The sequence below is a fragment of the Mauremys reevesii genome, linkage group 2 (assembly GCF_016161935.1).
Source record: "Mauremys reevesii isolate NIE-2019 linkage group 2, ASM1616193v1, whole genome shotgun sequence".
Taxonomy (NCBI): domain Eukaryota; kingdom Metazoa; phylum Chordata; order Testudines; family Geoemydidae; genus Mauremys; species Mauremys reevesii.
In genome coordinates this window covers 219092108-219236286 of record NC_052624.1, presented here as the reverse complement: position 1 = coordinate 219236286, position 144179 = coordinate 219092108, and the positions used below count along the sequence as shown (strand labels likewise).

Genomic DNA, 144179 nt, shown 5'->3' with positions numbered 1-144179 from the left:
GAGCCCTAACATCTACACAGCAATTTGACAGTACTGCAGCCTGAGCCCTGACAGCCTGAGTCATTGTGACACAGGCCAGCCACAGGTGTTCAATTGCAGTGTAGACATATCCTTTTTGTCTACCTTCATTCCTTTCCTGAGACTCAGAAACAATAGCAATAGGAATCAGTTGATTTGTCACTCAAGATCACTCTTTATCCAAACCTGTCCTTGGCAGCGTCTTTGTTTTTCATACAGTGATTATAAAAGCATGAGAAGCTGAAAGTTGGTATATTTTCCATTCATTAACTGGGAGAAATTGCTCTGCATGGACATCGATTACCTGTGATAGACTATGGGCTGAATTTTGCTCATTGAAATCAGTGGTAAAATTCCCACTGATTTCAATATTAGCATGACCTGGTTCAATGTAATTTAGATAACTATATGTCTTTCTGACTTTTGCATTCAATAGGAGAAATTATCAAATCACATAAAAGAAGCATCCCAAACAAACACAACCCTGCAAATGCAAGGATAAGGTAGACAAAACTACCTCCCCAACAGCCAGACATTTTAAAGTTGTGACGCACACTATATTGTCAGTAACCTATGATTAGAGCTGTTCAAAACTCATTTCATTTCAGGGGGAAAACTGACATTTTGAAATTCATTTGGAACAAAACCAAATATTTTCAATGTTTTCCACAAAATGAAAAACCTGAAAAAAAATCCATTTTGGAAATTTTTTTATTTTCAAAATAATTTTTTCTATTTTTATTACATTATTTCATGATATGTCAGTAGTAGTAGTACATAGACATACCTTCACATGTCAGTGACATTATTTAGTCAAAATATTCTATTAACTTATTTTTTAAATCATTCCAGGCAGCTGTTACTTAGCACTGAGTGAAACATCTTATTTTCTCGATCAGTGTCTCCTGTTCCATTACAACACAAACAGAAGACACTTTGATCTAGAGAATAAGATGGTCTCAATCAGTACTAAGTAGCAGTGCCCTTAATGATTTCAAAAATTAATCAATAAGAATATTTTTACTATTATATTATGACATATGAAGTCATGTCATATTATGCACTACTATTGGGGTCATGTAATAATTTAAAATAATAAAAATGCAGAAGAATTTTTTTTTAAATAGTTTTATAATGAAAAAATGTCTTTAAAATGTTTTTCACAGGAAATTGTCAAAGTACACAATTCCACACAAAATATAAAAACACTATTTTCGCACCAAAAACTGTTTTTGACAAAAACCTTTCAATCAGCTCTACCAATGATATGTGGAAATGGACACATTTTATAATTAGTGGAAGGCAACAAAAGCGATTTCATAAAAGAGGAAGAAGGTGGTGGTTGTTCTTTTCCCTTTTCACTTGACCACAATATTATTTTTTAGGAAAAGAATGATATTGAAATTCAGCATGAACTATGGGCTTAATTTTACTCCTACTGAATTCAGTGGGGGCAAAGTTAATACTACATTATGACATGAGAAACACTATATTCTACTTAGAGTTATAGGAACACCTGAGAGAAGAATCTGACCTTCCTTTTTACTGGGCATTACGTCTTTATATTATATATATATATATATAGGAGATCTCTCTTCTCTTGTAGTACTAGTTAAGTGGTGTGGGCAAAGAAAAGGGCTTGGGGGTAAAATCCTGGCTCTACTGAAGTCAATGGGACTCAGGCTTTTCTGAAAATGTAACCACTAGTGTCAGCATTAAGTATTCATATTTGAGAGAACAAAAATTTAAACTATTTCCAGGTGTCTTATGCAGATTTTCTATTTTCATACGAATTTTTCAAAGGCAAAAGATGCTGTATGCAATTAAACTGTGGTTCTGGTGTTAAGATTATATCTAGACCCTTGCAGGAGCCAGTATAGAATGGGGATGGTGGTGGTAAGGGATGTGATCTGGCAGGTAGAAGAAATGGGGACAGTTGGGAACTGAATGACGGATGGAAGAGGGAAGCAGCAAAGGGTCAGAGATGGTCAGAGTCAGAGATTGACAGAGTCTGTGTATGACAGCAGAAAACAACATGAAATAAAAGCATTATTAAAAGATCAAATGCTGTGTGAAGCTCCACCTGAAGCAAGTTCTGGAGGGTGTGTGTGTGTGTGTGTGTGCGTGCGCATATATATCTATGTATAGCCTGATCCTGAAGTACTTAGACAAAACTCCTGCAGAAGTAAATGTGAGTGTAGCCTAAGTAAGGATTGTGGAACTGGACCTATTCTGCAGTTTTTTTGTTTTTTGTTTTTTAGACTTGACATGCCATTCTGCACATACTTAATTACACATTTAAACTACCTCATTCAATTCAATGGGATGGTGCTTGAGCACTCAATAGCACTGAAGTCAGTGGAACTATGGGACCACACAGAGATAAAGTTAAGTATATGCATATAGGTTTTCAAGCTCTAGGCCTTAGCTGCTATTAAAAAAAAAAAAAAGCACTGCTATTGACACTGACCAAGCACTTTTCCTGTCCCCACAGATGAGAGAATATTTCTTGCTTCCCAACCACTATGCTTTGTGAAACGATGACTCCTTGCTACTGTTCTATTTTAATGTTAGGCTTCCTTGCCTTAAAGCACACTATAATAAGAAATGGAAAGCCAGGTAATACAGATTGCCATGATACCTCATGGTATACCATTCTGACAATCTTTGAAAAATAGATTCCTAGCCCCCATCCCACATTGGGGTTTTGGAATATCAGATAACATAAATACTGAAGCATTTAAGCACAGTAAGGTGACAATGAAAGACCTTTGCACCATAATTGTAGCTAAACAATTGAATTGTCAGAATCTAGGCTGGATACTGGTGTTCTCACTCAGGCAGAATTCCCCCCTTAAGTTCATTTGAGTAAAGATAGCAGTTTCAAGCCAAAGCATTGGCTAGAATTCAACCAAAATAATTTGCAGATGCTCATTGGTTCATTCACTCCAGTGTCATTAACCCAGAGCAATAGTTCAACTTTGAGATGCCCTGGAACATGAATATAATTTTAGAAAATACACTACATTAGAATTTCAGACATGCATAACTCATTTCTCACCTCATGAATTTTTTACTAGGAGCATTTCTGAAACCTGGAGCAGTATAAATGAGTGAAAATGACCTATTCGATTGCATTCTGAGAAAATTTTTTTTAATCATGTTAGCCGTCTGTAAAAAAAAATAGCATAAATTGAAAGTACCTAGTCTGTATAAGAGGGGGGAAAATCAGTACATGGTTTGCCTTGGCTCCCACAAGGAAAAGAAAGATATGCATGGGATTGACTCACAAATAAAATTCTTTCCACTTCCGAGGTTTTAGCTGCTTCTAGCAGTAAAGGGGTTAATGAAGTGTATAGGAATAGTTTGTGAGCCCCCCTCGTGGCACTCACTATGTTTCAGAAGCCAACAGAAAGCAGGCAAAGAAGTAGCAGAATGTAGTCCTGATATGATTTCTTATGTAACCCACTGGTTACACTGATCCCCCTCTCCATTCCAGTCTACAGAGGAATGAGTCTACTACATGTATATTTAGTAAGCAGGGTTATTTGGGACTCAATTGTGTTCATGTGGGTCTTTATATGTTCTTTCTGTTGTATAAAAAACAAAAGATACAAGAGTCTTGTGTGACAAGATTATGTAAAGGAGATGCAAAGGATTATCAAATTTGCACATGATGCCAGACCTACCTTGATTAGCTGTAATGCTAGACAGAATTTTCTATGACCACTCATTTCCCAAATGCTAGATGGTAAATTATTACATCTCTCTTTGCTGAAAAGCTTCAACTTCCTCACCACATTCATTAGACCCCTGTTATGTCTATTGTTTGTTTGTTAGTTACATTAGGCAATCTTCAGTGTTTTCAATCAGCCATCATTATTCTCCCAGGATAAAGTTCACCTCTTGCGTATAGAGCCCTCAAAAGACCTATCCACACAGCACTTAATTCCCACTTAAACCTCATTGCACAAGCTCACTGTGTGGGATACGTTTCTCCAACTGAAAATGTGTTGGTATTTCATTAATCCCCAGCAGCTGTATCTGAGGAATTACACCTGTGCCAATTGCATGAAATTAGTTCCCCCTTCAGAGAGCCAGTGCAGGCTTCTGCACCACATAAATTTCAATAGCATTCCCCTTAAATGGTGCTGTCATGGTTACAGGACAAACTGCAAGATCTGACCCTTTTAGTCCCTCTCAAATATTCCCCTTAAGTGACAGGCCTGGCTTCCTGCACCTGACTCTGGGTGGAGTCACACAGTCCAACCACTTTTAGACTGAATCTCGGAATGACAGCCCCTCAGTTTCCCAACTGTGTTTAATGTGATGGGCCTCGCTGTGTTGGGCACCTTTACACTCTGGGCACCTGGGAACAGAGAGGTGACTAAAGTCAAAACCATCTTCCTAATATATATAATTTCACCCAAAGGTACAAAGCCCACAGAAAGAAGGGTAAAAACAATACATACGTTTCCCTTTACATAATCCTTAATTTTCCCTTGCAAGTGTTCCTGCATTTCAGCTAGCCCAGATACTGCCGTCTCCAGGTTGTGAGAAGCAGATGGCCCCTGCTACTGTTCCTGCCTCTTTCTTTTTGGGTACATCTGCATTTGAGCTGGGAGGTGTGATTGAGCTGGGAGGAGAGATGCTTACTAGCTGTACTCGAGCTAGTGTGCTCAAAAGAGCAGTACAACTGGGGTAGCATAGGTGGCAGGTTGGACTAGCTGCTTGAGTACATACCCAGCTGGGTTCCCATGGACTTACTCAGCTTGGCAAGCCCAAGCGCCCGCCTGTACTAGCCCAGCTATGCTGCTATTTTTAGTGTGCTGGCTCAAGCAGAGATAACCTGGGTGCACCTAGCCTGAAATCACACCTCCCAGCTCAAAATGTAGACATACTCTTTATCTCCTTTTCAGCCTGCCAGCTCCTGCTGACACTCCCTAGGCAATCCTCTGGACATTCAGGACATAGCTACAATACAATTAAACACCTTTGGCTGGCCCATGTCAGTTGGTGTAGATGTTGTTTGTTCTTCGAGTTTGAAGATGACCATGACATCACTGGTTGGTTAGGTTTCTGTGAACACGTAAGTGGCTGATCAGGCCAATTTGAGCTTTGAACTGTCAGTGGCACACTGAACAAGAGATGCCACTAGGGATTACTTGATTAACAGCAGACCTGCTTCTGTTGTGAGATTTACGCTGCTGGCACTTCTGCTCTGCCTCAATAGTTTTTCCTCTGCTCATAGACTGTAACTCCAGTATGGACGAGACTTCACCAGGTACAATAATCATGAGCGAGATCTTCCCAAAACTCTGGGTCAATGTTGAAATGCTCAAGGATAACTTGAGGGAGTCTTTGAAATGTTTGTCTGGTCTCCCTGAAAGTGCTTTCCGTCCCTTAGCTCACCATAAAAGATCTTCTTTGGCAGTCAGTTGTCAACAGAGTATGAATGCTTGGAATGCCTGCCTGTATGAGAATCCCAATATCTGGAACCTTGTCTTGCCATCTTATCCTCATCAGTTTCCTCAGACAGACCATGTGAAAGTGATGCAGCTTCATAACATGACATCTGTACACCGTCAGAATTGGCAACATGATGTTTTTGTAGACCTTCAGTTTTGTTTGCTGACAAATGGCTCTATGCTCCCACACATTTACACCTATTCTGCTGAAGGCCACACTTGCTTTAGCAAATCTGGTGTTGGTTTCATCATCAATGTGAACATCATCACTGTGAACCTTTTAAAAATAGATTCCCAGCCCCCATTTGGTGAGATAAGTGAACTTGTCCACTGCCTGGAGGGTTTGGCCAGTCACTGTGATAGTAGGCTCTACGTAAGGCTTTCCTGGTGTAGGCTGGTACATCACTTCTCTCTTATTGGTGTTGATTGTGAGACCAAAATTGTCACAAGCCGAAGAGAAATAATCCATACTTTCCTGCCTGTTAGACTCAGATTTGGCATTCAGGAAACAGCCATCAGCAAACAGAAGATCACAAACAGTAATTTCCTGTACCTTTGTGTTTGCCTGCAGTCTCCTCAGATTGAAAAGCTTGCCATTAGTCCAGTATCTGATGCCAATCCTGGTATCACAGTCATGAAAGGCATTAGTAAACATGGCAGAAAACATCATATTGAAGAGGGTTGGGGCCAACACACAACCCTACTTGACTCTATTGGTGACTGGGAATGGTTCAGATGACTCACCGTCATGCATAACCCAAGCGAGCATGCAATCTTGGAACTACTGAACCATTGCGATGAATTTCTCCGGGGAGATGAATCCTCCAGGGAGATGGGATGAATTCCCCTCACTCGAACTCCACCCTCTTCTATTCCTGGGGTCCTCTACTTGTTTGGTATTTTCCTTTTGATCCTAGGCTTAGCTTTTGGAAGTGAACCCTTAGCCTGGCTGGAGCCAGGTAGCGGGTATTTTCCCAATTAACAGCTTCCCCATTGTTTCCTTTTTCCTGCTTGAGTCTTTTAACAACCCCTTTTGCACTAACTCCACAGCAAGTAACCCATCATAAAAAAATGTGCATACACACATACACACGATATTTCCCAATATGTCACAAGTACCTTGACCTTTTGCTGACCCTCTGCACTGGGGAATATATCCTCCACTCAGAATTTTCTGTTTAAAGATTTCTAGTGTTGTTATTGACATTTCTAGTCTGCTTTGTAAAGAGAGCTATGTCTAAGCCACAAGCTCAGCTCATGCAACTTGTTTGGAGATGTTTGTAGTTGTGTTTCTGTTCTGACCCATCTTTAATTTTAATGTATATCAAGGATGGAAAATGCTGTGCTTAAGAGTCCATGGGCCTTCTGCTAGGAAGTCTTTAAACTCCATATTTCTGAAAAAATAATGTTTTGCTATTTAATAATAGGAAACTATTTTTTTATATAGCTTGACATTTCCCTTCAGAAGACATAAGGCATGTAACTTCTCACCATTCTCTGTCCTTTGCCTAAGATTCCCTGCAAGCAGCTTTTATGAGTTTGCCACATCTTCATTGCTGGCCCCAGTCTGTGCTGGATTTTGGAATATAATTCTTTTTTTCATTACTGCACATACTTATTGCTAAAAAAAAAAAAGATGCCTCTAAACTGATCTCAGGAAATGCATACCCCACCAGAACAAACATTGATGCTCAAGCTCTAGGCAAATCTCCAGTTGGAAAATGTGCTGCTAACATATTGAACAGAGAGAGAAAACTGGCTCAGACTAAGCAATACTTAAAAGACGTGGAAATAAAAGTATTTCACATTATAAAACAGACTATAATTGCACTTTAGTTATACTGCAATTACAGTTTTTGTGTGCTAATAATTACTACTGCATTTATATATCCAGAAGGTTAACTATATACATGAATCATTCTTACTCTGTAGTTTCTTAGTTAATATGTTATACTGTAGTTTCCCACTTATTGTTATGCTTTAATTACTCTTTTTATACAGGTAATACAAACACCTGCAACTGGAAATTACGAGTTGCCATTTTAAAATTATACTGTGATTATAGTGTAATTTGTAATAGAACTACAGATTACTCCTCTGGTTACATTTTATAACATGCAGTGAGCAGTTATGGAGCCCAATCCTGGAATCCTGCACAGGCACAACTTTTATTAACTTTAAGTTGAGCAGTATTGGACTCACAATGGACCCAATTATTTCAGTTGGGAAAACTGGTGGAACACATTTGGAAAGACCATTTCCTATCAGGGTAATTTTGTGATTTATCCATCTTGACTGTTTGGGAAAACATCAGGATTGGTTAAGTCTTCCAACATTCTATTCCTTAGTGCTGTTCTGGTTCTGCAATTTTATATATCAATGTTTTCACCATCAAATTGCTGTGGTTTAACCTCATACTCAGAATAATTATCCTGAGTTCCAAATTGCACAAAGGAACTATAAAACGCATTCAAGATGTCCAGTACTTACAGTATTTTGCTGCCATTGTTTGGTGAGGAATTGTACGCCACATTAGTCATCACTGCAGTTCCAAGTTTCCTAAGCCATGAATGAAGACACCTAACTTCTGTTCAGTGCTTTTTCTGAGTAGGCTTTTTCATCTTCTTCTGTGGCATTAACTTCAGTTGACATTGTGTCCTCCCCACTCTTTTCAAATTACATTTTTTGTTTCCCTTTTAGAGGGAGTTTTCATTGTTGTGTGTACCAGGAACAAAATTATTATGGACTCGAAGGCTATTGAAAATGAAAATGCATTCATATGGAGTTCATCAACATGAGACTCAACTAAGTTGAGAGAATGGAGTCACTGCAGAAAACATCTAGCCAATAGTTTTATCACTTTATTCTTTGCCTGCAAACCAGTAACTTTTCTGCCATGCTGTAAGCATTGTCAAAGCTCTTGTTCCTACAATCAGTAGCCTCAGTGAAAAACTCCTTACGATGGGGAAAAAGTGACCATTTCAGCTAAACCATATGCATCATGTTCATATGTAGAGGAAAACTTCAACAAATGCTGGAGAGGTAACTGTTTTACCTATCTGGTGATGATATCTGAGAGCTGCTTTACTTTGGTGATGTCAGGCATTGAATCAACTATTAGGATAAAATTCACCCCATGCAGAAATACTGTACAAGGCCTATGCATCACATAAGTAAAACAAGTCCTGTTTGAGACTTAAGTTGTTACTCCTGGGGGAATTCTCTGCGAAAAATTAGAAATTCTACGCATGATATTTTAAAATTTTGCATATTTATTTTGTCAAAATAACACAATATAATCACACCCGTTTCAATTATTTTTGGACATTTATTTCAAAATACCTGTCAGCAAGTATGTCTGTAACAATATAGACAACAAAAAAAGATTCAGGATATGTTTTTTGACAAATAAATTCCTTACTAGGCATATTAATATAGAACTCTGAATAATAATTCATTTGAACTACAATACAGAACCATATTTCCCATACCCCTCAGAAGCAGTGCAAAGGCTTAGGGGAGTCAGGGGTAATGGAGGAGCTGAGGGAGAAGGAAGTAAATTGTTGGGAAGGAGCCTGGGTGTGAACTTGGAGGGTTGTTGGGTATGAGTGGAAAAAGTATGGATCAAGTTATTTTGGGGTGTATGGAGGGATTGTTAGGGAGCTTCCCCCATGCAGACTCTGGCTTACCCCTAGCCTCTCCCATTCAGTCAGGCACATCTGCCCCTGTCCCCATGTGTTCCTGCACCCCCATGTGTCCTTGCACCCCCTGTCCACATGTATCCCTCCACCCCCACTCAGATACCCACTCTTCCCATCCCCATGTGTCTCTGTGCCCACACCCATCATTCTCCTGTCCTATGTGTCTCTGCACCCTTTCCCCATATGTCTCTGTGCCCTCACCCAGCCACTCCCCTGTCCCCATCACCATATGGCCTTGCAGCTCCCTCTCCCACATGGCCCTGTGCCTCCACTACCATTCAGCCCCTGCCCTAGTCTGACCTCCCCCACTAGCCTTTATGAGCCCCTGTCTGTCCCCCCATAGCCCCTGACCTGGTCTGACAGATGCTGTGAAGAAGGCAGGCTCTTTCTCTTCCCTCGCTGGCTGGGAGTTGCTGCTGTGTTCGGTTGCCACAGTGCCCTCTGGTGGGAAAATGGTGGAACTGCAGCAGCATTTTGGCAGAAGCTTTTTTCTGCACACACAAAAAAATACAAATATGTGTGGCTCATTAATTATGCCCACATGCAGTAGAGCAGAATTCCCCCAGGAGTAAACAGGTGTGCATAAGTCTTGTGCTAGCTCTTCAGGCAAGAGCAAATTGCCCCTTAGTGCACATCATTTAGCATACTTTATTTTTATAGTCATTTATCTTCATTTAAGAATTTTCTTAGACATAAGTCAGATGAATTCATCAAAGGTGGCACATGACCAGTAACCTGTATTTTCATTGCTAGGATTTCCATACTTGTACAGAAGTTTAGCAAAGAGTAGATCAAAGTGGGCTGTTAAGAAGCAACAAATGAACAGTTTAAAATGAACAAAAATAAGTATTTCTTCACACAATGCACAGTCAACCTGTGGTACTCTTTGTCAGAGGATGTTGTGAAGGCCAAGACTATAATAGGGTTCAAAAAAAGAACTAAATAAGTTCATGAAGGATAGGTCCATCAATGGCTATTAGCCAGGATGGGCAGGGATGGTGTCCCTAGCCTTTGTTTGCCAGAAGCTGGCGACAGGGGATGGATCGCTTGATGATTACTGGTTCTGTTCATTCTCCCTGAAGCACCTGGCATTGGCCACTGTTGGAAGACAGGATGCTGGGTTAGATGCATCTTTAGTCTGACCCAGTATCACTGTTCTTATGGTCTTAACAGAGCATATTCTTCTTGGATAGTTATAATTTTAAAAAAGTGTTTATTCTGCACTTATGATTTTTTATAAGAAAAGCTTACCCTAGTATTTCATGACTGGTAGGTTGGTTTGAAGTATTAGATATTTGCCTTGCTCATGCTAACTTCTTAAAAATGAATTGTGTGTGTGTGTATAGTTCTATGACTAAAGAGAACTATGTAGCACTTTAAAAATGTGGGTGAGAAAAATCCTATTCAGATGGGGAAACTGAAGCAGAAAGCTGAATTTATTTGCTCGAGATCATTCAATAAATCAGTGGCAGAACTGGGGGTACATCACAAGCCTCTTGACTCATAGTCCCTTGTCCTATGCACTGGAACATGCTGCCCCTCTTCTTAAAACCAGGTTACCTGTAAACAGCCGTCTACTAGGCAGAATGGTATAGTGGAAACAGCATGGGACTATGATGTAGGATACTCGGGCTCTATTCCTGGCTCTGCTAGTGGCCTGCTGGGTGACCATGGCCTAGGTGTCAAAACATTGGACTGTGTTGTGGCTGAAGCAGTCAAGCAGGAAGGAGATAATTACTAAAGGATAAAGCTTTTTACGTACAGATGTCATGGCAATCGTCAAAACTCGGGAAAAAAATCTATAAATACTGGCATTTTGATATTTTAATCAAATTCTATATTTCTTTGGTAGTTCTTTAAGGACAAGGAGAGCTTGAGACAGGTAAAAGAAACTGGTGCAAGCAGTAAATTAAACTGAAACACTTAAATACACATTTTTCACCTTGCATAAAATAGTAATATCCTTTTACTTGTAGAAGAGGATGACTTGTAGAACCTGTCTGCTTCATCTCTGGTATCTCAGATTTCAGTCATCCTAAATTCAACTGCCAAGCAGAAAGTTTTCTGTATGGTACAGTAAAATCCTGCAAGCTGATATCATAGGCTTTACTTGCTCTGAGTTATGGATAACGGCATCATGAACTCTAATCTCTGAAGAGCCCAGTTTCTAACATAACAGCATTACTAATCCCCCACCTGCTTGGTGACTGCCTTTTTGAACCTAAGTTTAAAACCACTATTTACTTTAGATTTAGAGAGTGACATTAAAAGATGAGATCTATGGAGAGCATCATGTTTGCATTTGCAGGCAGTGATAGGTCTGTCGAGCTGTTCCCCAATGTAACCCAGGAGCCTACAGCGTACGTTCAGTAAAGAGAGACAAGTCCGAGTCCTTTAGTACACAAAGGGCTTGAATTTAACAATGGGAGCCGCTCCTTTCTTATTTTTTTTAAGGCTAGGAATAAATCTTGAACACAGTGGGAGTAGCAGCTGCTCAGTAAGTTTCACCCTACTGTTTTATTCTGGGTAAATTCTCCAGCTCCCCTTTCCCCTCCACAGAAGTCCTGCAGAGTGGTGACTTGCCTTCTGATGGGCAGAGCTGAATATAGAACCCTATGGAGCCAGTCAGTGCCATTCCTACAGTACACTTGAATAATATGTGTTACTAGGGGCCTGCTGCTCCTTCATCTATTGAAGTTGAGAAAAGTTTTGGCATTGATTGCAGTGGGAGCAGGACTGACCTATTCAGAGTATGGTGTAGTGTTCTGTAACACCATGGCTTCAGCTTGGTGCTTCCACAGAGCTCTGCTTTAAGCTTGGAGCCTGAATTGTGTGAGGTAATTTAAGAGTTAAGTAATATTATTCCAGGCACTAAGGAACAGTTTTACATTCACATATCTGTCACATGTTCTAATTACTGAAGCACTTCAGTTATTTTGGAATGTTTGACTAATTAAGAATTATATGGAAAGAAACTTTCTTTAATAGCTGAGAAAAATAAGAGGAGGCAACAACATGTATCCAGTGAGGCTTTACACAAATCCCAGCAGACAAATACAGATTTCATTTTGAAATGGTTTTTCACTGGTTTGATTTAGTACCTTTGTCAAGTGGTTGATAGTGTCTTCTCTCCACCTTATAAATTGTTTATGAATTGTTCAGCATGCTTTTGCTGCCATGTGATTCAGCTACTGACCAGAGATATCATAATTTAACTCTACTGCTGCTTGACCGAGACACTATTTCCAGAATCAGTGAGTCAATGTTGCATTGGTTTACAATTTGGAAGCTTATCTTTACAACCAGAAAGACTAGACCATTAATTATTTCTATATGAAAGTTTAAATTCTGTAGAAAATGATGGTTTATGACCCCCATTCACCAGAGAAAGCTCCCTACTCACCTGTGGGTCTCCAGTTTGAATCTAATGGATCTTGGGTGGTCCCTATTCAAGATCAGGTTGGTGGGCCTCAGTTTCAGTTCCCGTGTCCTTATGTTCTTATGTGTCACAAACTTGTGACTGTGCTTTGCACTAACTGGCAGACTTGGCAAAAAGGCCAGAAACTGCATTGGCCATAGAGACTGAACTACTCCAATTATGTCCAGAAGTCTCCCTGTCCCAAACCAATGTTGAGGCATTCTGTCATGGCACAGTGAGTGTGTTTGAAAGATTGCCCTGATGATAAACAGATTCCTTCATTCACCAGGTCTATCAAGAAAATTCCTTTCACCAACACTAAATCCAGGCAGATTGTAAGGATGAAGTTTATGGTTGTATGCAAAGTATTTTCAAATATGTAACTGAGCTCATTAAATAATGCGCATTAAACGGCACACGTGCAATTGCCCAGAATGTGGCAGCTCTCAAAATAGTGTAGTTCTGTTGTGCAAGGGAGGCCATAGGCTTATGGAGGTATGCAAGGTGTGAGCAGTGCAGACCCCTTTCTGAGGGGCTGAGAGTAGTACTTTTCTCTGTCCCATTGGAATTGCTGTGCTTTGGATCAGACCATATTAAAAAATCTAGCTATGACTTTAAAAGCCTCTCATTTCCCACTGTCAGAGCATCCACTATACTGTAACTCATATCAGGCCTGGCCCACTCACTGCCCCCAAAGGTGTCTTATGAGGTATCACATGTAAACTGGTGACACACTGATTAGGAATATCATTGTGTGATGTAAGTACAGGTTGAGTATAAAGAGTTATGTATGTGTGCTGGAAACATATTGTTAAAATATGTTTTGGAGGCAGTGCATAAATCATGCTTGCCCTACACAAAGGGATGTGGGTTTATCTGTCTGACTGCATTGATTACAGGCAGAGGACAATGGAATTGCATTTACATATAAGGTAAACAAGGCAATTAAGCTAACTAGCAACAGAGGAAGCAGCTTAGTGATCATATCGGGGGGACAGAATCTGTACTCCAGGAAATATTTCTAACTCTGAGTCAAAGACAATGGACTTTGGGAAATATAAGGGGGCAAAAAGACATCCTAATTATCCATCGCTTAAGGGACAGTACCTTCTGATACTGTGAACATTGAATCCTCTGGCCTGGACGACTGGAGATGCTGGTAACTTGATCTGAGAGAGAAAACTGCTAGGCAAAGATTCTAAATTGCTAAAATTAAGTTTTAGTCACTAGAAAGCGTGGTTTGGTTTGGTTTGGTTTGGCTTGGCTTTGTGTACAACCATACCTGTCTCTCTATCTCTTGCTTGATATCACTTAAATCTCTGTTCTTTGTTAATAAACTTATTTTTTGTGTTACTATAGACAGGCTCAGTGGTGTCCTGTAGTAAAGATTAGTCCTCGGCTAACCTAACAGACTGGAGCGTGCACTCCCTCTTTGGAGGCAGCAAATTTATTTTTTGTGAGGGGCCAATGAGAGGGACTGGATAATGCAGAGAGACATCCCTGGGGAACTAGTCAAGTGGGGTTCACTGATGGTTACTAGGAAGGCAAGGCTAAAACTGGCAGAGTCTTGAGGAGTTTGCTGGTGACATGGACAGACAGGTGTGGCAGGGAACTAACACACAGTTTAAACTCTCCTTTGCTGAGGCAGAGGGGTAACACGGTGGCTTATGGTTCAGGGTGTCCCGAGGAAAGCTTGGCACCAGTACAGAAGTTATTACAGCATGAATAATTTTAATAAGAAAGGATCTGACATCTTGTTCAGCTCCTAACATTTCCTTTTCTGGTCCTTGAAAAACTGGTGTTCATTTCTTTGCTTCGCTTTGTTTCTTTCTTTGGCTTCACTGCATAGGTTTCTTGGGCAGGCTACCTGACTTGACTGAGAACCTTTTCTACTTCTACTATAATTCCTCTCCCAAATAACTTTAGAAAAACAAGTTGGAATCATTTATAACTGATTAAGAAAATGATCAAAACATTATAGTACTTTTCACTATTTTTCTTTGTCTACTCCTGTTCCTTCCAATTATTTGCTACATCCACTTGTTGCATTTTGTCTTAATTAGACTCTTAATATCTTTGGGCAGCAGACCCTCTTTTGCACAGTACCTAGCACAATAAATGATCTGGAGAAAGGGGTAAACAGTGAGGTGGGCAAAAAGTTTGATGATACTAACTACTACTCAGATTAAGACCAGCAGAAAGCAGACTGTGAAGAACAAAAAAAAAACACAAAAACTAAGATTGGGCAACAAATGGCAAATGAAATAATTTAATGATAAATGTAAAATAATGCACATTAAAACATGATGGGGGTTAATTTAGCTACAAACGAGTCAGAAAAAGATCTTGGAGTTATCGTGATAGTCTCTCTGAAGATGTCACGCAGTGTGCAGAAAAAAAAAAAAAAAGCAGATGGGATGATCATTAAAAAAAAGGGGAGAGAGAGAAAGACTGAGAATATATTATTGCCCTTATAATCCAATGTACGCCACACTCGAATAATGTGTAGTGTAGTGATCTCACTCACAAAAAAAAAAAAAAGATACTAGAAAAGAAAAAAAAGCAAAAAAAAAAAAAGGGGTTTAGAGGAGAGGGGGGAGAGAGAGGAAAGATTAAAGAGGCTAGAGGCTAGGAGGACTTTGAAAGAGGAAGAGAAGAGAGGGGGGGGGGATATATATATATATAAAATCATGAGAGAGAGAAAGTGGAAAAGTTAGATAAATTATTTACTAATAATACAACTAGAAAAAAATGAAAAAAATAATTAATAATAGGCAGGCAAAAAAAAAAAAGAAGGAAGTTCTTCTTCTTCTTCATGCAGCTCAACTTGTGGAACTCTTACCTGAGGAGGAGGTGGGGGAAGGGACTATAATGTTTAAAAGGGACTGATAAAATGATATGGTGCAGGATGGGTAAGAATGGTGTCCTAGCCTCTGTCTTGTGAGGATGGAGATGATGGCAGGAGAGAGAGATCTTGATGATCATTGCCTGTTAGATTCACTCCTTCAGGGGCACCTGGCATTGGCCACTGTCGGTAGACAGATACTGGGCTAGATGGACCTTTGGTCTGACCTGGTACGGCCTTTCTTATGTTCTTATGTTCTAATAGATCCACCATTCTGATTGGGGCCTTTGCATGCAATCTTAATACAGATAAGAGAAACCATTTATAATTTTTTATTTCTGCTGTATGGCTATTTAGTTCTGACAGGTAGAGATATATGCTGCCTACACATACACAGTATAATAATGTCCCTAGAAACAGTTATTGGATACAGTATCAAGCAATATCATTTAAGACAGTGCATCATGCTTCAGGCCATAAGCCAATCTCTATCTAATTGGAGTTAAGAAGAAACATTCCTTGTGGGAAAATTATTCTACAACCAGGGGCAGCTCTAGCAATTGCGCCACCCCAAGCAGGGCGGCACGCTGCGGGGGGCGCTCTGCCGGTCGCTGGTCCCGCGGCTCCGGTGGACCTCCTGCAGACATGCCTGTGGAGGGTCCGCTGGTCCCGCGGCTCCGGTGGAGCATCCGCAGGCATGCCTGAGGCAGGTCCACCGGAGCCGCCGGACAACTGGACCCTCCGCAGGCACGCCTGCGGGAGGTCCACCAGAGCCGCCTGCCACCCTCCCGGCGGCAGGCCGCCCCAAGCGCGTGCTTGGCGCGCTGGGGTCTAGAGCTGGCCCTGTCTACAACTGTCTTCTGCAGGCTTTCTTGCACTTTCCTCTGAGGCAGCTGGTACTGGCCTCTTTTAGAGACAGGATACTGGACTAAATGGACCTCTAGTTTGATCCAGCATGGCAATCTCTGTGTTCCTATGTTTACTTTAAGGGATTCATTCCTTAAAAAAAACCAACCAACCAAACAAAAAAAACCCTGTCCTGCAAAATTTTTTACAGTTTTAACTTTTCATCTTGGTCCAGGATGAATTTTTTTCAGCAACTTGAGATTTTATTTTCTGACCAGCTCTAATAGAAATGCTAAATAAATGGACTTACCGTTGGTGTAAAACTGCAATTAAATGAGAATCAAGTCCAGCATACTTGCATATTGGAACCTCTGCCATGTTAGAACCTATCAGAGACTAGCTTGACTGCATTAATTGAGTAATTGATTTGCTCTCGAAAAAATCATTGATCAACATTTCTTCCATTTTTAGTTGAGGATGAAACTGATAAGCAATCACGCAGTACCTCATAGTTTGCTGTGTTGCTTATTACATCACCTCCAAAATAGTGTGACCATAAAATATCAGAAATATACCTTCAGGTTTATCGTAGATCTCCCAATCATCTTTCTCCAGGAAACTATCTCTATCCAGGCAGAAAGAGGCCTAATATGTGCTATGCCAATCTGAATGGTTTTAAGCTTGACTTGTTTTAAGGTGTTTTGAAAAAAAATTGGAAAAATGCAAATGAGATTATGATTTTGACATTCATATAATGTGAATGAAAGGTAGAAGCATGTTTGTTTTTATTTCCCTTGCTCCCTCTCGCTCTCTCTGCACTATGAAGAGTGGGACCAATCCTACAATAAAATGACAGGAAAACATCTGGAAGGGAAAAGTCAATCATACAAGACATCCTCCCAAGGACACCTGTCTTCATACCCTTAACTAAATATACAGGTTATTTGTTTAAGGGGGACCGGATGCTGGGGATCTGCTTCTCTAAATTGTGTGTTTCCCATTGATCTCCTTGCAAGAGAACACGATCTAATGACAATCAGTACAGGAAGAAAACTAAATCTGAATGCCCCATAACTCCCCATGGGAGACTGAGAGGGAGCTGCACTGAGTGAGAGCCAATAGTAGTACATAAACTGATTGTAGGACAATATTCCTGCCTTTTAGAGAACAAAACTAACCTGTTGGAATTATCTTTGCTCAGCTCTTTGTTCCATGCTCAAGGTCTGGAATCTAGTTTAGTATTAAACCACATCTTACAGGAGAAGATGACCTCACCCAGAATCCAACCCATTAGCTAACATGTGCCAGGTCTTTTCTAAAGACATTTTCATGGAACTTTAAATGAATTCTCCAAGAATTATTTGGGATCCCTCATCCTGCCAAAATTAACTTGGTTCAAGTTTATTCTGAGTGCTTTGAGAGTTGATTCTTCTGAGCAAATATTGGCTTCCTTGATTTTTCTTTATGAAAGGAAAATAGATTACTTTCAACTGGCTTTTCAGGAGCATATGAATGTACAAAGTATATTGCCACACATATCCAAGGCTTTAAAGATGAAAGAGTTATTGTTTTTCCCTTGAGGTTTGTCACTGTGACCCTACAATAAAAATTAAAGGATAGATTTATCATTTTGAAAAAAGCTATCTCAGCCTTATGACAATAGCTGTGAACTGACTTATTTCCTTTCTTTTTTTCAAAATTACAGAGCATTAACAAAGTATGGCAATAATCTGTTTCTTGAAGCAAAATTTTTCCAGTTTTTCTGCGTGTTCTTTACTATATTTCTCTTATCCCAGTCACATTTAACTCAGCATATGGGGAAATATCTCTCACCCCCAGGAATCAGTGGTGATCACCCATTGGGTTAGATCTCACTGATAATTGGGTAGATTTAACTCATCATAAAGAACACTAACATAATAGCCTCTATAGAAACTTAATAAAATGCTCACCAAATCTTTATATAGTATCTTGCTGCTGAATCACTATGCCAACCAGAAATTACCTTTGTTAAATATGCAAGCAAGTTTCCATAAGCAAGGACCCAACTTTAACATTTTCACGATAATCAAGGAGTGAAAGCAAATTAATGTAACAATGAAAAGTGATCTTGGTTAAATTTGTTCCCCTCTGTTCTAGTACACATCAGCGGAGACTGCTATAACATGAAATATATGGCAAATGCAGGTAAAACACAGAGCAACAAACATACAATTCTCCCTCAAGGAGTTCAGTCACAAATTTAATTAACACATTAGTTTTTTTAACGAGCATCATCAGCATGGAAGCATGTCCTCTGGAATGGTGGCTGAACATGAAAGGGCATACAAATGTTTAGCACATCTGGCACGTACATGCCTTCCAGGTGACATTGTAAATAAGAAGCCAGCAGCATTATCTCCCATAAATGTAAACAAATGTGTTTGTCTTAGCAATTGGCTGAACAAGAAGTAGGACTGAGTGGACCTGTAGGCTCTAAAGTTTCACATTGTTTTGTTTTTGACTGCAGTTATGTAACAAAAACAATCTACATTTGTAAATTGCACTTTCATGATAAAAAGATCTCACTATAGTACTTGTATGAGGTGAATTGAAAAACACTATTTATTTTGTTTATCATTTTCACAGTGCAAATATTTGTAGTAAAAATAATAATATAAAGTAAGTCTGGTACACTTTGTATTCTGTGTTGTAATAGAAATCAATATATTTGAAAATGTAGAAAAACATCCAAAAATATGTAATGAATTTCAATTGGTATTGGTATTCTATTATTGTTTAACAGTGTGATTAAAACTCTGATTAATCATGATTATTATTTTAATTGTGATTGTTTTTTTGAGTTAATTGTGAGTTAACTGCAATTAATTGACAGCCCTAATCTTAACCTTTGAAAACAGCCCAAATTAACCAGGTTATTCACCCAAACTATTAACATTAGCAATTTTATACAGATTCCATTTTTAATATTAGGTCACCCACAAACCCTGTTATATTTATTAATTGTTACCCTTTCCTGAAGGAAAAACTTAGATTCTCCTGAGTCCTTGTGTAGCCCACGCACCTCCTGGTGTGGTGCTCTGTCCCCGCTAGTGGCACTGAGACCACTTAGTGATTAATGAGCCTGCTACAGCATTAGCTAATAGCCATGTGACTCATGCACTAAGGCCTGGTCTACACTAGGACTTTAATTCAAATTTAGCAGCGTTAATTCGAACTAACCGCTCAACCGTCCACACCAGGAAGCCATTTAATTCGAACTAGAGGGCTCTTTAGTTCGAATTTGGTACTCCACCCCGGCAGGTGGAGTAACGCTAAATTCGACATGGCTAGCTCGAATTAGGCTAGGTGTGGATGCAAATCGAACTTAGTAGCTCCAGGACCTATCCCACAGTGCACCACTCTGTTGACGCTCTGGACAGCAGTCCGAGCTTGGATTCTCTGACCAGCCACACAGGAAATGACCCGGGAAAATTTGAATTCATTTTCCTGTCTGGGCACTTTGAATCTGACGTCCTGGCTGGACATCGGGGCGAGCTCCGCAGCACCTGCAACGATGCAGAGCTCTCCAGCAGAGGAGTTCATGTTATCTGTGAATAGAAAGAGGGACCCAGCATAGACTGACTGGGAACTCTTCGATCTGATCGGTGTGTGGGGCGAGGAGTCTGTGCTTTCGGAGCTGCGCTCCAAAACAGGGAATGCGAAGACCTACGAGAAGGTCTCCAAAGCCATGAGATACAGAGGATACAGGCGGGATGCAACGCAGCGCCGCGTGAAAATCAAGGACCCCAGACAAGGCTACCAAAAAATCAAAGCGGCAAACGGACGCTACGGAGCCTGCCACCACTGCCCCACCAGTGACCATGGACTCTGACAATTGGACAGTGTCGACGGCCAGTTCCTCGGTGATGTTCGCGGACGGGGAAGATGAGGAAGGGTTTGTGGAGGACGAGGCAGGCGAGAGCGCTTACAACGCTGGTTTCCCCGACAGCCAGGATCTATTCATCACCGTCACGAAGATCCCCCAACAACCCTCCCCGGCCATTAACCCGGACCCTGAATCAGGGGAAGGAGCAGTTGGTAAGTGCTTTAACCATGTTAACTTTTATTCTTAATATAACAGGAATCTTAACTGTGTGAAAAGGAGGTCTCTCTAGATATGGGGATAGAACAGAAATCATCCTTGGACATCTCCACGAAGCTCTCCTTGCGTTAATCAAAAAGCATCAGCAGGAGGTTCCTGGGGAGAGCTGCCTTATTGGGTGCTCCGTGGTAGCACAGTTTTCCGCGCAAGGCTTTCATGAGGTACTCAGGGAGCACTGCCTCCCCGAGCACGGCTGCATCGGGCCCTAGCTTTCACGCAGCATGCGCTCTCTATCTCCTTCAGTGACCCTCCTCAGGGTGATCTCGCTCGGAGACTCCTGCATCTAATTAGGGTAATTACTGTAATTTTACGCCTGGTCCAAAGTATTTTTAAAAAATCTACGGACAGACAGCAATTCTGGGAAAACGGGCTTGAAATGATTGTCTGCCGTTGCTTTCCCGGAGGAAGGAATGACTGGCGACATTTACCCAGAATCCACCGCGAAAATGATTTGTGCCCCAGCAGGCACAGGGGTCTCAATCCAGAATTCACAGAGACAGCCTAGACTCAGTTAATTGTTCGCCAAAATGTATCTTTGCAAGGAATTCACTCCCTGTTTCCCATCTCACAGCTTCCACTGTCTCCAGACCTGCCACAGCATCCCCCTCGCAGAGGCTGGCAAAGATTAGGCGGCAAAAGAAAAAGACAAGGGACAAGATGTTCGAGGAACGTATGGGCTGCTACCTAGCAGAGGTGGACCAGCAGAGCCAGTGGAGGGAGACCGTCTCTCTGTGCCAGCGCTCACACAGCGAACGGGAGGAGAGGTGGCGTGAGGAAGACAAGCAGGCGACTGAAACGCTGCTTGGACTAGTGAGGGAGCAAACGGACACGCTCAGGCGCCTTGTGGATGTTCTGCAGGACCGCAGGAGGACAGAGACACCCTGCAGTGTATCTGCAACCGCACTCCCCTGCCACAAAGTCCCATACCCCCCTCACCGAAAATAATCAGGAGGAGGGGTGGCCGGGGACGTGAATACTGTCACTGCACCACAGCACAGTGCTCAAGTACCCAAAAGCTCTCATACCCTACATTTGCCGAAGTCCTTCACTTCCAGACTCACAGTAGTCCCAATCCCAGTCCCATCCCCTACATGTCTACTTAATTAATAAAAATGCTTTGCTGTTAATTACTGTTTCCATTATGTTTTTTCAAAGAAGACTGTGTTTGAATGGGGGGCGTGGGGAAGGGGGTGGTTAATTGCATAGGACAGTCACCTTTCCCAGGGTACAGACACGGGGGCAGGATCAGCAGCGGGTCACACACACGGTGCAGTCAGTAGGCACCCTGGTCGGTTTTTGGAGGTGGTTTCCAGGATCTGTGTGGGCGGGGGAGATGTGACTTTGCAGCGGGTTACAGATCTTATACAGCGGTCCTTGTCCTGGACCGCTGAGTCACGCAGCTGAGGAATCTGTATCCGTCCTCCTCCACCACAAGGTCACATATCCGCCTGCACACAGAATTCCATAAAGAGGGATGGCAGGCTCCATTGAAAGAAGCATTCCGGCACTGCGGACCGCTCTAGGAGCAGGAGCCTGTCATTCCTCGAGTTTAGAGGCGGTCTTTACATCACCGCACACCCTACCCAGCACAGCCTGCGTCCCAGTTTCAACCCTTTCACGAAAAGTCATGAATAAAGAAACCTTTGTTAAGTAATAATGGGACATGTATTTTATTTTTACACGTGTGCTGGAAGTGGGGGTAACGGGGTGAACGGGGTATGTAACCGAAGAGGAGAGTCAACAGTAACTGGGTAAAGAAACAGGGGCAGGTTCAGCTTCTCTGTAAAGAAACTGAACAGTCACAGGTCACGCTGCTCGCTGCTCGCTGGTATTTGAAGAGTTCCTTGTCGCTGTCCCAGGCGCCTGTATAGGGCTTCATGAGCAAGTGCATTAGTGGGCAGGCTGGGTCCCCGAGGATGATTATAGGCATCTGCACATCCACAACAGTTATTTCATGGTCCGGGAAGAAACTACCTTCCTGCAGGCGTCTGAGCAGCCCACAGTTCCTGAAAACACATGCATCATGAACCTTGCCCGGCCACCCAACGTTGATGTTTGTAAAACGTCCCCTATGGTCCCCCAGTGCTTGCAGCACCATTGAAAAGTAGCCCAATTTCTCAGCAGCTGACTGTGGAAGAGGTGGACGATAAAGTGCGAGGAGGAGAAAACGGCGATGATCGCAGCGGGCTCCATGCTTGCAGTGCTGTGGCGTCCGCGCTGTCACTGACCAGAAAAGTGCACGAACAGATTGCCCGCAGGCGCTTTCAAGGAGGGAGGGAGGTTGTGATTGACGGTTCAATGACGACACTTACCCAAAACCACCCTCGACACATTTCTCCCCCCAGCAGGCATTGGGGGCTCTACCCAGCATTCCAATGGGCAGCGGGGACTGCGGGAACTGTGGGATAGCTTCCCACAGTGCACCGCTTCCAAAGTCGACGCTGGCCCCGTGAATGTGGACTCAGAAATTCGAATTAGTGTATTTAGTATGGACACACAAATTCGACTTCATAAGGTCGAATCCACAAATTTGAACTAAGTTGATTCGAAATAGTCTTGTAGTGTAGACAAGGCCTAAGCTTCAAAGGTCCCAGGTTCAATTCTGCCTGCTGATGATGGGATCTATTGGTGTTATACTGGCCGGGCTATTTTAACTCTTCTTTTCTGTTAAGATAACAGTTAAGACTTCTGATGTACTTTCCTTAGAGACAGAATATATTTTGTCTTCTTGTATCTGAAATTGACTTGACCAAGTATCTTTCATTTTCCCTAATGCTCTGCCTGGTGTCCTAAATGACTGAAAATTGGCAGGAGAAAAGGGTAGCTGCCTTCAGAATGACATCATAATTGTGTCACCAGAGGAAAGAGAGCTTTAAAAGCAATTCTCTTCTAGTTTTATAATGAAGATGCTCTGAGACGTTTTAGCAAACTTTACTCCCTCCCTCCAAAAATGCCTGCTAAAAATTAATGATCTCAAAGTTTTTACAAGTTTATACTGGTCATGAGCTGCCCAGCCGAAGTATTACTTATGGAATTATGCTTAGTTGGGTCAGGTACTAGGTTTGGCATAGGAAAGAAAACTTCTCCTGATTATTCCTTTGGTGGAGCTGGTACAGTTCCTATTAACATTATTGGGAGTTGCACATGCAACTGACAGAATAACCAGGTTCTTGAGTGGTAGCAAATCCTCCAGTCCTTTCTGTTTACTCAGACAAAAATCCCATTGCATTTGCTCAGGATTAAACAAAGACTGTGAATGGCTAGCCAACTACAAAAGCAGTTTCTCCTCCCTTGGTGTTCACACCTCAACTGCTAGAAGAGGTCCTCATCCTCCCTGATTGAACTAACCTCATTATCTCTAGCCTGATTCTTGATTGCATACTTATACCTGCCTCTGGAAATTTCCACTACATGCATCCGACGAAGTGGGTATTCACCCACGAAAGCTCATGCTCCAATACGTCTGTTAGTCTATAAGGTGCCACAGGACTTCTTGCTGCTTTTACAGATCCAGACTAACACCGCTACACCTCTGATAATTGAATTTGTTATTTTTATTGTTATTTATTACAGTAGCACCCAGAGGCCCTAACTGAGAGTGGGATTCCAGTATGCTTAACACTATGCAAACATAGTGAGAGACGTCCCTGTCACCAAGAGTGAACAGTAAATAGACAGGTGACAACACTTGCCCAAGGTCATGTAGCTCATCAATGGCACAACCAGAAAGAGAGGCCAGGTCTCCTAACTACTGACTAGCAAGGTTAGTGACTAGAGTTACTAACAACACCAATTATTTTTCATGGGAAATAATTTTAGTTTTTGTTGACATTTCCCATCATTTTAAAATGTTCCCCCCCTCACTGAAATACTCAAACAAACAAAAATAGGGGGTGCTAAAAAATTGGTTTCCAATTTAAAACATTGGGGGTTTCAAAATCCATTTTTGGTTTTAAAATCATTTTCAGTTAAAAAATTAACAAAAATATAATGGGGATGAGTTTCTGGTTTATCTTTGGAAAACAACATTTTTTGTGTCAATTTTTGTTTTTACCAAAACCCCATCTCTTTCTGAAATCTTGACCAGTTCTCTTGTGACCCATGTACTAAATCCCCCTGACTTCAATGGGAATTTTGCCTTAGTAAGAAATGAATAAGGACACTGCAGTATTGAAAGGGAGAGACCAATAGAAAGAGCCAGAGGGAATATGACGGAGAGACAAACTATTAAATATTTGCCTTTTTTTAAATTGGAGGGATAGATTCATTCTTTGATCCTAAAAATGATATAGAAAAAGCAGTCAAATTAATATTTATGTCCTGTTGTGATTACTGGACCTAAAAATTTACCCCACCTGTAAGCTGAAATATAAAAAGTATGTGCAAGTTCATAAAATGTCACAATAACCTGCAATTTTTGCCTGCTTGGAAATTAACCACGGAAAATAGGTCAAGTTGTTTTCAATAAATGAATGTTATGAGCAAGTGCTAGAAAACCAGACAGAGAGACTGAATCAGTCTGAACAAAAATACCACATTAATCTAATTCAAGGTCTTCAGTAAAATCATGCTTGCTAAAAACAGAAGATGTGGAACCACATGTTAATGAACCAAAATATGTATGTCAAATATTAGGCCTAATTAGTGGAAAAAATAACGAGGGGTTGGACTCTTGTATCCATCACTCCCTTTTGGGGTCCTGAAAGAAGGAGATCTTGGAGGGGAAATACAAAAATAACAGATGGAGGCTACTGGAGTGAGCTGCAGCTTCATGGCTGCCACCTTCACCATTTCCTGGGACCCCAGACCTTCATCATCCTGATCTTGAGAGATGTCCTGACCAGACCAGATCAGAGAGAGAGAGAGAGACCCTGCTGACACTGCCAGCCCTACCAGCTCCAGCTGAAACCCAAACACCACTTGGGATGAACCGGGATTGAATGTTAAGAACAGCTGCAACAACAACAGCTCCAACCCATCCTAACTTCTTCTCTTTTACTCAAAAAGTTATTGCCACCTTTGAGACCATCTAAGACACTGTCAAACAAGGACATGGACCACACACAGATGACAACATTTGTACAGAGGAAATGACTATGTTCATTTTCACAATGTTCTGCTTATACGGAGTAGGTAGTTGATATACGCTCATTCATCAAAGCACTTGCACAGCTTTAGTTTCATAAAGGTCCGTCTGTTTTATGTATTCTGTGCTTGTGCAGCATCCAAAACAATGAGGTCCTGCTCCATGACTAGGGCTCCTAAGCACTACAGTCATACAAATAATTTCAGTGGCTTCCTGGGGACGTAAGCATGTGTTCAAAGCTATGTGCTTACATGCTGAGTCAGGGACTTCATCACTAACTTTGTGCTCAGCCTTCCGTGAGCTATGGACCTGCCCACACATTCACACATCCCTGTTTATAGGAATCTCCAAATCGTTCTGCTGAGCACTTAGAACTTAGTTCTGCCCCCATGTCTGGATTCATACTGAGAAAATAAATGCCATTTATACCTTCTTTGTATGTTTATATAATTTAAAGTTATTGAGATATGATGATTATATATGTTGTTGTTTCCAAAAGGGAGGATAAAGGCAAAATCATATTAATTTCAGTGTATCCTTCGAAGATGTGTGGAACTCTGTTGTTCTCAAGTTTTTTTCAAAGCAGCTGTTATGCGAAAATTGTAATTTTTCCTAAGGAAAAAATGTGACATTAGGCAATCAGTGCCATCTGGTGGACATATTTAGCAAACTGAAAAAAAGATTATTATATTTGTATAGTGAACTGTAATGTTGAAAAATTACCATTCAGATCCTGGAATGTAAAAAATTGAATTTTTTTTCAAATCTTAGCTGAAAATAAATTCTTTTTCTGAGGGGCTAGTTAACAACTACAGCTGTTGCACCATTCAAAATTATACCAAATGACATTATTTTCATGTGTAGCAATTTTATTTAAGATATGAATTAGGGCTGTCAAATGATTAAAAATATTACTTGCACTGTTAATAATAGAATACCATTTAAATATTTTGGATGTTTTTCTACATTTGCAAATATATTGATTTCAATTACAAAACAGAATACGAAGAGCTCACGTTTTATTTAGTCTTTATTACAAATATTTGCACTGTAAAAAAGAAAAGAAATAGTATTTTTCAATTAACTTAATACAAGTACTGTAGTGCAATCTCTTTATTGTGAAAGTTGAACTTACCAATGTAAAATTATGTACTAAAAATAACTGCATTCAAAAATAAAACCATATAAAACTATAGAGCCTACATGTTCCTATTTCTTTTTCAGCCAGTCACTCAAACAAATTTGTTTACATTTGCAGGAGCTAATGTTGCCCGCTTCTTGTTTACAATGTCACCTGAAAGTGAGAATAGGCGTTCGAATGGCACTGGGGTAGCTGGTATCACAAGATATTTACGTGCCAGATGCACTAAAAATTCATATGTCACTTCATGCTTCAACCACCATTCCAGGGGACATGCGTCCATGCTGATGATGGGTTCCACTCCATAATGATCCAAAGCAACGTGGACCAATGCATGTTTGTTTTCATCATTTGAGTCAGATGCCACCAGCAGAAGGTTGATTTTCTTTTTTGGTGGTTCAGGTTCTGTAGTTTCGGCATCAGAGTGTTGCTCTTTTAAGACTTCTGAAAGCAAGCTCCACCACTCTCTCCTCTCCAGATTTGGAAGACACTTCATTCTCTTAAACCTTGGGTAGAGTGTACTTTTTTTTTTTTTTTTAATCACATTTCTACCTTCTTTTTTTTTTTTTTGCAGTGAAAGTGTTTCTTAAAATAAAATATGGTATATATGGTCTGACATCATCATACACTGCAGTCACTCAAAACACATTATTTATTTATTTATTTCAACGCATAGAATCATGTCATAGAATGTCTTCTGGAATGGAAAGGTGGCAGCAGGAAAATATATATGAATTTAGCATATCTGGCACATAAATATACCTTTGCAATGCCACAAAAAAAAATGCAAATGCAATGCCCCACTTTCAGGTGACGTAAATAAGAAACTAAGGCTCTAAAATTTTTACATTGTTTTGTTTTTTAGTGAAGTTATGTAACAAAAACACATTTGTAAGTTTCTCTTTCATGATAAAGAAATTGCAGGACAGTACTTTTATGAGGTAAATTGAAAAATACTATTTTGTTTATCATTTTTACAGTGCAAAAATTTGTAATACAAATAACATAAAGTGAGCACTGTACACTCTGCATTCGGTGTTGTAACTGAAATCAATTTATTTGAAAATGCAGAAAAACATCCAAAATATTTTATACATTTCAATTGCCATTCTATTATTATTTAACAGTGTGATTAAAACTGCAATTAATCACAATTAATTTTTTTAATTGCTATTAATTTTTTTGAGTTAATCGCATGAGTTAACTGCAATTAATTGACAGCCCTAATTTGGATATTAAATTGAAGTAAATGTAAGATGTATCAATGTTCAAGACAAACATTAGAAGATTTCTTACTTTAATACTATAACATCAGCCCACTCTGTTCCCACAGAAAGGAGAGAGGTAGCTACATATGTTTAAGCTAGTCACTTTAACTTTTCTGACTGTCTGGTCTGCCTCTGCAGCAGCCATTAAGGCTCAGGACGAGTCCAGTTGGTTGTGTGCGAGCCTCGTGAGTTTCAGCTCATGAGAACTTTACAAAATGAACTATGTAGGTTTGATTCACAAGGAATGGAAACTGTCCAGCCCTGTACATTCACTTAGAGTGAGAATGCAATTAATTTGAACGTGCAAGGGGGAAATGTTAACTTCATATTCAGTCCCTCCTATCTTCCACAGACCCCAGTAGCCCTCCAGTTTAACAAAGATGTCTTCAAGGTCGCACTCAGCAGCCTATCCACTCTTCATCCTGGGACCAGATGAGCCATTCTCCTGTCTTTGGGGGCACAAGGTGACTTCTCCAAATGTTCTAATGCAGGATCTTCAGGGAGTCACTGCCCCTAATTTGTAAAGTGTGCTGCTGTGGGAAAAGATCCTCAAACACTCTGGGATTTCAGTGGGAGCTGCTGAGTACTGTGTACATCTGAAAATCATGCCACACACTTAAGTGTGGATGTAGGAACCTAACATTAGTCTCCCCAGTTTGTTTTAAAAATAGCCTTTGATCCTACTTTCATAGAAGAGTTAAGGGTTTTTTAAGATCACCCCATCCTCTGAAACACCTTAGAAGAAAAGTATTCTGTCCTAAACTCTGAATATCCTTGTTCTGAGAGGTTTATATCAGACTCCCAATGTTACTGTGATATACTTTACACTGTTAACAGAATTTTTGTTAATTAAGCTGATTAATAAATTCTGAAAAAATAAGATTTTTTTGTGGAAAAGAAAACTTGCAGTGGCATGACCGATAGTATTAACAAAAGTTTTGTATCCAGTATTTTCTCTGAAAAAGTTGTCTCCTAACTCCCTCTGGTGGTATACATTTTTCAGAACTAGAATGGACATTTGTGGATTGTTAAAATTGGCCTTATTGTATAAATGTTTGTTTGAGTTAAGACCTTTTTCATTTTTCTTCAGTCTTTCTTAAAATTGATATACAAGAGGAAATAATCAAAAAGGAACATGTACAACTTGGGCAAAAGTTTAATTTTTTCCATATTAGAAAGAATGAAATTTTGGTTTCATTCATTTGAATGACACTTGTCTAATTCGGTATTATCTTCCATTGTGATCATGTCTTTGTGACACTGACAGACTAGCTCAGGCCAGAGCCATAGGTCCAATTCACTTATGTGTGAATATCAAAAGAGTTAAATGTAGGAGTATATATATTCAGGCCAATTCACTTGTGTGTTAATAGAGATCAAAGGAGATATTAATTGTATTGTTTTTGCCTATCTCTATCCTGTTGTTTACTATTACATTACATTTACATTATGCGTGCCTGGTAATTAAATAACCCCACCTCAAAGTGTGTGTTAATGTAAATGTGGACTCAGGTGTTAGAACTTCATGAAAACTAATGGAAAGTTACATGTATTATTTTCACTTATTTATTCCTATTATAATGTAATGGCAGACATTTATACTATGTATATCCCTGTGACTAAATACTCAAATGAAGAAGTGTGCTTAATTCAAAGCAATTGGCCATTGTGTGAGTAAAAACACTTATCAGACTGTTATCTGAAGAAGAAGCTATAAATGCTGATTCAAAGGAAGATCCTTTATCTCTGAACAGTCTTGGACTCTTACAGAGAAGTGTACCAGATACAAAGCACAGAGTTACTGTGGGTGGCCCTGAGAAGACTTTTGGGAAACTGGAAGATTACTACATCTCTGTTATCATTTTGGACTTACAAACTTTGACTCAGATGTTGTTATATTTTATCTACTTTAACCTCTCAATAATTCTCATTCTCTTCTCTTAGCTAATTAACCTGTAGTTAGTTTACTATAGAATTGACTGCCAGCATCGTAAGATCTGGAGTATCAATTTATCTGAGGTAAGTGACTGGTCTCTTAGGACTGGAAGAAACTTGATGTGGTGTGATTTTTTGGGGGGTGGGGAGGGGAGGTGTTAATAACCTTTTATCACAAAGTTCAGTTTCTCTGGGTGCCAAGAAGAGGCTAATGAGACGGTCTGTGACTCCATGGTAAGACTGGTATAGTGATCCAAAAGTTCACATTTTGTTAAAGGCTTGATGAAATCTAATTATGGAATATATCACCAGTTTGGGATGTCTGCCCTTTTCTGACAGTCTGCTCTAAAATTGGCACTTGCAAATGTGAGCCACTCCAGACAGCTTGATAGCCGGGGCGGCTCCAGGCCCCAGCACGCCAAGCGCGTGCTTGGGGCGGCAAGCCGTGGGGGGCGCTCTGCCGGCGCCACGAGGGCAGCAGACAGGCTGCCTTCGGCGGCTTGCCTGCGGAGGGTCCGCTGATCCTGCGGCTTCGGAGGACCTCTGGCAGGCACGCCTGAGGGAGGTCCGTCGAAGCCACGGGACCAGTGGACCCTCCGCAGGCAAGCCGCCGAAGGCAGCCTGCCTGCCATGCTTGGGGTGGCAAAATGCCTAGAGCCACCCCTGCTTGACAGCCTTGTTTCGGGGAAATAATAGAGTAATAGAAGTTTTTCACAAGACACAACTGGATTATGATAATCTAGTAAAATAGAGAGAAACTAGATGACCGAAGGAGTCAGGATATTACTGTCTCAAACTTCTGTGGGCCAGTTTTGTGAGATCTTTCCTCACATTGGTGAACAACTAAACAATGGGTGGTTGAATTTATGTCAGTGAGTGTTTACCAAGGTGAGTAATTATTACTTCAATGAAAATTTCCTTATGCTGCACATGAAATTGAATGAACAGAGAGTTTGCCAGCTGGATGTACAATGAATATGTATGTTCTAAATCTACAACATTACAATTAAATAATTTGACATTCAGATTTCAGTTTCATCTACAAACTTAAACTGTTGAAATGTATGTTCTGCTTTGTGTTTTTTGTGTTCTTTGCTGAGTTAAAATCAGGTCCTGAATCTTCTTTCTTCTTCAGGGAAACTAATCTAAACAGACTTGTCGCTTCTAATATAGGGGATATTTTTCTGCTGAATTATTTATGTAATAAGACAGTTTATGTCTCATAACATTGCTCACTGTGGAACTGGCATCCTTCTGTTTATATTGTGCAACCAGGCTTTGAGAAATCCATAACCCCCTGATGACAGAAACTCCATCTGGTTAGGAGTTTGAATTAAATTCCATATGCAAACTTCAGTTACAAAAATAATGTGAGGTCTATTTGATGAAAGATAAATTGGACAAAAATATGTGCCATCCTTCTTGTTTGGAAATGTATCTAGAACGATCAAATGTTTTCAGGAAGATTTAAGATAAACTATTAATCTCTCCTAACAAGGAGAATGACCCAGTAAAATTAAGCACCAGCAGGGTATGGATAACATTTGCTCTCAAAAAGATTGATCTGCAAAAATTTGTGAGTTCACTCATTAAAAGGAGTAGCAATAAAAATGCTCTATCCAGGAAAGGAAGTAGATTTGGTTGTGAGAACTTTCAGATGATCAAGATGTTGGAGAATAAATTGGAAGCCTGCAGAGTAGATCTGGACAAAATATTGCTCATGAAATTAAAAAGATATCAAATTTGCCCAAATGATCCTGGCAACAGGCACCTATCAAGGAGTCATCTGGATACACCATGGGGATTAGAAGCTTGTCTGCTGCCACCACATGCACAAAATAGTTTCTGAGGCCACTGTCAAGACCATTCATCATTATAATTTCATCAGTCATTCCACCTCCCATCACGGGCAGCACCAATTGCAAGTCACGAGAGAGTTTCATGACATTACACAGATCTTATATGACCCAGATGGTAATGATGTCACTCATGTCAACAAGGTAACCCTCTTAGACAGGAACACTTCCTGTTTTCATTTCAAAATGTAGGGCATCTGACATGCCAAATGCCTAATCACAGGCACAGAGGCTCATTAACAGGAGAATGTCACAAGTAATTCATTCTCAGCAGATCTGGCCAGGCAGGGGAGTTGGAATGCTGCCTGGTGACTAATGAGTAGCTGTTGACTGGCACTCTACTGTGGACAGAATTGCATTCTATATGTTGCAGGTGACTGGTCTTATATACCTGATTCATGACTTGTGTTGCAAATACTCCATCAGAAGGAACTCCTAATGCTGCACACCAGGCCACCATGCTGTATTTCTCCTCTGCAGGGGAAGTAGCCCTGTTTTTCATTTGACAGGCTCTAATCCATCTTGATCAAATAGCTGGAAGTACAGGTGCAATTAAAATGCTATTTCAGGACCAAATGTGATTGGTTAAATTTGCTAATTAAAAATTTGCATGTGCCCATATAAATAATCAGTGAACATGATAGTAACGGTTGTTCAGAAGTTTGCATGGTTCACATTGCATCCAATGCAAAAGACTGCACCCATGTTTTTGTGTTCACTTTATTGGATTGTCTATAAATTTTAAATCTTTATCTTTTCTTATGAAAAAGTATGCTTGACCCCTGCAATGTTGCGATGGTGCTGCAGAAAAAAAAGTTGGCTTTATTGATATATATATATATATATATATATATATATATATATATATAACTGAAGTTTATATATATATATATAAACACTGAAGTAATTAACTTACAACAGCCATAATGGCTCAGGCTGTGATCTTGTCAGATCTCACACAAGCTATCCAAGGTTGGGTCCCCTTAGTTCTGTACTGAGTTAAGTAAAAGAACTAGATCACCCCTTCTTATGGAAAAAAACCCACAGGAAAGGGGCTCAGGAGAGAATATCTACATGGAATTCCTCCCTTGTTGCTCCATTGGGAGGTCAGGGTTTGCTCTTTGTGAAATAGACCACCAAGTCCACCTCTAGTGATCCACATGCATTGCACAATAACCAGTGCTGAAACTCTCTTTAGATACTCTTTAGGAGTGTTGCTCCATTTGGCCCTCTCTTGGAATGTAGCTGTCCCTGAGAAAACAAAAGGGCTCTGTAGAAAAGAGACTACATCATATTTTCTGCTTAAGCTTCATGAGACTATCATGAGGACACTGTTTTGTATCTCTGGCCTTCTCCCAGTCCACCTTTTCCTTCTCTTTGACTGCCCAGCCTCTGCCCACTCTCCCATCTGGTTCCCAGACCCATGGAGCACCCACTGTGGGGTCTGGAGGTGAGTGGAGGACAATGCTCAGACCTGCCTCCAAAACACTCCTTCCACATTGAAGAGATAAGAGCCAGGTATAAGTGGTCCTCCCTCTGCATATGAGTTTAGGCCTGACTCGAGGCTTCAGGATTTTGCTCTAAATTCACGTTTTGGTATATAGCCTGTGAGTAGTTGCCATGATGGGTTTGAAACAAAGATTCTGGTGCATTGGGGAAAATCTGTTTCATTCCAAGGCATGCAAGAGAGGTTGCACGATACGTGTACAAGAGACCTCCCTGTTGTGGTGAGATTTATTCTAGTGGTCAATGTTTAGTGTCCACAGTATCAGAATGAGAGAAATCTGCCACATATATATCTGCCATATAGTAGCAAAAATGTATTAAATTTATCACACAACATAATCAAATGGAATTTCCCCTCCAGTATTATATGTTTGAAAAATGCTGCTTGGAGGAGGTCAAACAAGAATCCATTATTTGAATACTAAAACCCAGTACCTACTAATCTTTTTATTCCTTTCTTCCAAGTCATACTTCTGAACTACTTAGTGAAGAGCAAATAAGAAAGATGGAGAAAAAACTTTTTATTCCTAATGTTTTGGATACATCATGTAGAACTAGGCAGCTCACGTTTCCTCCTAAATGCAGCCAGAAGGTGAATTGGGATGGGGTTGAGGCACACTATTGTGACACTGTGACACTGCCTGGCAAGCTCAACAGACCAGTGCCACATACTTCTGTTGTGAGAAACCTTGGTGGGTTTTGATCCCCAGTAGCTAATATAATAACCGAAAGCAACTGGGGCGAGGACCTGCAAGGTTAACCTTTGGCCATTGTTTTGTGCTAAGGAGAATTTTAATGCCACCATTGATCATTGTTTTCGTTTCATGTTAAATACTCTGTTTCAGGTTAGTTTATGGGAGCTCTTAAGCATTGTTATGATAATTCAGAAACAGTTCTGTAAGGCTTTGGGAGGACTTAATACAATCCTTACAATTCTGCCTGACACAGCATCTCAGAGCTCTTATTAGCTGCTATGCATGATTGCGCTCCTGGCATGATTACGCCTGTGGTTGCCAGTGTAACTTTTGGTGGAGTGGGAGAGTCAGTAAAGCTCTCGGTGCCAGGTATGTTCACTGATACTTTTTGAATCCTTTGTCTATATTCTCACTTAATTATAAACAAAGCCATAATGATGTTTCGGTTAGCTTGTCTCTGGTTTTCATGGGAATGCTTTGGCCAGCAACAGTTATTTCACAACATACATCATCGCCATGATCATTTTAAAAAATATTACCAAAATCATGGCTGAAGCATTGGGGGAGAAGCAGTTGTGGGAGGGATGGTATTGTTAGCATTTCCACGGCACCAGACTTTCACAGAAATCACACTGTCATGTGGTGTGTGAATCCTGCTACGTCATCCCAAGCCTCTGGGAAGTATTATGTTGATCATACTCAGAAAAGAAGGTGCACACCCAAGTGAAGTGAACAGTAAGTTTTGTTTACAAACATATGGGAAACATAGAGCTAGAACAGTTTGCAACAAGAACAAATGAATAAAAAAAAGAAGGCGGCCAAATTCCCTCAGAAGCGGGCGAACATTACTTTCTGTGGATACAACTCCTTGCTCTTCCCCTCCCCCTCAACCTGATAAGGAGGAAACTCCCACAGAATATTTTGTGGGGCAACAAACAAGGACATCTGCTATGTGGGGCTTGGGGACTTAGCACAGTAGAGTATTTTGTGGCAGTAGTCCAGCATGCTCCTCCCTGCTGGGACTAGGGGGATTCACTGCTTCAACAGCATGCCACTGTAGGTGTGTGTGTGGGGGAACTGCCTGTTCCAAGAATGGAGCAGCAGCAATGGTGATGGTCAGGCCTCAAAAGCATTCTGCCGTCCGTTGGACTAGGGACTTTCCCTTTCCCTATATGCAGGCTCCCATTGTCTGTGCTGTCTCCATTTGCAGGAATGCCTCATCCTGCCTCAGAGCCTGATCCCCCTTGCCTTAAGAAAGTCCAACTGCTCCTGACTCCTGTCTATGGCAACAAGCAGGTCTTCCAGAGTCCTTCGGTATCTTCCTCTGCTATCTCTGCAGTGCCTCTCCTGGTGGAATGGCGTCCTCCCTCAGCATCAGAGTGTCCTGCCAAGTCAAACACAAAAGTAACGTATTTCATTTTTATTTGGAAGGTACCTAAATCCCCCTACATATACTGATACTTTTTTAAATCCAAGGAATACAGCTGTTACAGCCTCCTTCCTTCAGACTACTTTTGAAGCCCACGAGGAAGGAGCTGAGGTGAAAAAGGGTAAGATCCCTGCATAAAATGTTGTAATGTTAACAGTACACAGATGAACTGCTTGGGGTGGAGTTGGGTTCCTTCAGGGGTAGGGCCAAGTCACCTTTCTGTTCTTTAAAGGCTGTTCATCACATGGAGAACATAGCAGTTGTGAAGGTACAGGGATGGAAAAGAGAAGTGGCTTTCCAGTACCACAGAGGATATCTGGCCACCTGGGGCAGAGACAGAGCATGTAGTTGAATGGAGGGGTTTGGTAAGCTGTGAAGGTTGATCAAGCACATTTGCCCCGCTGTTAAACTTGAAGATCAAGCTTGAATTTCTGCTACACCAAAAATTTGATGACTTTTGCTTACAGGACTGGGTGACAATTCAAGAGGAAGTTGACTGTATTCTATGTTAACAGATGGAAGAGGAACAGAGAACTGTAGACAAAATCTATCCACCTGCTAGCCCTCAGTGCATTGCCAGAAAGTCTGGCTGCATGTCCAGAAAACAGTATTGAAAGGCACAGAGAAACAAAGTCAGTATGGAAGCATAGTTTCTTTACTGAACTTTTAACACCACAACTTCTCCATTGCTGAGGGACATGGCATTGTGTTTGTGCATCGGCTGGGGTGGATCCTTCGCCCATCCCCACTTCTCATGGCTTCTGCAGAGTGGCTTGGCACAGGGAGAGTCCACACACCAGGGACTGGGAATGGTAATAAGTATTTCCAGTGGTCACAGGGAGAATAGGCTGCTCTGACTTTCCTTGAAAAAACAGTTGATTTTCCTTCACTTCCCAGACATGCACCCAAGCCACCAACCCCTCTCCCTTTCCCCCCATCCCCATGACTCTTGTGTGCAAGGGGAGGAAGGTTTGGGATCTTTGAGTAAGTGTATGTGTGTGTATATGTATAAAAAGAACTGTTCTTTCCCCATCTGGGCCCTTTCAGAACCTGACCCTCCCTCTATTCATTTTCTCTGATTGGCTTGGCCCAAGGACTATCACTATTTGGAGTGCTGGCTGGCAAACATGCCAACACACAGGGGCACAGAGACTGCTTGTTAATACTGTTATAACTTCTGCTAATACTTTGCAGTGGATCATGAAATTTCAATAAAATCTGATTTACAGCCCTGGCCTGCTCATGGACCAGGATGAAGGGTCAGGATGAAGCAGGGATTGGGATTGGGGTGTCAGCATGTATTTGGAACAAGAGGGGATATTTTGTGGTGTGTGGGGATGTAAGGTAACTTACCAACCTCGGATTCTGGTTCCTGCCACAGCTAGGGGTCCTCCTCAGAGGGGGCTTCCTCAAGGGGGTCTTCTGGGTAGAGGTGAAGAATCACATGCTCATTTTTCTCTCGGTCTCCTGGGGATTCCTCCTCACCCTGCCCCTCATCATATGATGAGGCCAGAAGGGTTGAGGACTAGGTCATGAGTGACTGTGGGCTCTGTACTCGCAGTGCTGGAGAATACCTGGTACAGTTCATTTTAGATGGAGCATGTGCTATGTCCCCTCGCAGAGTAACTCTTTGAGTCCTTCACCCTCCAGTACAGGAGCTTGAAGCACTTCATGCACTCCCAGTAGTGGGATTGAGTCTGGTGAACACCTGCATCCTTCAGCTTCTGGGAAATCTCCTGGTTCAGTGAATGCTCTGGCTAACTCAGGTGAAGTCATGAAGAATGGTTTGAGCATTGGCCTGCTAAACCCAGGGTTGTGAGTTCAGCCCCTGAAGGGGCCATTTAGGGATCTGGGGCAAAAAAAATTAGTCAGGGATTGGTCCTGCTTTGAGCAGGGGGTTGACCTCCTAAGGTCCCTTCCAACCCTGATATTCTATGACACTGAGGCACTCTGACTAAATATTGATCTGCACCTGAGTGTGCTCTAGAGATCAAGTGGCTCCTCTTGGGTCACTTATGACCTTTTCTTAGCTCACCACACCATGATCTCCTGTACTAATCAAGAGATTTTAGCAGAGAACTATTCTGAAGTGCACAGTGCAGGTTGCTACTACCCCTGGCAAGGTGGGGTCAGGGACCTTTATATGTTTAGATAAGGGTCAGGCGGCAAAGGGTTGAATGCATTGGAGGAATGGCCCTGTGGGACTATTGACAACAGTGACCCACTACACGCCCCTTGCTCCCATCCGCTCTGCATTTTAAAACAGGTATGGGGCCATGCCACAGCAGAGGCGTGTACATACTAAGCACCCTCAGGTATGCTAGCTTTCTTGCACTAGACGGTCCTTCAGGAATGGTCTTCATGGCTTCATCTGTAGACAGGACAGGGGTTATGGCACAAGAACATGCATGTAACCTTGTGCACTCACAAATGTAGGCATAGCCATAGGGCAAAAGTTTTAAAAATGTGTAAGTGACTTATGGGCCTAAGTCCCATTTTAATAGTGATTTAGGCACTTAGGTGCCTAAGTCTCATTGAAAGTCAACAAGACTTAGGCTCCTTAGAGCCTAAGCCACTTTTGAAAATGGGCTTTAAGCTTCTCAGCTACTTAGGTGCTTCTGAAAAGTTTAAGTGTTGGACCTGATTTTCATTAACGATGAATACTCACAGCTTGAGTTCAATGGGAGCTGCAAGTGGTCACTGAAACTCAGGCCCATAATCTCTCAGATTCTGAGAATTAGGGAAAATAATGCTTCTCTGCCACACGGGGTTGATGTGAGGAAAATACTTTATAAATGTATCTGAGGCATTAATGGTTTGGAGGGGGGCATTCATGTACCCCCAGAAACAGATAGATATGTTATTCCTGGTAACCTGAACATTTCATCTTGAATATCAATTCTATATGTTGTGTACTTTTGTGCCAGTGTTCAGAACATGACAAGGGGGTTGCTACTGCACATAAAGGTAGCTAAGAAGGTATTAATGGATTGTATTTGCCACAAGTAATAGTGTTTTTTTCTGAATTTATGTTTACATGCCAGCACAATGACAGATGAGCCAAATGATATTTCTGCAACTGCTGAACATGAACAAGAGGCAATGTGAAATAATGTTTATCAGGTGACAGATGCCAGGGTGTATCCCATTGTGTCCCCCGGGCAGTGAGAAATGTGTTCAGAGGAAGGAAAAGGGGGAAACACAAGTCTCCCAGGGAAAGAAATGCCTCAAAATGGTTTCTTTAGTTATTCCTCAAACAGAAGCCCCTAAATAGAAATAGTCACAGGGTTTTTCCTTATGATCCAGATCACACTGCCCCAGAAATTGGTTAAGATGTAGGCATCCAAATCTGGATAAAAATGGGGTTGAATACATATTTTAACCTATTGTTAGTATAAACTGGGCGGCTAACTAGGGCATTTGCTCTACAGAACCAGGTCAAACTTCACAGAAGCACTGCACAGCTGTTTGTATCCAAGTCACATTGCCAGGGTTAATAGAAGTCCCAACAGGGGATGAGACAAGTATCACTGAACATCAATTTAAACAAAATCCTCAGGTAACTAGCATCATGGACAACACTCACATTCACGTCTTAAACTCACCTGCTGTTTTCATGACTTTATTAACCAGAAAGGATGTTCCTCTTGTGTTCTTTAAGCCACACTTGATGATTGTCATAGGTCTCACCCCCACTTAGAGCTGTTGGGTTCACAAGATGGGGACCTGCATGGACTCCCCTAAACTAAAATCCTAGTTTAGATCTGGTAAAAGCTGCCACCACCCAATAATGTACATGTATTGGGACACAGTCCTTCCCCAAAATCCTTGGGGAATCCCAAGAGCCCCAAATCCATGGCGTTCTTACACCTAGGAGAAATAAACCATTCCCCCCTGCTTCCTCCCCCCTCCCTTTTCCTAGGAGAGATACCGGGATTCAACTACAGAGGGATGCCTTCCTCCTCCCTCCTCCCCTTTCCCTGAGAATTCACCCAAGGAAAAATCAACCAAGTCCTTAACAGAAAAGATTTATTAAAGAATAAAAAAAAGTAAACTCTCTCTGTAATACCCAGATGGAACAATACACAGGGTCTAAACTTATCAATCTCTGGAGAGAATTCCCCCTCCCTTCTTTCTCAGTAAAAGCAATAACAGTACAGAATTAAAGAAATTCTATAGCAAAACACAGAATTGCAAATACAGAAATAAAAGTATAAGAATACTAGTTCCTTGCTAATACTCACTAGCTTGAATAGAAGAATTTATTGCAGAAACCTGGGAGGACTTGATTAAGATGTCTGGACTCCCTTAACTCCCAAGAGAGACTCAAAAAAGGATACAGGAAAAAAAACCTTCCCTCCACAGGGATTTTAAATTATCTTGTCCCTGATTGGTCCTCTGGTCAGGTGTTCACAGGTACTGCTTGTTAACCCTTTACAGGTAAAAAACAAATCTTAACCCTTAACTAACTGTTTAGGACAATGATCATTAAATAAAACATGACTTTTCTTTGAATTATGTTGTTTACTTACAAAGCTGTCTTTTTCTTCACTTTTTGTGGAACATAAATTGCAGCATGCCATGAAATGGATTTGACACTAATTTGCTGAGGCACTCAAGTCTATTTGTAACACTTCCTAAAGATAAGTGTAATCACAATTTACAAATTTAGTAGAGATGACATGTTCTTGGTACTAAATTTACATGCCATTCCACTTAGTCTTGCTTCCAGAAACAAAATGTAACTGATAACAGAAAGTTCCCATGTATATAGGATAGAGATTGGTACTCCATACCTCCTGGGATGGCTGATAGATGGCCAATGAAATCAATTGTGAATCCCCCATTGGCTTGAATGAAGCAGAATCAGGCTTTAAGAGATGTCTTTCCCACAGAGACAAATTCCTTCAGTGTCTATCTTAGCTGTGCTAGAATGGCTGTTCAAATGGACTTTGAATGTCTCAGCAATCACTGAGAAAGTTGTAAGGGGAAATGCTTTTAAAATGGACCTAGTAAAATATGAATTTTCTCTGAAAGATGTTGTTCACTTACAAAGCTGTTTTATCAAAATGTCTGGTGGGACTCTTGATTTTCACAAATTTTTCTATGGGGAAAAAAGCCTAAATTAATTGTTTTCACTTTCTCATTTCATATCATAAATTGTATGTTATACAGTATTAATTATGATAGATTATACATAATGTGCTGACATTATCTATACAAAATTACCCTATCAAAACAAAACATTTCATTTTGATTATGTCAGTTTGCTGTTATCAAAATGAAACATTTTAATGTCTCTGAATCAAAATTTCTCAGAATTTCTATTTTGTGAGAAATGTGAAATTTGGACTGTGTTCTGATGCAGAATGAAAACAAATTTCAAAATGTCAGAATTTCCCATGGAATGTAAATTTGGTTTTCTGACCAGCTCTTAATGGAAATTCATAATTCACAAGCTCAGCACATGGCTGACTACCTCACTTTCCATTAAAAAAATGGATTGTAGTATCAAAGGATGACATTCCATACTACCATGCAACCACAGTGAAGTCAATTTTTGCTAGCAAGTTTTGATGGAGTGTACAAACTCCACACTGGGCAACAAGGGGATAAGGAATTCCTCTGGGCTGAGCCAGCCCTGTCCCCACCACACCTGTAGGAAACGCACCAACTGGAGGAGGAGTTAAAAGGCAGGGGAGCAGCTTATTTGGTGGCAGCCCAGGGAAGAGAGCAGACCTGCAACCTGCTCCTCCAGCAGAGGAGAGCTGAGGGAAGGTAGAATCTCTCCCTAAGACAACTGCACATAAATCTTTCCCTGAGGGAAGGGAGGACCTGCTGCAGAGACAGTCTGAGGGGGAAACAGTCCCCTCTCCCACCTCATACGAACTCCAGACTTTGCTTGATTTGGATTGCCCCAGCAGGGAAAAGCCCTAGGACTGATCTGGACATACTCCAGGAGGAGGCAGTTGCTGCCCAAGAGCAAAAAAGAGCTACCACACTACATGCAGCTGCCAGGAGGTGCCTGGTGGTAAGTGGACATCCTTCATGCAACCTTAACTCAGATGTCAACTTTCAGACATCATGGGGATGGAGGGGAATGGTGATAGGGAGTGGCGGAGGGAGGGCAGCCATAAGCATCCCTCGCTGTCAGATCACTGATAGTCCTCAAAGGGCCCTCGGTCATAGCCTGGTGGAGGGGGAGGGACTGGGCTCCCCTACCAATAACCCCTTCCACCCTGGCAGGTCACAGGCCTAACCCCTGACCACTAGGTAACATGACCCGACCAATCAACCCTCGAGCGAGGACCATCACACAGGATAAAAGGATGAGTTAAATCTTGAGCTTCGAAATGCCTATTGAGCTTAGCTTAAGGTGTTCAATTTAAAATTACTGAAAGGGTCAGTGGTTACATTGATGAGACCCTTCTAATGGAAATGGTCATTTAGTTCTTACCCAGCCACTGCAGCATGATGCTTATCCTAGAGATGCCTTTACAAACAGCAAAAAAAAACAAAACCCACCCAAACGAACAACCCTTTGTGATATACATGCTATTAGTGATCCCTGTGATTAAATGGAATTTCATACCTCTCTCCTCTATTGACATGCAGGAACTATTAATAAGAATGGAATGATACTCTAGTATGCGTTTACTGTGTATAAGGAATTATTGACATACTATTGAGCTAAAGTTATACTACACTAACAAACATTTTATTATCAAAGTGTTGACATTCACAAATACTCCTTAAATTAAAGATCAAATGTGGCCAAAGTGGTGTAGTATCTCTAGATTTTTTTGCTTCTGCTGATTTGAGTTCAAATCATGCTCCAAAAAAGGAGGTAAAGTAAAGGTGCTGATGATCTGAAATTAGTTCTTAGTGGTTGTTTGTCCCATCACATAATCTGACAGCTCTTTATACTTTACTCTGATAAAGTCCAAGAACTGACGTAGCAGGAATGCCACTACTCAGTGCTAAGACATGGCCAAGTTCTTAGGGAAAGACTACACAATGCTTGGTTATAGTTAGTATAGAAAATCCCAGACTTTCATGAACACTGTAATTCTGAGAAAGAATAAAACACCACAAAGATACTTTAATTCTGTTATTGTTTTTTCCAGATTTGAAGAGACTCTTCCTGGAGGAAAACTATTTTTTTTCTTTATTATTCCTCCTCTGCTAGCCCAGCACCAGCCCAGGTAACCAAGCCAGACCATGGCATGGTAGAAGAGTGGCTTCAAAAGGGGCACTTCATCCCAATGGTTGAATTAGCATCTGAGACCCATATTGTGTCCTGCTCACAGGGGGAAGATTGAAGGTCTCCATCCGTGGCAGATCCTTCAGACCTCAGTTAGGCCACCCAATTACCTGTTCCCACTCACTTTTTGGTGCTGTATTGGAGGTGGCCCCTTTGCATTGCCATACAGAGGACATTTGCAGACCTGAGCTCTGCTCTGTGCAAGTCTTATGCAGACTCCTGTATGGCCCCTGGCAACCAGACCTACCTTATTGCACGGTGGTAATGCATCACTTCTGCTGTCGGAGGTACCTGTGGAGGCAGCAGCTGGATTTAGGCCTGAATATGTATTACATTGATTAAACTATATGTGTGCTAATGTTATACATGTTTACATTGAAGAAGTTGGAGCATCTTTAAAATGTACAGTACCATGATTTTTAATGAGTGCATCATTTGAAAGCAGTGCACATATACAATACTGTCTTAATACATCAGTAGCAATGACACAATTGTAACCAGCTAATTGTACCAGCTCTACACTTCCAACTAACAGGAAAATTTATATAAATGCTGCACTGTAACTTTAACTGAGCATTTGTTATTAGTATATCTTAGTCACTAAGCATATGGAAAAAGTGTGAGTAGGTCTTGTAACTACCAGCTTCAGAAGATTTGACTCAATATGTTTTCAAAACTGTCAGCTTTTGAAGTGTAGCCATTTTTTTCATTAGGGCAATTAAAAAAATTATATCTCCACTACTATTCACAACAAGAAAAACTATCATCTTCACCATTCCTCAGATAAAGAGTGTTATTGATTGATGTTTGTCTAATGAGAATCTACATCAATTTATATACCCTAGTTTTAGAAACAAAAGATGGTCTGGGTATTTGCATTTGACTATTTTATATTTTTACATAGTAAGTTTCAGCCACATAAAAAGCAAGCAGACAAGATTGTGTTTGTGCAGTGCCTAGCACAATGGGGTCCTGCTTCATGCCTAGGGCTCCTAAGCGCTACTGCAATATGAATTAATAATAGTAGACAAGACCATAAAGTTTTGCAGTTTCAAAGTCTTATATGCCTGGGAATATTTTTACAAACTATATTTCAAGTCTGTCAATTTTCCTTGTGAGGGTAGAAGTGAAGAGGGGGAAAAAATGCAACCTTGCCCTGAACCGTTTCGGCAGGTGAACAAGGGTGAAAGTGAAAATAGCCAAATTCATCTTTTTATTCTCATTGTCCAAGTTAAGATAAAGAGGACTTTTTAAGGCAAAATAGTATTCACTATGTTAGCTTAATACTACTTTCAAAATAAAAAGCTAACATGTGACTGGTAAGGGGTGGAAGTAGGGGTTTTTTGTGTGTTTTTGAAAGAACCCCCTTTAAAAGTGTTAACGCTGAAGTGAGGATTTATCCTTAAGTAGCTACAAGGAGGAAAAAAAAGTCTGAGCATATTTTGAGAAGATGTAGAACTCTATCATAAATATATGTATTGCACATAAAACTAACCATATATTCTGGTACTAATAGGAACTGAGAACTTTATAGTATAGAATAGTTTGCTGGGCTGAAAATGCCAGTTCCTACAGAAGGTGGCTCCAAATGCACAGACATATTTCTACACACTATGATTCCTCTTTTCTTCTTTCTTAAAGCCAGTGCAAGGGCTCCTTGCTATGTGCAGAGAAAGCAGAGGGATTTCAGTAGACTTTAATAGGCATATTTAGGTCCCATTTAAAAGGAAATAAGCGTAGCTGTGTTACTAATGCTTTCCCTTATTCTTTCTCCTTAGGAGATCTGTCTTTCAAAGGTTGTTAAAGATGTGGAATTATAGCCTAATCTACAAGATCTAAAACCAGATAGTGATTTCTTTTTCAAATGTGTTCAGAAAGGTCAGACTGACTTTCATCCCGCAGGATAGTATTCCATGCAAAAACCATTTTAACAGTCATTCTTGTATAGGGAAGGAGATTTATACATGGTAGCCTCTGAGCATTTACACTGAGCACTGCATTATTTCTGCTGCTTTTGGATTGAAATATGAGATCTGATTCTGAGTAACAAAGCGCCTCAGACCAGAGGGTGAAGGGGGAATTTCAGGTTGCTATGAAATCATAGGCTCTTTTAATTATGGTTTATTTATTTAGAATGGAGTAAGGGAGTGAAGCTGAGCTACAAGGTAAGTACGGCAGATATAAAACTAGCAGGCTTAAAATTCGTTAAGCAAGGCACTCAGTAAAATATCTGTATTTGCCTTTACAGATCTCCAGTAATATATATAGATGTCAAAGTACTTAGCTATTCTTCACTACAATCTTGTAAAATGTTGGATTTTGCTCCTGCTCCATAATATACAACTCCCAGGATTATAGCGCACCCCACTGAAGGAAAAAGAATGAGCGTGATGGGTAAGACTAGGCCAAGGAACTAGTGAGGATTTTAAAAGCCCCATTCCTCCCCTATGAACACTGTGCCACTGGCTGCAAGACAAACCGAAAAGAATTGGATCTTGCCTGTGCTTTGATTTCACGAGTACATTGGGTCTAAAGCCTGATCAAGGCTGGTTCACAGACCGGCGTCCCAGTATTGTCCCCCGGCCTGCGCTTTTCCCCTTTGAAAATGACAAAGGAGCGCAGCCGCGGCTGGGGGGCTCTAGGGAGACGCCCGGCATTCAACCAGCTTGCGAAAGCTCTTCCGGAAATTATCGTCCAAGAAGGCATACAAGAACGGGTTGAGGCAGCTGTTGGCGTAGCTGAGGCTGGTGATGAAATAGGAGATGCCGATGATCAGGGGGGTCTGCGGGAGGTCCGTGGTGAGGGCCACCACCGTGCTGAGGTGGTAGGGGGTCCAGCAGAGGAGGCACACGGCCAGGATGACCAGCACCATCAGCGTCACTTTCTTTTTGGCTTTGTCCAGGGCTTTGGCGTTGCTGCGGAGGCGCACGCGTCTCAGCTTGGCCAGCAGGGCGGCGTAGAGGACGCAGATGGTGGAGACGGGAATGGCGAAGCCCAGCAGGAGGGTGTAGAGGCGGCTGACTTTCCACCAGAAGCTCTCGGGGCTGGGGAAGACGAAGACGCACTGGGAGCGCCCCTGCTCCCGGTGGAGCTTGGCGAACACAGCGAAGGGCGAGATGACGATGGAGACCAGGGCCCAGACGGCCAGGCTGGCCAGCTTGGCGGCGCGGTAGGTGCGGTAGGACACCTTCCTGGACCGCAGCGTGGCCACCACCACCAGGTAGCGGTCGATGCTCATGACGGTGAGGAAGTAGATGCTGGAGAAGGTGTTGTACTGGTCGATGGAGATGATCAGCTTGCACATGAACTCGCCGAAGGGCCACTGCCGCAGCAGGTGGTCGGCGATGTTGATGGGCAGCACCAGGGTGAAGAGCTCGTCGGCCACGGCCAGGTTGAGGATGAAGAGGTTGGTGACCGTCTTCATCCTGGGGGCCCGCAGGATCACGTAGATGACGGCGGTGTTGCCCGTCAGCCCCACGGCGCAGATGAGGGAGTAGATGATGGGCACGGCCAGGTAGAAGTCGGGGAGCAGCTGCGGGGCGGAGGCGTTGGGCCACGGGGCCCCTCTGCCGGCGCAGGGCGCGCAGGACGCGTTGGGCTCGGGGTGCGAGGAGAAGTTAGCCATGGGCTGCGGTGGGAAGGAAACCAGGGGAGTGAAGCGTGGGCTGAATCCAGCTAGCCCAGCTCGGCTCAAACACCAGGTCGAGGGCTATGTCACCGGCACCAGAGCCCGCTTCAAATTCCCGAGGTGAACCTAAAAGGCGCTGCTTCTTTGGCTTGGATTTAGACCTTTAATTCTGGCCCTGCACCGGAGAGGTCTCTCGTCATCCCACCTCTTTGCCCATCACTCCTCTTCTCCTCGCCGGAGCTCCTTGCAGGGACAATGGAAAACACACGCTTAAGTTCGGGCTTCCTCACCAAGAGAAATGCTCATTGTCAGAAAACATGGAAATAGGCACCTCACAGCCCAAGCACCTTCCACGTGCTCCGTTTCGCCTCTTGGGGTGGGTTGCGTTGAAACTGAGCGCCACACACAAATAAAAAGATAGTTATGAAGCACATTTACAAAGACACACTGCAGAGCAGCAGATCTCAGGGGCATGCCATTTAAAGGGGATCCTATCGGTTTCCTTTCTCTTTCTCACACACACCCCTTCTGTCCCCAAATCTGACTCACTCACACACGCCTGCAATTGCGGATTTGCTTCTGTCTTAAGCTTTGAAGACCCTTCTTCTCCCTTACCTTAGAGCCTGGGATCTGCTTTCCTTCTGCGGGTCCTTCTGCAATTAGTGCGGGCTGAAGGCTGCCAGGGCAGCTGGCAATCCCGAAAGCGCAGAGGTGCTGAAATGCTGGACAGCTCCCCGGCAACTGACTCGATGAAGAAGCTCTCTACATACTTGAGTCCTGGACAGCTCCTTTTGGATCTCTAGCTCACCACTTCGCTGCCTGCAAATGGGAACAGAGCGCAGGTGCGATCTCAGCAAATAGGGACCATAGTCAAACTGAGCACAGGGGCAAGGACAGAAATATATTCATTTCCCATGACAGGTTCGCTGACGTCCTTGTTGCGAATAACCCCACTTCGGAGCACAAACAAGCAGAGCCCCTGTTATGCCTTTTGTATTTTGAGTAGGCAGCTCATGCCTTAGGTTTCTCATGTTAGTCTGTATCCGCAAAAAGAACAGGAGTACTTGTGGCACCTTAGAGACTAACACATTTATTTGAGCATAAGCTTTTGTGTTCTCTCTCTCTCCCTACTGTATTTTTCACTGCATGCATCTGATGAAGTGGGCTTTAGCCCATGAAAGCGTATGCTCAAATAAATGTGTTAGTCTCTAAGATGTCACAAGTACGCCTCCTTCTTTTGGCTCAGCCTTGCAATTGATGGGAAACATGACCAGTTTGTTTTTAATCACCTGCAGTCAGAGTTCAAATACAGAAAGCCAGTTTGAAAATAAAGGTAAGAAATCCAACTTTCTCCTCTTCTTCTCCAGCCTGGTTCCTTTCAAAGTACACCCTTTGAAAAGTTACATGGTACTTTGCATTCCAAAGGAAGTGGCTCAGCCACCAGACTCTGCCCAGTGAGTCATAGTGGCTGATAGGGAATCTGTAAATATGCAGCAACAACTTTACAAGGAAGACTAGAGATGCCTCTGGCTTTGCCTTTAGAACTGAAGGGGAAGAGTCTGGCTCATACTCTGTCTTTCTATAGTTCCTAGCAAAATGGGGACCCTTCTCAGTTGGGACCTAAGGGGGCTGCTGTAATGCAAATAAATAATAAGAGATTGACCCAAACTAAAATCCCAGATGTGACGTTTGAAGTAGTTAAAATCTGATCTGAGATACATGTAGCACCTGTCCCTTTAATGAGCCACACAAAAGCCTGGGATCCAAGCATCTTTGAACTTCAGGTTCAGGGTGTTCAAAATCAGGATCCAGTCATTTTTAAGCCCTTCACTAAACAAACACAAACCACCCATTGTTTTATTCATCTGTCTCAGATTTCTGAGATACTAGGATATCTTCAAATGCTCAGGCTGTGAATCAGTGGGGTATTCCTATTCCTATTAAAAAGTACACAAAGGTATAATAACCTTACAATTCCCAATTAAATGTATAAGCCAGAATTTTCAAACAGGAGCACAATCCATGCACATGGAGAAAACACACAAATACCACTTGTCATGGGGCCAATGGTCCTTCAGAAGAATTAGGGCCTAACTGTCCCAGGATGACCCTATAGGCTACACATGCGAGCAAAAAAGTGCTCCAGCTGGGTGCCCTTTAATTAATTAGTAATGGAACAGTTGAGCTAGAAAGAGATTGCTTGCACAATATAAAAGAAAAGTTTCTTAACTAGAAGGGGGAGATTTAAAAAAAAAGCTCATTTGAGAAGAGTCCTGCAGTTTTTACAGGTTGAAAGTGGGGTAGGGGGCACAGAGTGGACAGTAGATTTGCCAAGGGTCCCTGGGGAAGAGAAACAATGATAGAATTCCTCTCATCAGGCTCTGGAAAGAGAGCTGGTGTAGATCTCCAGACCAGAGATTGCTAGAGGTGGAAACTAATTTCAGGGAAAGGAGGAAGAAGGAGAGTGGGCTGCTAGAAGAAACCTACAGGGAGCAGAGTAGGCTCCTGTGGAGAAGCCCTGAGTTAGGGCCTACATCAGGGGTGGGCAAACTATGGCCCGCAGGCCGGATCTGGCCCATCAGGGCTTTGTATCCGGCCCGCAGGATTGCCACCCCTGTGGTGCCGTGGGGCTAAGGCAGACTCCCTGCCTGCTCTGGCCCCGTGCCACTCCCAGAAATGGCTGGCACCAGTCCCTGTGGCCTCTGGGGTTGTGGGGGGCAGAGGGCTCCGCATGCGACCCTCGCCTGCGGGCACCATCCCCCACTGCTCCCGTTGGCCGGGAATGGGGAATTGTGGCCAGTGGGAGCTTCCTGCAGGCAAGGGCAGTGCGTAGATCCCTCTGCTCTCCCCTCCCCCAGGGTCCGCAGGGACGTGGTGCCAGCCGCTTCCAGGAGTGGCGCAGGGCCAGGGCAGGCAGGGAGGCTGCCTTAACCCTGCCGCGCACTGGTGCCACCCCGGAGCCACTCAAGGTAAGCAGTGCTGGGCTGGAGTCCACACCCCGAACCCTCCTGCACCCCACACCCCAACCCCCTGCCCTGAGCCCCCAGTCTCCTGCTGCACCCCTCCTGCACCCCAATCCTCTGTCCTGAGCCCCCTGCCACACCCCTGCTGACCCCCAATCCCTGCCCTGAGCCCCCAACCCCCTGTCTTGAGCCCCCTGCTGTACCCATCCTGCACCCCAATCCTCTGCCTTGAGCCCCCTGCTGTACCCCTCCTGCACCCCAGCCCCCTGCCCTGAGCCCCTTCCCACACCTCTCCTGCTACCCAACCCTCTACCTGAGCCCCCTCCTGCACTCCACACCCCCTCCTGCACCCCAACCCCCTGCCCTGGGCCCCTCATACAGCCCACATCCCTCCTGTGCCCCAACTCCTTGCCCTGAGCCCCTTCCTGCACACTGCACACTGCACCCCCTCCCACACCCCACACTCCCTCCTGCACCCCAACTCCTACCCCAGTCCTACAGTCATATCCCTGCATGCAATTTCCCCACCCAGATGTGGCCCTTGGGCCAAGAAGTTTGCCCACCCCTGGCCTACATGAATAGAAGAAATCCACAGGGTCCAGGTGAGGCTTCTGTGGAAGAAGTTCTGCAATGGGGCTTGGGAGTGGGGAGCAGGGAAATCAGCAGTAAACTGACAGTATCCCCGGGGAAGGGAGGATAGCCTGGTAATTCCTCCTGGAGAAGTAGTTATTAGTTTGACCTGAGAGGGGCTGAAGAAGTATTATTACTTTGGATTTCTTAGGCCGTCTGTCTGGATCTTTTTGTTACCTGAGAAGGGGACTAAACTTTAGGTGACTTGGCTGGAGGCCTGAGCTATGGAAGAGGGTGCTACAGTTGGCAAGTACACCACCTCACACCACCTCTGTGTTTTAAACCCTGTATGTGCATGTAAATTAGGTACATGCCTGCCTCAATATGTTCATAGATAAATACATCCAACCAGGCAGCATTTCCAAACAAGGCCCAACACCATTCTCAGCACCTCCAGTCAATATCAAAGCTAGCTGTGGTTTCATGCTACGACCTCAATTTCACAGTCCATTATGCCCACAAAGTATTACAGCTAAAGCTCAAAGGAGACAACATGGGGTGACCTCTGGCTGACATATCACTGCTACATTAGATTGTGAAACATAGAAACTTCTAATTATCATGACCAAGATTTACTTATAACTAGAGTGTATATAGAGAAGAGCCATCCCTTATAAAATAATGTAACTATCACTATCAAAAGTCATTTTACACTGAACCTGTCTGGCATCAAATCTATGTCTTTGTGATGAAAAGCAAGAACCCTAACCACAGTAGCCTCTACCCCATATTTTAATCTCACCTTCATGTTGTGGTAGTAATGCCAAATATGAATACATCCTCCTATGTGGTAAGTCTGAGTGTCAAATATCCAATTACTCTTACAGCGTAGGGAGTGGAGGCGGAAAGTATTATGACTTGGAGATAATCTTTGGCTACCTGAAATAATCTCTTCAAAGCTTTGACTGAAATCTATATAATGGTCTAAAGCAAAAATTAGATAATACCTTGCAGCTTTCCCGAACAGTATTGAGAATGTTGCCTGCTGTATTATTCCAGTCCTGTTGTCTTTGTTGTTTTGTTAGATGAAGATGCTAGTTACTGATGTAACACATATTAGCATTTTGCCAAAGGGTTATATTTCACATCCCTGATCCATCCAAATGCATGCAGAGAGAGCTGTATTGAACAAAAGCTGTTTGACTGGAATTATTCCATGCTCCGCTAAGTAATGCAGCTAGAATATCACCATATCATAAATATGAAACTTCATGAAAAGCAAACAAACAAGCAAAAAACCAACTTAGCATTAAGATAAAACTACCACTGCCTCATTGTGCTTATGCTTTTTAATTTATCCTATATTAATACAAGATATAATGTATTATACAGAGTACATAGATTTGGCTTGTTTTATAGTTCTCATTGAGACTTAAGAATTAAGTGAAGTTGGAAGAAAATCAGTACATTTATACACATAGTGACACTAGGTGGAGAATTACTCTGTGTGTTTGTTGCAACACAGAGTTACATTTTCTTCACAAGTCAGCAAACAGAAATGCCACCAAATTGACCTAAGCCAGAACCTAGGTTTCTTGACTCAGTTCTAAACTCCTACCCATTAATCAACTATGCCTACTTCATCTGTATCTTTGCCATCTACAGACAGGGAAAATGCTATTTACCTAGCCTGGGAATAAAACTTCCTGGTATCAGTTCCTGTGCTCATTCCTTCATATCCTATGACTTCTGAGGCAGTGCATCTTCCTCCCATTGTCTCCTCTTTCTGATCTAATCAAAAGGGTCCGATTGCAAAATCAGAACGTTCAATTAGGTTTTTGCACATTTTCTGTGCAGAGTACATAACTTAAAAGGTTTTCTTTCTTCTTTTGTTTTGGGATTATTTCTTTCCTCATACAGATCTCAGAAATGGCCAAACTGACTGCTCGCCCCCTCCCACAAAATTTCATCACTGTTCTGAGCCCGAGCATGAAAAATGTCACCAAAAAAGAGCCAATGTTCAGAAACAATGAGCACGTCACAAAGGACAGTTATAGTGTAACTAATACAGCCACTGATCTTGTCATGAAATCCAGGTGGGCAGACACTATTGACTTCACTGGGGTTCTTCGTAGGCACTGGAGTTTGTCTGTGCAGAGTCAGGGCCTTATTGTGGAACAGTAACACACAGTGTAATAGAGTGGCTAGGTTGTGGTCTATAAATGCCTATGAATTTATCATTGAAAATATTACACATTTTACACTAGAGCACAGGAATTAATTATTGAATTGGAGCTCATGTTAAACAATAGACAGTCACATGTAATTACCAAAAATGAAGAAAAATGGGAATCTGTACCACTGTAAAATGTTTCTAGCTATATTATGCCACTAAAGTGAGAGACTAAATTATACTACTATTTTTTAATTTACTGTTTCAGGGGACATAGTATATTCTTATTAATTGCACAGTACAAAATACTGACTAAAATGATACTTCATAAGGACACTACATGGAACAGTAATTGCCTTTGAGACAGCCCAGAACTTCTGGTGAATAATGCATGGCTGAGCAAGTCATCCAACAAGCTGCTGAAAGGTGGTGTTCGGGGCAAGATCACGCTGCATAATGTGATCATTATGAATGTGCTGATACTTAAAAATGCTGCCATTTTCATAGACCTGCCTTTTGACTGATGGAATTAATATGGTGATTTATGCATTTTTAGCATTTTCCATACTTCCAAAAGCTTGGTTGTCCCAGCCTGTGGAAATACCATCAAGGAGGGTCCATCTGGGAAGGAGATCTTTGGAAACTGCATACGTAGAATGAAGTAGAGAAAACTTAGGGTATTTTTTAAATCTCTTATGTACTTCTGAAAAGAGATGCTTTAATTGAACCTGTATGCTTGTTTAATATAATTATTTATATATTGTAACTCCCGTGTTAGCCACCAACTGAGTATTACCTTGATCCTGCAAACCTGTATCTGCATGAGTAACTCTATGTATGTGAGTAGAAAAATACTTAAAGTTAAGATTGTGCATAAGCATTTGCAGGGTCAGGGGCCAAGTTATTCAAAGAACATAATGGGATAAATGGTATAATTTTAGCACATTAAGTTTACTTGGCAATTCATGGAAATTGAGAGCTTCTTACTAATTCTAACATGCTCAAGAGAAAAACACCATTGATGAATTCCTGTCCCCATTGAAATTAATGGCAAAATTCCCAGGAGTGGAGCCAGGATTTCACCCCATATGCATATAGCTTGTTGACCTGGAAAGACTTTATATAGCTAAAAGGAAAAACAAGATACATTTGAAAGACCACAGCTCAGTGGGGTTATCTTGGACCTTTTCTCAAGATGAAGTATCCTCTAACTCTTCTATCTATCATCTTGTTGTTTGATGTGCTTAACATGTGCTTTTTTTTTAAAGAAAAACCCAGCTTTTAGATATTTATGATTGTGATGTGTCACATTTTATTAAGAAGAAGCTGTCTTAGTCATCATGAAGGAATCTGGGGCCAGAAAGTTTCCTTCTGTAGTTGGAACAATCCATGGAACAAGACTGTGGTTAAATACATATGTTTTGAAGAGCTACCCATTGACTTTTAAATTGTGTGGGGTGTATATTAATGTTTTGCAATAGAGCATTATAATATCTGTGAGAGTCCCTCTTCTTCTCAACAAGAATTGCCTTGAAAATCCTCTAAACAATCCCAATACATAGTATTACTACACAATACAGTGTATTGAAACCTTTGGCCCAAATTGTGATAGCCTGACTCATATTGAATAGCAACTTACTCCACAATTAGTCCCACTGATTTCAATGAGAGTACTTGTGGAATAAGATATTATACATATTGAGTAAGGCCATTATAATATTTCACTTTAAAAAGAATCTTACAGGAAGTGGAAGATTGAACAAATGACCAGGGAGGAGTATAAAAATATTGCTCAGGCACGCAGGAGTGAAATCAGGAAGGCCAAATCACACTTGGAGTTGCAGCTAGCAAGAGATGTTAAGAGTAACAAGAAGGGTTTCTTCAAGTATGTTAGCAACAAGAAGAAAGTCAAGGAAAGTGTGGGCTCCTTACTGAATGAGGGAGGCTACCTATTGACAGAGGATGTGGAAAAAGCTGATGTACTCAATGCTTTTTTTTGCCTTTGTCTTCATGAACAAGGTCAGCTCCCAGACTGCTGCACTGGGCAGCACAGCATGGGGAGGAGGTGACTAGCCCTGTGTGGAGAAAGAAGTGGTTCAGGACTATTTAGAAAAGCTGGATCAGCACAAGTCCATGGGGCCAGATGCACTGCATCCGAGGGTGCAAAAGGAGTTGGCAGATGTGATTGCAGAGCCATTGGCCATTATCTTTGAAAACTCATGGTGATCGGGGGAGGTCCCGGATGACTGAAAAAAGGCTAATGTAGTGCCCATCTTTAAAAGAGGGATGGAGGAGGATCGGGGGAACTACAGGCCAGTCAGCCTCACCTCAGTCTCTGGAAAAATCATGGAGCAGGTCCTCAAGGAATCAATTCTGAAGCACTTAGAGGAGAGGAAAGTGATCAGGAACAGTCAGCATGGATTCACCAAGGGCAAGTCATGCCTGACTAACCTAATTGCCTTCTATGAGGAGATAACTGGGTCTGTGGATGACGGGAAACCAGTGGATGTGTTATTCCTTGACTTTAGCAAAGCTTTCAATATGATCTCCTACAGTATTCTTGCTGGCAGGCAGGGGCGGCTCCAGGCACTAGTGCACCAAGCACGTGCCTGGGGCGGCAAGCTGTGGGGGTGGCCTGCCGGTCGCTGTGGGGGTGGCAGTCAGGGAGCCTTTGGCAGCACGCCTGTGGGAGGTACGCCGGTCCCTCGGCTTTGGCGGCAATTCAGCGGTGGGTACACCAGAGGTGCAGGACAGCAGACCTCCCGCAGGCGCACTGCTGAATCTGCGTTATCAGCCGGACCTCCCGCAGGCGCGCCGCCTGACTGCTGTGCTTGGGGCAGCAAAATACATAGAGCTGCCCCTGCTGGCAAGTTAAAGAAGTGTGGGCTGGATGAATGGACTATAAGGTGGATAGAAAGCTGGCTAGATTGTCAGGCTCAACGGGTAGTGATCAATGGCTCCATGTCTAGTTGGCAGCTGGTTTCAAGCAGAGTGCCCCAAGGGTCGATCCTGAGGCCAGTTTTGTTCAATATCTTCATTAAATGATCTGGAGGATGGCGTGGACTGCACTCTCAGCAAGTTTGCAGATGACACTATACTGGTGGTAGATACGCTGGAGGATAGTGATAGGATACAGAGGGACCTAGACAAATTAGAGGATTGGGCCAAAAGAAATATGAGGTTCAACAAGGACAAGTGCAGAGTCCTGCACTTAGGATGGAAGAATCCCATTCACTGTTACAGACTAGGGACCGAATGGCTGGGCAGCATTTCTGCCGAAAAGGACCTAGGGGTTACAGTGGACAAGAAGCTGGTTATGAGTCAACAGTGTGCCCTTGTTGCCAAGAAGGCTAATGGTATTTTGGGCTGTATAAGTAGGGGCATTGCCAGCAGATTGAGGGATGTGATCATTCCCCTCTATTCAACGTTGGTGAGGCTTCATCTGGAGTACTGTGTCCAGTTTAGGCCCATCACTACAAGAAGGGTGTGGAAAACTTGGAAAGAGTCCAGCGGAGGGCAACAAAAATGATTAGGGGGCTGGAGCACATGACTTATGAGGAGAGGCTGAGGGAACTGGGATTGTTTAGTCTGCAGAAGAGAAGAACGAGGGGGGATTTGATAGCTGCTTTCAACTACCAGAAAGGGGGTTCCAAAGAGGATGGATCTAGACTGTTCTCAGTGGTAGCAGATGACAGAACAAGGAGTAATGGTCTCAAGTTGCAGTGGGGGAGGTTTAGGTTGGATATTAGGAAAATCTTTTCTCTAGGAGGGTGGTGAAGCACTGGAATGATTTACCTAGGGAGGTGGTGGAATCTACTTCCTTAAATGTTTTTAAGGTCAGGCTTGATAAAGCCCTGACTGGGATGATTTAGTTGGGAATTGGTCCTGCTTTGAGCAGGTGGTTGGATTAGATGACCTCCTGAGGTCCCTTCCAACCCTGATATTCTATGATTCTATGATTATATTGTGTCTTTGGATATTAGTTTTTTAGTAACAACAATCTGCAAAGAAAAACAATAGCAATAACAAGAGAGGCAGATCATTTCCCTGTAGCCTCTCCTCATCTAAGGGAATTAAACCTTAGTTTATTAAAGAATTTACCCTTTCAGTACCTTGTCATAGATACTAATTGAAAAGAAAAAGCATTACTATGCAAAAATTTGTGATCCAGGTATGATTATTTGAATTTCCCTTTTAAAAAACAACTGCACAAATACAAGTACAACGTAAAGAAAAACGGAGAAATTAGCCCTTGCTTTGTACCTATTTTAGACTAAGTTAAACTATGTTACCATAAACCATCAAACTAAATCACATGCATATTTATGGTACTAATCTAGAAGAACATACAAGAAACTTTAAAACAAACCAGAGCTATTTAGAATGATTTACTCTTTAATTCTTTCTCATAGGTCTTTTGGTACAACCCCTTGTCAGTCAGAATGCTTCATTGATCTCAGTCTGAAGTTCTGCTTGAAAACTGATGGCACAACCTACCCCCATACCTAGGAGCAGGATGCTGATTTAAGCAGTGGCAGGGGTCCCTCTGGATCAAGCCTGTCATCTCTTTTCTTTACTTCATCGTGTGACAAAGGTAAGTTTTAAAAGGGTGCTCACAGAGCATCTTGTCTGGCTCCCAAAATAATGTGACTTCTCATTCCTCAAATGCGCACTGTTGGAAGAATGCCACTGATTCACTTCTTGTTTCATTGCAAACCCATCCTATTAAGAAAAGTGAAAAATGTTACTTTCTTTTAGACTTTTAATGAGTGAATCACTAAAAGCTGTATGTAATATTTTTAATAAAGGCACCAAAATACACAAAGTAAGTGACAGAGAATTTATATACAATTGGGTCACATTTTGAATAAAAAGGGGGAAAGCTGTTCTACCATGTATAAATACTTACAGTCACTGGGCCAGAGAGAGAGAGAGAATGACTGCTGTCTGATGAACAGAGCACTCACCTGGGAGGTAGGAGACCAGGGTCCAGTCCCCATGCTCCAATAACTCTTTAATTACTTATCCAAGCTAGAACAGCTCCCACAAGGGAGACTGAAGGAGCCCCACATCAGAATATCCCATATATCAGTGGTAGGAGCACGTACCTGAGAGGTGGGAGACCCCTGTTAAAACTCTCTGCCACAGGGGTGAAATTAATCCTATGTTCTCCACATGCCCAAGGTGAGCGCTCTAACCACTGGGCTGAAAGTTATGAGATGAGCACCACCATCCCCTGCTCCTCTAGTTGCCAGATTTTAAATGGGACCTGATCCAGCGGAGGCCTCTGAGCATGCCTACTAGATCAGGCTCCATGTATGAGTAAGGCAGATGAAATTCTATCATATCTTAGTTTCTGAATTACTCTGGGGCTTAGGTGGGAGTTGGCACCCAGATGTCTAAAGTGAGGCAGCAGTGTCCATGCTCAGAGGCAGAAACGTATGGGCCTAGGGATCTTTTACTATGAAAATTAAGGCACAGAATGAGGTTAGGCACCTACAGAGTTTGGTAGGACTTTTGTGAATTGCAGCGAAGTCAAAACTGGGGCGTAGGCACCTAAACCCAGACTTAGGTGCCAAAGTACCTTTGTGAATCCATGTCACATAACTTTAATGACAATCCTGGTAGCTCTCAGTGAGAGCTCTGCTCTTCTACTCTGTTTGCTCCGTAACTGGCAACATGAGAGTCAGAAAGGAGCTTGTAGTTGAGGACCTGGAACACTTGGACCAGCTCTAAGGGCAGAGTTAAGCTGAGTTAGCCTGGTGCTAGTTGTGGGGATGAGAATCAGCCTTTCCATTGGCCCCATAACCTACAACCACAGTGGCTCCTTCAAAGCTTATGCTGACTGCCAGATAGACAGTTAAAGCTTGGATTCAAGTAAGCACATGCCTAAGCGCTTTGCTAAATTGCAGCCTTTATTAGGAATTTTTTAAAAGTGAATGTATTGTATTGGCTGGATGAGTATTTCTTGGCATATGCACAGACACCTCCAAAGGGCATGGATACTTCTGCCTAGGAAAGGCCCCTGACTCAGGAAATTACAATTCTTTGTAGAAGTTCAGGCGGAGTATCTGTTTTTCATGACTGCGAGAGGAAAACTGAATGTAATAGTAACACTAGCAGCAGAAGGGGAACTATCTGTATCTTCTCTTCTTGCATTAAAGGCTGAGGGTTTTGTGGTGTTTTGGGTTTTTTTTTGTTTGTTTGTTTAATAAAACTTGTAGTGCTTAAACTTGAACTACTGTCGGGCCACACGGTCACATAACAGGACATATTATTTGTATTAAAGTCGTGCCTAGAGGCCCCAATGATGATCGGGGTCACGGTGTGTGTGGCATTGTACAAAGAGATATTAAGAGACAGGCTGTGCCCTGAAGACAGTAAGTTATAAGAAAACAAGACAAATAAAAGGTGGTCAGGGGAATAGAGCTCAAGTGAGTTGCCCGAGGCAGAAAAACTCATATTACAGGGGTCCTAGTTTAGTGCTTGATCCTGTGGAACGTCTTGCTTCTTATATAAGATGGGACTTTGGAATTGCTTGAAAAGTCTGGTAAACCTGCAAGCAAAACTGTTTGTTTTTGTAGTTTTTCATGGGAAAATGAAACCTCCAGTTTGGATTCCCTCCAGGTTGAAATAAGCATTTAAAAGCAAAAATGAAGCTTTAACCCCCGCTACTTGGATTTGCTTATAGCTACACATATTAAAGTCTCTGTGACTGCTTTTGAACATTTGAAAGCTTTCCTTTTGTTTTATATGCCTACCTGGACATGCCCATATAATAACCATGCATTTAAAGTTTCCAAATGGTGCCATGGCTATTTTATCCCTAATGGAACATCTCAAAGCGGAGCACTGGAACTAACTGCAGGAATTTGATGGCTCCTTTGAAGCAAGTCTTTTAGGATCTGGAGTTACAACAAGCAATTATAGCAGCTCTGAAGACACTTTAAAGTCTGTTGGCCAAATTCAGCGATGGTGCAATGAGGCACAACTTAATTAAGATCAGTGGAGCTGCGAAACTGTTGCATCCAGCTGTAATGCATGCACACTAACTCCCCATGCTAGAAACTCATGATGAGACAGTTATTTATAATAACTACTGTACATACACAAGTCTTACACCTCAGGACCTCTGGATTATTTTTCTTCAAAATAGAAGAAATGGATAAGCTCACACTGTCAGTGTTTGATCCCAAAGGAGGAATGTGAGATTTTTTCAAGGTTCCTTGTAAAAATCGAGGGCCTTCTTCTCCTCTCAGACAAATGTAAATCAAGAATAATTCCACAGAAGTCAGTGGAGCTAGGGTAGTGTAAAAGAGAGGAGAGATGTGCGACTCGAATTATTACCAAAATAATTCTCTTGATTTACCATTACGATGACAAACAGGTAAGTCGCAGAGCTTCTCCATTCATTTTGTCAGTGTTTCTGGGTACCAGAATGTAACCTTTATCCTGAAGTCCAGACTCAGTTGTCCTGTGTGGAGAGAATAACCAGAATTCCTCAAGCTGACATTTGATTAATTATAAAAGACCCCTAGCAAAAGCCACTTCTCAACTAATTTCATCCTCTCGCATTGTGGGGCTGTCATAGGTTCCACCCCCACTCTGAACTTTAGGGTACAGATGTGGGGACCTGAATGAGAATCTCTAAGCTTAATTACCAGCTTAGATCTGGTTTGGCTGCCACCACCCAAATCATTTAAGAGTTATTTGGGAAACTCTGCCTTCCCCCAAAAAACCTTTCCCTCCCTGGGTAGCCTTGAGAGACTCCTCTACCAATTTGATTATTCCTCTAATTGCACAAAGTCACAAAAGAAAATAAACATAAACCTATTTAAGCTTTTCTAAAACTCACTACTCTGATAAGAGGCTGGTTCCTTGATCTTTTCCACTCCGGCTAAAACTGAAACTGACCAAGACAAAGGGAACTTCCCTCCTTCCTTTTGAAACATCCTGTCCCCCCATTGATTCTTCTGGTCAGATGTCAGCTATGCTAGGTGAACTTCTTAACCCTTTACAGGTAAAAAAGGCATTAACTCTTAACTATCTGTTTATGACAGGGGCAAATCCTGCCCTCTCCTCTTGGAGTGTGGAAGATGCCCTGGCAATGGAAATAACACAGTTTTGCAGTGCAAGGAGGAGAGCTGGACTTGGAATGAGGACACCACTGAAAGATATGCAGCATTTCTCTTCAAGGACTCCTTACTGCTCAATGGACTGGATGAGGGCAGGTTCAGACAATCCACTGCTCTTGTCTTTCCCCTCTTTGTAGTAACGTATATATGCCCAAATCCTCTCTTCTAGCACAGAACATGAATGTTGGGTTATGCATTAGGTAGCTGTATAGGGAGATGGACTAGACAGGAAGGAGCCTTCCTCCACACTGGAGGATAAAGAAGCTACAAGAGCTATTACCTCCATCTTAAGTTTTCCTCCACAGAGAGGAGGATGTGCATAGCCCTAAAGATCCTTAAGTGAGACTGACACAGTGTATAGGCCTCATGCTGCCCTCTGTAGAGAGAAGAGTTTCACCCACCATCAGGGACTACAGGTCTCAAACCTTGGGCCATAGGGCTTTTAGGAGCCAGTAAGTTCCAACCTGCTACCCAATGTGTCTAGCTACTAGTTGTCAGAACTAGAAGCTCAACTCCAACAGAGGACTCCAGTCCTGGGCTCTGATTGGCAGAACTCAGAGGGTCCTGACTGGTTCCCTGCTGGTATTTCAACAGAGCATAGGAACAGGAAGTTGTCCATGCAACTGGGTTTTCCTTGCTTAGGGCGGCTTCCCTTATGCCGCCTGCCTTATGATCTCCTGGTATTCTGGCCCTGCCTGTCTCCTGACTCTGTCAGCCTTCTGCCATATCTTAGCCTCTGATCTCTTGGTATATGACTCAGCCTAGTTCCTGACTCCTGCTCTGACCAAGAGGTCAGACTGCCCATGTTCTGTTTATGACACCCACTAAGAGCATCAAGGAAATTGTTAGCTCATTTAATGTCTGCTTAGCCTTTCTGTTATAAACATGCAGCTAAGGGTGGCATAAAATTCCTCTTTACCCTGTAAAGGGTTAATTCCTCTTTTACCTGTAAAGGGTTAAAAAGCTCAGATAACCTGGGTGGCACCTGACCAAAAGGACCAATAAGGGGAGAAGATACTTTCAAATCTGTGGGGGGGAAGGTTTTTTGTCTGTGTCTCCTGGAGTCAATAAGGAAACAAGGCAGGGAAAATACATCTCCCTAAGCCATATCTGAACAAACATCTACTGTTGCAGAAATAGTAAGTAATACAAAAAATGCATTAGATTATTTTTTGTTTTAGCTTGTGAATTTTCCCTGTGCAAAGAGGGAGGTTTATCCCTCTTTTTGTAACTTTAAGTTTTGCCTAGAGGGGAAATCTTCTGTGTTTTTCAGTCTTTTGTTACTCTGTAAAGTACTTACCATCCCAATTTTACAGAGGTGATTTTTTTTACCTTTTCTTTAATTAAAATTCTTCTTTTAAGAACCCAATTGATTTTTCATTGTTCTTAAGATCCAAGGGTTTGTGTCTGTGTTCACCTGTACCAATTGGTAAGGATATTATTCTCAAGCCTTCCCCAGGAAAGGGGGGGTGCAGGACTTGGTGGGATATTTTGGGGAAACAGGAACTCCAAGTGGTCCTTTCTCTGATTCTTTGTCTAAATCACTTGGTGGTGGCAGCATACTGTTCAAGGTGGAATTTGTGCCTTGGGAAAGTTTTTAACCTAAGCTGGTAAAAATAAGCTTAGAGGGTCTTTCATGCGGGTCCCCACATCTGTACCTGAGAGTTCAGAGTGGGGAAGGAACCCTGATACTTTCCATTACAGAGACCTTTTAAAAATGTATTTCTACTACAGACTGCAAAATGTATGTAACAGAACCCATTCACACCAACATTCCCATCCAATTCCTTTCTAGATCTTATTGTTAAAATCCAGATTTTGGGGACTAAATGAATGCATAGTTAAACTAAACTTCTGTGTTATTACATAGGTATTGCTTAACAATGGACATCATTTTTTTTTAGCTTAAGAAAGTAATCAGACATATGACCAGGCTGGGACCTTGCATGCCAACTGCATTATTATGGATGTTTTGTTAGCAATGGAAAGACTGCTAGATCCCAAACTATGGAAAGGTACAGTGTATCTCTATAATTCTGGCTTATTTACACTGCTATTTGTTTGAAGCCATTTAAGATAGTAAAAGGAAAAACGTATTCATTTGAATAATTTTAATAAAACCACTGGCGTATCAGAGCACAATTGGTTTGCCTCAGATGTCGTGGGCTAGATCCTCAGCAGGTGGGGACTGACATAGCTCCATTGAAATCAGTCATGCTAGTTTACATCAGATGAAGAGCTCGTCTAGTTTCTTTATTGCCATAAAAACATGAGCTGAGTCACATTTTCCATTTGTCCTCTAGTCCTGTAGCCAGATTTCTTTATTGTTGATGTTAATAATGATCTTGTATTTATTACATAGTGCCTTTTACTCAAGTGTAAGTATGCGGGCAGATACATCTAGAAATAATCTAAGCCTATGACAGAGCCAGAGAGTGTTGTGATTTAGACAAGTGATGAATGCATCTCCTCTTTTGCTTCCGTTTCTTTTTCTACTTCTGTAGCACCATTTTGGACCCCTCTCTGGTCTTGGTTGCTTCCATTTTTTGCATGTCCTCTCCACACCCTGCCTCTTCTCCTTTTATTTCTGCATCTTACAGCTCCGCTCACTCCACTGCTGTTGTTTTCAATTTTGTATCTGCCACTTCTGCTACTTACAGCTAATACGGCCTGACATAACTGCCACATTAGTACAATATCTCAAATAAACAAAGCTGCTTGACTCTGACAGCTACTAGTGGTTGACTGCTATTTCTGCTTTTGTCAGATACTATTGTCCCGGTGGTTTACTCAGTATGTATCAATCTTCAAAGGATTTTCAGAATGTCTAACTCTTCATGCTGTTACAGTCAGTGCGTCAAAGTCTACTCTCACTTGCACCAGTGTAAATCTGGAGTTTATAGCAGTGTAAAATGGTGTAAATGAAAACAGAATCGGAACTAGCATTTTTTAAATATAGCCAGCTAGTTATTGATGGTAATAATATGAATTATAATAAATAATTATGGTAATGCCTGGGAACCCAAGTCATGGACCAGAACCCGATTGTGATAGATGCTGCACAAAAACAGAACAAGTCCCTGCCCCAAAACACTCATATTAAAGTTCCCAAGTTTTAGTCTTTATCCCTGTCACAGGGTGAGCTGGCTCCTGGGCTGTCTCTCACCTGTGCCTAGTTTAACTCCCAGACTGTGTGACCAGCAGCTATTGTCTGCTAGGAGATATAAGGTCAGCTTGTGTGTAATACGAGGGAGAGGTAGCAGAAGTGGTTATATGCTGATGATAGGCTTTTTGCAGCCAGGGAAAGGACTCTGTGGATTCCAGCTAGAAGGGCATTAAAGTGCTGGGAAAGCACCTGAGTAGTAAGCGGTGGTTTGCTGTGGTGCAGAAGGTGGAAGTTGGTAGAAGAGCATTAGAGAAGGAATCAGGATGATGTCTTAAGAGGCAAACTAACCAATGTAGAAAGTAGAAAGGAAAATGAGGGTGGAGACTGAGATGGATGGTGACTTAATTTATTAGGGCCATGGGCTGGAGCTGGGATAGAGGATGGGAATGGGATCTCCTTTACTCTATGGTGCCGCGTAGGGAGGTGGTATGGAAATCCCTGCAGTTAGAGGGGGAAAAGAACTGTTGAGGCTGGTTGGAATTTTTTTTTTTTTTGGTAAACTAAATCTTATTTGGACTCTGTTCCTTGAAAAAGGGAAAGATTCAGGCTTGGCCAGAGGGCTAAACATCCTCAAAACTCATATCCAATCCGAGGGAAATGCCATTCACACAGGGGAAGCTAAGGCAGCAGCCATGTCTTCCTGCTGGGGAAAGGCATGCTGCTATCACAGTCCCACAGAGTAAATGTCTGTCTGCATTTACAGCACATTGTTCAGAACTGCAAGCAAGGCCAGAAAAGTATGAGGATTATAGGACAATGTGCACATACGTTAACTAATACTGTAGAAAATATCCATTTGGCTTAAATATTTTAGCTATGAAGGGCTAAGCATTATTATTATGTGCACATGCTTAACCATTGTCACAGTAAATCAGGAAAACATATGCTGGTTTCAGTGAGCAGTTACAGGATGAAGCAAGTAATGATAAATTGGAGCTTTTTTAAACATCTTAATGCTGATAGCAATAGACTAGAGAAGTGCTGGAACCATCTTTTCTTGAGATATGTACAGCTGGTCTAGATGACCCATCCAAAATAGATCTTGGCAATAGCATTGTCTTTTCCAGAGGTTTGTCATGAACCTTTAAACCAGTGTAATGTAATCTGGTTTCAAGGTTCACCACATTTGGAGAAACTGGAGGAAGCGCCCACCAAGATCCAGTACTAAGAAGGAATAGGAATGAGAAGTAAGGATCTGACTGTATTAGTACTATGGCTCTCTACACAAACATCCCACACACTGATGGAATACAAGCTGTCAGGAACAGTATCCCTGATGATGCCACAGCACAACTGGTTGCTGAGCTCTGTGGCTTTATCCTCACACACAACTATTTCAAATTTGCTGACAATATATATCTCCAGATCAGTGGCACCACTATGGGCACCCGTATGGCCCCACAATATGCCAATATTTTTATGGCCGACCTGGAACAACGCTTCCTTAGCTCCCGTCCACTCACGCCCCTTCTCTACCTACGCTACATCGATGACATCTTCATCATCTGGACCCATGGGAAGGAGACTCTGGAAAAATTCCAACACGATTTCAACAGCTTCCACCCCTCCATCAACCTCAGCCTGGACCAATCTACACGGGAGGTCCACTTCCTCGACACCACGGTTCAAATAAGTGATGGTCACATCAACACCACCCTATACCGAAAACCTACCGACCGCTATGCCTACCTTCATGCCTCCAGCTTCCATCCCGGACACACCACAAGATCCATTGTCTACAGTCAAGCACTGAGGTACAACCGTATCTGCTCCAACCCCGCAGACAGAGACCAACACCTAGAAAATCTCCACCAAGCATTCTCAAGACTACAGTACCCACACAAGGAAATAAGGAAACAGATCAACAGTGCCAGACGTGTACCCAGAAGCCTCCTACTGGAAGACAAACCCAAGAAAGAAACCAACAGGACTCCACTGGCCATCACATACAGTCCCCAGCTAAAACCCCTACAACGCATCATCAGGGATCTACAACCCATCCTGGACAATGATCCCACACTTTCACAGGCCTTGGGTGGCAGACCAGTCCTCGCCCACAGACAACCTGCCAAACTGAAACATATTCTCACCAGCAACTGCACACCGCACCATAGTAACTCTAGCTCAGGAACCAATCCATGCAACAAACCTCGATGCCAACTCTGCCCACATATCTACACCAGCAACACCATCACAGGACCAAACCAGATCAGCCACAACATCACCGGTTCATTCACCTGCACTTCCACCAATGTAATATATGCCATCATATGCCAGCAATGCCCCTCTGCTATGTACATCGGCCAAACTGGACAGTCTCTAAGGAAAAGGATAAATGGACACAAATCAGACATTAGGAATGGCAATATACAAAAACCTGTAGGAGAATACTTCAACCTCCCTGGCCACACAATAGCAGATCTTAAGGTGGCCATCCTACAGCAAAAAAACTTTAGGACCAGACTTCAAAGAGAAACTGCTGAGCTCCAGTTCATCTGCAAATTTGACACCATCAGCTCAGGACTAAACAAAGACTGTGAATGGCTTGCCAATTACAGAACCTGTTTCTCCTCCCTTGGTTTTCACACTTCAACTGCTAGAACAGGGCCTCACCCTCCCTGATTGATCTAACCTCGTTATCTCTAGCTTGCTTCTTGCTTGCTTATATATACCTGCCCCAGGAAATTTCCACCACTTGCATCCGAAGAAGTGGGTATTCACCCACGAAAGCTCATGCTGCAAAACGTCTGTTAGTCTATAAGGTGCCACAGGATTCTTTGCTGCTAGTACTACCACAGCCTTCCTTGAACCTCCAGGGATTGGATGCCACTGGCCCTGGGGCATTGCAGAGAACCCTCTGCAGCTCCGCTGTCATGGCCCCACTCACTCGCTCCCATGACAGCAGGGCTGCAGTGGGTTCTCTGCACTGTCACTGGAGCCACTCATCAGCAAGGAGGCTTCCTCCTTAGCTGGGGGCTTGTCCTCCATGTGGTCCTGGCTGGGGGGCTGGGTCTCTGCTCTATTATGTGAGCATCCACATGATCCAAATGTCTTCCTTGTCCCCAGGCATGAGATATTACACCTTCTGTAACATGTATCTCATGCTGGGGGACAAGGAAGGGATTATAATAGTGTGGAGTCTAGGTTTGATAGGGGTACAGATAAAGGTGGGTAAACTGTATAATTGATTCTATTGGTAAAGCATCAGAGCAGAGAGGTAAGTCTCACTATTGCTCTGGTATAGTCACACCTGGAATAATACACTTAGATTGGTATGTAAGCCCTATGCCTCAGACTGTAGATGGTAAGGATCTCGCTGCTCTCATTTATTGGTGAACAGGTGACAGTATGGCTATAGGACTGTATTTGCATAATATTTCTACCCAGAATTCCTTCAATGACATTTTGGGAGTCACCATAACTATACACAAACTCAGAATTGGTTGAGTAGTGGAACTGAACAGAGAGGTGAAAGGAGAGCTATTTTGTACCAGGAGGGCATTTCTGGTGGTAAGGATGATGCTCAAGTGTCCTGTATGCTACTTGCTTCTCTCCACTGAGTATCCTGCAACCTTGGGAGGATTCTTTGCTAACCCCTACCCCACTCTTCTCCCAGAGCTGGGGAAAGAACCCAGGAGTCCTGACTCCCAATCTGCTCCCCCCCCCAGACCTCATTCCCATGCCAGAACCAGGCAAGTCTCTGCCTGCCCCAACAGCATGAATTGAGGCCTCTGGGTGCTCAGTGTTTCTCTCCTCTTTCTGGCGAGGGGGCAGCAGCCACAGGATCCCAGCTTGCCCAGATGCCCCTACCGAGGGGCAGACAGCAGGAGAATGGGGGTTCCTATACCCATTAAGCCCTTAGCCCCACCACTGGGACTGCTGGTGAAGGAGGGCTGCTTGATGCTATGTTCCCCACAGTAACTAGACTGAGACCCAGCAACTCATTCCACAGAGGGGAGTGGGGTCTAGTCATTACATCAGGGAGGGCCTGGGAGCCAGGACTCCTTGGTTCTATCCTTAGCTCTGGCTATGATTCCCTGTGTGACTTCCTTTACATCCCTCTTAGTGCCTCAGTTTTCCTATAACTGCCCCCCCTCTTCCTCTCCCCTGCTTTCAATTAGTAAAGATGAATTAAGTTCCCAAAACTGGTCTTTTATTGCACACATTATTCAAAGAAATATATATACACAACAGAGGTAGACTGTAGAAATACAGGGGAATGAATTTGGGAGAGGGAAAGCTCATTCATTTTCCTTTTTAAAAGCAGATACACCAACCTTGCCTGTCACACATCAGTGTCTATGCAGCAGTGATTGTCTGTATCCTCCCATGAGGTGGCGTGGTAGGGATAGGGCATTGGCCCGACACCACGTGGAAGGTATCTGTGTGTGTGGGAGGAACAGGAAGGTGCTGGAAGCCAGTTTTGGATGGGCTGCAGAGGGAGGCAGTCTCAAAGATGTGCTTGTAGGTCAACCAGACTCATCAGCAAGGCTGTTTGCTCTTTCTGTTGCACCTAAAGGTCAACCAGATTCCTTTGCATGTTTACCACAGGCTGTGGTGACTTTAGCTGATATCACACTGCTGAGGGTAATGGAGGCAGAAAGGGAAAAGCTGCTGCATGCACCAGGCTGCAGACCTGGTCAGTATGTTTCTAACCTGTGTGCTACATGATGCCTGGCTAATTAATAGATGAGTGGTGTGGGACAGTGCCCTACAATGGTGGAAGAAATAAGGCAGCCCTACCCAGAAATCTTCTGCAATAGATTGCAGAGTACCTGCAGGAACGTTTCCTTGAGATCTCTATGGAGGATTAATGTGACATCCCTGTGTGCTTAAACAAACTGTTTTGCAGGGCCCCTCTGCCTAGCTGGGCCAGAAAATGAGAAGCAGATAGCTACTCTACTGCCACTGGTAATTTCACCAGGGGCGGCTCCAGGCCCCAGCACGCCAAGCGCGTGCTTGGGGCGGCATGCCGCTGGAGGCGCTCTGCCGGTCGCCGGGAGGGCGCCCCCCACGGCATGCCACCCTGCTTGGGGCGGCGAAATGTCTAGAGCCGCCCCTGAATTTCACCACCTTTTGTAACACAAATAAAAACAAATGAGTCAAATCCTAGTGAGATAAATAGAAAGGAACATAAACACTGCCTAATTAAGTGTAAAAATGTAATAAGAAAAGCCAAAGAGGAGTTTGAAGAAAGGCTAGCCAAAAACTCAAAAGGTAATAAAATGTTTTTAAGTACATCAGAAGCAGGAAGCCTGCTAAACAACCAGTGGGGCCCCTGGATGATTGAGATACAAAAGGAGCACTTAAAGATAATAAAGTAATTGTGGAGAAACTAAATGGATTCTTTGCTTCAGTCTTCATGGCTGAGGATGTTAGGGAGATTCCCAAACCTGAACCGGCTTTTGTAGGTGACAAATCTGAGGAATTGTCACAGATTGAGGTGTCACTAGAGGAGATTTTGGAATTAATGATAAACTTAACAGTAAGAAGTCACCAGGACCAGATGGCATTCACCCAAGTGTTCTGAAAGAACTCAAATGTGAAGTTGCAGAATTATTAACTATGGTTTGTAACCTGTCATTTAAATCGGCTTTTGTACCCAATGACTGGAAGATAGCTAATGTAACGCCAATATTTAAAAAGGGCTCTAGAGGTGATCCCGGCAATTACAGACCGGTAAGTCTAACATCAGTACTGGGCAAATTAGTTGAAACAATAGTAAAGAATAAAATTGTCAGACACATAGAAAAAAATAAATTGCTGGGCAAAAGTCAACATGGTTTCTGTAAAGGGAAATCGTGTCTTACTAATCTATTAGAGTTCTTTGAAGGGGTCAACAAACATGTGGACAAGGGGAATCCGGTGGACATAGTGTACTTAGATTTCCAGAAAGCCTTTGATAAGGTCCCTCACCAAAGACTCTTACGTAAATTAAGTTGTCATGGGATAAGAGGGAAGATCCTTTCATGGATTGAGAACTGGTTAAAAGACAGGGAACAAAGGGTAGGAATAAATGGTAAATTCTCAGAATGGAGAGGGGTAACAAGTGGGGTTCCCCAAGGGTCAGTCCTAGGACCAATCCTATTCAACTTATTCATAAATGATCTGGAGAAAGGGGTAAAAAGTGAGGTGGCAAAGTTTGCAGATGATACTAAACTTCTCAAGATAGTTAAGACCAAAGCAGACTGTGAAGAACTTCAAAAAGATCTCACAAAATGACAAATGAAATTTAATTTAGATAAATGTAAAGTAATGTACATTGGAAGAAATAACCCCAACTATACATACAATATGATGGGGGCTAATTTAGCTACAACAAATCAGGAAAAAGATCTTGGCATCATCGTGGATAGTTCTCTGAAGACATCCATGCAGTGTGCAGCGGCGGTCAAAAAAAGCAAACAAGATGTTAGGAATCAAAAGGGGATAGAAAATAAGACGGAGAGTATCATATTGCCCTCATATAAATCCATAGTATGCCCACATCTTGAATACTGCATACAGATGTGGTCTCCTCATCTCAAAAAAGATATACCGGAATTAGAAAAGGTTCAGAGAAGGGCAACGAAAATGATTAGGGGTTTGGAGAGGGTCCCATATGAGGAGAGATTAAAGAGGCTAAGACTTTTCAGCTTGGAAAAGAGGACACTAAGGGTGGATATGATAGAGGTATATAAAATCATGAGTGATGTAGAGAAAGTAAATAAGGAAAAGTTATTTACTTGTTCCCATAATATAAGAACTAGGGGCCACCAAATGAAATTAATGGACAGCAGGTTTAAAACAAATAAAAGGAAGTTCTTCACACAGGGCACAGTCAACTTGTGGATCTCCTTGGCTGAGGAGGTTGTGAAGGCTAGGACTATAACAGCATTTAAAAGAGAATTGGATAAATTCATGGAGGTTAAGTCCGTAAATGAATATTAGCCAGGATGGGTAAGGAAGGGTGTCCCTAGCCTCTGTTTGTCAGAGGGTGGAGATGGATGGCAGGAGAGAGATCACTTGATCATTGCCTGTTGGGTTCACTTCCTCTGGGGAACCTGGCATTGGCCACTGTCGGTAGACAGGATACTGGGCTAGATGGACCTTTGGTCTGACCCAGTACGGCCGTTCTTATGTGGTCCTTGGGGGCTGGTTGTGTGGTCACCAAAGGATACCATGCAGCTCCTTGTAAAAATAGCATGTCTGCAGCACTGCACCAGACTGACTGCTTGCCTCCCTTGCCTTCTGGTATGCCTGACGCAGCTCCCTGGCCTTCACATGGCATTACTGTGGATCCCTCTTGTAACGCTTCTCCTCCATGCCCCGAGAGATCTGCTCATAGATGTTCACATTTCTATGGCTAAATCGGAGCTGTGCCTGCACAGCCTCTTCTCTTCACAGACCCAGGAGGTCTACCACCTCTTGTGTACTCCAGGCAGTAGCATGTTTGCTGCATGTAACTGGCATGCTCTGCTGGGCAGTTGCCAGGTGAGCTCTCCACACCAACCAAACAGGAAACGAAAATTCAAAAATTTCTGGTCCTTTTACAGGGAAGGGACTTGTTCCTGTGGACCTTGCTGCTGGGCAGCAGAGTTGAAAACGGTGACCAGAAAGGTCACAATGGTCCATTGTGGGACACCTCCTGCAGGCCACTTAAGTTGAAGTGAGCAATGAGATGCCGCCACTGCGTCGACCTAACTACCTCACAGAGATGGAGTTAAGTCAATATAGCAGGCGAGTTACATCAGTGGGAGGTACTTTGCAGTGTAAATGCTGACATTATGAGGTTGATATAAGCTGTCTTACAACAACCTAACTCTGTAGTGTAGACCAGGCCTCAGACTGGATTGTGAATGGTTCCTGTGTTGGCTGCTATATCTGTTTCATGTATACTATATGGTAAATAACTACCTTTGCCTTTCAAATCAGTTTTAACATTTTTTAAGCTTAAAGTTTATAAAATAGTTATGGTTTCATATAAATCAGTATTAGCCTATCCTATTTTTTCCCCTCTATTGCTTGTACTACTTTCTTAGAAACTTGAAAATAAAATGCCTTCATTACTCTGTTCTTTTCAATTGGATAAAAAACTAATTTTTATGTATGTTAGGAGCCAGCATGGTCTAGTGAATAGAGCACAGAACTCTGAATTGAGAGACCTGGGTCTATTCCAGGATTGGTCACTGCTCTTCTCTGTGCCTGTTTCCATTCTCAGCATGTGTCTATCTAGAATGTAAATTCATTGGGACAAGGACTGTATTTCACTATGTGCCTGTTCAGTACTGACCACAATAGGCCCCTGTAGCAGATCGAGCACTTACCACCATGCCACCTCCTGGTGGTCATCTAGGAATTAGCTCAATTATAGCCTCAGAACACCTCCTGATGGCCAGTCTCCCTCCTGCCTCAGGCCCTATATCCCTCCCAGACCCTGGTGCCCCTTACCCTGGGGTTCTGCCTCACAGCAGTCCCCATGCTTTGGGTCCCCCCTCCCAGGGGAACCCCCCTCCCAGGGGAACCCCCCACCATGTGTGCCCACCTTGCCTCAGTGGCTACTGCCAGTCATCAACTAGCCCCGATTCTCTGGGGCAAACTGCAGTCTGTAATGGCCACTCAAACTGGCAAGGGGGTTGGACCTGCTGCCTTTCTTGGCCCAGCTATCTCCCTGCAGCCCCACTACCTCCTTTGGCCTTTAGCAAGGCCTCAACCTGGGGACTCACCAAGCCAGAGTTCCCCAGCTCTGCCTGCCCTGCCCTGCCCTGCCCTGCCCTGCCCTGCCCTTCCACTGCACTGCACTGCACTGCTTCAGGCAGGTAGGTTCTTCTCACTCCAAGGCTGGGGTGAGACTGACCTAGCTCCTCCCTCAGCCCTTATATCAGGGCCAGCTGTGGCCTGATTGGGAGTGGCCACAGCTGTGGCTGCCTTTCCAATTAGCCTACCCTTTTCCCCTAGGAGTGGGGTAACTGCCCCACTACAGCCCCTAATCTTGGTTGAACCCTAGGAGCTGCTGTGGTATAAATTATAAATGTTCTTAATGAAACAGAAGCCAATATGCATAGTTCTATTTTGCTTCCTTCCCTTTTTGCAATATACATTAACAGAACTAATAACTGTTCACAAAAAGCTGTTGAAAGAACATTCAGATTGCAAATTTGAGTATATAAAGTTTAGGATCACCAGAATTAAGGTTGTCTGGGCAACCAGAGATTATTTTTGTGTATCCCACCAAAAATGGTAACTTCTTCCTTAGTAACAGATTGGTAATTTAAAAAAAAAATAGGTCCCTTGAGTCAACAGCTTTAAGATGAATATTCAATGTAATAGCATCCATTTAACACACCATTTTTGAATATTACTTCTATCATTTAAAAAAAAGACAGCAAGGGTAAAATCACTGTCTTCTCATAATGTCTGCTGACCTGTCAGTGCTGCAAAATCATAGATGAAATATTGCAAATCTGCAAGCTCCTATTGGATGTCACTGGGGAAACAAAGCTAGAATAAGAAAAACAACACTGCTTCGACTTAAACAATTAAAATGTAACCTGTGATCTTCCTTCTCTGGTCTGTTCGATCAGTCAGGAGATGTCTGTCTTAGAATTAGGTCCCAACGCTAATTTATGTCTGTTTTGTCTATTTGGCTTTCACTTTCTCAAATGGTCAGACAAGTGGCTGACATAAGGGAGGATCAGCTGAGTTTTCAGTTCTAATTCATGTTCTCTTTTTTTCCCCCCTCATCCAAAAATGAAGCAAGTGAGAATGTGGCTATTTTTTCAGCAACAATTTGTTTGCCAGTAGTCAGAGGACTAGAAAGAAGCATTAATCTTGGTCTACCGGACAGAATAGAGTAGTGGTTTTCAACCTGTGGTTTGCAGATCCCTGGGGGTCCGCAGACTGTGGCTAAGGGGTTTGCAAAAGGTTGTTGTTACCATAAAACAGTGGTTTTCAACTTGTGGTCTGCAGACCCTTGGGTGTCCACAGTCTATGTTTAAGATTTTCAAAGGGGTCTGTACCTACATTTGACACTTTTTAGGGGTCTGCAAATGAAAAATGTTTGAAAACTACTGGAACGTGGAACAATGCTGTCCCTTAATGCCTCAGATATGGCATGCTTAGGCCCCAGTTCAGCAAAGCTTGTGCTTAAATTTAAAAAGTGATTATATCAAATCTAGAAGCTGTGCTAGAAATAAGCATCCCTCAGGCTTCAAGCTGCAGTGTCAGGCCACAATGTGGCTTCTGATTTGCTGCATTAAGAGTGACAAGTAAATGATGAAATATTTCTTTTTTATAAGGCCTTCTAAAGCAGGGCAGGTTAGCTTTGAGGCTAGCACACATGACTAGAAGTAAGCAGAAGCAAATCTTTTAAGCTCAGTTTTCCCATTTTCAAAATGAGAATACTAATACTAAACTGTCTAATGGGTTTTTTTAGGGTTATTTATTAATGGTTGTGAAGTGCTTTGAGATCCTTGGAATTTCATTTCTATAGCATCTCCCAGCCAAGTTTTCAAAAATGTTTTATTACATAGGTTTTTATACTGCTCTCATCACAATAGTTTCTGAGTGCCTTCCCATAATTACATAACTAACATTTGTCACATGTGGTTCGTTATCTCTCCGATCCTCTTCCCAGGGAGGGAATTTTGTGTGCAGTGTTTCCGTCTGGTAGTAATTTTTTTAAAGATACAAGCTGCTCTCTCTATTAGAGAAAGTACAGTCAAAGAAGTCCTTCTTGCACTTGGGTGGAAGTTGGTGAGATTTTTGATGGTCCTTAGTTCCTGGGAGAGCTCATTCCACAGTCTCAGAGTAGGCCCTGAGAAAGCTGTGTCTCTGGCACAGTCATGTTTTATCCTCATGACAGAAAGTCCATGAGCCTGAAGGGGCAGAACTGTTGATCACAGCCTTTCACCTGAAGCTTGAAGTGTTCTTTTAGAAACACTGGGCCTAGCACATGGACCACATTGAAGATAAGGATGAATACTTGACTTAATATTCTTTGGGAAGCCAGTGTAGAGAATGGAGGACAGGTCTGTGTTCGCAGTAGCACATATTGCCAAGGAGACATAATGTTCTGTGGCAGCTGGAGTTTCCTAAGGGCTGATGGCTTCATGCCCAGTATACTGCATTGCTATAGTCCAGTTGGGAGATGACACAGGTGTGTATAACTGAGGACAGGTCAACATCCACCTGAATGGAATGGAGTCTCTAAGCCAATCAGAGATGATAGAAAGCATTACTTACAGATGCTGCTATGTTAGAGCTCAGCATCAGTGAGAAATCCAAGAACACTCCTAAACTAGTGAGTGAATTGACCAGTTGTGGGTGTGTACCTTCAACCAAAAGAGACTGCACTGTGGCTGCCAATGCTTCAAAATGCTTTCCTCTGCCACCAGATAACCTCTGTGTTGCTTGGATTCAGCTTTAACCAGCTCCATGACCTCATCTGATCCAAGCACTGGGCTATTTCAGGGGTAGCGGTGTGGCTGTATGTGGTGAAGGAGAGCAGAATTGTGTGTCACCTGCATATTGCTGGTATTTAAGTCCATGTCATCTGACTTGTTCACTTAGTGACTGTATGTAGGAACAGACAGCACTGATCTTTGGTGGACTTGACAAGTGTGAAACTAGTAATAGAGGTGCAGTCTCCCATCACTACTCATTGGATGCATCCCTCCAGGAGGGACATAACCACTTTAGAGCTTTTTCCTGGACCTCTGCCTCCTCTTGCAGATGGCTACAGCAGCATCTCCTGGTCAAGTGTTGAATGCTGAAGAGTGATTCAGTAGGATGAGAATGGATGTCTGCCCATTATCCTTTGACAGTAAAAGATCATCCATTAATGCCACTAACATTGTTATCTCATGAATTGAGATTGTGCTGAGTCTAGGATTTGGGCTCCAATTAGATGAGCTTGAAGTTGGCCTTCATCTAGCTTCTCTGAGCTTTCTCAGTAGCAGAAGGTTTTATGTTCAGTGGTAGCTGGCTAGAACTGATATATCCAGAGTTTCTTCAGTCTCTGTTGGGCTATTGCATGTTTGAAGGAGGAAGGAAGATTTCTTCCCGGAATGAGATCCTGAAGTGTTAAACAGCACTGGCTCCTATTGAGAACAGCGGGAGCTGCTGAGTGCAAGTACTTCTGAAAATATGACCACTTCATTCAGGAGAGCTGTTGAGTCTTGAGCTCACTTGAAAAATATAGCTCAGTGTATTCAAAATGGTTTTCTAAAAGCTCTTTGAAACATAGAGTAAGTACTTCACACAAGAAGAAAAGCTTCAGAAAGAAAAATTGGGGAGATAGAGGTATCATAAACGAAACTATTATTATTGTTTAAAGGGCATGTTAAAGTATCTAGATGTGTTTTTTTCTATCGAGGTTGGGAAAAAATTAGCATACAGAGTGTAGTAATGATGTTACAATATTAAGATCATTTTCATTCTAGTAGTCATTAAGCAAGGACTTACTGAGACTGTAATTCAATCTGTGAGGCCACAGGGTACACATGTAGTGTAATATAAACCTAATAACTTAATCTGCATACAGTGAGGCCACTGAATGTGAAGTATGAATAGCAGTGTATATTACACGTAGTTTGTCTTTATCTGATACTGTTGCTTCAAGATTAAAAAGTGCCTTGACTATTTCTTGTATTTTAATATGGTGTGTTGACTTTATCAAGGCAATCCATTTGTATTTCATTTTGTTGCTAAGACATTCCATTTAGAAAGGAAAAATTACAACTTAAACGTTTATAGTTTCATATCATAGTTATGCAGTCATCGAGTTGTTAGTCTTTGTGACTGTTTGCATAAAAAGCTAGAGAATGTGCTGTGGTTACTGAAGGATTGAATGACAATAATGTCCTTGATCCAAAACTAATTGATGTAAAAGGAAAGAGTCCTGTTGACCCCAGTGGGCATTGACTTGAGATCTTAAAAACCTTTCAGTTCTATTTTAGAGCCATTATCATATTCTGTAGCTATACTTTATCCAATCCAAAACAATTGCAGCTCTCCAAACAAGCCCTTACAGTACGTGTATTTTTAATGCTTTAGCCATAGAAGAGTACCCTTCAATCCTGTCAGTTAACAAGACTCTACTAGTCACACTGGACCTGATCGATGCCCGTTGAAGTCAATGGTAAAATTCCCATGCACTTATGAGTAGAGATGGGTGAATAATTGATTTTCAGTTCGACCAAAAAACCCAGAGAAGATACTTGGGTTGGCTCTGAAAATGTGTGGAATTTGTCAACAAAGTCTGGTCATCTATGTAACCTTTGGCCTGGTGGTTGGGGGACTTGCCTGCATGTGGGAGACCCAAGTTTGAATCCCTGCTCTAGAACGAGGACTTGAACTCCAATCTTCCCTCTACCCAGGTGAGCATCCTAGCCACCAGACTGTAGGCTATTCTGCTCTCACTCTTTCCTGTTGAAACTGTTCCATTTTGTATAAATATGTAAACATTCACTGAGAGAGAGAGAGAGAGAGAGAGAGAGCGTGTGTGTAAGAGAATGAGTAAACAATTTGCCTGGAAATTTTTTACCTACGTCTACTTTTGAGGCTTGAGTGTCATATACATCCTTATTTCTAGAGAAGGGTTTGAGTCAAAACCTTAGAGATTAACTTTAGAGAAGTTCATGTCTGGAACTGAATGTTGTGGCTCACTACCATCCATATTCAGAGTTAATTTCCTTTCTGTGACAGCATCTGTGATCATGTTCCCCTTAGTCGTACAGGAATTCGTTTGCTTGAAATTGCAATTTCAAGCCCTCTGGGGTGCAATTCTCTCTCAAATATACCTGTACAGTGTCTATTGAAGTCAATGGTGTACCTGCATATCCCAGGCCAGCTATGAGCCACTTATCTTATAAAAAGGACTACTTGAAACAATAAGATTAGAGCTCTGAGGAACACTTGACTCAAGACCTGAGTGCAATTAAAATCAGTCCTTCTCTGAATGCAATCTGTTCATGAGTCAGCAGTGGTTGATTCATATTTTTGTGTAAACAAATTTTTCTCAGAGATGGATAATTAACTCTTTTACTCTCAGGAAGTATCCACAAACACATTGTGGCAGCTGCTTATTGGTGTATTTTGAGTTTGAATAGATTGAATTGCCATTGTTATCACAAGGGAATTCACATGGCAGTTCTCCTATACCCTGGTTGGCTAAACTTATTCCTTTTGTGATCAGGAGAGTGAGCAGAGACCATTATAACTTGGCTTTTGGGGGAGAGACTATATAGCTCTCTCACCTAGTTTTGACCAACATTTTATCTTTGTCTCTTGCGATAATTTGTCACACAAACAAATGGCTGTTTGTGCACAGAGGGAGGGTGTTTTCCTTTTGGTAAAGTGCCAAAAGATGCTCATTTAACACATCAATAATTGTTTAAATTTCATTTATGAAATTGTTATAGCAGACTGAAGACTCTGTGACAGCTTTACAGTTTACTTAGTTTACTACAGTATTCAGTGTTTGCACTGAATTCTGTCTTATTATCCACAGCGGGTATTTCATTTGAGATCTTCGCATTACTGATATTCCCTTGTTTCTTGTTTATCTATTATTTCAGGGTCTTCCATTTTAATCAAGGGCATGATGGGGTAGTGTTGCAGGGTGGACAAGGTCGGGAGGCCCCCTGCGAGAGACCTTGCGGCCTTGCATCACTTTGTCCCGGAATAACTGTTTTACTGTGTGAGGTCAGAGCCAGAAGCAGAGGCTGAAGGAAGCCAGAGCTAGAGGTAGAGACAAAAACAGTAAGACAATGAAGCCAGAGGCAGAGGCCAAAGGAGGGCCAGAGCCAGTGGCAGCCATGGAAACAGGCATGAGTTTAATTATTTATTGGGCAGAGCCAGAGGCAGAGTTAGCCCAAGCAGAGTACTCCCTGACTGATGGGGGCATGAGAAAAGACTGTGGGGAAAGAACCACTGCCCCAAGCCTGTCCAAAGGGGGAGGTATGTGGCAGGGTGGACTAGGTCCAGAGGCCCCCTGCTGGAGGCCTTATAGTCCCGCATCACCTGGTCCCAGAATAGAGCAGCAAGAAGTCCTACAGGCAGCCTAGAGTGGCTGCAGAAGAGCGTCCAATCAGAGGGGCTGCTGGAGCAACCAATAAGGGGCAAGAAGGGCCAGATAAAAGGCAAGCATCAGAACAGAGAAATTCAGTTGCTGTGTGGATCTCAAGGAGTGAAGACTGGGTGATTGTCTGGCTGGAAGAGCAGCAGTATAGTGGAGAACTCACTGCAGACAGGACTGAAGCCCAGGGAAGGCTGCTGAAGACCAGGTGCCTGGCTGGCTGGAAGAGCAGCAGGACCAGTGGAAGGTCAGTGCTGCCAGGCTGAAGCCTAAGGGGGACTGAGCACAGAACCTGGCCAGGCCAGCAAGGCTACCAAGATGGGCCCTGCTGGTCTGGTTGAAGACCGAGCCCAGGGAGGCCTCTTGAAACACCACCAACTGCAGGTACCGAGATGGGCCCTGGCTGGGTAGTTGAAGAAGGCAGTGCCTCTGGGACAAGCCTTAGAGCTACGGCCCCATACCAGGGCTGAGATAAGAACTTGGACTGTATACCCCGGAAGGGGGGATAATGTATGCAGCTTGGCTGGAGGGCTGAGTCACTGAAGACCTGCCAAGAAAACGATCAGCCCTGCTGATGCTCGTCAGAGGTGGGTGCCACCCTGATATAAGAACTAAAGCCAAAAGCAGGCTCATACCCACCAAAACAAAGGGGGCTGCCCATAAGAAGTGGGTGCTGCCCTGAAAAAAGACCATGATAACAGGTATATTGACCTAAAAAAACCAGGGTGCTTGAGAGGTGGGTGCTGACCCATTACAGGTAGAGGAAAAGTGCAGCCTGGATCAAACATATGTCATAGAAAAAAAAAACCAACAGTGTGAATTGGTATAGTACATTTATTTCTGTCAAACTGGCTTTCCATGTACAGGATAGGTTAAGAGACAACACATTGAGATGTTCTTTTGGGGTGCTGGAACAAATCTGAGACATGCTAGTTAAGCATATAACTGGACCCATAGCACAAGGATTATTCTAATGTAATAATCAAGAGGAAACATCCAGACTACAGATAATCCATTCTGTGGGAAATTCCATGATTTCAAAATTTGTTTCTGTTTCAAATTGGAATGAATTGAAATTCAAAATTTCCTACAAAACAAATTTCAGATCAGGTCACTCATAATTTTTCAGTTTTTTATTTACCAGTTGCAATTTTATTTCTATTTTTATTTTAATCACCTTAATTGTTTTTTATATAACTTATAATATAGAAAAATAAATAATACAGAAAAATAAAATTTTGAAAAGTTGTTTTGAAATGAAAAATCGAACTAGCTCATTCCATTACAACCTTATTGAATCACCATTTCATTTTTTTAAATGAAATGTTGTCAAAATTGTCATATTCCAGTGGAATATGTAATAGAATCATAGAATCTCAGGGTTGGAAGAGACCTCAGGAGGTCATCTAGTCCAACCCCCTGCTCAAAGCAGGACCAAACCCAACTAAATCATCCCAGCCACGGCTTTGTCAAGCCTCACCTTAGAAACCTCCAAGGAAGGAGATTCCATCACCTCCCTAGGTAACCCATTCCAGTTCTTCACCACCCTACTAGTGAAAACGTTTTTCCTAATATCCAACCTAAACCTCCCCCTCTGCAACTTGAGACCATTACTCCTTGTTCTGTCATCTTCTACCACTGAGAACAGTCTAGATCCATCCTCTTTGGAACCCCCTTTCAGGTAGTTGAAAGCAGCTATCAAATCCCCCCTCATTCTTCTCTTCTGCAGACTAAACAATCCCAGTTCCCTCAGCCTCTCCTCATAAGTCATGTGCTCCAGCCCCCTAATCATTTTTGTTGCCCTCCGCTGGACTCTCTCCAATTTATCCACATCCTTCTTGTAGTATGGGGCCCAAAACTGGACACAGTACTCCAAATGAGGCCTCACCAGTGCTGAGTAGAGAGGAATGATCACATCCTTCGATCTGCTGGAAATGCCCCTACTTATACAACCCAAAATGCCATTAGCCTTCTTGGCAACAAGGGCACACTGTTGACTCATATTCAGCTTTTCGTCCACCGTAACCCCTAGGTCCTTTTCTGCAGAACTGCTGCCCAGCCATTCGGTCCCTAGTCTATAGCAGTGCATGGGATTCTTCCATCCTAAGTGCAGGACTCTGCACTTGTCCTTGTTGAACCTCATCATATTTCTTTTGGCCCAATCCTCTAATTTGTCTAGGTCCCTCTGTATCCTATCCCTACCCTCCAGCGTATCAATCACTTCTCCCAGTTTAGTGTCATCTGCAAACTTGCTAAGGGTGCAGTCCACACCATCCTCCAGATCATTAATGAAGATATTGAATAAAACCGGCCCCAGCACCGACCCTTGGGGCGCTCCACTTGATACTGGCTGCCAACTAGACATGGAACCATTGATCACTACCTGTTGAGCCCGACCATCTAGCCAGTTTTCTATCCACCTTACCGTCCATTCATCCAGCCCATACTTCTTTAACTTGCTGGAAAGAATACTGTGGGAGACTGTATCAAAAGCTTTGCTAAATTCCAGAAATAGCACATCCACTGCTTTCCCGTCATCCACAGATCCAGTTATCTCCTCATAGAAGGCAATTAGGTTAGTCAGGCATGACTTGCCCTTGGTGAATCCATGCTGACTGTTCCTGATCACTTTCCTCTCCTTTAAGTGGTTCAGAATTGATTCCTTAAGGACCTGTTCCATGAGTTTTCCAGGGACTGAGGTGAGACTGACTGGCCTGTAGTTCCCTGGATCTTCTTTCTTCCCTTTTTTAAAGATGGGCACTACATTAGCCTTTTTCCAGTCATCCGGGACCTCCCCCGATCGCTATGATTTTTCAAAGATAATGGCCAATGGCTCTGCAATCTCATCGGCCAACTCCTTTAGCACCCTCGGATGCAGTGCATCCGGCCCCATGGACTTGTGCTCATCCAGCTTTTCTAAATAGTCCTGAACTACTTCTTTCTCCACAGAGAGCTGGTCACCTCCTCCCCATACCGTGCTGCAGAGTGCAGCTGTCTGGGAGCTGACCTTGTCTGTGAAGACAGAGGCAAAAAAAGCATTGAGTACACTAGCTTTCTCCACATCCTCTGTCACTAGGTTCCCTCCCTCATTCAGCAAGGGGCCCACACTTTCCTTGACTTTCTTCTTGTTGCTAACATACCTGAAGAAACCCTTCTTGTTACTCCTAATATCTCCGGCTAGCTGCAACTCAAAGTGTGATTTGGCCTTCCTAATTTCACTCCTGCATGCCTGAGCAATACTTTTATACTCCTCCCTGGTTATTTGTCCAATCTTCCACTTCTTATAAGCTGTTTTTTTTGTGTTTAAGACAAGCAAGGATTTCACTGTTGAGCCAAGCTGGTCGCCTGCCATATTTACTTTTCTTCCTACACATCGGGATGGTTTGTTCCTGCAACCTCAATAAGGTTTCTTTAAAATACAGCCAGCTTTCCTCAACTCCTTTCCCCATCATGTTATTCTCCCAGGGGACCTTGCCCATCAGTTCCCTGAGGGAGTCGAAGTCTGCTTTTCTGAAGTCCAGGGTCTCTGTTCTACTGCTTTCCTTTCTTCCTTGTGTCAGGATCCTGAACTCTACCATCTCATGGCCACTGCCTCCCAGATTCCCATCCACTATTGCTTCCTCTACTATTTCTTCCCTGTTTGTGAGCAGCAGGTCAAGAAGAGCTTTTCCCCTAGTTGGTTCCTCCAGCACTTGCACCAGGAAATTGTCCCCTACACTTTCCAGAAACTTCCTGGATTGTCTGTGCACTGCTGTATTGCTCTCCCAGCAGATATCGGGGTGATTAAAGTCACCCATGAGAACCAGGGCCTGTGATCTAGCAACTTCTGTTAGTTGCTGGAAGAAAGCCTCGTCCACCTCATCCCCCTGGTCTGGTGGTCTGTAGCAGACTCCCACCACAACATTACCCTTGTTGTTCATACTTCTAAATTTAATCCAGAGACTCTCAGGTTTTTCTGCAGTTTCATACCGGAGCTCTGAGCAGTCATACTGCTCTCTTACATACAACGCAACTCCCCCACCTTTTCTGCCCTGCCTATCCTTCCTGAACAGTTTATATCCATCCATGACAGTACTCCAATCATGTGAGTTATCCCACCAAGTCTCTGTTATTCCAATTACATCATAATTCCTTGACTGTGCCAGGACTTCTACTTCTCCCTGCTTGTTCCCCAGGCTTCTTGCATTTGTGTATAGGCACTTAAGATAACTCGCTGATTGTCCCGCTTTCTCGGTCTGAGACAGGAGTCCTCCCCTCTTGCAGTCTCCTGCTTGTGCTTCCTCCCGGAATCCCACTTCCCCACTTACCTCGGGGCTTTGGTCTCCTTCCCCGGGTGAACCTAGTTTAAAGCCCTCCTCATTAGGTTAGCCAGCCTGCTTGCAAAGATGCTCTTCCCTCTCTTCGTGAGGTGGATCCTGTCTCTGCCTAGCAATCCTTCTTCTTGGAAGACCATCCCATGGTCAAAGAATCCAAACCCTTCTCTCTGACACCATCTGCGTAGCCATTTGTTGATTTCCACGATTCGACGGTCTCTACCCTGGCCTTTTCCTGCCACAGGGAGGATAGACGAGAACACCACTTGCACCTCAAATTCCTTTATCCTTCTTCCCAGAGCCACATAGTCTGCAGTGATACGCTCAAGGTCATTCTTGGCAGTATCATTGGTGCCCACGTGGAGAAGCAGGAAGGGGTAGCGATCCGAGGGCTTGATGAGTCTCGGCAGTCTCTCCGTCACATCGTGAATCCTAGCCCCTGGCAAGCAGCACACCTCTCGGTTTTCCCGGTCAGGGCGGCAGATAGATGACTCAGTCCCCCTGAGGAGAGAGTCCCCAACCACCACCACCCTCCTCCTCCTCCTCTTGGGAGTGGTGGTCGTGGAACCCCCATCCCTAGGACGGTGCATCTCATGCCTTCCAATCAGTGGAGTCTCCTTCTGCTCTGTTCCCTCAGATGTATCATCCACTCCACTCTCTGCACTAGTACCTGCAGAGAGAACGTGAAAACGGTTGCTCACCTGCATCTGTGTTTGTGGTTCATGGACGTTTCTGGTACTCTTTCCTCTTCTGGAAGTCACATGCCGCCAATTATCCTTGCTGGCCTTCGGTCCCCGCTGCATAGCCTGCTCTGAATCTTCAGAACATTGTGCCTGCTGAAGCTGCTCCTGACGTCTATCCAGGAAATCCTCATTTTCTTTTATGGAACGCAGGGTTGATATTCGTTTCTCCAGACCTTGAATCTTCTCTTCCAATATGGAGATCAGCTTGCACTTTGTACAGACAAAGTCGCTTCTATCCTGTGGAAGGAAGACAAACATGGCACATCCTGTGCAGGTCACAATGGCAGATCGCTCAGCATCCATGGTCTCTTCCTTCTAAGAGCTTCCTTACTTGTGGCAGAAGCTACTCAGAGAAACCTGCAGGAGGGGGGCCTCAGTAGGCTCTCTCCAGGCGAACTCCCAGGCAAACTCCTTCTGTTCGCTGCTCAGCTGGTTCGCAGCTGACTGCCTTTTTATAACAGTCAGGCCCAGCTGGAACAAAGCACTCCCAAATCACACTGGTCAAACAAGCAATCAAACAATCAAGCACATGGTCAAACTGCCAAACTGTCCCCTCAACAGATACTCAGATACTCACCAGCGCAGTCCCCCTAATGCAGCACTTAGCGTACCTCTGCTCAGTCAGCTCCCAGGCAAACTCCTTCTGTTTGCCTCTCTGCTGTTCGCTGAATGTCCCATTCCAAGAATCAACATTTTCTAATGAGAAATGTTCCTTTGGAACTTTTTTGCCCCGCTCTAGTTGAGACAGATTTTTTTATCTGTTTTTTATCATTGCTGTTATCCTTGTTGGATTATAATTTCTATATCGTTCACCAGGATTGGATTAGTTGAGCTAATCCATCCAGAACTGACTAAATGTGCAATCTATATTGATCAGATTATACCATGATTATTCTAGGAGAGCCTAGTTGTATTAATTTACATGGGATAAATTGGCCAAAGGTGTGTTAACACAGTAACTGTCCAACATTTACCAGTTCTAAAGAAGGTTTGGGTTTTGGTATAGAGAGACCTCAGCCTCCTTAGTACCATGGGAGAAACACTACAGTATTTAAAAATCCTTTAAACTCTTTATAAGGATAAGGAAAAGCTGTTAAAATATTACATTCAGCTTTCATTTTAACACATTCTCTTATTTCCTTTCCCTTTAACTGAAGAGTTTTTTAGAAGAACTGCCCTTGTTTGACAGTCTTTTAGATGGTAATAACTGCCCCTTTATGGAAAAGAGTAGTTAGTTGAGATGGGCTGTAGTTGCTGTTACTGTTAAAATCCAATCCCATTTTATCCTAGGTAGTGGTTAGGATTCAGCTGGAGCCAGTAGAGGTGGTGATGTTATCTGGGTCCCCCTCTATGGGCCGATATGGTCAGGACATATCAGAATTTGGATGATAAAAGCCTAGGCTCCCAGGAGATGGTGGGGGTGGCAATGATGATGATGAAGCTTGCTTCAGTAGCCTCCATCTGTTCTTTTGTGCTTTCCCCTCCAAAGTCGCCTTTAAAGACCCACAATAGCTCATCCCTTCATTATTTTGTCCACTGATTAGGCTGAATATCCAACATACCAATTAATTTCTGGTTCCACATCTTTTTTTATTACCAAGCATGATTTCAACGTAGTCCTTGAATCATATCAAAGTGGCTTTTTTTTTGTTTGGACTAATTTAGTCTTTATCTAGTTTTCTTGCACCTGTTCATAACATGCTTCATAGAAAGCAACTTGAGATAGTTGCAATATCATATACTTTTTACAGTTGATCTTACAATTAGGGCTGGTGTGATATTTGAGCCAACAAATTTACCATATCTTAAAGGAACTGTTTTGAGATCTCTTAGTGCTGACTGTTGTCCAGAATAAATACAAGTTACAAGCCAGTGGTTCAAATAAGGGACAGGTGAATTTAATCACCTAATGATGAAATCACCAAATGCATGCCCAGATTATATGTCCTAACCGTTCTTTTGAATATTTGAGATGGTATAATGTAAAGTAATCACAAACTGGGGAAAACGCCAAGAACCCAACTGAGTGACTTTAAAAAAAAAAAGCCATAGCCTGTTTCTTTGCCTATTTGTCTTGTATTTATTTTCTCTTTGTACCTGTCCTAAATTCTATGGGGCAGATCTTCGACTGATGAAAAGTGTCATAGCTCAATTGATTTCAATTGAGCTATGACACTTCATCAGTTGAAGATCTGCCCCATTAACTTACAAGGAATGATAAATACATTTTTTGTTTGGATTTGCACCAATCTAATGAAAACATTATGAACAGCCACACTGACAAGCGGGGACTTGTTTATTTTTATTCCTTGTCACTTTCTTCCTGGACTACTGAGCAAGAAACCATCCAAGCAGTCTTTTCTTCTTTTGAAGGTGGTGCTAGATTAATAATAAAAATGATGCTCAGAATGAGAACAGACATGAATCTCAGACCATCTATAAAACTTCATCCTTTAAGGTTTGGATAAATCAAGAGTAGAGCTGGCCAGCAAAAGCTATATCCGGCTCATGAACATTTTTAAGATTCCTAATTTCCCCTCCCTTTTACACTGGGATGAAACAGACTTTGACCTTTTTGCAAAAAGGGGGGGAGGGGAGAGACACAGATCCACCCCACCAAGTATAGCCAATAGCCCAGTGGTTAGGGCACTCACCTTAGATGTAGGAGACCCAGACTCAAGTCCCTGCTGTGAATCAGACTATTAGCTATTCTGGTATGTCTGATCTCTATCACTTTGGTTTTGACCAAAATTCCTTCCTGTTCCTTAGAAACCTTGTTGAAGCTGATTCATTCCTGTGAAAAGCTTTGGTTTTGACACATTGGCACTTTCTGATGAAACCGTTCTCCAAAAATTCCTGAACAGCTCTAGTCAAGAAGACCTTCCCTCTCCATTTGCCCAACTTTATCTTTCTTGGGGATTTCAGAGAGCTTCTTTACCTTCAAACCACTATGAGGCTGTGGGGAGCTTCAGTGAGATCAGGACAGGAACTTCCTAAGGAAAAGCTCCCCTCCCTCACACAGCCACTCAGGACAGTGCAGGAGATAACCAATTACAGCTCCTTGATTCTCTGCCCCAGCGCAGATAACTATGTTTCAGGTTTCCTCCAGCCTGACTCTCCCACTGCAGTCCGTCCCTGGGGCAACAGGGGTAGCAGTGGTTCATTCCCTTAAATTCACACATCAGAGAAGGTGGCAGCAGCATCTCCTGCAGCCCAAGGAGCTAACTACAAGTCCTGTGAGGGCCAGGACCTGCAGGCTAGAGGGATGGGTTGGATGAGGGAGGGCACAACATTTGAGGGGTCATTTCTTAGGGCCAGTGTAGGGAAGGAGGGAGACATTTCAGAGGATTCTTGTGAGGATGGGGGCAGGAAGATTCCTGTGAAGAGAAGGTGACTCCAGACTCCCTCCATTGGCTCGCTGCCCCCAGGAACAGCACTTCCAATACCCAGCTCATATCTCTCCACTTCTCAAGCACCAAATGAGCTTTAGAGCTGGGAGCTACATCACCTCATTCTCCAGATTACATGCTGCAGTGGCACTCTGCCCCTTGTTCCACACTTTAGGAGTCCCTGCTATCTGCTTGATGTTTAGGAAGTTGAAAGCAACGTGTTTGTTCCCTTACAGCCCTTTCAGATATTAAACAGTTAGAACAAAGGATTAAAATGGTAGCCATGGTGATGTGATGGCATTATGAGCTTGTAAACTGACAGATAGTTGGTCAGTGTCAAATGGAGTTTTCCACAGAGACAATAGAATATAAAGGTCTGTTTATTGTCACAATTATCCATAGAGATTAAAACTCTTGTTTATAGATATGCAGGATTCAACATTGACACTAGACTTATTTACAGTCCCCCATCTTAGAGTGATTAGCTGTTGAGCCCCTGAAGCACCTAGCTTTTACCTGGGTATCGTGGCCCACCACAAGTCTTTGTCAATTGGAGCAATCGGACACAAACAATTGTACTGCATCTTGCTGTAATGCCGGGGTCTCACGCCTTGTAATACTCAACAACTTTGCTTACAGCAAAGCTGGTCAGAAAATGGAAAGTCTGTCCCATAGGAAATTCTGATATTTTGACATTTTTCATTCTGAATCAGGACTGAAAAGTCTGCTTGAAATTTTCTGGAGCATTTCATTCCATGAAAAAATTTGAAAAATCTGAAATAAAATACGTAGACATTTTTTGATTGGAACAAAATTGCCTTTCAAAGCAACATTTTGACTTCAAATAACATTTTAAATTGTCTTATATCAAAAAGACAATTTAAAACTTTTCCATGAAAAATAAGAAATCATAATTGAGGATTTCAACAAAACCACACTTTGACAGAAAAATCTTTCATTTGAAACATTTAAACCAGCTCTAGCTAAGAAAGTCCTTCTCCATCCCATATCTTGTCTCTGAGAAGCTTATCTGGTGGTCACTAATTAGCCCCCTGGAGACTTCATAGAATGCTGCTTCATCCCCTGATATTATAGCTATATTACGTGCAGCTAATTTCAAGGCATCTATACCTCATCCAGTACAGACTCTCCTTGATGGTCCAGGAGAGCTGTGATCAAAAATACTGGAAGGTTGGCCAGCACGCAAATCATGGTGGTTTGATATGCAATGAGTCACCCTGCATTCAGAAATGAGGAACTTTGCAAGCTTTGTAGATCAGCTCACATATTTTAAAGGAATAATTTAGACAACCAGTCTGAAAATGTGGTCCTTAATGTGCATGTGTTTAAGTCTTGCAAATATACAGCTTGATTTAATGCTGTTTGGTCCCAATTGGTTAGTCCCAATTTTGCTCTCCATTACATAGATGTATATCCCATGAACTTCAATCCATTACAATGAAGACCGAACTAGGCCTCAAGTCTATCTATATGTATGTATATAAATAAAATACACTCTGAAGTAGGAACCTTACCAATGACAAAAGAAAGTAAAATAAATATTTAAAAAGGGATTATAATAGATACTATACAAGCAAAATACTTGCAGCATTGCAGGTCGTGTTTCCTCTCATATTAACCTAAACAGTGTTTCCTTAGGATGAGGAAAGAGAGATGTACATTTAAACTATTTGTCAATTTCTTATACGTAAACAAATAACTTCTATGCAAAAAACCCCCAATTTCTTTGTTCAGTAACTAAAGTTACAGCCATTAGAGCAATATTTGTTATATTTTGTATTTCTATTTATAAAGGAAACAGCAATAGATAATTCAGGGCAATTTCTGCAGGAGCCTCCTGCTCAACACAAGTGATTCCATCCTGAGAGCCCAAAGGGTTTGTGTTAGCTCTGCCATATTTTCCTTCTCAGGTTGCGATAGTGAAGAATCTCCTTCACCAGTCTCAGTGTTCAGTATCTGAAGGTTTATAGGTGTAAGCAGAGTCAGGATGAGCCCCACCCTGACATCTGGTGGTAAATTATGGGGAGTGCGGAAAGTGTTGCATTGGTATTTCGGTTATTTGAGCAGCATGGGATGGTTAGTTATTGGGGCAGGAGGAATGAAATGTTGTCACCCTGATTGGGTAAATGGGGAACTACAAAATTGTCTTGTGATGGGGGGTTTCATTGTCAGCTGGATAGCGCTTGCTAGATGGGGCACATGGGTTCCAAAACCCATTGAAGGGAGAGAGGCTGGGGACAGGTATCTGTACTTGGTGGTGCAGGCTCTTTGTGTGAGTCAGAAGCACCAGTTCCACCTATGCTTCTCTCCACTGTGGAATGTCAGAGTTAACTTTTGATTCCCCTAAGAATCTAGATGCAGGTTACTGAGCTGAATTCACTAGTACTGGGGCTCCCCTACTATGAGATGAAATCACTGAAGAGCTGGACTTGCTGAGCTGAGAGCACTGTGCTAATGAGTGGAGCTGAAATCACTGAAGAGCTGGACTTGCTGAGCTGAGAGCACTGTGCTGATGAGTGGGGGAGCCTGAAGCAATATTGGCAGAGCAGAGTGGAGCTGAGCAGCTTGTGAGGATGGCTGGAGCGGATCACAGGACAGCTGGTGGACCAGAGCAGCTGGCAGAGTGGAGCAGCCCACAGAGTAAGCGGAGCTGAGCTGTTTGCGGGGACGACTAGTGGAAGCAGAACCCCACGAAGAGGCAGGGCAGTTGGCCCTTTCTACCTAGGCTGGGGAGGGGGACCTCTGCAAAGAGACTCTTGAACTCTGGGCTGCCTGACTCGGGACAGAGACTTTTGAATTGTGGGACTTTTGGGACTGTGGGTGATTTAGGGGGGTTGCTGGACTCAAGGGCCCAGAGAAAAGGACACGGCCCAAGTTGCTGGGGTGGGTCTTTGCTCACGGTTTGACCTATGAACTCCAGTTGAGGTATTTTCCAAATTTCATGCTTGTTGTTGTTTATCTTATGTAATTAAACCTTTTCTGCTACACCAAGAGTCTGTGCGAAGTATTGCCTCCTTGTGTGTAAGATTTTCCCAGGTCACTGGGTGGGGGCTCGAGCTGGTCTGCATTACGTTGTGGGGAAGGGACCCCTAGGTATTGAACCTGGCCCTTGCTGCCATTGTTTCAGCCTGGCAGAGGGGTTACATAGGGATGATGCTAAGGATGGAACTGGGAAATAGCTTTCTTTACTCAGACACCTTCTTTTGCTGTGAGGCCATGAATATCTGTTTATATAATGGATCTGGTATTCATATTTCAAGCTGGTGTTCATGCTTCTAGTGACATTAATAACTGCAGACTTCCACAACCTCTCCTCAGCCATGGAGAGAGTCAGCCAATAGTAATATGGCTTCTTTATGAGTTTTATCTCAGTTGTTCATGGATCAGCTGTTAACTGATACCTACAGCACTGCTTACTACTGTGGAAGATCTTTTGACTGCTATTAAGCTTTATACACAAGAGGGTTTGAAATGGCTCAGATTATATGGCTAGCTTTACTACCCTTATGAAACTTGCACTCCTGTATTTACCACATTGAATGGCCATTTTCTGATCAATATTTGACTAATAATCATTGTGTATATGAACAATCAGACTCTGGAAATATTGAGGCTGAGGGACTGAGTGACGGGACTTGTCATGAGTGACAGCTCAAGAGTTAGAATGAGTCAGACGCTGGATATTTCATTATTCTCCTTTGACAAGATGTTCTTGGAGGGTGTCATTGTTGAGACTATTTGAAATGGCAAGGAAGGGAATCTGCGGGCGGGGGCTATTTAGTGCTAGAACTGGGCAAATACTGAAACATTTGATTAGTGTTTTGTTTTTTTTTAATTTGCTTTGACTGTATTCATACCATTTTTTGCTTTCTGCGGACATTTTAGTGGATGAATTTCCTTTTAGTAATGTTTATCATAACAGAAATATTTAAGCAAATGCAGACTGTCCATGGAAGGCAAATTGTTAGGGTCAGATTGTGAGCTGGTGTAAGTACCATTGATATCTAGTGCAGCTTTGTCAAGCTACATAAACTGAGGATCTGGCAATTAATTTGTAATTGTGAAATCTGTCTGTATGAAATCATCTTTTCTCTAGCTGTATCCTGTTGAACTGCAGTTGTTTTGGTTTTTTTTGGAGGGTGGAGGAAGGTTTGCCAGTGGATTTCATTTTTAATACTGTGCCTGTATTGGGGTATGTGTGCGTAATATACATATATCTCCTTTGCATTTAGCTGTAGTGTGCAATCTTCCCTCTAATTTCCACCATCCAGGTGTGGAATAAATTTTATGTGCACCGAAGTATGTGCAGATGTTTCTACTGGTGGTGCACAAAACCTAAATTTTTATTTACACCTCTACCCCAATATAACGCAACCCGATATAACACGAATTTGGATATAACGCGGTAAAGCAGTGCTGGGGTGGGGCTGCGCACTCCGGCGGATCAAAGCAAGTTCAATATAACATGGTTTCACCTATAACACAGTAAGATTTTTTTTGGCTCCCAAGGATAGCATTGTATTGAGGTAGAGGGGTGTGTGTGTGTGTGTGTGTGTGTGTGTACATTATATGTGTATGTGTATGTATATGTGTATGTATGTATACGTATATATGTATATATGTGTGTGTGTGTATAATACACACACACACACACACATATGTTTGTATGTATGTTAAATATATACATATATATAAATTTAACGTTACCATAGGGCCAATTACTCCAGTCAGGATAGGTTAGGTATTTTAGAACTCGCTACTCAAAGAATTACATCTAAGTGTAAGAAAAAAATTATGAAATGCATAGACCAGTCAAAACACTAAAATAAAACACTTTTTGAAAGAAAAATATTACCGAGAATATATGTGCATTGCAGGAAGTACCAAGAAGTAACAACACAAATAATACAAGTATTTGGTGGGAGATGAATATGAGACACTGTGTGCGCACTGGCTGCTGGGGAAATCTCACAAACAGTGTGCTGTTTCAGCATTCACCTCAGCAGCTCTGAGTCCTGAGCCAGGTGGTGTCTCCTTTCCCCTGCTTTGCGGACATGGTGGGTGCAGGGTGGGGACACCCTGACATCAGCACCCCGTCTCACCACTCCCCGTGCTTTGCACAGCCAGTTGGGGCAATACTCTCCAGCCAGATCAAATGACAATTTCAAGATCAATTCCTCCCAGAGTTTTTCCATCCTGCAGATTTCTCTCCTAGAGGTATATCCATGAAGGGGATCTTAGCCATTGTTTTCTACGTTGTGTAGTTATGGCTGAAGCTTTATTTTCTAATTTTGATCCAAAGCACCAAACATACAATAGTGTATGTGTGGTTTTGTTTGTTCCTAACTTGTCTTTGAGCAATTACTGTGGTAGGAAGATGTATACACAATTCTGCGAGTGAAAGTAAAATTACATCATGCTAATAAGAGTAAATGAAACAGGCAGAAAGATCCATAGTGAAAATCTGACAAACACATTAAAACAGAATATGTCCACATCACTATTGTTTGTGGGAGTAAGTTTTCAGCAAAATTGTCCATATACAAACACACCAAATGTTTTATTGGTCAGAAAAATATGCAGTGATGACCTCTAATCTGCAAGGTCAAATACTTTCAAAAAGGTCAAGAAAAGGTGGCCTGATTCTGATCAAGACAGTTTTACATTGCCATAACCATATTGATTTGAAAGGGCTGCTCCTGATTTACCTCACTATACAATGAGATCAAAACTGAACCCCATGGTCATTTCAGAGCTGCTGCACCAAAACTTATTAAACTTCTGAGTGGCTAAATAGTCTAAAAGAGCAAACTGACCAATAATGCTTACTTAATATACCGTATCTACTCAGTTATAAGCTGGTTCATTTATAAGTTGACCCCCTACCCACAAGATGGATAAGTAAAAATGGAACATTTTTATAACCCGTTCATAAGCCGACCCTATAATTCAGGGGTCGGCAAACTTTGGCTCCCAGGCCACCAGGATAAACCGCTGGGGGGCCGAGATGGTTTGTTTACCTCAAGCGTCCACAGACACGGAGGTAAACCTAAGTAAACAAAGTGTCCTGGCGCAACAGCTTGTTACCGTGACAGGCCAGGACAGCAACTGGTGGGGAAAATTTTTTGGGGGGGAAGAAGCTGTGAGTCAGGGGAGTAACCCCTGTGACCACCCCCCACATGACCCCACCTCTAGCCTGGGACCCCCACACTCTCCCCATCCCTTTCCACCTTATCTGGGGAGGATGTCTCTGACCTGACTGGAGCTGCTCCGGCAGGCTGGGCAGCGTGGCTGTAGACTGCTCCGGCAGGCCAGACCGGGCAGCACAGCCGCAGCATGTTCCAGCGGGCTGGGCCAGGCGGCACGGCCTCGGCATGCTCCGGTGGGCCAGGCGACGTGGCCACATCCTGCTCTGGGGGGCGGGGCCGAGTGGCACAGCGGCAGCCTGCCAGCCCCAGAGCTGCAGCTGCTTTGGAGAGCAGCATGGCCAGAAGCGGAGAGACTCTGGACCCGCCTCTTCCCTTCTGTCTCTGCTGGCTGTACTGCCTCTCCTTGCTCCCTCTGTTGCGGGGAAGGGCTGTGTCCCACCTCTCTCTCTCTATACCTGTTCATAAGCCGACCCCCGTCTCTGGTGCTTCCCTTTATTACTAAAAAAATTCGACTTATGAACAAGTATATACAGTACTATTAGGAGGTGTGGGTTCTTCCACACAGTGCCTGATTTAGATGCTAATTATATGACAGTCACATCATATTTACACAGCCACTAGACACCCAGGTCTGGTCTGTGCTAGCCAACTTGAGGGGGACTATGGCTGCAGGGCTGTTTTGTTGCTGTGTAGACTTCTGGACTCAGGCTGGAGCCCAGGCTATGGGATTCACCTAGGGTCCAGGCTGCAGCCCAAGCCTGGAAGCCTACACAGCAATGAAACAGCCCCACAGCTCCAGCCCGGGGAGCCCTGAGTCAGCTAGCACAGATGAGCCATCGGTTTATTTTTGCTGTGTAGACACAGCCTCAGGCTTCCCTCTGATTCTCTCATCCCATTCCCATTGTCTCTGCCACATGAACACTCTAGTGAGACACCTTATTTCTAAGGATAGAAAGAAAAATCCCTTTCAAATTTGTTAAAGAATGCAAATTTTCAACATGAGGCACTCGGAGATGCTAGTTGTTCTCCAGAGGCGAAACCAGTTATCGATGTTGGAGCATGGCTAATTATCAACAGGAGAACCTTGAGATGACTCCTTAGCCTTCATCTTCCCCTAGCAGATCAACACTTATTGCTATGGCATCAGGCTGCCAAAGCAACACCCAGTTAGAATAACAAAGCTAGCAAGCATACACCATAAAAAAATCAGAAAATATGAAAAATGCACTAGTACAGTTCCATGACATGGCTTATTTGGAGTAAAACATTATGCCATTACATAAGGATTGATGGTAATAGAATAGAATACATTTGGAGTTACAGAGAGGTAGCAGGAAGTTTGAGAATAAACAGTATAGGAGATAGTCAGTGGTTGTGACTGACCACCAGAGTCCTGGCATTACTCCATACCTGGAAAGGAGTGGGGGGGGGGGGGAATTTGAACACACAGATAAAGAATTTAAAGGAACACAGTAAGAGAGAAGCAAACATAGCTTTTCTATATGAACAAGAACTGAATTCCACTGAATCTTTCTTTAAGGGAGAGAATCTTGCGGGGCTTCTTCTTGTTCCATTCCCCCACCAGACCTCTACCTAGACACTCTCAGTTGGGAGGCTTTCATATGTGAATTGAAATCATCAAGGTTATCAATCAAATTAAAGTGAGAATTGAAAATATTTTCTTATGCAGATCTTAGAAAATTAGCTTGAGCTATAAAACCCATAATAAGCAAATCTCCATATCATGGCAACTGAATTGCTTGCCATTTTTATCTCCTCTCATATTAACCAGCCACTGATAAACCCAGGGCCGGATTAACCTTTTATGGGCCCGGTGCCAAACATATTTGTAGGCCCCCGTGAAAGCAATGGAGCATAGCGTGGGGAGGTCAGTCCCTGGAGTGAGAGGCGAACCAGAGGCAATTGGGCATGGCATGGTGGAGACAGCCCCACTTGGCCCAGCCCAGTGTGAGGGCACTGGGTATAAACTGGCAGTTGCCAGATGCTCCTTCCCCTCAGGGGTGGGCCCATGCGCAGCCCCCCCACCTGACACCTCACTATGCCCAGCACCCCCTGCACTCCCCCATCACAAATACACAGCACCCTGCACATCACCATCCCTGCTCAGTGTTCCCCCAATTACCCAGCCCCCCAACTGCCCAGCACCCCAGACAAAACCCCCACTCCCTAGCACCCCAACACACAAAGACCTCACCCACTGCCCAGCTCCCACCCAACAGACCCACCTTTTTGTGTTCTCTCAATCCTATGCTGCTCCATGACACACACTGTTTCCTGGCATAACTGGAGGCCTGTCTAGGATCTTCACAACTCTGTGTCCTGTGATCCCAATCCTGACATCCCTCTCCCACCTAGCACACCTGCTGAGCCAGGGATTGTGAGGGAATCATCAGAAGGCAGACTTACAGCTGTCTTCCTTAGTTCCTGCACCTGGGAAATTCTCCCCCAGCCAGAAAGCCAGAACCAGGCATTTATGGCCTTTTACACTACCCCAGTCCTTTTAGCCAATGTAAAGGGGTCCAATCAGAGGTGAGGATCTCATTCAAGCCATCTTCCTCCTTATCTCCCCCACTTACTTCCTGAAGTAGTAAAACAAAATATCTTGTGTGGCAAAGTGCATCAAAAATGTGTAAACAAACTAGCCTGTAATGAAAAACATGCCTAGTTTTTAACAGTGTCCACTGTCCTTGTATGACATGCATCCGACGAAGTGGGTATTCACCCACGAAAGCTCATGCTCCAAAACGTCTGTTAGTCTATAAGGTGCCACAGGACTCTTTGCTGCTTGTCCTTGTATGGTAGCAGCATTCTAGCATTCAGCATCCTAAATAACTGACAGATGTTCTGCAGGCCATTCTGGCTCATTCCCAACAGAGCTATTGCTCTAACTGCTCTTCACAAATATTTAAGTCTATCTGTCTGAGCACAACTGCTGTAGAATAGCACATGCAATATTTTAGCAGAATGCGAAGGAGAAGCTGTTTTTGGTTCAATACCTTTCCTTTTTTATAATGAGCCGCTTAGCATAGCAATTATCTTAATCAAGTCATCGTTAATGCCAAACTGCTGCATTGTTTAGACAACTTTAATTGCAAATGTTTTATTAAGCTCACTTGATGAGGAGGTTCAGATGAGTGGGATAAAAAGAGTATAACGAGCAGTTAATGAAAGTAGCGCAGCACTTTTTTAAGGGCCTGTACTGTGTGGAGCATGCAGCAGTTCAGCTTTAGTCCTCTGATTCTGTCCTTGCTGTTGGCCCATGACAAAAGAGACAGAGCTTGTTTCACTCTTTGTAGAAAGTAAACGAGTCGTTGACATGGAGGCAGCCATAACTACAAAATGGACACCAAAACAGAAGGGAGGAATATAGAGAAGGGAGGGGATGAAGCACAGTTCAACTGACCTTTTTATTACAGAGATTGCTACATAATTGGCAATATACTTTAAAACTGCCTTTGCAATAGGATTTTGATAGTTTTCTTTTTAGTGTGTATATACGTCATTCCCAGTCATGCCGGGTGAATCCATTCCAATGGACTGATGTCTGGGCATGTCTTGTCCCTCTGCCACACAGCAACATGTCTTGATATATTTGCCACTATCTCGCCTCTTCCTGTCCTCTCTGCTCTCAGGCCTCTTCTTCTGGGATTTTTTTTCTTTCCAACATCGTTTTATTCTTTAGTGTATTTGCTGCTCCTCTCTCTCTGTATCTCCCCTATATCTTAGCTCCTCCATTCTTTCTCTTCCTTTTGTTGAACCTGGCAGACCTCCAACATAACACATTCCCTCTCTTTCCCTGACCACCTGTGCTTCAAAGTCTTCTCTCTAGTACTGCAGTTTACGATGGAGACAGCAGATGGTGCTGGAAATAGAAACGTTGAGTAAATCTGCTGGGGGAGTGGAGGGAACGCATGGCTGGTAGCAGCAGTTAGTATCATCTGAGGACATGGAGAGGTCTCCCTCTGTCCTCCCCGCTATCAGGAATATAAATTTATAGCATGGTTTCTCTCTCAGGGCCATAAACAGATGTCTAGTGGTTGTGACTACCCTTTCTTCCTAGATTGGGATATGGGGTAGTGGTTCAAGTTTTTGCCCTTATAAGGTGGTGTTAGCGGTGTGTAGCTGTGACAGATGGGAGACCTGGGAAGTGTCAGTTCAAATGACCCTATTGAAATATGTCAGACAGGCCGGGACTTTGGAGACAATCAGTGCATAGTGGGTTTTCTGTGGAATTGCTGGAGAATGGTTAATGCAAATTTCACAAACAAGTTATGCCAGAGCCTAGCCTCTTGAACCTATGCCCTGAGAAAAGGGCTGTTGGTGATTACCTGTTCCAAGAGACCCCGGTAAGCTTTTAGCATGTGTGTAGGCTCTTTTATAGGTTTTTTAAAAAATGTTGTCTCTGTAACACGTTTGCTCTAAGAATAAATGTAATTTGCTTTTTGAAGGCTGGTTGGTAACTGGTGTACACTGTTAGTCTCTGGAGAAAGAGTTACTCAAAGGTGCTGGCCCCCAGGCTGAAGGGTCTGAGACACAGGTCTCTGCCCAAGAGAGGTGATGGCTGGGAAGCCTAAAACTTTAAGTGGGTGCCCTCAAGGAAGACCAGGAGCAAAGTATCAAAGATGCAGTTAACCCTGAAACTGTGACAACAGCATGAACTAATAGACAATATTTCAGTATTATTGGTTTGAAAAATAATTGAAAGCTTTTTTTGCCTGGTAGAGTTCAGTGAATTTTGTCACAAGCATAGACCGTGTATGTAAATATGTAGAAGAAAAAGTAGACACCATCAGTTGGTCATGACTTGATCTTGGTTTACTACTTACTGCTGTACACTCACTGACATAACATGGGGATCTGCAAAGCAATGGAGGTCAGGTGCTAAAAAGAGAAAAGCCTTGAGAAATCTATCTTTGGTATTATTTATAAAATCTAACTTTCCTTCAGATTGCTCATGCTCACCCCCCACGGCAGGGCTGCCCGGGGAGGGGGCAAGTGGGGCAATTTGCCCCGGGCCCCACAGGGGCCCCCATGAGAATATAGTATTGCAACTATAGAATATAGTATTGCAACTTTTTTTTATGGCAGGGGCCCCCAAAATTGCTTTGCCCCAGGCCCCCTCAATCCTCTGGGCGGCCCTGCCCCACGGGCATAGAGACTGTGCTTGTCTGGAGCCTGCACTACCCTCAAAGTAGGGCAGCAGCAGAAATACCACAATCTAGCTCTGTAGCCATTAAACAGATAAGAAATAGCTTTTGAACTTCCTCCATTGTTTTGCAACATTTCTGTGAGATTCAAAGAGGCATGAAGTTTTCCATTCTGACTGGAGTTTTAATCCCAGTTTGTTACTGTATTGTTTTTAGAAGTCAGACATGTAGCATCCTTCCATTATGATGTGGCACTTGAGGTGTATAAACAGTGTATTATTTTGGGGGAGTCCTGCATGATTATATTCTGTTTAGTTTGTTACACTGCACATACCACTGTGGTATCTGTAATTGTAGCAACAGAATATGCCTTTATGAAATTTATCTTTGGGCCTTATAAGACATTGGCCCCATGTTGCATGTAGACCCCAGAACACCTATTTCAAGGCTCAGCCTTTAAGGGAGTTGAACTTGGCCTTACCTGTCTAGGACTCGGGCCTCCTACAGGACTACAATTTATAAGGAGTCTGTGGGCTCTGTCAGTCAGAGTGAGTGAGGCACGGATTATTCTCTAGGGCAGTTGTTCTCAACCAAGGGTACCCATACCCCTGGGGGTATGTAGAGGTCTTCCGGGGGTACATCAGCTCAGCTAGGTAGTTGCCTAGTTTTACAACTGGTTACATAAAAAGCACTAGCAAAGTCAGTACAAACTAAAATTTCATACAGACAGTGACTTGTTTATACTGCTCTATATACTATACACTGAAATGTAAGTACAATTTTATATTCCAATTGATTTATTTTATAATTACATGGTAAAATGAGCAAGTACACAATTTTTCAGTAGTGATCTGCTGTGACGCTTTTGTATTTTTATGTCTGATTTTGTAAGCTAATAGCTTTTAAGTGAGGTGAAACTTGGGGGTACACATGGCAAATCAGACTCCTGCAAGGGACACAGTAGTCTGGAAAGGTTGAGAGCCACTGGTCTAGGGCAAGAGACCTGGAGGGAGCAGGAGCCTGCTGTGGGAAAGACTCAGAGATGTCAGCTGGGGAGGAGCCTCAGCTGGAAGGGCTAAAATGGACTGTTAGGTACAAACAAGGAGGAGGGCAGTGGATGCTCTACACACAGAGGTGGATAAAGGTTTCCTGGGGCCTTTGGCCAGAACAAGTGGGGAGGGGCCTCTCCCCACCCCTTCCACCTGCAGCTCCACCCCTATGCTGCCCCTTTCGCCTGTGGCCCTGCCCACAGCCCTACCCCTTTTTGCCCCTTTCCCGGGGGCAGGGCCCACCCCTGTTCCACCCAAGGTCCACCTCATTCTGCCCTCACACTGCAGCCCCACAACCCCTTTTGCTCCTTTCTGCCCCCCACACTGGAGTCCCAAGACAGGAGAAGCTCTGTCCCCATGCCATGGCCCTGGGGCTTCCCCCATCCCCCTCCATGCTCCTGCGAGGGGCCAGGGTTGTGGCACTGGGGCTTCTCACGCCTCACCCACCTGGCGCTTCTGCCAGAGAACAGGGTCAGGTGTGGGGGCTTCCCCTGCTGCCTCGTAGCTTCTACCAGGGATGGGTGGGGGGAGCTGGGTCTTCTCCTGTCCGGGGGCTTCCCCTTCCTCACACATCTGCCACGAAGCAGAGTCAGGGCACGGGGTCTTCCCTCACCCTGCCTGCCCATCAGCTGGAGCTCCAGTCTTCCACGGACTGGCAATGGATTTTTTTTCTGGGGCTCCCCAGTTGGCCAGGGCCCCTGGGCACAGGGGCTAATCCACCACTGCCTACACAAAGGGCACAAAGACTGCTTGAGCCCAGGGATGGGGTAAAGTACTACGAGGTGCAAGCCTTAAAGGAGGGTAGCGGAGAACCCTGCATCCAGGATTGTGACCTTGAAGCTGTGGGGAAGGGTTGTTTTGAGAAACAGTCACTTTGTAATAAACCAATCCTAGGTAGGGGTGAGTTAATTTTGAAATTACCTATTGTGTGCTATTTTGGCTGAGGAAGAAGGTAAATTGAGGCAATGGAGGGGCCTGGTGCTAGACTAGATAAGCCCCTGCTACCAGCCTCAATTTCATTTGCTTCCTCTGCCAGTTTGCTATCATCTGCTATTTTAATAAATCAGCTGTTTTGTCCTTTCCCTTAGATCATTAATAATGAAGTTAAATAATACCAAGCCTATTATCTTACCCTGCCTTCCCTTACTGAACTCCCCCACACAACTCAATACATTGCTTTTTTTACTCTTGATACATAGTTCACAGCTCTTTGGGCAATTTTCAAAGGGACAGTGCCAATCTAAGACAATTCGAGTGAATTTTCAAGCAACATTTTGCGAGTTGCTATAGATATTATATGCTGTACTGAAGTTCAGATATCTAACATCAGCTATATTCCTTTCATCGACTAATCTTATCATTTGACTGAAACCGGCGATCCAGTTGGTTACTGTAATTTATCTTCTTTGAACTCATGCTATCAGACTCTGATTCAACAAGTTACTCAGACATGTGCCTACTTTTCACCACACAAGTGATCCCATTAAAGTCAGTGAGACTATGCTCAAGCTTAGAATTAGACATGTGTTTCAGACCATTTTTCTCATTGTTCCATTGTTCCATTTTTCTCCATTGTCTTCCATTTTTTCTCTACACATTTGGTTCACAATTTTACTAAGTATTGGAGTTAGACATACTGGCTGATAAATGCCAAGATTATTCTTTATTCCAGAAATCACATTATTTTTTTCCTGTCAACATACCCAATTCTCAAGGAGTCTTCAGATGAATTGCTACTTGTGTGTTCACTGGTGCACTAAATGTATCACACACGAGCAGATGTGCAACTCCTTTATTATTTTACTTTTTGGCAGATTCAGTATGAAAAGACATCTGTTCTGGAACAATTACCAGCTTCTCCACACTTCCTATGCTTAAAATTGCCAGCTGCAGGATTTGAATTGAAAATACCAGGAATGATTTTGTAAGTGTCCGAGTGCATGAACTGCATCTGCAAATTACGTCCTATTTGAAATATTTTGTGGTTTAATCTAGTTTCATCTAAACAAGACACTGTCAGTGGCTTGAGGTGAAGCGCAGATGAACAGAGGCTGTGAAAATCCCTCCCCAACAGTTCAGCAGCTGTACCACAAACTTAGTTGATAGCAACCTTCCTATTCCACACAAGTCTCTCTAGAGCAGTCTCAGAAATATGCCAAAACAAACTCTTATACAGAGACCTTTGATAATAAATTAGGATCAAATTTAGAATGTGTCAGTGCCATTGAGCAGTCTAAAAATATTAATGAACATTTCACTGAATGCCATCACAAAGCAAGTACAAGGGTTTTTTTTATTATTTTTTAGTTGCAGCTTAAAATTCTCTAAACATATTTGTTCACTGCACTAGGAATTAAACCTCAAAGTTGTCAGTCTTCAAAATAACAGTGCTAGAACAGCTCAATATAGTCATCAGGGAAAGGTGACTGGGAAGTGGTCTTTAAGCCCTGTAGGATGGCTGCTTGTGGTTAACAGACATTTTCCTGTCACTCAGTTTTGATGGAGTAATGATATAAAACACAGTAAGATATATTTTGAAAAGTAAAACAAACAAACAAAAAAAGGTTCATCATTGTCACTGTCATAGTCCAGTGTAAGCTCAGACAGGATTTAAAGCACTTTTTTCTTCAGCTGTGTATGGCTTTACTCCATTCTTTTCACATATGATAAAAGAAGTTGCTTCTGTTCAAGGAGCTGTGGACTGAGGGCAAGTCCACACTACAGTGCTACATCAATGAAGATGCACTGATGGAGCTGCACCACTGAAGCGCATCTGGTGAAGACTCTCTATGCTGACAGGAGAGGGCTGTGCCGTCGGCATAATTACTTCACCTTGGAAAGAAGTGGAAGCTCTGTTGACAGGAGAGTGTCTTCTGCCAACATAGCACTGGTATGGACAGCACAAAATTTGCATCACTCGGGCAGTGGGTGGGGGGCGGCTTTTACACCCCAAAGCGGCATACATTATATCGATTTAGGCAGTAGTATAGACCTGCCCTGAGTCTTTCAATTTAATGGATGGCCTGGAAAGTAACAGTCTTTGATGATAGTATGCTAGGCACACTGAAAATCATTTGCTGTACACAGAGAGAGCTTCAGGACAAAAGATACCATAGAAGGAAATTAACATTTTTGCATGAGCATCCTCAAAACATAAAATTGCTAATGAAAATGAAACCACAATTGGGCTATTTGAAATTGTATAAGAAAGATACTGCTCAACTGCTAGTTTTCTAATATTGACATGGTAATTGCACCTGCAGCAAGAACTGATGGTGGGAAGAATTTTACACTCCAGCACTTATAAAATTTGGCCCTGATTTAAAAAAGCCTTCCTGTTCAGGAAAGCACATATGTTTCTCTCCTGGGAAGTCTTCATATCACACTCCCCATCAGAACCCAGCCTGGCCTGGGGAAGCTAATGATCCAACCAGCGGACCAAATTCAGTGATGAAACCTCGTCACATGCCACCTGAGGCACATTGTGCATACGCTAAGAAGAGTCAATGGAGTTTAAGCACATGGTTAAGGTCTAAGTGCTTTCTTGAATGGAATTGTCAAATTTTACTGGTATACATAGAGGTAGGATTGTTTTGTGGTTTAGAATTGTTTAGAATTTCAGATGTGGTTTAAAAATGACCATAAGGAGTTCAAGCTTTGCATTTGGGGAAAAAAGTTTTAAACATAAGGCTATGAATAGAGCAGATCAAATTTTTGATGAACAGTTTTCTGTTTAAAAAATGCGGTTTTGTCAAAATCTAAATGTTTCATGAAAATGTAGACATTTTGTCAACATTTTTCACAGAGAAAAAAGTTGAAACATTTTGTTTTGCAAGAGTTTAGAATTATTATACAATAAATGTCAAAATGAAATTAAATATTGTAATATATTTATATATTTAAATTGTGTGTATATATTACATTTAATATTTTATATAATATAAACATCAACATAAAATTAATTGAAACAACACTAAGTAAACCAAATATTTTAGATTTATTTTTCATGGTAAACTTCAGATTTTCAGTCTCCTGTTCTAATTCCGAATAATTTTGTTACAACAAAATGTTGGAATATTTCTCACAGATCAGAAATTCCAGTTTTTACTAGCTGTATTTATGAATACTTTAAAAAAAAAGTTGAATAAAAATGGTTAGCTGCACACTTCAAACAGCTGAAGTGTATGTATGTGTGCAGCTTCCTAATTGCACTTCTAATTGCTTAAAATAACTCTTATAAATTCCTCCAGCAAAAACCTCAGGAATAAAAAGCTTAAGGCTAAGGTCCTGATCTTGCAAATTTATTCACATGAATAACTATACATTGGAGAAGTGCAATTCAGCTCAATGGGGTTACCAATTACGCAAATATTGTATTAAACTAATACAGGTTGAAGGCATTATACTAAAGTCGAAGTTTAATAAAAATGCCAATGTGTCTGTGGTTTGAAGGAGTGGAAAACTCAGTACCACTTACTAGTCTGTTCAATTTTAAATTGTTCCAACAGGAGCACTGGAAAGACCATAATCAAAAATTATCTGGTATTTTATTCTCTTCATGCCAGTTGATCAAAAGTACTTTTTTTTTTTTCTCCAATGGAAAAATCAAGCCTAGCTATATGGGTTACTACTATAGTGCCTTTCCCCTTCATGTGCTATCTGATGTCTAAAAGTCTTATACCAGCTTTTTAGCTTGAGTCTTCAAGAGAGAAAAATGAAGTGGTTTTTGGTTTTGGTTTTTACATCACGCTAGCTGAAGTTAGTGATCTTGTTGTAAGTTGCTAGTGGAGACAAGGCACAGCATAGTTTTACCTCAGTGTAGCTAGTTGAGGTAAATTCTAGACTTCACTCCTTCATCCCACTGGTGACTTTTATTGGGACAATTTTGAAAATTCCATCATTTTCCTTTATGCTGTATCATGTATTTACCTGATCATATGAAGCACATGATGGGGGTTTGAATGGTACAGAAGTTAAACTCTAAACATTCATTTTGGTATGAGGCCTGATATTTCTGAGACATTGAGACGTAGCCTACAATAGTGGTTCTCAACTGACACCCCTTTTCTATACCAGCATCCACCAGAGCTCCCCTCACACTCAGCAATATAGGAAAGGCTGGCTGATCGGGATGCCCAGACACCAGGTTGAGAATCTTTGGTCTAGTATCTTTTTGACTTGTGCCTCTCTAAATTTGCTGTTTTATTTGATTCTTTGCATTGGCTTGAATTTACTCTTGTCTACAACCTTGCAGAATAGGAAGTTGTAGCCTGAGACTTCTTTGATAATCTTATGAACTGTTCCACCACATTGTGATAATATACATACTCTTCGCTGTATACAAAACATAGTATAAAGCAATTACTCCTAGAAAAGGAATTACTCCTTTTCACCAGACAGCTTTTTGACTACTTACACTGCTGACCTTTTAAACAGCTTTGAAGTGAATAATGAAATAATATCAAACATCAGTGAAGTCTTTGATACTTTAGGTCAGTGGTTTTTAACCTGGGGTGCAAGACATGCCCGATTTTTTTAGAAGGTAAATCATAGAAAACACAAATTAAGCAGAGGAACGTACATACAACTACTTTGTTTCATCAAACCTATATATTTAACATTATACATTAAACAATTACTATAATATACAAACAAAAAAAATATTTTCAAGTTTTTAAGCTAATTGTAGTGAAATTATCTCACTACAAAATACAGCGTACCACCATTTTTGTGGGATATTTCTTGATGCATGCGCAGATGATGATGTGGCAGTGCTGTGGCTTTCTTTGAATTCAGTTAGCTGCCAACTGTTAGCGTGTCAGTTACAGTTTCACTAACTTTCCTTTTCTTGAAGAAAAGTTGTTACGGAAATCGAAGGAATGACCATCGCAAATGAAGCAACAAAGCATTTGCAACAGTTGAGTGACTCTTTCCAAGGATATTTTTCCACTGGAGATCTTGATGTGGCAAAGAAATAGATACTGGATCCATTTCTTTTTAACCTGGATTCTATAAATGATAGTGATTTGATGAAAGATGATCTCATTGAATTATGAGTCAATGGTCGAATTCGAATGGAGTTTGAGACAATGAAGCGTGAGAATTTCTGGTGTGCTCATCTAGCACTGTTTCCACAACTGGTGAAGACAGCGCTGGAGATCCTTGTGCCATTTCGGACTACATACTTGTGTGAGATAGGATTTTCATCACTCTTACACTTCAAAACAAAGGCCAGAAACTGCCTAAATGTGAGCAATGACATGCATGTGGCTATTTAAAAAAAAGTTCCTCGTTTCTCAAACATCATTGAACAAAAGCAACAGCAGAAGAGTCACTGAGCCAGTAAACTTAAAAAAGTGTGTAATTTTTCATGTAATCTTAATTTTACTGTGAAATTAAAATAAATATATAATTCCATCTCTTTCATTCTATAGTTATGATATATCTAGGTTTAAAGAACTGACCTACTTCAATTATTTTTTATAAGGGGTGAGAGAGCATATTTTGAGAACCAAAGGGGTGCAGATTAAGAACCACTGCTTTAGGTGAATAAGGTAGAGTGCAGATCTTGACATTTCTTTAAAGTGATTAAAACTAAAACATCCTACATCTCAGTCAATACCAGTTTAGGCTTACTTGGTTATAGATTTTTGGAAGAAAATAGAGAGCCATAAAAAATGGTTACCTTGGCAGAGAGGTTTGGAAAAGTTCTTTTCCCCCTTATCCTTTTCCCAACGTGAAATCCAATTACTACTTTAGGGACCTCATTGCAGCTGCCTCAAGAGTCTTGTTTGCTTACCACCCATTACTTCTTGACTAGTATGGGGAAAGATGTTTAAAAGGCCAGTTATTGATGATTTTATGTCTGACTTTAGTGTTGGAAACAAGTATACTTTCATAAGTGTTATCAGATATCAGTTAAGCATTTATACTAATATACTTTAGTTACACATACGTCATTTTCAAACAAGAAATTCTTTGGATTTCTTGTTTTACTACCATGCTCTTGTCCTTTGCCCCCACATTTAATTCTAGTCGGATACCTTTCCTACATGCATTTTCAAAAGTGACTAGCAATTTGGGGTATCTTCATTTTGGGGTACTCTGAAGCTCTGGAAAGGAACTTGATTTTCAGAAAATGCTGAGCATCTGCCTGGTAAAAATCTTGATTCGTCAGTGACACAGACACTGAAAATGTCCAGGACAGTAATCCTAAGTGACTCCAAAAACCACTCCAGTTAAGAAGACCATTGGCTTGGATAGGAAATTTGTGTTGCTAAGGGGTGGTCGGCACGGTCGGTCAAATCTTTCGATGAAATGGTTTTTCATCAGAAAATGCTGATTCACTGAAAACCAAAACTTTTCACTGGAAAAATTTTTGGTTTTCTATGAAACATTAATTGAGAGAGGTTTCTCAGATACAGGATGAGAATTTATAGTCACAGACAGCTCCCGCCTGCCCCCACCTTATCATACCTAATAGCTTGTTGGATCTCTCACATCCCAGGTGAGTGTACTAACCAAGTTCAAATCCCCACTCTGCTTGATTTGGAATAGGGACTCGAAGCTGGGACCTCTGTAGGCTATTCTGGGCAGAGCTCTCACTCAAAACCTTAAAGGTCTCGGTTTCATCCTGATGCAGAATGAGAGAAAAATTTCAAAATCTCAAATCAGTACATCAGTATTATTCCCAATTGGATTCTAATTGAAGACTTGCACACTTGTTTGATGAGCAGGGCACATCTTAAACCTGGGATCATGCAAAAAGCACAGCTAACTCCAACCTCCCTTGTAGCCATTTACAAACCAGAGGGACTGATAGAACAGCTGGATCCAGATCTACAAGATATTTGGGGGGGGGGGGGAGTCTAATTGGGGTGATGTAATAGAAGGGTTAAAATACTTTGGGTTGTTTATATTTGATTTGCAATTACAAAAACCTTATTTGGGGAATTTAGGAAGAGAGATGGTATATCTACACTAGTGCAGCTACAGTCATTTCCTAAGTCAATAGAAGGGATTTTACCATCAATGTAGTTAATCTTCCTCTTCAAGATGCACTAGCTAGGCCAATGGAAGAATTCATCTGTTACCTAGCTGCGTCTCAACCAGGAGTTAGTTTTTCCAAACCACAGCAGTCAGGATATGAATTTTTTTGCAGGCTTGAGTAACATAGCTAGGTCATTCTAAGGCCTGGTTTATACTACAGAGTTAGATTGACGTAAAGCAGCTTATGTCAACCTAATTATCTTCGCATCTACATTACAGTGTTCCTCCCACTGATGTAATTTGCGTGCTATGTTGACTTAAGCCTCTCCCAGAGGTGGAGTTATTAACACTTAAGTCAATGTATTTAAGTCAATGCAGTGGCAATGGAGACACTGCATTGCTTACATCACCTTAAGTGGCCTCCAGGAGGTGTCCCACAATGCCCCATTGTGACCGCTCTGGTCATTTTTTCTGAACTCCACTACCCAGAGGCCAGGTATACAAGAAGAAGCCCGTCCCCTTTTAAAGGACCAGGAATTTTTGAAATTCCATTTCCAGTTTGCTTGGCATGGAGAACACCTAGCAACTGCCCAGCTGAGCATGCTGGCTACATGCTCCAAACACGCTCCTACCTGGACTGCACAGGAGATGGTGGATCTCATGGGTCCATGGGGAGAAGAGACACTGTAGGCACAGCTATGATCCAGCCACAGAAATTTGGACATATATGAGCAGACTGCTCGGGACATGGGGGAGAAGGGCTTTTCTATGCATACACTGAAATGTATAAGCACAGCTTTGCCCATTATGAAGACAGTTACAGGGCTCCTTTTTATTTGGAATCCTCCTGCCTGAATTAAGTTGTTTAGGTTACTCAGGTACTGTGTGCAAATCATCTGCTGCAGAATTTACTCAGCTCACCTGACTTGTTTCTCTCTGGAATACTCTTAATTCTTAAATTTTTATTTCTGGCATGATTCACAAGTAAATCTTGTTCATTAGGCATCATTTTATTGTGCTTCAAAACTTCCTTTGCAATGGTGTATTAATCTGAGGGTTAATTCTTTTGAGAATTATTTTTGGTTGGTTTTAATCACTTTAGCTTATTGATTCCTGTACAGCATTCAAATACTTCTGCAGTTTCTCCAGATTGCAAGTCATATATTTGAAAATCAGCATGTGCACCCTCTAAACTACTCTATTGCTGTCACAGTTCCTACAGTGGAGAAGAAAATGCCATTTATGCTTCCCTGTGAATTAATCTAAGAAAAATAAACTTATATGTAGTAGATTTGGAGTGAGTAAGCAATGGCATGGGTAATTATCCAGTATTTCACTGCTTTTCAACTTGGATCACTGCGGTGATCTGACACTTTCATGTTTCATTTTTTCCTAATTGGCATCCAGTTCTCCAGAAGCTCTGCTGGCTTGTTTTCTTTTCTCATAAAATAGTAAAATTCTAGCTCTCATGATGTGAAGAAACACTTTTTGTTAAAATTTTGCAAGGTTAACTGATGCAGCAATATTTCAGTATGCAGAACAATGGCAAGCATTGATTAGAGCTGTGGGAGGGAAAAATAAGTAGGACATAGGACACATGTTAAATGGAGACAAATTAGTATAGAGTAAATTCTTTTACTAAACCTGCATAATCACTAATAGATTCAGACACCTTTACTAATTTCAATAGCACTTTACTCCTTATGTAGTCCCACTGGTTATAAGAACAGTTGTATGGAACTGCTCACATAAGGTTCTAAATAGGAAGGGTGAATAAGGTGTATCAGAATCTAGCCTGACGTGACACATTTACGCTGTCCTATTTAAATACCAAATTAGAGTTGGTTTCCTTTATCACAAATATTTTTAAGATTAAAGAAATAAAAAATGTGAAGAAGAGAAACACACCAGCCTCCCCAGAATATCCACTCTGGTGATTAGAGCCATAGGCGCTGACTCCGTGAGTGCACCAAGTCTGGAACACCCACAGAAAAAAATTAGCAGGTGCTGGGCACCCACTGGCAGCCAAGATCCACCATCCCTCCCAGCACCTCCCACCCACTAGCTCCCTCCTTCCCCTGCCCCCACAGCTGTTCCACAGCATGCAGAAGGTGCTGGGGGGCAGGGGGAGTCACCAGGATGGGGCACGCTTGGGGGAGGATGGAAAGAAGTGAGGTAGGGATGGGGCTTTGGGAGAAGGGGTGGAGTGGGAACAGGAGCAGGGATGGAGCAGGGGCGGGAAGAGGTGGGATGGGGGTGGGGGCTTGGAGGAAGGGGTGGAGTAGAGGCGAGGCATGGGGTGGAGAGGGGTTGAGCACCTCCTGGGTAGATAGGAACTCAGTTCCTATGGTTAGAGCACTCACCTGGGATGTGGGAGATCCAGGTTTGAATGCCTGATTTGGAGCATGGGCTTGAATCTAGGTCTCCCCTATAGAATTATGTGAATAGCTAAGTTTTCAGTTCACTGGCAAATAAAAAAAATGTATTCCAGTTCAAATGGAAACTGAATTTTTTCAAAATTCAGTGAACTGTAAAGCAAAAAGAAAAAATATATTTAAGTCAAATGAGACAGCTTTTAGTTAGACAATTTTAAAAACTTTTCTGAATGGTTTTTAATAACATTAAGGAAATGTTGAAAGTTGTTTCTAACTGAAAAATCTAAATGTTACATTTTGAAAATGTCACAACCAAACATGTTTGATTTTTCTGGAATTTTTTTTTAGTTTTTTTTCCCCCCAACTGAAACAGTTTGGTGTATCAAAGTTGCAAAACATTTTGATAGTATGACATTTTGCCGGGGAAAAAAAAACAGCTGAAAAACTTCATCCATCTCTACTCCATATTTCAGATGAGTGCCCTAATTAGGAGGCTATTGGCTATTCTGGGGTAAGTCTTTCAATCTTTCCCACTGGAGCTGTTCCACTTTGTATAAATAAATATTCATTGGGCTAGAAAGAGACAGACGTTATAGCCCAGTGATTAGGGATCTCACCTGAGAGGTGGGAGACCAAATTCAAATCCCTGTTCCAGTGAATATGTCATTAGTTATCAAAAGTGGAAGAGCTTCCACAGGAGTGATTGAGAGATGTGCCCAAAATATCCCATACCCCTTTGGCTAGGGCACTTTCCTGCAATGTGGAGGAAACTTCAGGGAGGGAGGGAATTGAACACATATCCTGGGTGAGCGCACTAACCACTGGGCTGAAGATTATAAAGGAGGCCACCACCTGGGAAATTCATTTAGGGTCAAATTAAACAAGTTTAATTCAATCTTAAATGGATTTTATTTATTTTGATTCACCAAAATGTTTAGCAATTTTCTGGTGCAGTTTAACTGAAACCAAATTTTTTTCAAAAAAAAAAAATTCTTTTGAATTGCGAAAACTGAAAAGTCAGTTATTTTCCCTCCTCTACTCCTCACTAAGCTTGGGTGATTAGGTAGCATCAAACAGGACCCCAAGCTTTGATGGAAGGTGGAGATAACACCTTGACCATCTCTTTGAAACCTTTCCTTTTCCAAACAGTATTACTTCAGTCTTGCCTAGATTCAGTTTGACCCATCCCCTCTTCATCTAAGAGCTGTAAGCATTCTGACAGGTTAGCAATGGCAGTGGTTGCATCTGTTGAGAATGAGCTATATAGCAGAGTGGCATTGGCATACTGTTGGCAGCTGAGCCCTTGGTGTATTTATCTTTCCGACTGGTCTCATATAGATATTGAAGAAAAGAGGGGATAATATGGATCCCTGAAGTACCCTGCAGGTGAGGGTCTTTGGAGGAGCATCACCCTGCTGAGTTCTGCTGGAGAGGAATAATTGGAGACACTGTACTACTGGGCCATTTACTCTTTCTAAATCATGTAGGAGGCTTAGAAGTACTTTGTGGTCCACTTTGTCAAAGGAGGTCCAGCAGTATGAGCATGGAGGTCTTATCTGAGTTCATGGCCATTTAGCGGTTGTCTTTTCGTGTCGTCATAGCCATCTCTGTGCTGTTTCCCGGTTTGAATCCTGACTGTAAGTCACATGTTATTAGAGCTTGGTGGTTACTGTTACAACCTGGCCCAGTAGTGGCTGTCGCAGCTTCAGGGCAACTGCATCTGCATTTTCTCTCTATGGTCCACCAGGGGAACCCACTTTTAGGCTGCCAGTCCCCAGCGATTACCTCTCAGGCTGAGATCCACACGTCTCTCCTTCCTGAGTTGGGGTTTCCAAGGCTCAATAGCTCCCTGCCTTACACCATGATAATTCTAGCAAGCCAGCTGCCTAAATAGGCCAGTGCCTGCACTGTAGTTTTTCTTCAAAGGCTATGAGCAGCACAATTTCCTGCAGTTATAAGTTACAACATGGCTCTTTAGTAGCAAGCACACTTACTCTTAAGGTGAAAGCATTACAGAGAAAACATATTAAAAACCTTAAAAGAACCTACCTGCATGCTGAAAAGCTTACCAGAGGTCACCCCAACTCCAACCTCAGGCTCTGGCAGGTGTCAGTCCTTCAAAACCCACAACTGGGTTTTCTGTGTGGTTACAAGTTCATAAGTATCTCAGATTCACAACCCCGGCAGGCAGATCGCCTTGTTTCTTTCTACAGCTCAGGCCTTTGATCTCCAATCTCCAAGACCAGATAACCAGCCAGTAATTACCCTCTGCTCAAGGAAGATCTTAAATAAACTGGGTTTTTCATAACCAGAGGTGGGGAATTAACATCTCTTTATATATTCCCCAGGAAATCCAGCTTCACACTCATTGTCTCAAAAGTCCATTCTTGTCTGGCACAATTTCATATAGTCCTTTGAACTCCCACATCTGCCCCCTAGAGAGGTTACTTATAATCCTGGCCCACAATAATACATAAGCTTAATACATGGTGTTTTTGAAGGATATTGCGGATAATTGTCAAATCTGTCACAGTGGGCCTAGTTGTTGTTTTGGCCATTGTCAGACAGGATACTGGGCTAGATGGACTTTTGGTGTGACTCGGTAGGCCGTTCTTATGTTCTTATGATGTTCACCTGCTTTTACCAGCTAGGAGTGGTGTGGATCTGTTTCACAGGATGTGGTTCTAATATTTTTCAGGGCTTTTTAAGCTTTGCTATGTGTGTTTTGGTCAAGTTCAGTCTGGGTTGATCAGCTGGTTCACTCTGGAAAATAGCTCTGCTAGCCATGATTTTGCCACATTGATAACAGAGGAGTAGACAGCTTGTTTTGCCTCTTTTACTGATGTGATTTAATCCTGTAAGTGTTTGTCCTGCTGGAGGATGGATTCAGAATCATTATTTATTGTATCATTGGTGTTCTCACGTTATGTGTTATTCATCTGCTGTACTTCATCTGTGAACCCTGATGTGGTACAAACTCATTGGTGCTTTGGCCTCAGATTCGGTGGCTTGTTCACCTAGGGAATACAGGAGTCTTTGGGGACAGACTAGCTTTGATTACTCACTGCTCTGTGGGGAAGGAGAGAAGGGTCTGATCTCTGCCTGGATGAGGTGATGATCAGACCAGGAGAATGATATGCTAGTGAAATTGCCTAGGTTGATAGGATCCAACATATATCTGGCTGAATGTGTAGGTCCAGAGACTGCCATGGATATTACTTCGCTTGCATCCGACGAAGTGGGTATTCACCCACGAAAGCTCATGCTCCAAAACGTCTGTTAGTCTATAAGGTGCCACAGGATTCTTTGCTGCTTTTATGGATATTACTGTATCTCTCTAATAGAAATAAATATACCGGGTAATAGCTGAGCAGGCACTGTAGAGATAGTAATCTGCTATGAGGACTGGTGCATTGAGGTACTAGAGGCAAATCTCTGCCCACTCCCTCTCCCCTCTCTGTCCATTTACTTTGGGAATGAGGGAGGAGTTGGCATGCAACAACTTCTTATGTGTATAAGCTTGGACCATGGTCAGGGGAGGTAACACATGATTGTGATCCTATTTGGCCACATTGGCTGGGCCATGATCTGGTTCTACAGAATATCAAGCTTTAGTATTCCAGAGATGGTGGCATGTAATAGGGATGCATATCGAAAATGAAATGGTCATGTGCCACAAGGCGATGTAAAAGGTTTGAGTGTTTACTACATTGGAAGTGTGTTTTTGCAGTAACGCTGAAATATTGTGGACTGGAATAAATCTGAGTGAGCAGATGAGCCTGCAGATTAGTAACATTTCACTTAAATAAACAGCAGGGTGATTTGAAAAATGTGTGGTTGTATTTCCTGGAAATCTGACTAATGTGTTCTCATTAGTGTAACCTCTGTGAAGGTTTTGAAGATTATTTTAATCATATGCTATATCTCAGATGTGATGCATGTTTGTACCATTTTGGAAATAAAAATCTTAAATAGAAAACAATATTTTGTATCCTGGTTATACTCTCTTTGCAGAGGGAAATTAATCCCGGAAAACTAATTTTAAGGATACTAGCTTAAACTATATCACAGACTGCAACTTGATAATTTTGGAATTTTATTGGTTTCAGTTGGACAGGAGAGGAGTTGTTGCAATTTCCTTTGAGTTTTATCCAGTGTGCATGTGTACAGGTCACAAGTAATGGAAAAGTTAAGGGTTAAAGGACAAGTTTTGCTCAATGTGACACTTGTGAGCTGATTGATATCTTTATAGTACCTTAATCTTCAACTAGTTCCATTGAAATGAATGGAAGTACTTGTGGTAAGATACATCTCAGCATGAACAATATTGGCCAAATGAGACTACTCTTAGATGAGGTGCTACTCCATAATGATAGCAGGATTTAGATCTCACATATGAGTTGTATGCACATCTATAACAGGAAAAGACTGAAAGGGGAGAAAAATGAACAAAATTCTCTAAGACAGAACTACCCACTATGCATTTAGCATGAAATCCACTTCACTCCCTGTGATGCGCTGTCCACTCCACACAAGCCCTCAGAGGGTCAGTGTGAGCCAGGAGGGGCCAGTTAATTTAGGGGAACCGGGGATTGATAGGCACTAATGGCAGATGAAGCCCAGCTGTGGAAGGAGATGGGATAGAATGATAAAGCCAGAAAGTGAGAACAGAAAGGGGCTGTGAGGTAGGGCCTGGGGCAGCTGATGGCCAGACTGCAGGCTGGCTGTGTAGGCTGGGAGAGGCTCAGGCTGGCTGGCTGGCTGAACAGAACTGGAAACACAGACTGAGGGGAAAAGGCTAGAAGTTGTTGAAACATTATGGAGAAGAAGCAAGGGCTGAGGAAAGGTTCAGATTAGGAAGAAGAAAAAAAGAATAGAAATATCAGTATTTGAAGAAGAGGGAGCAGAAAGGGATGGAAAAAAGAGTAAGGAAAAAGATCAACATCTTAAATTATCAAGTCACCAGCTGGAGATGTAAATATAGGAGTTGTCAATCCCTTGAAAACAGCAGAATGGGTTAGGTAAAGTATCAGAGATATTTTAAAAGCTAAAAGAATGCAGGGTGGAGATTTATTAGTTGAATGTACACATAAGGAAGAGCTTGAGAAATTTAAAACTTCAATTTTAGGGAACATAAAAATAATTTACCAGCTACCTAAATTTATAACAGCAGTAAAAGGGGTAATGTATGGGGGTTCCAGTAGGCATGATTAAGGATGAAATTAAAAAGGTATAGGCGATGACCAAGTGCTGTTTGTTAAGTGATTGACTAGCAGGAGAGGGGGAGAACAGATTCAGTCTACAGCCATTCAAGTAACATTTAAAGATGCAATGCTACCTGATGGGGGGTAATATAGATTATCAGCCGATCCGTGTTAAACCATATCCTGGCCCTTTTACATGTTATAAATGTAAAAAGTTTGGGCATGTTGCAGCTGTCTAAAAGGGATGTGGTAAATGTGGAGAGTGCTCATATCATATGAGAACTCTATGGAAGGAATAGAGTTAAAATGCATCAATTGTGGTGATAAATACAGTGGCAGGGACGATGGATTCTTCCTAAAAGTGTGGGGGGGGGCGGGAAGGGCATGGTGCCCTGTCCTTCTGGCCCTACCCCTAGCTAAGCCAGAAGCAGGATCCAGGCTGGGGACCCCAGGCCCTTCCACCTGCCCTAGGTGGGGAGCCCGGGGAGTAGGGACAATGGCAGGGGGCTGCTCTCAGGGGGAGAGGGAACTACCCTGGGCAGATGTAGGCTTCTCACAGCTGCCTAGGCTCACTGGGCTGCTTTTACCCAGGCCAGGTTCCAGCTTCCAGCCTGGCTGGGGGTCGGGCCTCGGGGGGGAAGTGGGAGGGGCAGGGGGCCAGGCCTGTGGCTAAAAGTGAACAGGCCAGACCTGTCCACTTTCAAAAGTGGGAGTGCCATGGTCCCTTGGCCCTCGTGTTCTGGCACAGCTGCAGTGCAGCATACAAATGGTGCGTGGTGGTGGAATGAGCTAGAGAGAGACAGAAAATTAAAACTATCCATAAAATATCCTAAGCAGAAGTTACCAAAAGGTATTCACAGTGGAATGTGGAGAAGGAGGAAAATGCCAGTGAGGGAAAAGAGCTACTGGTACAACAACATGCAGTTCAGGGCAGGAAAGCTAATATAGGAGGAATAGATGAACGTGTACGGTTTGCAGATAAAGAGAAATTTATAGCATTTATAATATAAGTGATTGATTATACTTTACACACATGGAAGAAGACTGAAAGAATAAAAATTATAACAAAAGCAGCAGAAAAATATTGGCATATAGGAAATCTCTTGATAAACTGCATTCATGCCATTTTAAATTAAGGTAATGGAGTTTAAACATGATGGTTCTAAATTTTTTTTTTTATGGAACACACAATTCCTGACCATGGGTTATTAAACTAAAGAAAACTGGTTTTGAAATGGAAAACAAACCTGACATGATAAACATACAAGAAATATGGTCAGTGAGAGCTTATGTTTAGACTTCTAGGATATGATGTAATTAGATGTGACAGAGAAATAACAAGAGGAGGAGGGGCCAATATATTTATAAAGGCAGGTCTTAGTTACTGTATGTTGATATTGATGTACAGAACTTAAGTTTTGAGTACAATACTGTTGATGTTCCTTTGCAGAATAATAGCCCCTTTATATGAATCTATATTTACAACCCATGTTTAAAAAAAACCCAACCCTAAACAAACTAGAATTGGAAGAGTTAGTTAAGCATGCCAAAGACCTTGCATATTATTTGAGGAAACCTTAATGGCCATAATGAAATACAGGGAAGCAGGAAAACTGATTATAATGACAAAATGCCTGGAACAATTCATTGACATGCACAACCTTGTATTGCTAATTTCTGGAGCACCTGCTAGGTTTAATTCAGTGGGTGGAAGCTTTTCATGTTTAGATCTGGGAATTGCAATATTGCAAGTAAATGCAGCCAGGAAATCTATAAAGAAGTTGGAATGGGAAGTGATCACTTCCCTATGCTAATTGCATATCAAGGCCAAGGTACTGCTGAAAACACTAAAAGAATTCCTTCCTGGAGCATTTGAAAAGCAAATTGGAGACTCTTTAAGCGTGTGTTGAGTATCTAAGTACCAATTGTATAAGTGATAATCTAGAGGAGTTTCATGATAATATAATAAAAGGTGTTGTAACAGCAACCAGCCTAGTTATATGTAAGACATTGAATTGGCACAAACTCAGAAATCCAGTTCCCTGGTGGAATGAAGAGAGAAAACATACAAACAAGCAAAAAGTACAATGAATAGCAAGGACTTAATGAACTATACAATATGTAAAACAGTGACAGAATTGTTAAAAAGGCAAAAAAAAGCTGGAGAAATACTGTGGGGAAAATACACAAAGGTTATGAGGTTTCAGAGATATATAAACAAGTTAAAAGTATAAACGGGATATGGAGAAAAAACAGAGTTCATATCTAGTCTTATAGTAAACGATAAAGTTGAAAGTTCTAACTCAAGTGGACATTTTAGCAAAAGAGTTCCAAAAAGTTAGTAGTGACACAAATCAAACTGAGTTTTGTGAACAAAAAAGAAAGTTTGTTGAATAAAATTATGAGCTCTTACATAGTTGGGTAGAATATAAAGGTAATGCAAATGTCAGCAGACAGGAACTCTCAAAAGCTATAGACAACAGTAAAAGTACAGCCCCTGTTAAAGAAAGCATGTAAAATGCAATGCTTAAGCACCTAACAGAAGGGAGTTTGAGAGTTTTATTGAAATTATATAATATATGGAGGGGGGAAAGAAACACTATCTGCAAACGCTGGTTATACCAATAGGGAAACCTTGCAAATTACGCACTAGACCTGATGCACATAGGAACCTATAGTTCCAGTTTTTCATTCTGTTTCCTGTGGGAGTCTCTCAACCAAAAGTCACTTGAGCCCAGCTGCCTCCATATATGTGGTGTGGGCTGGCCATCCCATATGGTGGATGTCTGGTGCCTGGGTATACTTTATGGAATTATGAAAAGCAGAAAATTCTAGTCAAGTATCACAGCTGGATCAGATGTAAATTCCCCTGCCTGCCTGACAAGATTTATTGCTAAATTATACAAAAGTGTGGGGGGGGGAAGGGAACAGAGCTATAATCGTAAAATGCACTTTTGTGCACTGATCTGCAGCTACAGCATTAGAGAATTTCAAGTCAATTGACATTAGGTGACCAGATGTCCCCATTTTACAGGGACAGTCTCGATTTTGTGAGCTTTTTCTTATATAGGCTCCTATTATTTCCCCCTCTCCCATCCGTGTCCTGATTTTTTACACTTGCTATCTGGTCACTCTAATTAACATAGACATGGGAAAGTTGAAAACAAAAATATCAGAATAAACAGTTGATGATTCAGTATAACTGTACTCGGACGTGGGGAAATAGGAAAAAAAATTTAAATTCCACCTGTGTATTTTAAATGTTTATGAAAGTAGCTTAAAACTCAGATTTGGTGCAAATACAGATCAAAATATAACTGAAAATAGCATCTTACAGATAGAGATATTGGAAATAAAATGCTCATTCCCAGTGAAAAATGGTTTCAAAACTTATTACCTTTCCCTAAATAGGAGTAACTAATGGTAAAATTGTGTCTTTAGGAATAATCCCTGAGCACTTGAGGAATAATCTCTATCATGGTGTAACAGGGTGGCTTGCTTCTGGGCTAGAGAGCCTGAGGTTAAGCCAGCCTTGATTACAGGATAAGCCCCACCTGAGTCAGAAAATTCCCTATAAAGGGCTGCAGATGCCGCAATGAGTGGGAGGATGCTCAGGAAAAAGAGTCTCAAGAAGCTGTAGCTGGCAGTGGCAACAGTACCACAACAACCACCACCATCACCAATAACAAGACTAGTTCTTACAGAGACTTTGAACAGTGCCCAGTTCTGGGAAAGAGGGCTGTGAACCCCCCAACTAAGGGGAGAGAGGGCCAGTGTATACAGAAAGAGTGACTAATTTAGACCCCACTTGGGGAATGTGTTAATTTTCTTTGAATTGCTTTGAGTTTGGTTAAGGAACCCCGAGAAAGAGACAACAGGTGCAGAGCACTGAAGGGTGACATTTAGCCACAAGGGGGTGCATAGGTGGTGGCCAACCATGTTACACCCCAATTGGGCAAAATCCCATCTGCCCTCTTCTACAAGGGGGACACAAATTACAGAAAATATGCAGCTATCTAATTGCTTCCACAACTCTGGCCAGGAAGTATGAATGTGGAGCCTTCGCTCTGCTCATTCACCACATCTCCCTGCCCCCTCGCTCACAGCGGGGAGTGTTTGGTAAGATGCTGTTCCCTAGACCTGGCCCCAAGATGTGGGGACATCTTACTTGGCCAAGCAGGAGTTTGAAGGTGGGACCTTATAGCTCTGATTGACTAAGTAAAACAAAGACATAATCTAGCTCTAAACAGAGGGATGTTTTGCAGAGTACTTGTCACAAAAAAAGATGTAAAATCAAGGTCTACTGATATCAGCCAAAGCCAGTTCCCTAGTTCACATCATGCTCCCCATGCCTGCAAAATGGCATAAATGTCACCAAACAATGTAAGACGTTTAATTAAAATGTAGTGGATACATACACAGGGCCGCCCAAGTGGGCAAGGCCCCCATGAGAGTTTTTCGGGGGCCCTGGAAAACTCTCACGGGGCCGGGCCCCCAGAGCTTCTTCCGCTCCGGGTCTTTGGCGGCAATTCGGCGGCGGGGGCCCCCCGCTGCGGGTCCTCAGGGCACTTCGGCAGCGGGTCCCGGAGCGGAAGGACCCCCCGCTGCTGAATTGCTGCCAAAGCGGGGCCCCCCCGCCGCCGAAGACCCCAGACCCCCTGAATCCTCTGGGCAGCCCTGTACATACATACCTATTGTACTGACAAATTTCAAGGCTTTCCTTATAAATGAAATACTGTTTTTTCATCGGAAAAGAAACATATAGCCACTAAATGGAAAATAAGATAAATACTCATGTCCGTTGCATGAATTTACAGTGTAGCCTCAAAACCTGCCCCCAAAAGAAAGAAAAACCTAACAAACCTGAAACACCCTGTAATGGATAGACAATTCTATTGCATCTTTAAAAGCCATTCAGGAACCCCATCCTATGTATGATATATATATATATATATATTGATTGATATATATATATATATATATATATATATATATATAAAATTTCCCCAGCCCTGGATCAATATTTGTTACCAGAATGTATTCATTTTGTCATTGTTTGTTCTTATTGTTTTGAATAGGGATTAATGAGAGCTTTTCACTTCAACATCTGATTCTCACCACACCATTTATCTACATTAAGAGCAGTCAAAATTCTAGTATCCCTTACTTTTAGTGATTTATAGTGGCATTTGTTTTGCTGTATTTCTGATCACTTTTTAATATTTTGGAATTTGATTTACTGTCAACTTTATTTCATTTCCTATTTTCTTTATTATCACTTAGTAATTCATTAAGGAAAGGAGTCAGAAGTCTCTATTCAGCAAAAGAAAGTAAACAATGGGGGAGACTTCTTGGCTTAGGGGACAGGTAATAGGTTTCCAAGCATAGCACTGGTTCAGATCCCACCCAGAAACTTTTATCTTCTGACAGCTGCTTTATCCAATATATCCTTATATCTCATTGCCACTTTCAAAATTGTATCTCAAGCATTAGACTTAACAATGCAGTTATATAGAATATATAATTACAGAGTTAAAGAATAGCAGAGATAGGAGGAAATTTAGGGGCATGCAGCAAGGGAGAATACATATATTTTCAGATGAGATTTGAGAAGAATGGACACTCGGTGAGGGAGATATACAGAAAGTCCTTTTCAAATTATAAGTGCTGCAGAGAAGTAGATTCTCATGTCCTATATAGGGCAAGAGTGGGAAAAAGTGGGGAGAGGAAGCTGGGGATAAATGGGAAAACAGATGAGGAGAGAGAGCGTGAAGCTATGCTGGAAAAGGATCTGATCTTCAAAGAAAAGAGGGCAATTTTGAACTGGATGCTGAAATTAACAATGAGTTAGTGGAGGTACTCAAGGATAGAATGATTATTTGATCTGTAAACTCTTTGGGGCAGGCACTGTCTTTGTTCAGTGTTGTGTATCACTTAGCACAATGAAATTCTGGGTTTCTAGCTGGTACAGTAATATAAATTTTGCTTACTGGTATGTGTAAGGTAGGTCATAGCTTCAGTTATTTAGTGACTTACATTAAATGTATAGATAACTTAGTATTTTTACATACGTGTCTACACGATGAAACCAACAATCACAGTGAACACCTTTGTGGGCAATGTCAGCAGCAAGACCAAGGACTGAATAAATTTAGGAACTACACTATCATCTCACTATAGGAATGGTCCCTCCATCGCAAGGGTGAGGCCCATTGCTATGAAAAGGTGTGAAAGCTTTCACTGTTTCTCCCTGCTACCCATTCTATAACTAATGGGATGCCATCTCCATGGCTGTCCCTTCCAGGATACCACATACCCTAGCACTCCCAAAGGACTATGTAGCACTACTGAACATTTAGAAGGAATTTTTCTTCATGGTTCTTCCATCTAAAATCCTTACAGAATAACCCTACTAGATCTACAAAAAACTTGCCTTTCCCTGTGCCTTCCGTTGGCATATTTTAAGATTAAAAGAGGTTCATGAATGAGGATTTTATATTTTTAAGGATTAGCAAACTGATTATGTCAAACTCTGAACCACTTTATATGTTGATAGCTGTCAATAAACAGGTGCATCTTTTCGGAAGAAAAAAAAATCCAGATCCGTTTAGGATCTGATCCAAAGCCCATAGTAGTTTATTGTATGGTGTGATTATTACTTATTGGATATTAATTATTAATTGTTGTTATTATTATTATTTTGAATTGTAACTGTTTGTCAGGCACCCCAACTAAATAAATTGGCCTGGGAACACTGGGTGAAATATGTCCCTGTACAGATGTTCAGCATAAGACCTATAACTTTTAAAATCCCACTCTTGTTGTCTGCACTGGATTGAATTTCACCTTTTTTTTTAAAAAAAATAAAATTATGAATTAGTACTATTATTCACACAAAACATATTGGCATTCTCCTATCACTAACATTTATTGCACAGATTAACTTTTGACAATCATCCTACTTCAATCCACTGTTGAAAATGTTGCCAGCAGAACTGTCAATTGCTAAAAAATATATTAATCTTTATTCATCAGCACACATCTAGTAATGTTCACTGTAGGCTGGGAGAAATCTTTTGCTTTTAGTGTGATTAAACATCTGGAATGTATTTGTCACTGATTATTATGCAGTCTTCTATAAAACCGCCTTTGATTTTTTGATTATTTTTTTTTAAATATTGAGCTTCCCAGATTTGGAAAGATCTTTCATGCCATGCGTGTAAATCTGAGCTGTTAAATTTCTGGATAATGTCAAGGCTCGGTTAATTTCTTAATTGAAGTGTTCTTGTTTCTTAAGATATTTGAAAGTAACCCTTTCCAAAGGAATAATATTCAGTTCTGCTGGCATGACACGGCCAACCTTGGTTTTCAGCTCTGAGAGGCCAGTTGAAATGAGGAGCAACTAGTGTAAGAAAGAAATAACATTTGTTGTGTTAGTCCTCATAAAAATGTTTGGGAGTTAAGTACTGAATGAATGGAAATGAGTGACTAAGAGAAGAGCATTCAAAATGCAATAATCCTAACACTAATTTAGGGCCTGATCCTTATTAGGGTTTGGTAGCTGGGTTTGGCAACTCACATTAATTTCTGTGAAAGTTACAGGAGTGCAACAGCTCAAAAATTTAGGCCCTTAGATCCAGAACCCGCTCCCACTCAAGTTAACAAAATTCCAGTTGACATAAATGAAAGCAAAAAATTGCCCTGAACAATGCATATGAAAATATAAAACAAGGAGTTTCTAAAGGAGTTAAAAAAGGAAGAGAGTATTAAACTGGCTAGATCCTAACATGTTCTGGCAGGGGGTGTGTGCATGTGTGTAGTAGACTTTCTAGTATCTAATTGGACAAGTTTGTAGTTTAATTTCACAAGCCCTAGAGCTATGTCGATTTGTTTCAGTTGAAGATCTGGCCCAGACAGTCAAATTTGTGGATGTGGAAGCAACAGGTATGTTCCCAAAACCACATGCACATGTCAAAACCTGTGTTAGTGCATTCAAACTAAAATACAGTAATTCTGTATTTAGCAAAAGCAGATTTGTATGGGTACAGCAGGTGCATTTTTGCCCAAGTTGTGCCCAAGTTTGAACATTTGACTCCAACTGGCTAGCACAGGGACCAGACTGTCTGATGTGGCTGACGTAACACAGCATTATGATTTCTCACTCATTTCTGCATCACTTTAGTCAACTATGCTTCAATTCATATTTTGGAGGAAGGATTGCCTTGTGGTTACACAGTGGATGGGGCTCAAGAGCTATTGGTTCAGTTCCAAGATCTGACATATTCTTCCTGTGTGTGGGTTTGGATAGGCCACTTATCTCTCTCTGCTTTGGTACCCCAGCTGTTTGCCTTGATTGTGAACTGTCTGGAACAGGACATGCAAAGCACCTTGAACAGCACAACCTGAATTTCATTTGGAACCTGTAAATACTACTGTAATACAAATAATGAATAGCAAACAAAGAGTCCAATTACTCTATCAGTTAGCATCCTGGTTTGTACTGAGAGTTTTGCAAACCATATCAGGAATTATGTGTACCTCTTAGTAACAGGATTGTCCATCTTTACAGTAATAATAATAGTGACTTTATAAAGAACTAAGCCTAGTCTAACAATGAAATAATTGCCAAATGATCAACAGAATTTAAAAATACAGGGTGAAGTCTTGACTAGGGGTGACCAGATAGCAAGTGTGAAAAATCGGGATGGGGGTGGGGTGTAATAGGAGTCCATATTAAAAAAAGCCCCAAATATCGGGACTGTCCCTATAAAATCGGGACATCTGGTCACCCTAGTCCTGACTCCATTATAGTCAATGGTGTTATCTGTAAACCTTGAAACTGCCATTTATTGCCACACACAGAACTAACCAATAGGCAGCCAAAACTGTCTGGGCTATCCCCTAATAATCTAACTCAGTTACCATAGCAATACAAGATTCTATTACCACGACAACCAAATACACAACAAATGGGAGTTCTGCCATAGATTTTAATGGGGCCAGGATTTCACTCACAGCTTCTGGAGACTGAAGGAAAGGGTGTTTTTCAAGGGGCAAATCTCTAACAGATGGGTTGAACTTTTTGCTTCAAAGCATCTTATAAAAGCAGCATGAAGGAACAGGGCAGGTAACCATGACAACTAGCATCAGTGTTTCTGAATTGAGAATGGAAGCTGAAAGCAGGGGATGGTAAAGTACAATGAGTCCTTATGTTTTGCCGCTTATCATGTCTTATTAAAATCTAGCCATTAGACAAGATAAGAGCTGGGTTATAATTGCTTCCTAAACCTACTGAGTTAAATACATCCCTGGCATGACACTGTCTTTAGCGGAGTTACACCAGGGATCAATTTGTACTTAAAAACAAATTCATATACTACTAAATGTTTTACATACAGGTGGGTAAACTCACTTTGTGTCTAATCCAGTTTTGGCAAGATTGGGTCTCTGGCTATGTGCTCACACAGGTGGATAAGGGATTGTCTGTACATGGAGTTGGTCCTGATTAATTGTGTGGACACTGTTTTAGGGCTTATCTACATGGCAAGTTAGTGAGTGTCATGCCAAGGTGATGTGAGTTAGTGAGTGTCACGCCAGCATTCCACATTACTAACTCGCCATGTTGACAAGCCCCTATTCTGGAATTAAAGGAGGATGTGAATTTAAAGAGCAATAGCACACATTCTGGAATAAGTATTTCACACATGGAGTTATTCAAAACAACTATTGCATTTTAAATTCACACCCTATCTTAATTCACATGAGTTTTCAAGTGTAAACAAGCCCTAAGAAAAATCTGTTGAACCTGCATATTTTCCTCAGACTGTTACCACAGAGACTATTAATGGTACCAGCCTAGGGCTAAATTCTAGCTCTTCTGCTCTGCTCCTTATAATATGAAACCAAAGCTCCTAGTACCACAGCAATGTAAGTATCAAGAGTACACATATAACGCTGACCTATTAAGATTATATTTATACATAGATTATATGCTTATTTTATAAAAACATACCTCTGAAAAATGTAATGCTTCTTTGAGTGAGCTCCAGGTGCCTTCCTGCCCCATGATAAGTGTTTGTGCAACAAAGTTAAAAACTAGTTAATCTTATAAGACACTGCAAATATTTGGCATCTGGCCAATTTAGAGGACTTCTTCCCTTTGCCCTCCTACCACACAGAGATGGAGAATTTCTCAGTGAAATAAAACTGGAAATAAGAAGCAAATTCTTAACAGTGAGGGTCATTAACCTTTGGAACATATTGCCAAGGAATCTTAAACCACAGCTGGATCACTTCGAAAGGATATGTACTAATTAAATCACAATGTATTGGTTTAGTGCAGAAATTATTGGATTCTGTGTCCTGCATTGTGCAAGAATTCAGAGTAGATGAGCATAATGGTTCCTTCCAGCCTTTAAAATCCTGAGATAATATAAATTAGTGTGGCTAATTTACCCCAACTGATGATCTGGCCTTCCAAACCTATGTGAATTCCTTCTGATTAAAATATATGCTGGCTATGTATTATACTGTGCTTTATAGTAGTTATGAAAAGTGGGACGCCTTTTATTTTCTGTGCACTGCACCTTCAAATTTCCAATTACTCTGCCTATGTGCAGTGACAGCAGCCATTTTGTTCTGAGTCACTGCTGCATTGCCTTGTGAATTCAGAAGATGGAGAAACACTCTGGTCTCCTAGGAGTAAGGCTTCATTAGAACTAGAACAGGGTTACGAAAGCTAACGGCGAGCCAGGAGCTCCTAGCTGAGTGTCTGGTGAAGCTGCTGCTGGGCTGCTTCCAACCAGTTCTTCCTAACATGTGCTCTGCTTTTAAAGGCACAGTACATACTCCTAACAGCTCCTCATACAGAGACTAGAGCCGCATGAAAAATGTGGACTAATTTTTGCCAAAAAATGCAGTTTCAGATTAGCTGAAACTATTCACAAATTCAACACCAATTCTGCAAATAGTTTCAGAGACAATTTTTTTGGGGGGTGGGGGTGACTAGCTTTGCAAGGGGATTTAGACACCATTCACAACACCAGAGGAAGAGGGGTGTCATCACAGGCCCTCATAACCTTTATCCACAGGTTAGGGTACTCATCTGGGAGTGGTGAGACCTGGCTTTGAATCTCAGCTCTGGAACTCAGGCCTCTCTACTCCTAGGTGAGCATCCAAACCTCCAGGCTATGGGATATCTGACAGGGGTCTCTCTCAATCTCTCCTGTTGTAGCTGTTTCACTTTGTGTAAATACTTAAATATGTATTGGAGCAGAGGCTTGAACTCAGGTCTCCCAACAGAATGCCCTAGCCAGCAGGCTACAGAATCATTCTCTTTCTGGCCTAATGACTTCACAATTATAATCTGCTGTGGAAGCCAATAGACTGTCTAGAGCACAATAGTTTAAACTGGAGATGGGAAAAATAAAAATAAAATAATAAAGTGCCTGACAAAGAATGATGACTATAGTGATAAACAAGGACTGCACTGAGTATTCGACTATAGAGAAACATCAACATTAGATTAAATGTGGGTGTTTGAATTTAACAAATCTGCTGTCAGGTGTAAAAGACACAGGACACTAGCTAGCAAAGAATGTTGTCAGTGGCTTCAAAAGTGTGACTCTGAAGTTAATGTCAACAATGGAGTAAATAGGACCATTAGAATATGACAAATCTGATTCCATACAATAGTGTAGGTTGCCCCCTAACAAATATAAGCATATTGTTAAAGCATATTGTTAATGTCACATTAGTGCAGCTCAAATCGATTATGAAATAAAAATGAATTTTCTCAAATTCCAGAATGTAAAATTAAAAAGCAGTATAGGTATGAGTTATGGATGTAGAGAAAGTAACATCAGAAGTTTAGTGTGGAATCTCCCTGGGTAGCCTTAATAAAAGGATTCTGAAAAAAGTGAAACCCTAGGCACTCAATGTCAAAACTACCTCTTCTTTTAATTCCAAAATATTTTTGAATAATTTACTCCCCTACAAATTCCAACTGCATAGAAAATTGAGTTCTCCTATGCTCTGTTTGTCCACATGCACTTTGTCTTGCCAAAACAATACTCCTTAATCACCATGTCCTTTCCATAAACAGCCAAGGTAATGCTTGAATAGTACCAGTGACTCATGACCAGAGGCATTCTGCTTTCCCCTCCCTAAGGGAATCTTTGTAGTATTCCCTGCCAGGGGAACGGATTTCCAGAATACTCTTGCCTTGCATATTAATTAGGGATCTCGATTAATCTCAGTTAACTCACGTGATTAACTCTAAAAAATTAATTGCAATTTAAAAATTAATCATGATTAATTGCATTATTAACCAATAGCATGCCAACTCAAATTTATTAAATATTTTTGGATGTTTTTCTGCATTTTCAAATATATTGATTTCAATTACAACACCAAATACAAAGTGTACAGTGCTCACTTTATATCATTTTTATTACAAATATTTGCACTGTAAAAATTATAAAAGAAACAGTATTTTTCAATTCACCTCATAAATGTACTCTAGTGCAATATCTTTATCGTGAAAGTGCAACTTACAAATGTAGATTTTTTTTGTTACATAACTGCACTCAAAAACAAAATAATGCAAAACTTTAGAGCCTACAAGTTCACTCAGTCCTACTTCTCATTCAGCCAATAGCTAAGATAAACAAGTTTGTTTACATTAACAGGAGAAAATTCTGACCAGTTCTTATTTACAATGTCACCAGAAAGTGAGAACAGGCATGGGACTTTTGTAGCCGGCACTGCAAGGTATTTACATGCCAGATATGCTAAACATTGGTATGCCCCTTCATACTTCGGCCATCATTCCAGAGGACATGCTTCCATGCTTCCAAAAAAATGTGTTAATTAAATTTGTGACTGAACTCCTTGGGAGAGAATTGTAGGCCGCCAGACAACTCTCCAACACCAAATTCTACAGGCCACTGCCCTCAGATCCCACTGAGGAATACACTAAGGAACTGAACCATCTACTCAGGACACTCCCTACACTCCCTACACTAACACCGGAACAAATCAACATACCCTTAGAGCCCCGACCAGGGCTATTCTATCTACTGCCCAAAATCCACAAACCTGGAAATCCTGGACGCCCCATCATCTCGGGCATTGGAACTCTCACTGAAGGACTGTCTGGATATGTGGACTCTCTACTCAGACCCTATGCCACCAGCACTCCCAGCTATCTCCGTGACACCACTGATTTCCTGAGGAAACTACAATGCATTGGTGACCTTCCAGAAAACACCATCCTGGCCACCATGGATGTAGAGGCTCTCTACACAAACATCCCACATGCTGATGGAATACAAGCTGTCAGGAACAGTATCCCTGATGATGCCACAGCACAACTGGTTGCTGAGCTCTGTGCCTTTATCCTCAGACACAACTATTTCAAATTTGATGACAATATATATCTCCAGATCAGTGGCACCGCTATGGGCACCCGCATGGCCCCACAATATGCCAATATTTTTATGGCTGACCTGGAACAACGCTTCCTCAGCTCCCGTCTACTCACGCCCCTTCTCTACCTACGCTACATTGATGACATCTTCATCATCTGGACCCATGGGAAAGAGACTCTGGAAAAATTCCACCACGATTTCAACAGCTTCCACCCCACCATCAACCTCAGCCTGGACCAATCTACACGGGAGGTCCACTTCCTAGACACTACGGTGCAAATAATTGATGGACACATTAACACCACCCTATACCGAAAACCTACCGACTGCTATGCCTACCTTCATGCCTCCAGCTTCCATCCCGGGCACACCACAAGATCCATTGTCTACAGCCAAGCACTGAGGTACAACCGCATCTGCTCTAACCCCACAGACAGAGACCAACACCTACAAAATCTCCACCAAGCATTCTCAAAACTACAGTACCCACACGAGGAAATAAGGAGACAGATCAACAGAGCCAGACGTGTACCCAGAAGCCTCCTACTGCAAGACAAACCCAAGAAAGAAACCAACAGGACTCCACTGGCCATCACGTACAGTCCCCAGCTAAAACCCCTCCAGCGCATCATCAGGGATCTACAACCCATCCTGGAGAATGATCCCACACTTTCACAGGCCTTGGGTGGCAGGCCAGTCCTCGCCCACAGACAACCTGCCAACCTGAAGCATATTCTCACCAGTAACTGCACACCGCACCATAGTAACTCTAGCTCAGGAACTAACCCATGCAACAAACCTCGATGCCAACTCTGCCCACATATCTACACCAGCAACACCATCACAGGACCTAACCAGATCAGCCACACCATCACCGGTTCATTCACCTGCACGTCCACCAATATAATATATGCCATCATATGCCAGCAATGCCCCTCTGCTATGTACATCGGCCAAACTGGACAGTCTCTAAGGAAAAGGATAAATGGACACAAATCAGATATTAGGAATGGCAATATACAAAAACCTGTAGGAGAACACTTCAACCTCCCTGGCCACACAATAGCAGATCTTAAGGTGGCCATCCTGCAGCAAAAAAACTTCAGGACCAGACTTCAAAGAGAAACTGCTGAGCTCCAGTTCATCTGCAAATTTGACACCATCAGCTCAGGATTAAACAAAGACTGTGAATGGCTTGCCAATTACAGAACCAGTTTCTCCTCCCTTGGTTTTCACACCTCAACTGCTAGAACAGGGCCTCATCCTCCCTGATTGAACTAACCTCGTTATCTCTAACTTGCTTCTTGCTTGCATATATAAACCTGCCCCTGGAAATTTCCACCACTTGCATCTGAAGAAGTGGGTATTCACCCACGAAAGCTCATGCTGCAGAACGTCTGTTAAAAATATTTAAATAAATGATATTCTATTATTGTTTAACAGTACAATTAATCATGTGATTAATCACAATTAATTTTTTTAATCATGTGACAGCCCTATTAATAATACAGTAACTCCTCATTTAATGTTGTCTCACTTAACATTGTTTCAATGTTACGTCCCTGCTCAATTAGGGAACATGCTCATTTAAAGTTGTGCAGTGCTCCCTTATAATGTCGTTTGGCTGCCTGCTTGTAAAATTCTGTGGAAGAGCAGCAACTTTACAAGGGACTTAAGGACTTTCTGGGAGGGAGGGGGAGAAGCAGGGAAGCACAGCATCTCCACTCCTCCCCCTCCCTCCCTGTTTAGCAGCGCTTAGGATTTTCTGGGAGGGAGGGGTAGGAGTGGGGAAGCTGTTCGGCGGCGCTTAGGACTTTGGGGGGGAAGGGATGTGGCATGTTCCAGAGAGGAGGTGGAGTGGGGGTGGGAAGAGGTGGGCCTGGAGTGGAGCGGGGACAGGAAGAGGCAGGCCTGGAGCATTCCCGGCAAAATCCGAGCCTGTTCTCCAGGGAAGCTGCCTCTGCTGCTGCAAAGGTGCTTCCTAGCATCCTTGCCTGCAGTGGGCTGTGCCTGTGTGGGGTAAGCCAGGGGGACTTTCCAACCACAGTACAGTACTGTACAGTATACAGTATATTGCCTTTTGTCTGCCCCCCCCCACAAATTTCCTTGGAACCTAACCCCCTGCATTTACATTAATTCTTATGGGACAATTGGATTTGTTTAACATTGTTTCAGTTAAAGTTGCATTTTTCAGAAACATAACTACAATATTAAGTGAGGAGTTACTGTTTCTGGAAGCCTCTAAGAGTAGATGCAAAAAAGGGAAACTGTGCTAGTGCAATTTTTTTTGCTTGAATATTCAGAACAGTTGAAATAACCATCATTGTTTGTTACGAGCTTAATCTCCTTGTCATGCAGGAAATTAAGGCACCCTTACTTGCCATGCAACTTATGTGACCAACTGCACAATATAATAACAACAAATAGAACATAATCAAAACGAACAGTTGAAAATTATTTGTGAAAACTGTTATATGGATACAAACAGTTCATGAGAAAAAAGAGAGTAGAATTGATAATTAATAGTTTTTGCTATAAACAGTTCAACTAGCTCTGTGTCATGTACTTCTGAGACACTTTTCTATACCCACCGGCAACATGCATTTGTGAAAAATTTAAATTAAAACTCTGCTCCCTGAACGCATTGCACTGCTATAGGGTCTGATCCAAAGGCCTTTGAAGCCAATAGGAGTCTTTCCACTGACTTCAGTAGGCTTTGGGTCATCCCATACTGCTTGTGCCTCAGTTTTCTGTAAGTTTCTTCCATGGGGAAAAACAGGTGAATAATCAGGGTAACAGTTTTTTAACATTTCCCCTTGTTTGGTTTCTTTCCTTTGCTAATGAATATAATCTAAAGGCATTAAAAAAAACAGTACACAACAGCAAGGCGATTAAAGGAAGTTTACACCTCTATCGACACATTATATACACATTGACAGCATTGATCTTAAACTTGAATTGCACTGGAATCAGCTTGAGGCTGCTTTATTTAAGAAGTGGTTTAATTTTACCTTCTATATTTTCTTTTAGAGGGAAGACGGAATATGCAGAATAAAGGCTCTAATAAATGTATTGGAAGACTTTCCTGACAGCCTGTTGAAAACACAAAATTATGAAAGCCTTTTATTTGGGGATGGAGTGGGTATTGGTGGGGGGGGGGAGAGAAATTAAAGGTCTCCTGAAGTGAATGAATGGTATCTCCTCCGGCCTTGAAAGCAGACTAACAAGACAAGTAACTCCTCTTCAAAACAATGAGTTGTCAGATCTAGGCTCTTCACTGTCGAGAATAAAATGAAGTTTTGTTCTCTGATTAAGAGTTGAGAATGAACAAGATTTGCCAGGAATCAATCATTGTATTATCATATCAAATGTCAGAGCTTTAGAACTATGGAAATATGGGTCTCTAGCATTCTTTTTTTAACCAAAGAGCTGCACAAAGTATTGGAGGCTCAGTTTAAGACCTCAGGAAAAGATGGGGGCAGGTCTATAGAAATAGATGCAAGTACAATTACTGCCTCAAGCTCCAAGTGGTCTCAGATTGTAGGAAAGCCACAGAAGCCTAGAACTCGTAAGTATGGGAATGGTGGGGAATCTAGCTCTGGGACTATCTGTTTTACTCATGAAAGAAAGCAAGATGAGGAAGGGTCAGCAAGTTTCAAACCTGGTCAGGTAAGGAAGGGAAATTTAGGTCAGTGCTATGTGAATGATGTTTAGGCTAGTGGAGCTAACAGTATAGTGCAAGACCCCACCTGTACAAAACCTAGTCACTATCTCTTACTACCCTTTTCAACTTCAAATACCTTTCCTGTTCCTCAAGGTCCACAAATGATAACCATAGCAGTAAAAATAAGTTATTTTGTTAAGAAAGCCCTCTGAAGTGCCACTGTCAGGTGTTTTCTGTGTATATAGACTAAGCTTTTCAGGACAGATAGACATTGTCTTCCTGTGTGCTGGATGAGTATACTGGTAGATTAATAATCATGAAAATAACCTATATTAGCTCTCTGCCACATTTAAGTCTTGATATTTTGTCTAGCAGTTTATGATTCAGTGTTGCCAACTCTTGGGATTATATTGTTACCTACATCAAGAAAAACGTGATTGAAATCAATAGGACTGCTAGTGAAATTAGGTACTTCTTAGAGTGAGTAAGGCTATCACAATCTAGCCATTAGTAAAGTACTTTTAAAAAAGTTCCTCTCATTGAAACGTTGATACTAGTTTGGAAAAATTAGATATGCACACATTTTTCATCTTGATTTGGTGGAACAGACTGTATTAAGTATTTTGAGAAACAAGAAATCACATTAAATGGGAGCAAGCCCAGGTAATTTAGGGAAAGAGTGAAAGTTAAAAATTCCAGTTAAAGAATGTCCTTTATTACAATAAAATCTCCACTAAACTCTCCACTAAGTAATTCTCAGTAGAACAAGAGGCATGAACAAAGGCTGCAAAAATGTCATCTTATTACTCAGTGGTAGGCACCAGAAGAGCCAATTAAGTTCTTCTTCAAGGGGAGTGGTCCTCCACAATCTTTATCAATCACTAACTGACATGAGTTATAGAATGACTCATATGCCATAGGGGAGTACAGTAATTGCTGGAAAAGATGATTCATAGTGGTGATCATTTTTCTGATGATTCAAAGGGTCCAATTTTGCTCTCATAAGTGTGCAGATCTGGAATAACTCTATTGAAGTAAATAGTCAGAACTGGGCTCAGAGTTTAAAAGTGAGAATACTTCGGGTGCTTGTTTTCATGAGGGCCCAATTTACTAAATACTACATCTAGCTTTCAGACCTTGCAGATCAATTGGGAGGATGCTTGCATGATCTTGGAGGGCTGTGATAATGTAAGCTGGGGAGTTTTTATTGAATCTACTACTCAGACACTAGCAAAATGAACATATGAAAAAATAAGAGCCTGTCTGTTGTCCTGAAAGGCATGTTAATGTGTTCCCTTTTAATGCTCTCTTCACTGAACTTATGGCTAAAAACCCAACCCTTTCTTGATATTATAGCCAATTTCTCATGAAATACGGCAAAAAGTCACTGAATTGTTTTATTATTCTTAGAGGAATAAAAAAATAGACCAGTCACTTAAATATTTCATGGGGTTTAAATATGTCTGCCTGTCTGTCTCAGATGTAGTGAATGAAGATGACTTCTGAAAATATATATGCAAACTGTATTTGACTCTAAGGATTTGCCATTCAAACACAACATATTGCCAGGAATCACAAGGTAATTTCCTAACGGGACAAATATTAGAATGGGATTCTTGCAGTGTTTGCATTTAAAGCTGTGGTGAGCTTAGAACTGAGTATGACCAGCAGACATGTGAAAACATATTTTATTCTATTCTATATAGATCCTTATACCACATTCATCACTGTAATATTTGAGCACTTTTCAGTAGTGCATTAAGCAATATGATTATACATCTGTCATGTGGTGTTTGTTCTCTCATCCTCTTCTTGGGGGGAGAAGCATGTTCAGAAGCATGTTTTGGAATGATTTTGTTTGATTTAAATATACATGTAGATTACAAGGCCTTTTTGATCATCTAGACTGACCTCCTGTATATCACAAGCCATAGGCCTTCCCTGAATTAATTCCCATTTGAGTTAGAACATATCTTTTAGAAAAACATCCAATATTGATTTAAAAATTTTCAGTGATGGAGAATCTATGACTGTCCTTGGTAAATTGCTCCAATGATTAACTACCCTTGTGTTTTTTTAAAAAAAGATGGGGGGGGCTTATTTCAGCTTTCAGCTGATGGATCTTGTTATATGTTTGTCTGCTGGATTGAAAAGCCCTCTATTATCAGATTTCTGTTCCCCATGTAGGTAATTATAGACTGCGATCAAGTCACCCCATAACCTTTTCTTTGATAAGCTAAATAGAGCTCCTTGAATCTTTCACTATCAAGCATGTTTTCCAGTCCTTTAATCATTCTTATGGCTCTTCTCTGAACCCTTTCCAATTTATCAACATCCTCGTGAACTGTGGACACCAGAACTGGACATGTATTCCAGTTGTGGTCACACCAGTGTTAAATACTCAGTAGTCCCTTGTTTGTTCATTCACGGATCACATTAGCCCTTTTAGCCACAGCATTGCACTGGAAGCTCCTGTTCAGTTGATAATCCACCATGAACCCCAATTCTTTTCCAGAACCACTACAATCAACACTATTACTTTTATTTACCAAACTTGTAATCTTATCAAAAATGATATCTAGTTTGACATCAGTTTTCCACATGCCTGTGTTATGAGTGTTCTGAGCCTGATGAATCATCTGAGGTAATTCCCTGTGAGTCCTAATGGTCCAGTCACTCTACAAGCAGGGGACTAAGTAGGTGACTCCAAGGCAGGCCACTAATGAAAGCAGCCACTGCAGTCTGCTCAATGTTGCTACCTTGTTAGAGATACTCCCAGCTTCCTGGAAGTTCTAACAGACTGCCCATGTGCCCTGCCTCTGTCTGTTCTTACTCCAACCCAACCCTGTCACCTGGCTATCTTGAAAGTTTATTGCTATTAATTATATTATCCTTTTAAAATTCTTTTTTAATCGAGTCCTGAATCAAGCATTCCATTATTGTGCCCAGGATAGATGTAAGGCTGACTGCCTATAATTCTCTGGAACATCCCAATTTCTCTTTTTTTAAATATCGGCACATTAGCTTTCTTCCAGTCCTCTGGAACTTCCTTGTGTTCCAAGACTTGTTGGAAATCAACATTGATTCAGCAAGCTCCCCAGCCAATGCTATTAAAACTGCTGGATGCAAGGTTTCCAGGCATGCTGATTTTAAAATGTCTAACTGTGGTAGCAGCTGTTTAATATCCTTCTGAGTTACTACTTGAATGGAAAGTGTTTCATCATCAGTATTTGATAGGAACATGTCTGGCTTTTTCCCAGATACAGAACAGAAATATTTTTGAAGACTTTCAGCCATGTCTGCATTATTATTGACAGTTCTACCATTTTGATCTAGTAATGGACCAATACCATTGTTGGGGGGGAAACAATCCTAATATATTTTTTAAAAATCCTTATTCTCTTTAATTCTGCTGGTTCTCCTTCTCTCCTTTTCCTTCCCTTACAAATTTTCTACAATTACTAGCTTCTAACATATTCATTGCTAAGCATAAGCAAGGGATCCCCAGCTGCTTAGCCTGGGTTAGCCCTAGAGGACATGTAAAACTTGCATATTACAGCAGCTTCTATTGCCTTTTGGAACCTAAGACTGTAACTCATGTGTGTGTGTGTTTACCTGCTTTAACCTTGTAAATAGCTCTTATTTCTTTTTCTTAGTTAATAAATCTTATTTAATTAATTTTAGGATTGGCCACAAGTTTTGTCTTTGGTATAAGATCAAGGGTGCGGTTGACTTGGGGTAAGTGACTGGTCCTTTGGGACTGGGAGTAACCTGAATATTGTTGTGATTTTGGTGTAAGGGTCCATCTGTCACAAAGACAAGCTTACCTGGGTGGCAAGGTAGGTTGGAGCATGCCAGGATACTGTCTGTAACTCCATGTTGAGGCAGTTGAAGCACTTGAGTAGTTCATACTTGATGGTTGGTGAAATCTAAGTATAGAACTCACAACTATTTTGGGAGTTGTGCCCTCCTTCTTAACAGTCTGCCCTGACGTTGGTACTCACACTTGTGAGCCACTCCAGACAGCTTGACAGATGCAATGCTTTTTGAGTTAGGAAATTATCATCTATATTTTTTACAAATTCTGAGTATGTTTTAATACTGGTAGCATGAGGCATACAACATATATTGTTAGAGCAGGATTTTATAATTGTACTATGAGAATTAATGTATCATTTGATTTCATCCTGCCAGCCACTCTTTTTGAATAGCAGAAAGGAATGACCCTCTGGGACGTTGGTAAAAATGCATCTGACAGACTGCCAGTGTCTCTACTGATGTTAAGGCAGGGACAGACCAGAACAGTTCTTATGGCTAATTATGGTCACTGTTTTGTTTTAGGATAAGATTTCATTACAGTATTTGCTATAAGGTCTTGCTTCTTGTATGCATTGAAACTAAGTTGTGTAAGGTTCTTTTGTAATCCCTTTAGTAACCACATAATCCTTTCCAAAATGTTATCCTATCTGAAGGCCTCTGTAAAAGACTGTTTGTGTGGATGAGGAATGTATGCATCAGGAAAAGATAAGGTGTGAAGGCAATTGTTATAGGCAGATGGTCAAGGAAGAAGAAGTGAGAAAACCATCAGTGCACATCCATAATGAAGGAAGGGCAGATTGATGACCATGAGGTGCAGGCTGGCACCCCTAAGGACAAAACAATTAATTAAATCGGAACCAGAACAGGATGACCCTCTTGGAGGTGTATAGGAATATTTACATCAAAAGATAACACAAGTAACCAGTCAGAAACTGACACAGCAAAATCCATAGACTTCTACTTTCTACAGAGAAAAAAGACTATAAGAACAGAGTGCTTGGCCATGGGACTTTGAGTTCATCTTGCCACACTCCAGGAGCATCGGATTGCAATTGACAGAGCCCGGATCCCCTCTGTGACCAATCTGGCTGGCCACTAGATTAATCCAGACTCTGGACTGGTAACTATAAACATCAACTGGCAGGACTCTCTGTGTGTGTATGTGTATGACTGAAAAGCATATGCTAACTGCTGTATTCTCAATAAATGCGGCATTTTTGCCTTCTCCCCTATAAAGATTCCGTGTGCTTCTTCTAAGTATAACAATGTCATTCAGATTGAAGTCTCCCAGGATAATGCAGCTTTTTTTCCTCCACGTTCGAGATAGTTGCTTCAAGAGCTGGTCATCCTGTTCTCTTTTGTGATTTGGTGGTCTGCTTCAGACATCAACTAGTCTTGTACTTTATCTGTTAGGACATCGATCCGTAAGCATTCTAGATAATTTGGTTCCAAGTTGCCAGTGATTCGAAAACAGGTAATGCCATTTTTGACATAGAGTGCAACTTCCTCTCTTCTTTTCCCATTAGATCTTTTCTAACTAGGTTATGAACATTGATTTTAACATTCCAATTACATGAATTGTCCCTCTAGATTTCAGTAATACAAATTAGATCAAATGTATGGACATAATCCAATTTTTCTTTATTAACCAGGCTCTAAGCATTGGTGTAGAATTTATTTTCTTCATGTTCTTTGGTGCCTTGATTAATTTTGTCTCAGCATCTTGATTTTGTGCTAAGGGTGCTCATTTGTTCCCTCTTTCACCCTCCTTTTGTTAGTTTAGCACCGTCACTAATCTCTGATTGCTGTTCACTTTTTTGGTGGCAGCAGGAGTCATGTATTTTCATTGATAGTTTCCCATCTCAGACGTTTTTTTTTTAAATGGGCTTGAAGATTTTCCCACTTGTCTCTTCTGCCTCTGCACTAAAGGGAGCCAGATCAGATACATCTAGGATTGTGGGGAAGGGAGAACAAAACAGTATGCATGCTTTTTTCCCTTTCTCTTTCCATGATCTCATGGAAGAGCTTCCACAAGTTAACTGTGGATTAGAAGTGAAGGTGTGGATTATCAAGATTCATCTTGCCCAAGACATGGGAGAGGTCAGGAACCTTACTCACTTCCTTGGCTGAAGAGAACAAGAGAATCTTTCTTTCTTTCTTTCTTTCTTTCTTTCTTTCTTTCTTCATTGAAGTGTCTACTCCAAGAGGGCCTAATGTTAGAGCGCAGTAAGAAGAAACCATAAACTGTATAGCAGTCATCCCTCTTCAGCAAGCAGATAAAAAAAATCTTCCCTGCCTATTAAACTTCCTTTTCTAACTGTATGGAAAACAGCAGGGAATGTGACTGATGACCTGAGAATGTGTGAAATGGTACTATTAGCTCTGTCATTCAAAGTTAGACATTCATCTGATATATTTTGATGAATCTAGAGGTTAAATTATTTATATTTAATATTGTTGGGTTTTGAAAATAACCTAATTCAGACCTATTCACTTCACACATTCATTGAAAATATTGATATTATTTTCCCACACTTTACACACTCATAATTTGAGAAATAATCCACTTGTTCAAAGAAGAACAAACTACAACCCCTGGATATTTGTGCTCGCCTTAATCTAAGTTGTCCTGAACATTGTCCTCTTCTTAGGGGTTGCCACATGTGCTTGGGTGTTGACCATATTTAACTAGGATATAGCCACATACCTGGAAATCCTTTCAGAAACCTTTATAGAGGCTTTTATAACAAAGGTGAAACCTGCTTTGCCTTGCTTGTAACTGCTAGAAAAAAACAGGGCCTCCTAAGTAGAAAAGTTGAACTTCAAGTGCAGAAATGGTTTAAGTTCCTTAGTACAGTGGATCCTAAACTGTGGTCCATCAAGGAATTTGGTGGTTCGTGGAAAGCTGACTGGTCACATGGTGCTGGCTCCTTGTCTTTGTTTCTGGCTACTAAATCACACTGCAAGAAGATAAAATACATCAGTTACTTGCTTAGTATTGCTTTTCAATGTAAACAGTTGCTGGAGTAGCCAGAGGGATGAACTCTTATTACCAATAGGCGGTGGCCAATGAATTTATGTTTAGGAGGCAAGGTATCCACAAGGCAATTTCACCACCCCATTCAAAATGTGGAAAACTATATCCCCTTGTGTAAAGAAATATGAACCTCTTGACTGGTGAACCCACTACTTTTTCTGCCGCCTGAGAGCGTAACTCACTACTAAAGATTTCTGATTTATTTATAGTCTCTTTTTAGTTCATTTGATAACTAGAAAGGGAAAAATTGTTCTCCTATTCATCCTTAACATATGCTTAGTTTTGTCATAAATGCACAGTAATTCTTATTGCTGCGGTAATTGTCAGTCTTATTGCTAAATGCCTCTTCCCAACAGATTGTTACTCATCAGCACTGATGGTCTTTTTATTATTAGAGTCATCTGGCAGCCTGGAAAGTGATTTTAACACAGGAATCTGATAGTTTTAATTAATTAATTAGGCTGTTACTTTAATTATGATGAAGAGAGAGAGCAAGAAAAAATGTTTTCAATTAACCTCTAATCCTACGCTGTCACCAAATTATTCAAAATATTCCTTTAAAAAAGGGTTTATTAATTAACTGTCCTTAATTCTTAAAGGAAGAATATTTATTAGTGTGATATCACCTGTACACTCCCTTGTAAGTACATTTGAATGAGTTTTGAAGGATTAAATAAATATGTGATCCCTGTACACATGGGAAATCAGTAATTACAAAATAAGCATTTAATTTTAGCTTGGATGTGAAAGAAGAGGCCGTGGGTCACCGAGTTTCTCTATTTACTTTTAGTACAAGATTTACTTTGTTTCCCTAACTCGATAAGTGTTTTAGGAAAATTTAATCATTTGTCTACATTGCAAAGACTCTTGTACTTTTCTAGTCCTCAATATAGCCAGGGATATAAACAAGGCTGTTAAACCATGTACTGAATCTGTGGGACTATGCACTTGTGCTGTACTACTTATTGCAAATTTTTATCAGTTAGCTGTTGTGGTTGAATGTTCTAGCTGTTTGTGATAAATATTTAAGCTCGTTTCCCTTTAATGGCCTGAGCAACTCTCGTTGCAGTTAATAGAAGTCTACTATTGGCCTAAGTGAGAGTTGGATCAGGCCCCATAGGACCAGGGGCTTGTGGGAGTCTTTAAAGGTGAGAGTTCAAGCTTGCTGTCTGTACAGTTAGAGAAGCTGCCCATTGCTGAAATGGCACAGCCAAGGTTTTTTGCTGTGAATAGAGACTGCCTGAGTTTACACAAAAGAAATTTGTGTATAAAATAGATGTACCACCAAGATCCTCGGCTCAAAATATAAAGGCTACAAGAAGCTTATATATAGATATTATTATGCACCTTTAAATTCTAAGGGCTAGTTTAGTCTCTGGTATAAGCAGAGGTGCAGATAATTCAGTATAGAACGTCACTTGATTTATGGCTAAATTTGCCTCCAAAGTTACAAATGTCATTAAAATGGGGTTATTGCTAACACCAATGCTTGTTTGCTTTCCCCTCTGTTCTGTTTAAGAAGGTTAAGTGAACTAACAAGCGTAAATGACTCAGTAGCTTTTCCACAATGTATTTTAAAATGCTACTGCTCATTAGTTAATACTAACGTTGAAACATGAATACAGTTTCTGTAGGAGGTCCCTGTACAGTGCCCTCTCTTTACGGCAGACTGTGGTAATCTTACTTCACAGGGAGCTGCACTGAGTTCAGTGGGATTGATGACAGAATAAGGGCCCACTAAATGTGAGCAAGGGTAGAATACTGAAATGTTCATTTAGGGCAAGTGGAGTTACTAGCCATATTGGCTCGTAACAATTTCTTCACTGCTTGCAGCAGCACAGAAAATTGTTTTACGGTCACTCTGCACTAACAAAGTTAAAATGGGTAGGTGTATATAACAAACATGCTGGGTATGATACTACCACAGATTTTGATGTTTTTAGTGTAAAAGACATTGAAAAAAATGGAGAGGAGAAAAATACATACAACAGAACAAAGAAAGATGGTGAAGGCTAGAGAATATGAGACAGATTTTCTTTATTAAAAAAAATGTAACACAATCACTTTAATTGATCAATAACTGACTAGCTTGAACCTTCACACAATTTTGATTGAAACACAAAAAGAAAAAAGCTTATTCAGCTATTTGCTGTTTATGACCTTTAACATTTGACACAATTTTTAGCAAACACTTTGTAGAGGGACTCTAAATGTCAAAGGAAAAGCTTTTCTGAACCAACACCAATACATTTTCATAGTCTAAACCAAATATAGGAGAGCTACAGCCTGAAAATATTTTTAAAAAGCAACTAGCCGGATCCTAAGGTTCTTACTCAGGTTTTCCTTAGACACATGCCTCAGTAAGCACTGAGAGAGCCAGGTTTTAATCCTTGCATTATAGAAGACATCCCCCTTGCTCACCTGCATGTCTTGTGAAGGGGCCAGGGCCAAACACACCCTGCACCCCTGAAAACACACATTGAGCCATAGAAAGCATGGAGAGGTGGGGACAAAGCAGAACCAGTGGGGTAGCTCCCCAGAGGCAAAGCAGTTCGTCATCACTCCCAATGTGGTTTTGTGGCTAAATGCCATCATCTAGTCTTAAGTAAGGACTTCATGTGTTGGCTTTACATACTTTAAAAACAAGATATTTCAAGGAAGCATTTCATCTTTATTTAATGAACTGGCCTGGATATGATACAGTCTTGTCTATAATTTCAGAGCAGTCACCCATCACATCAAAGAAACCCAGAGTTAGATTCTCTGCTGAGCCGTAAGAGGTGCAATGCAGGATGCACAGCCCAGAAGAGGAGGGTTGGGGTGACGTATGCTACCTTGTCACTTTTGTCTCTCCCTAATTCTGACTACTTCAGGAGCCTATGTGACCCCGGGCCTAAATGAAGGCAGCCTTGCACTGCTACTTAGGGGCTGCTCTGCAGCCCAGAATAAAGTACTCTCTAACCACTCCCCATCCTGCATCTGATCCATCTTCTCCCAGCATCTCCCGCAGCATTCACCTACACTGAGGGCATCTTTTGTGGTTACTGGGTTCAGTGCATCTTGACCCCTTTTCAGTTTCTCCTGAGTACACTCTTTCTAGTGACATACCTGCTTTTGAGGACAGGTGCAATCTTCTCTGGATATCCTGCCTGTCTCCCTGTCTCATACCCAGGTACCTGGGCTGCAGCATCCCAGTCTGCATCTGTATTTCCTCGGCAGGTCTAACAGGGTTTGGCCCCTGAAAGGGACTTCTCTTTGGGAGCTGTGGCCAATAGGTAAATGCAGTGACATAGAACAGCTTCTTCAAAACCACATATGATTTATTTATTAATAGAAATATGGAAATCAGAGAGGAAAGGGTTAAACAACCAAAAAGGCTACTCTCCTGTCAGTTTCCCCTAATGGTTTAGGTAGGTCAAGTTTAACCCAGACACTCCTGCCTCTGGGGTCTAGAGTAGGTCTGGAAGGAAGCAGACCGCTGCCTTTCCCTCTCTGTTCCAAAGTTATTTGTTTCAGGTTTCCTGCCAGAAAGCTGCCTCCTAAGCCAGGAGCAGGTGAGTGCAGCTTGGTCAGAGGCAAAACTTCAGAGGTATTGACACATATTATTGTCAGTTAAGTACCAGTGACTGGGTTCTCTAAAGCCACTGTCTGCCTTCCTGTAGAGGTGAGGAAGGCTCCTGCAGAAGTACACCAAATATCCATAAAAATAATACAGATATCTCACACACTCTTCAGAGTGTCACAGAAAGGCAGTCTGGGTCTGCCTACCTTAACTGTATGCTGCACCCTATGCTAGGGAAATTCCCCAAGAGGCCATTACAGCCTGTTTGTGCCACTGAAGATGCAAAAGGAGGCTGCAGTATGGGGCCAGAATTTGGCCAAGGGAGTTTATAATATTCATGCTCCTTTCTCACAGTGAGTGAAGACTGATTTAGTCAGTAACAGTTAAGGATTTTAAACACATTGTATAATCTACCATTGTCATGAATCCAATTTTCAAGGTATTTATTATAGCCCTGATCCTGCAAAGGCTTATGCACCTGCTTAACTTTACATACTGGAATAGTATCATGGCCTTCAATGGGACTAGTCATAGTGTGTAAAGTTAAGCACATAAGTAAATCTTTGTAGGACCATGACCTATATTTGTAATTTAATTAATGTTCAGGGTGGTTTTTTTTTAGAACATTAACCTCTACACCAAAGAAACTTAAAAGGACAGTTAGTGTCTGTGGTATTGGGATCAAAGTAAACAGCAGGAATATTTTAGCATTTTCGGAAACACTAAGTCAGTCTGTGTCTCGATTGCCAACATTTTCACAAGTTTTTCAAGCCCAGCAAAATTTATGAACCATTAAATACTCTGCTTGTGCAGCGTTTGATTTTTGTTCTTAATTAAATTGATCACCCAAGGGCCTGAATTAGCTATTATGGTTATGGTTTTCTTCCTATGCTTGATTAAGGACACTCACCTTTATCACGATCTAGACAAAAGATTTGCTTCTGTTCTCTATTAAAGCTAAACAAGTATAACTGGTCCTTGTGGATAATCTGAAGGCAGATTATTGATTTTTTTTAATATACTGGAATGAATAAAGATACTTGGAATTTATTAAAAGTGTTGAATTCTACAAAGGGGTGAACTAGCAAATAATATAGCAAGGGCCAATGTGTATACAATATAAAATTCTCAGAAAAACTTCAGATTGTGACTTCAGCCACAAAGGAGAAAGCAGGGGCTAATTGCCTGGGGCGGGATAGAAGGCACGATGGCAGTTGTGCAATAAGTAAGGCTCAGATTTTTGTCACGGATATTTTTAGTAAAAATCACAGACAGAACACGGGCAATAAACAAATTCATGAAAGCCCGTGACTTTTCTGTGATTTTTACTAAAAATAACCCTGACAAATGTGGAGAGAGGAGGGTCCAGCACCTAGAGCAGCTGTGGGCTCTGGGTTCCCTCTGTTGCCCACCATGTCTGAGCACCTGCAGGGGGTGGGAGGGCACCAACCATGGGGAGTGTAAGCTCTAGGGTCCCTTCACTACCTGGAGCTGTGGGGTCCCCCACCACCCACCGGGGGCCCACTGCCAGAAGCAGCTGAGCGCTTTGCTGCCAGTTCCAGCCCCAGGGCAGAAAATGTCTCAGAGGTCTCTGGAAGTCATGGAATCCCTGACTTCCATGAAATAATCTTAGCATTAGCAATAAGTAACCTATATAACTACAGAATCTTATCATCAGTTCCCTCCCTGTTCCTCCCCCTTTCCTCATATTGCACATTGAACTCACTACCTCTTTTCTGTATTCAATTAGTTTGTAAGCTCTTTAGGGCATGGACCATGTCTTCCTTGTTTATACTTATCCTTGCAGCACCAATCTTGTTGTGCAATAGCTCCTAAAGGTCCAAACAATAATAGCAGCAATAATGTTTGATGACTAAGAGTATGTCTACACTTGCTACAGCTGCAGTGCTGCAGCTGCACTGATGTAATACTTCAGTGTAGACACTACCTGCAC

The 144179-nt window shown here is 42.0% G+C and overlaps 1 protein-coding gene and 2 long non-coding RNA genes across 4 annotated transcripts; 1 reads left to right on the top strand and 2 right to left on the bottom strand.

Annotated features, from left to right (window-relative positions):
* Positions 1–45258: 45258 nt before the first annotated feature.
* On the bottom strand, positions 45259–46285 carry NPBWR1 (neuropeptides B and W receptor 1). Its single transcript, XM_039526849.1, has one exon. The coding sequence runs from the start codon at positions 46243–46245 to the stop codon at positions 45259–45261; it is 987 nt and encodes a 328-aa protein (XP_039382783.1). The 5' UTR covers positions 46246–46285.
* A 10215-nt stretch (positions 46286–56500) lies between these two features.
* LOC120398646 lies at positions 56501–107387 on the bottom strand. 2 transcript variants are annotated; one of them, XR_005594597.1, is made up of 4 exons: positions 107172–107387; positions 105831–105961; positions 59324–59428; positions 56501–56676 (listed from the first exon to the last, which is right to left on the bottom strand). It is a non-coding gene; the product is annotated as an uncharacterized LOC120398646 (long non-coding RNA). The 2 variants fall into 2 exon arrangements; XR_005594598.1 differs by lacking the exons at positions 56501–56676; positions 59324–59428 and adding an exon at positions 96450–96811.
* Positions 107388–123680: 16293 nt separating this feature from the next.
* On the top strand, positions 123681–131253 carry LOC120398645. The gene is made up of 2 exons (XR_005594596.1): positions 123681–123840; positions 131174–131253. It is a non-coding gene; the product is annotated as an uncharacterized LOC120398645 (long non-coding RNA).
* Positions 131254–144179: the final 12926 nt, after the last annotated feature.

What these genes read in the sequence shown, in the direction of transcription:
- NPBWR1 (XM_039526849.1), bottom strand. Translation starts at nt 46,245, where the DNA reads ATGGCTAACTTCTCCTCGCACCCCGAGCCCAACGCGTCCTGCGCGCCC.